The 144,179-nt window shown below is 29.5% G+C and overlaps 14 protein-coding genes across 19 annotated transcripts; 9 read left to right on the forward strand and 5 right to left on the reverse strand.

Annotated features, from left to right (window-relative positions):
* Positions 1-7,253: 7,253 nt before the first annotated feature.
* Positions 7,254-13,375, forward strand: LOC113845974 (protein SMAX1-LIKE 6-like). Its single transcript, XM_027473739.1, has 3 exons — positions 7,254-8,988; positions 9,982-10,225; positions 11,164-13,375. The coding sequence occupies exons 1-3, from the start codon at positions 7,820-7,822 to the stop codon at positions 13,018-13,020; spliced, it is 3,270 nt and encodes a 1,089-aa protein (XP_027329540.1). The 5' UTR covers positions 7,254-7,819; the 3' UTR covers positions 13,021-13,375.
* Positions 13,376-23,893: 10,518 nt separating this feature from the next.
* On the forward strand, positions 23,894-27,609 carry LOC113846970 (zinc finger CCCH domain-containing protein 66-like). 2 transcript variants are annotated; one of them, XM_027475769.1, is made up of 2 exons: positions 23,894-24,038; positions 24,653-27,356. In XM_027475769.1, exon 2 carries the CDS (start codon positions 24,685-24,687, stop codon positions 26,791-26,793), a length of 2,109 nt encoding a protein of 702 aa, XP_027331570.1. In that variant the 5' UTR covers positions 23,894-24,038; positions 24,653-24,684; the 3' UTR covers positions 26,794-27,356. The 2 variants fall into 2 exon arrangements, with proteins under 2 accessions (XP_027331570.1, XP_027331568.1); XM_027475767.1 differs by having other exon boundaries at positions 23,934-27,609.
* A 2,212-nt stretch (positions 27,610-29,821) lies between these two features.
* On the reverse strand, positions 29,822-31,733 carry LOC113874417. Its single transcript, XM_027512638.1, has 2 exons — positions 30,782-31,733; positions 29,822-30,204 (listed from the first exon to the last, which is right to left on the reverse strand). Exons 1-2 carry the CDS (start codon positions 31,731-31,733, stop codon positions 29,822-29,824), a joined length of 1,335 nt encoding a protein of 444 aa, XP_027368439.1.
* A 5,781-nt stretch (positions 31,734-37,514) lies between these two features.
* LOC113846079 (omega-3 fatty acid desaturase, endoplasmic reticulum) lies at positions 37,515-39,928 on the reverse strand. Its single transcript, XM_027473941.1, has 8 exons — positions 39,642-39,928; positions 39,438-39,527; positions 39,288-39,354; positions 39,056-39,148; positions 38,778-38,963; positions 38,356-38,436; positions 37,954-38,091; positions 37,515-37,697 (listed from the first exon to the last, which is right to left on the reverse strand). The coding sequence occupies exons 1-8, from the start codon at positions 39,926-39,928 to the stop codon at positions 37,515-37,517; spliced, it is 1,125 nt and encodes a 374-aa protein (XP_027329742.1).
* A 5,235-nt stretch (positions 39,929-45,163) lies between these two features.
* Positions 45,164-48,019, forward strand: LOC113847125 (pentatricopeptide repeat-containing protein At1g19720). Its single transcript, XM_027476012.1, has one exon. The coding sequence runs from the start codon at positions 45,207-45,209 to the stop codon at positions 47,889-47,891; it is 2,685 nt and encodes an 894-aa protein (XP_027331813.1). The 5' UTR covers positions 45,164-45,206; the 3' UTR covers positions 47,892-48,019.
* A 1,403-nt stretch (positions 48,020-49,422) lies between these two features.
* On the forward strand, positions 49,423-52,491 carry LOC113847916 (jacalin-related lectin 3). The gene is made up of 6 exons (XM_027477246.1): positions 49,423-49,620; positions 49,762-50,226; positions 50,324-50,551; positions 50,651-51,019; positions 51,230-51,451; positions 52,198-52,491. The coding sequence occupies exons 1-6, from the start codon at positions 49,423-49,425 to the stop codon at positions 52,489-52,491; spliced, it is 1,776 nt and encodes a 591-aa protein (XP_027333047.1).
* A 2,454-nt stretch (positions 52,492-54,945) lies between these two features.
* LOC113874991 (selT-like protein) lies at positions 54,946-58,265 on the forward strand. 4 transcript variants are annotated; one of them, XR_003506128.1, is made up of 6 exons: positions 55,028-55,279; positions 55,366-55,442; positions 55,815-56,133; positions 56,994-57,187; positions 57,414-57,537; positions 57,939-58,259. XR_003506128.1 is itself a non-coding variant. In XM_027513364.1 (4 exons), the coding sequence occupies exons 1-4, from the start codon at positions 55,073-55,075 to the stop codon at positions 57,099-57,101; spliced, it is 711 nt and encodes a 236-aa protein (XP_027369165.1). In that variant the 5' UTR covers positions 54,946-55,072; the 3' UTR covers positions 57,102-57,363. The 4 variants fall into 4 exon arrangements, 2 of the variants coding, with proteins under 2 accessions (XP_027369165.1, XP_027369164.1); XR_003506129.1 differs by lacking the exon at positions 57,414-57,537 and having other exon boundaries at positions 57,933-58,265; XM_027513364.1 differs by lacking the exons at positions 57,414-57,537; positions 57,939-58,259 and having other exon boundaries at positions 54,946-55,279; positions 56,994-57,363.
* LOC113874990 (internal alternative NAD(P)H-ubiquinone oxidoreductase A2, mitochondrial-like) lies at positions 57,318-62,544 on the reverse strand. Its single transcript, XM_027513362.1, has 9 exons — positions 61,888-62,544; positions 60,847-61,060; positions 60,593-60,753; positions 60,282-60,347; positions 59,811-59,974; positions 59,017-59,131; positions 58,645-58,824; positions 58,403-58,566; positions 57,318-58,311 (listed from the first exon to the last, which is right to left on the reverse strand). Exons 1-8 carry the CDS (start codon positions 62,299-62,301, stop codon positions 58,414-58,416), a joined length of 1,467 nt encoding a protein of 488 aa, XP_027369163.1. The 5' UTR covers positions 62,302-62,544; the 3' UTR covers positions 57,318-58,311; positions 58,403-58,413.
* Positions 62,545-67,144: 4,600 nt separating this feature from the next.
* LOC113874418 (protein ACCELERATED CELL DEATH 6-like) lies at positions 67,145-73,352 on the reverse strand. The gene is made up of 6 exons (XM_027512639.1): positions 72,995-73,352; positions 71,668-72,138; positions 70,943-71,095; positions 69,138-69,188; positions 68,147-68,577; positions 67,145-67,750 (listed from the first exon to the last, which is right to left on the reverse strand). Exons 1-6 carry the CDS (start codon positions 73,350-73,352, stop codon positions 67,145-67,147), a joined length of 2,070 nt encoding a protein of 689 aa, XP_027368440.1.
* Positions 73,353-74,805: 1,453 nt separating this feature from the next.
* Positions 74,806-78,193, forward strand: LOC113874989 (putative disease resistance protein RGA1). Its single transcript, XM_027513361.1, has one exon. It carries the CDS (start codon positions 74,833-74,835, stop codon positions 77,968-77,970), a length of 3,138 nt encoding a protein of 1,045 aa, XP_027369162.1. The 5' UTR covers positions 74,806-74,832; the 3' UTR covers positions 77,971-78,193.
* Positions 78,194-83,814: 5,621 nt separating this feature from the next.
* On the forward strand, positions 83,815-86,638 carry LOC113874419 (gibberellin 2-beta-dioxygenase 6-like). Its single transcript, XM_027512641.1, has 3 exons — positions 83,815-84,275; positions 84,904-85,228; positions 86,417-86,638. Exons 1-3 carry the CDS (start codon positions 83,815-83,817, stop codon positions 86,636-86,638), a joined length of 1,008 nt encoding a protein of 335 aa, XP_027368442.1.
* Positions 86,639-97,740: 11,102 nt separating this feature from the next.
* LOC113874420 lies at positions 97,741-103,718 on the forward strand. Its single transcript, XM_027512642.1, has 9 exons — positions 97,741-97,830; positions 98,332-100,722; positions 100,889-101,006; positions 101,090-101,175; positions 101,632-101,876; positions 102,733-102,819; positions 102,966-103,065; positions 103,248-103,452; positions 103,555-103,718. Exons 1-9 carry the CDS (start codon positions 97,741-97,743, stop codon positions 103,716-103,718), a joined length of 3,486 nt encoding a protein of 1,161 aa, XP_027368443.1.
* A 10,541-nt stretch (positions 103,719-114,259) lies between these two features.
* Positions 114,260-118,904, forward strand: LOC113874421 (protein PMR5-like). The gene is made up of 5 exons (XM_027512643.1): positions 114,260-114,597; positions 114,806-114,977; positions 115,515-115,693; positions 116,079-116,237; positions 118,571-118,904. The coding sequence occupies exons 1-5, from the start codon at positions 114,260-114,262 to the stop codon at positions 118,902-118,904; spliced, it is 1,182 nt and encodes a 393-aa protein (XP_027368444.1).
* Positions 118,905-120,423: 1,519 nt separating this feature from the next.
* LOC113846003 (asparagine synthetase [glutamine-hydrolyzing] 1) lies at positions 120,424-125,846 on the reverse strand. Of its 2 annotated transcripts, none has more exons than XM_027473793.1 (13): positions 125,621-125,846; positions 124,290-124,428; positions 123,932-124,027; positions 123,506-123,647; positions 123,204-123,394; positions 122,462-122,623; positions 122,118-122,198; positions 121,794-122,015; positions 121,575-121,709; positions 121,407-121,487; positions 121,236-121,322; positions 121,025-121,132; positions 120,424-120,924 (listed from the first exon to the last, which is right to left on the reverse strand). In XM_027473793.1, exons 1-13 carry the CDS (start codon positions 125,695-125,697, stop codon positions 120,694-120,696), a joined length of 1,752 nt encoding a protein of 583 aa, XP_027329594.1. In that variant the 5' UTR covers positions 125,698-125,846; the 3' UTR covers positions 120,424-120,693. The 2 variants fall into 2 exon arrangements, with proteins under 2 accessions (XP_027329594.1, XP_027329596.1); XM_027473795.1 differs by having other exon boundaries at positions 120,500-120,924; positions 123,506-123,637; positions 123,925-124,027; positions 125,621-125,697.
* Between the last annotated feature and the right edge of the window lie 18,333 nt (positions 125,847-144,179).

Raw genomic sequence — 144,179 nt, forward strand, 5'->3', positions numbered from 1 at the left:
TATCTAATACTGCTTTCTTTTTATACACTACTTAGACCTTTCCTAATTTATATAACCATATAAAAAATGTCAGATAAAATTTTATTGAACCTCAAAGGTATGAGTATAATTTTTCTCTAAAAAAATAATATCCTACAATTATTATGTCATTGAAGTTCCTATTAATGTGTTAATTTATCAATGTTTAAAAATTTGTGTCAATTTATCGTGTATATATTATAAAATCTTGAAGTTAAAAGAAAAAGATGAAATGAACTATCAAATACTCGTACAATACTTTTTTTTTTTTCAAAATTCCATTCAAAACTAATTATAAAAATGTAACACCTAATATTAATAATTTGAAAGAGGTGGAGCAATACCCATCAATTTGATAATGATTTTGTGCACTCAATGAGGCTGTGAACGTGGTGCATCAGCAAATGGTTTAGTTCCTGCAGGCCATCTTTGACCATGAGGTGTGTGAGACTAATTATAGAAGTGGATGGTTTGGTTGCACTTTTAATTTTCTTGAAACAGGCCTTGACCTAAACATGTGGGTTAGGTTGATCACTAATAGGCCCTTTAAAGGAGATAAGGGAGAAAAGCTTTTTGTAATGCACTTATTTAAGGGTGGTGATGCCCAAAGGTTATGAAGGGCACAACTACAGTTTAGGTAGCACAGCTTTGGGTTGCATATGAGGAAGACTTTGTTTGGCTTGGAAGATGAGATTTGGGCTTTAGCTGCTTATGAATTTTCTGCTATGGTGATTTATAGACAATTAATTACAGGATGTAATCTTGATTGCCATCAATGGAGGCACTTTAATAATGGAATTATTTCACTTTCCATAATGTCTGGGAGGTTCATGTGTATCATGTCTGCAAGGAAATAAATGTGTGTGTGTGTGTGTGTGTGTGTGTGTGTGGATATTCTAGTCAACCCATGTTTTTCACACCCTTCTGAGATTATTACTTCAATTGTTCTCTTACGATCATGTGTGTTTAAAGGTTACCTTATGTAAGACTTGAGTTCATTAGTTTATAATATATTTTCAATTTTTATCTTCAATATTTTATTATAAGACAATTAATATATTTTTTTATTTCACAAACCTTTAAACCCACACGTTCTCTATCACATTATTTTTAAATTTCTTTATATAAAATAATCAAAATTATAATATATATAGATTCATTTATGTTATCTAGTTTTATTTAATACGAATTTTTTTAAATGAGAATAAAAATTCAAAACATTATCATCGTAACTTTTAAGTGATAAAATATTTAAAATAAAATACAAAAAGTGATAATTATCTTCAACTTATATAGTTTTCAAACTTTAAGTTAAAAAAATATATACTATTTAACTAACAGCCGTGATTTTCATTAACAAAATAATTTATTGATTTTTGACTATTGTCCTGTAACTAAATGAATGAGTTAAAAAAAATAACAAAGGAACTTAGCTGAAGAGAATGATCTATTGGCAAAAAGCGCCAGATAACTACGAAAGGAATTTGCATGTGGCAAGTGCTTGTTAGATAAGAAGGGAACTCAAGGAGCCAAGGCAACCTTTCAGCTGCTCAAGCAAATGTTAAAATGGTTTTCAACCAGAAAGTGAGTGAGAAATTCGGAAAATGTTCATCATCAATAATATTTTACAGTTTAATATTATTTTTCTGGTCATAAAATCCAACGTATGTGTAGATATCCAACATATTCTAACCTTAAAAAATGGTCCTTAAACAAGTTGAGCCCGTTTTCTTTCCTTTTACGACATCTTTTCCCACCATTTAAAGGCCTTTTCACATTGAAAATGGGGGTCACATCAGACTAAAATCCCTATCTTATCGTTAAAGATATCGAAAGTCCATTTATGGCATTGATTGAAGATTGAAAACTAATAATGGGTCCTCTGCCTTTGTACCCGTGAAAATTAGATAATAAACCTGTCAATGTGGATGGATCGCGTGAATGAAAAATAATATAAAAAAGTTGATAGATCCCTCCCTGTGGTACAAAATACCCTTACCAATTATGTGGATATAATAAAGAGCAAGAAAAATTATTTGCCATCTTAGAGATGACTAAAGATTTAAGGGACACTTAATTAAATAATATTTGCATAATGAAATTTTATTGTGTGAGAATTTTTATAATAAATTCTTTAAAATTAAGTTAAAAATAATTTATAAAATTTGAAATTATTTTTAAATATTTTTTAAAAATAAAACACTCCCTTAACGTGCGATTAGGATGATTAATCGGTATAAGATGTGCAATTTAAAGAAAGAAAAAACGGAAACTCTGGAATGTTAAGATTTAGCAATTTATATTATATATGCTTCTAATTTCAAGAGTATCATGCACCTAGATAAGTTTTACATTTACAAACCTTTTTTTCTTGATTAATCACATCCAGAAACGTTACATGAACTGTGCTTTAGTTTATATATCAGAAATCAATAATTTATTTATTAAAATTCATAAAAATTAGTGAAATATCATTTTTTTTTGCTGGAAAATATCATATATTTATATTATATTTTTAAAACATGTTATTAAATGATCAAATCGTTGATTTATATATTAAATAAAAAATACTTGTTTACATAGATAATGAGTTGAATAATAAATAAGTAATTCATAAAACCTAAATTTTATAATAAATAAAACAATAAAAAATTAATAATTAATATATATGTGAAAATTATTTCCAATAATTGAGACAAAATTTATTATTAATTATCTCCTTTTTAAAAAACACGAATATATAATTTTTCATTTTCTCTTCAAATAACTATATGACGTGAGGAGAGACTGTTATGAGTAAAGAGTATTTATATTTCTACGATAAAACTATTGAACATTAATTTTTTTTTATCATTCTTTATCACATTATTTACCTTATCGCACACTTTTATTCTTGTTATATATATATTTTGAAGTTTTAATAAATGAGAAGAAATAAAAATATTCAGCAATTTATATTAGCTCACCTTATATTTAAACACTGATCTTTGTCGAAATTTTTATTATTACAATATCAAAAATAGAATAACGCTAACATCATAATTAAAATTTATTTAAATTTATAAAAATTTAGTAAATTTTTATTGATAATAATTATATGTTACTAGTATTTCTCTTACAAACAAGTATAACTGTACTCTTATATTACAACCTCTCAATTTGTTTAAACTGTCTGTTCCTTTGAATCATATTATAGATAATATTTTATGTTAGTTTTATTTAACAATTTTGTTAAAATAATGTGAATTCATCTCAGATTAACACGTTTTTAATCATAAAAAAATTATTTATACTTTTATATATGTACATATTACGTTTCTCATGTTATATAAATAAATAAGTTTTTATATATCTTAAGAATTTGTTTGTTTATTCTTGCAACGGAGTTCAGAGAAAAACGACCTTAAATTGAAAAAAGGGTCTTCAACAAAAGTTTATAGCATCGGAAAGTGTATAAGCTCGTGTTGGCAAGATATCCAAACAATAATTTCCGATTATAGTAGTTACGGAATGGAGTCATAAAACGATAAAACGACGTGTAAAAAGAAAGAAAAAGGACATAAAATGATAAGGCAAAATAGGGCTCAAAAAGCATGACACTTGTCGACTATATGTATTCACTGTAGATAAAGATTTTTGGTTACAATAATTACGTACCGCATATTTTTTTAGTTTTTATTAGCAATTTGGTGGTTAAGCGCAGCCCTGTTTTAATTTAAATAATTAAGATTAAATATAAACAAATAAAATGAAATTCATTTAATATAACTTTTATTGAATGTGATATGTGCTCTAAAGTAGTTGTCATAACGATCAAAAAACATATAACGTATTACAATGCTTGTTATCTTTTTAAAAAATAGATATCAAATAAAAAATATTAATTAAATTATATATTTTATTTTTATAATTAACATTCATTTTAAATAATTTTTATATTTAAATTACACTTTGATTTTTGAACGAATCTCTACAATTTATGTTTCATTAAAATATAATAAAATATTCATATAAAAATATAAAGATAAATTTTTTAATTGTATAAATTAATTTGTGAACAAATATTAACTATAAAAATTAAATATGTATTTTAATAAAAAAAATTAAAAATCCAACAACTTTTATTTTAAAAATTAATCTTTTAAATTTTTTTTCTTGTTTTTGTTTTATTCCTTTGTAAGTAATTTGTTGACTTATTCTGTTATTTAGATTTAACTAAATAAATTTTTAAATAATTATTAACTTAAAAATATATAAAAATAAATAATTTTTATAAGTTTAAAATGACTTATATTACTTAAATTAAAAATGAGACAAACATAAATTATATTAATTTATAAAATATTTGTATTTATTTCACTTTTTATTCTTATAAATATTTATTAAAAATTATACAAACTAAATAATTTATATAAAATTTTAGTTGAGCTATATGTAATTCAATTAAAATGTAACATAAATTAGATATATTATTAAAATATTATAATCTTTATATTTTAATGAAATTTAAATTTATTAAATTTAATTTTTTATCTAATATAATACAAATTGCGTTGAACGTTATATATAAAAAATTAAAAAATTATCAGCTAACAAATCATATAAAAAAATTGGAATTAAAAAGATAAAGACAAATAAATAATTTATATTTTTAATCCTAATTAAGACATAAAATTGAAAAAATGAGATAACATAAAACGAAAGAACTGGAACGTGGAAATACTAATTAGGAAGCTAAAAGTGCCGTACCGATGATAGAAAATGGCAGAAAGCAAGCATTTATGGGGTACGAGTTTGTCGTCCACAAATAGTAACGGCTAAAGCTTTTGAGTTTTGACAAACACAGCAATAGCAATGAGTAGTTGCGTTGTGGTTATTAAAAATAAATTAAGTTGGATTTTTTCTAAAATAAGAAAATTACTTTTTGCAGAAAGCGAGTGAGGCACTCCTATCAGATTCCCCCACCCTCAATTGCCGGCACCACTTTCCTTCCACTGGAAACCCACTACTTTACCCACACCTCTCACGCGCCGTCACATTTCCTCGCAACGCAACCCCATTCTTTTCGCGTGTTACTGGAGAGTGCCACGCAACGCAACCCCATTCTTTTGGGTATGAAGTCTTAATTTGTTTGAACGAGAAGAAAGAAAATAGAAACTGAAAATATATAAATTTTAATATAGTTTTCATTCATAAATTCGCATGAGCTCCTTTTTATCTTTATAAAATTCCTACTAAATACTAATAAAATTAAGGAACGTTTTTTTGGGGGTCAATTATCCCCCCCTGGAAAATATGATAATGATACCCCTCGCACACAGCATTGACATGACATGGACAGCTATAAAAATCAATTTGTCGATTAACCATTCCTCTAAATCTTTCTTGATTCTGGAACACATCAAACCATATCTTTATATTACTTATCTCCCTTTATTATTTTTTTTCCCAACCCTCTTTTTAATTGTGGTTTCAGTCCTTCCAACGCACCTCACCAAGCAAACCTTCTATTCAATCAATTCTTTTTTCACGAAAATATAAATATAAATAAAAATCCATGTTAAAAGTTCACTTTAGTGTACGTATAATTGTTTTTCTCTTTAACTAGGGACAGAAGAATTAGCAAAAATTTACGCTTCACCATCAGTATTATATTAATCGTTTTTCTTAACATATATTTTAAAAATACATAATAAAAATATTTTCATTAAAAAACATTAAATTAAACATCACCAATATATTAAATTTTATATAAATTTTTATGAAATTTTATCATCTATACATTTATTATAATATTATATAAATATGCAGGGTATCATTTTTATTTACCCTAGACTTACTTCTCTCAACTAAATTGAGTTCTTTTATACTTTTTTGATTTTTTTTCTTCAACAAATTAACTTCGATTTTTTTCTATTTTTAATCTGAATTAAAAATCAATTAAACTACACACAAATAAGATTCATTTAAAAATTAAAAATGATTAAAATTAATTATAAAATGTTCGTTAATATTACATTTAACTTAAAAGTATTTTGAGTTAAACTCGAATAAAATTGAACCGCAAATCCCGTAGGGGTTCCCTTTTTATTATACTACAATAAAGCTTTCCGTAGATTACACTGAACACTTTTTGCGAGATTTGCAGCATTGATTCTATTGTTTATTCTTTGCATTTATTTTTAACAAAAAAAAAATATTCACTCGTAATTTTTTAAATAATTGACATAGAAATGCAAATTAAGCACACAAGAAAAGAACAACGAGTCTAAGAGGCTAATCTATCCTTGCCTTTTAGAAACTCCTTTACTAGCTCAACAGCAACACCTTATCAAATTCTTATCATCATTTTTTTATGGAAATCATTATTTGTTTGTTATGTAAGATATTTTAGAAAAAGATTATTAGTATGTTGACTTTTTGTAACGGAACATTTACAATCTATTCAATATTCCGCAAACTTTTTTGCAAATTTAAATACTCAAATACGAAATTTTTAAGGGGTAATAGTAATATGATAATTAGAAAAGACTAAAGAAGATGAGTTCACTTAAAATGGAAGATAAAAAGATGAAAAATAAATAAGTAAAGAAAGGACAAAAGGTCTTTGTCCACTCAAAAGCATGACACTGACGTGCTTTTGCCCCCATTTGCTTAAGTGGGCACGGCATCTGTCTCGCTCTCCCTCAACCACCTTGAAAGACAGGCACTTGCAACTCTAAATTTTTTTTTCATCGTTTATATGCCTAAATCATTATTTGCTACACTTTCTAATAATAGAAATTGTGTTATTTAGTCATTATTTTAATGTAAATAAGATATCTTGTAATAAAGCAAACTTACACGAGACCTTTTGCATTTTTTATAATTAATTTTGCAAGAAAAAAATTTTGAAAAAATTATTAATGCTTTTGTGGGTGGCTAAAATTTTTATTAAACTAAATTCAAATATAATGTGTCCTTATAATTTACATGAGCTCTGATTATAAAACTGCACTTAAATTTTATCCTTATAATTTATATATATGAAATATTAATTTGGAACGTAATAAATTAAATTTTATGCACAAAGAATATATTTAGCAAAATTATAATAAAGTCATTGTTAAAAGTAAGCTTAACTTGGAAACAAAAATGTTTTTAAAGAAATCGAAATAAAAATTTGCATGAAAAAAGTTGGTATTGGAAAATAATGGGTTAGGGAGTATAATAGAGGCACAGGCAAAAGAGGAAATGGGATGGTCCATGGAATTGGAAACAGGGAGTTGTGCACACCTTTCACTCATGGAGAGGTAGAGAGAATGAATCTATGCCCCCCATCTGTTTGTTCAGTGAGTGGCCAAATAAAAGGGTCCCACCATAACAAAACAATCCACCACAGCATAATATCCCTCTCTACAACAAGAAAAATAAAAAGGAAATCAAACGAAAACATAATCGTCTGCCACAACACCACCATCAAAGCAACAACACCTTCAGCACCACCATCACCAAACCCTCTCACTCTGCTCCTCCAATAAATTATTATTGCACGCTCTGAACAAGTAAAACCCAAACCCCTCTAACCCTTTTTTATTTTATTTTATTTATCATCATCATCATCATCATCGTCGTCGTCGTATATAATCTCTATACTAAAGTCCAAACCCACAAACCTGGCTCCCAGATAACGCTACATTTAACTACTTATTTCCCGTGCCATTCTATTATCGTATAATAATAAGAATATTATTATTTAATATCATAGAGTCATCTTGTTTATATTTGTTTTACTATTATATGTTATATATGCTTGCCGGCGATGCCGACGCCGGTCAGCATAGCGAGGCAATGCTTGACGGACGAGGCGGCGCGTGCGCTCGACGACGCTGTGGCAGTTGCGCGCCGTCGCAGCCACGCGCAGACGACGTCGCTCCACGCCGTGTCCGCTCTGCTGGCGATGCCGTCCTCCGCCCTCCGCGACGCGTGCGGCCGAGCACGCGGCGGCTCCGGCACAAGCGCAAACAGATTCTCCTCCTCCTTCAATCCCCGGCTTCAGTTCCGAGCCCTAGAGCTCTCCGTCGGCGTCTCCCTGGACCGGTTGCCGTCGTCGAAGAGCGCCGCCGAGGAGGAACCGCCGGTGTCGAACTCTCTCATGGCCGCCATAAAGCGGTCTCAGGCGAACCAGCGGCGGCACCCGGAGAACTTCCACGTGTTCCACCAGAGCCAGCAAGGAACGGCGTCGTTTTTGAAAGTGGAGCTTAAGCACTTCGTTTTGTCGATTCTCGATGACCCTATCGTGAGCCGCGTTTTCGCTGAAGCCGGCTTTCGAAGCTGTGACATCAAACTCGCGTTGCTTCAACCGCCGTTACTACCGGTTCAACCGTTTTTCCCGTCGCGAAACCGGTCACCGCCGGTTTTCATCTGCAACCTCGAACCGGGTCGACCCGACGAGAATTGCCGTAGGATCGCGGAGGTTCTCGCCAGAAAAAGCAAACGCAACCCTTTGCTTATGGGTGTTTACGCGAAGAGCGCTTTGAGGAGTTTCGTAGAGTTGGTGGAAAAGGGTCGCGGGGCTGCGTTGTTTTCTTCTGAGATTTCGGGGTTAAGGATTGTTTCGTTGGAGAAGGAGATTTTGGAGTTTGTAAGGGAGGGTGGGTGCGGGGAAGAGAAGATGGGTGTGAGGTTTGAGGAGTTGGATGGTGAGGTGGAGCAATGCTTGGGATCTGGGGTTGTTGTTAGTTTCGGGGAGATTGAGGTTTTGGTTGGGGAGGGTGTGAATGCTGATGCTGTTGGGTTTGTTGTTTCGAGGTTTACGAGGTTGTTGGAGATCCATGGTGGGAAGGTTTGGTTGCTGGGAGTGGCTGAAACTTCTCATGTTTATTCTAAGTTCTTGGGTTTGTTTCCCTCTGTGGAAAACGATTTGGATCTTCATGTGCTGACCGTGACATCTGCTACTGCGTCAATGGAAGGACTCTACCCGAAATCCAGGTGGGTGTGTGTTTGTTTTAACTTCTATTTGTTGGTGTTTGTTGTACTTGTATTGTTTTGGTTCAAGAGATGTGTACTGTCCAGGGCTCTTGCACGTTGATTCATGGATATGATATAAAAGGCAATGCACGTTTATAATTGATGGGGTTTAACTGAAGCCATAGCAAATCAATGATCGAAATGTAAATTTGATTGTGACTTGCCTGCGTGTTGTGTTTTGTGAACCGAATTTATGGAGTTTTGCTTTTTTGGTTGCTCTGAGCTCTCTGCTGTCTTTCTTGTTCTTCTGCTTTGTTACTTATAAAACGGCAGGTCGTTTGAGGCGGAATTTTTTCTGAATATTTTGAACATTTGGCTATGTTCTGCCTCACTAAACTCCGAACCTCTGTTTTCGTTTACTTGTTTTTCTAAATTTAGAAGGTACCGAAATGTTTTTAATAGGAAAATAAAAAATGAGTCACATGTAATTTATTGTCATGTACACTTACTGGGTCCAAGATAATTCTGAAACGTTTCTACAATGAAAGGTGCAAATCTTGAGTTTCATTACAATGATATATAGAACTTTGTTAGATGACTTAGAAAGCCGGAGAAATGTACTTAGTACTTACCAAGACAGGGTATTAGTTTTGTTCTGCTTGTGTTGGCCAAATGGATGAGCCTCTACGACCAGTATTTTGATGAATAATATGATTCCATTTCTGCATTGGGCCCTTTGCTCTGGGCTTGTCAATGGAATTTTCACTCTGTAGTTGTTGAGAGCCTTTTTTATTAGGTATTGTCAGATCCGAATGGATAATTTGAAACTTAAGTATGTGTCGACCACTATTGTGAGCCCATAAATTTCTAGTCTGTTGATATGTACATATAGGCTATGGTATATTTCGTTTTTGTAGACGATGCCTTGAAGTCTCTTTCATTATGCACATTTTAGCTTCTGACTGTTTTGTGCCTATTGGATCTCACAGTTCCCTGCTCATGATAAACTTACAGCTTGATGGGGTCCTTTGTTCCATTCGGTGGGTTCTTTCCTACACCTTCTGAAATAAAAAATCCCATAAAATGTACAAATGCGACTTTCACCCGATGTGACAAATGCAATGAAAAATATGAACAAGAAGTTGCTGATATTCCGAAGGTAGGTTCTACAACTCTGGCATCAAGTTACTCAACAAGCTTGCCTTGGTTACAAAAGGTTGTTGATGTGGACGCACATAGGAAGTTGGATGTGGCAAAGGTTTGTTGTGATTGCTAATTATTGCTTTTCTTGTCCAATGCATACTGAGACTTTCACATGCATAAATATACATGCAACACAGTGGGAGCAATTGCTGTGCTGATCCACATATAATAACTTAGTGGTACCCTATATGATGTTAAATTGTCTTGACTGGTAAGAAGAATACCATTTCAATTAGAAAAAGTTGATGTGGTGATTTGTATGTAGCAAAGCAAATAAAAAACAATATTTCTTTCTATTTTCTCCCTCTGAACTTTCTTTGGTGGAACCTATGGTTGTTGATGATTAAATTGTTAATCATATTAAGTGCGTGCCTTGAGACGATGAATTTAGTTAACTTGATGTATTATATCTTTCTGAGAGTTTGTTAAGGCAATAAAGTGTATTCTATTTCCTATTTGCACATTTATATTTCCTGTATATCTATGGTCTTACCATGTACATTTGCAAATGGTTGGAAGGATTTCGTCCCTATTAGTATTGGGATAAAGAAAATCATACTTATTTTTCATGTAACTCAAGTTATTCTACACTATTTTATCAATAAAAATGATATTGTCAACAATAATGTAAGTCGCCATCCCCATAAAGGCTGGGGTGTAAGATGGGAGGAAAGGAGAGATAAAGAGAAGAAAAAGGAAGAGATAGAAAATGAGAGATGTGATAGATGATGTGATCAAAGAAAGAGAAAGAGAGAGGGGAAGTAAAATGAATGTAGGAAAAAGAGCGAGTGAAATAATTGTCAGTTATGTTAGTTTTATTCTCTCTTGGGAAGCTGTAAGTTTTCCTTCTTGTGTTTATATTTCCTACCTTGATTGACATTCTTGGATTCACTTTCTGCCAATAATCATGGTTTGCATCACTTGCAATATTTCATTGCTTCAATTTATGGCTGCATATATTTATTTAAGAATGAGCTCCATTATCCAGTGCAGACCAATGAAGAAAACACAAATTTGAATGATAAGATCTTGGGATTTCAAAAGAAATGGAGTGATATTTGTCAGCATCTTCATCACCCCAGATCGGTACCTGAAGTTGGTATTTCACAAACAATGTCTCAAGCTCCAACACTTGAGGTTTTACAGTTTGGAACAGGTGTCAAGGAAAGCAACAGTGAAGATCCTTCACATAATGAATTACATGGTATTTTTCCACCAAAACAGTTATCATCTGTTCCGTTACCTTCTGATACAGTTAGTGTTAATATTGGAACTGATCATGTACCAAAAGTATCAGACACTCCGCAAATTGATCTGAAGACCCCTTGGGTTGCCCCATCCCATATGACCAATAAGAGTGGGCTTGACCACAGATCATCTTCCTTCCATCCTCTGGTGACCACAGATTTAGGATTGGGAACTTTATATACATCAACTGCTCAGGAGCCAGATACCTCAAAACTACAATATCAAAGAAAGCATCTTCAGCTCTTGTCAGACTCCGTTTCAACTGATTGTGATGCAAAAAATGAAAATACTTCCCATCAAATTGAAAGATCTCCCTACTGTGGTTCAAATTTCGAAGGAAAATTTGATTCAGTAGATTTCAAGTCTCTTTATCAACTTCTAACTGAAAAGGTTGGCTGGCAAGATCAAGCCATACAGGCTATCAGTCAAACTTTGGCCCTTCGTAAATCTGGTGGAGGAAGGCGCACAGGCTCAAATGGTAGGGCGGACATATGGTATGCTTTCCTTGGACCTGATAGACTTGGAAAAAAGAAAATCGCTTCAGTTCTTGCAGAGACTCTATTTGGAAACTCTGAAAGCATAATCTCTGTGGATCTGGATTTCCAGGACAGCTTTTACCCATCAAACTCGATTTTTGAATGTCATAAATCATATTGTTCTGATGTGCTTAGGAGGAAGACAGTTGTGGACTATATTGCTGGGGAGTTGAGTAAAAAACCTCATTCCGTTGTCTTTCTTGAAAATGTAGATAAAGCTGATTTTCTGGTGCAGAATAGCTTGTTGCAGGCAATAAGAACCAGTAAATTTCAAGACTCGCGTGGAAGGATAATTAGCATCAACAACACAATCTTTCTTGTTACCTCAACTGTCTGTAAAGGTAATGGCTCTTTTGTTTCGGAGGAGTCTAATAAGATGTTTCCTGAGGAAAGAATCCTTGAAGCCAAAAGACGTCAAATGCAATTATTATTTGGACATGCATCTGAGAATGCCAAAAGAATTGGTAGCAGAAATGTTATAGTTATACCGAGAAAAGGGATTTCCAAATCATCATTTCTGAATAAAAGAAGGCAGGCTGATAGTAGCGACTCCATGGAGGGAGCAACATGCAAGATGCAGAAACAGGTCAGTGATGCATCGAGATTAGGTCTGGATCTAAATATGCCTGTAGAGGAGGGTGAAGAGGGCATCAATGACAACGACCATGAAAGGGAATCCACAGTGGAAACCTCAGAAGCATGGTTTAACTATTTCTGTGATCAACTTGATGAGAAAGTGGTTTTTAAGCCATTGAGCTTTGAAGTACTTGCTGAGCAAGTATTAAAATGCATTAGCAAACAATTTCAAAGTACATTTGGCTCAGAGTTTGTGCTGGAAATTGATTATGAGGTAATGACACAGATACTAGCAGCTGCTTGGTTATCAGACAAGAAAAATGCAGTGGAGGATTGGGTTGAACGTGTTCTTGGCAGAAGCTTCGTTGAAGCTCAGCAGAAATACAACCCAGCTGCTCATTATGTAGTGAAACTGGTTAACTGTGAATCCATTTTTGTGGAAGAGCAAGCTCCTGGAGTATGCCTTCCAGCTAGCATTAACCTGGACTAAATTTTTGCTTACTGTGTTATTGTATAGCTTTTAGGATATAGCATTTGGTAGTTGGTAGGGGTGTTCAGATAATTAATCTCACAATTTTTGTTGTCTCAATCATCGTGTTGTGATATCTATGGTAAATGGATGTGTAATTTTCTAGAGTATAGCTATTTGGTACAACTTTTTTCCTTGTTCATAATTGTAGTCGACTGATGTTAGTGTGCAAGTACATACGATGATATTTGTTCTGCTCATGCACATTTTTAACATTTTCCCATTCAACTCTGGCTCTACCATTTTTTTGTGTAAAATGTTGTCAGCGAGTGCCATTTATGTATTGCATTTAATATAGTTCTAGTAAAGGTATTATACAGTTATATGAACATTATCGTTGATATAAATTGTTGATTTAGAAGAGTAATCTTTAATCCAAACCACGACACGTACCATTTAATTCAATGGGTATGATCTAATTATGTGTGAAAACTGAAACTTCAAATATCACTGAATATTTTGAGGGCTATATGGTTGTATGTGTGATGTACACACTCTTGAGTCTTCTTTATTCTTGATGTGATTTACTTCTCGTCAAAAGTATTCTAATTGCACTCCTGCATTTAGGAATCGTCTTGTTTTTTAAGATGAATTATCTTGTTGAGTGCATCTATGATATGGCATATCTTTTTGGTTCCCTCCAACTATAAGCACTTGGGCTTGTGAACCCATGTGCTTGTACTCAACCTTGTGGATATGGATGAAGCGTTCATCTCTACCAGAAAACAAAATGGATGACGAGTTCAATTTTTGTAGCTTCACCAATTTAAAGAAATTAAAGTAGATATTTATTTTTTCGAGGTCATAGCATGCAAGTCTATTCACTTAACATCGTACTTTGGGTACATTGGAATATAGTGAAAATTTTCCCGATGATAATAATCATGATTTTAAAAAAGATATACGTGTTCATATTATCCGTTTCATTACTATTATTTACAAAAGTCAGGAAAAAGTTGTGTTAACACTTGGCATAACGAATTAATTTTTTTTAATTATTATAATGCACAGGGTGAGCATCGATTTAAGTCAGAAAAGAAATTAATGTTTTCATAACTTTTAATAATCTTGTACAAAATATTATTTTGTTGATTTAATTATTGAATTATAATTTACCTATTATTTTGTATGTTTTATAAAAATTAAATTAAAATATAAAAAAGATAAAGAATAAAATAAAAATAAAATTAAACAAAATTAAAATTAAAATTAAATGACTAACATTATAGTTTTGCATATATTTTAGAATTTGAATTTGAATTTTTTTTAACTGAGTTGGATGTCATACTTTATTTTATTTTTTACATTTAATTGCAATATAATAAAAAATCTTATTTTTTATATTTCAAAAATTAAATAAATTTAAATTATTGTAAGTTTTTATAAACACTATTAGTAATAATATAGATTTTCAATTCAATAATACATTTTAGGATAAAATTATTTAAAAGAGTTGATTCTTCAATGTTCCAAAATAAAATTTCAAGAAAGAGATTTTTAAACTTAGAAAGTATAAAGAGGAATAAAACATACAAATGAAGAAGTAAAATTATTACTCAGAGACATGTATTTGTTTATTTCTTTTTACTTGGATATTTATAGTTATAATTTGTAAATATAAATAAAATTTATATTTATTAAGTAAATATAAAATAGAGGTGCTTTTAGTCAGGTAAGCGCAGTACTCTTTTCAAATTTTGTTAAAACATGTTATTTTGTAAATGAAGCAGACATACTTCTTCATATGGCTAAACATTCATTTTGCTTCATATTGTTGGAGCTGATGCTTTGATTCTTACATAAAGTTACACGTTTTTATCATTTTCAGAGTCTTAAATCATGTGTATTTTAAGGATCGCTTTCTATTATGTTTTACTTTTTTTTTTTTTGGATTCATGTTATTACCTACAATAATTTAGTTTATACTATTTTTTTATCTAGAATTTGTGTACTTTATCCTTTTTATTTGAACTTTTCTATGCTTTTACTTTATAGTGAGGTTGACAATTGTTAATTAAGTTAGGTCTCAATTTTGATTTAGATACATTCTTGGTTGTCATCCTAAATAATTAGTGTAAAAATTTTTGCCACACAAGTAACAACTATTGAAGGAATCACATGAAAATATAATTTAAAAAAAATGTTTAAGTTTAAACTTAAATAATCCTTAAACTATTTAAATGCGAGTCTTTAGTATTTGGTCGATCTATGTAAGCTTGCAAGTTAAAAGGACTTGGTTTGTAAATATGCTGATTAACTGGCTAACAAAAACTTTGCTTGTAAATTTGATTTAAAGACAAGACCAAATGAAGATATGAGAGTTTTTATAAATTTTTTTTCTCCAAAATTTATCTTTTATACAAATTTTAATTTGGGTGTTGATTTAATTTAGAGGATTTTTTTTAAAATAACATTAATTTAATTTATTATTTCTTTTTCTTGCTTTACATTTTTTACTTTTTTTTTCAACTCTTAAACAAAGCTTAATAATATTCATAAATTAAGATATATTCATCAGACTCCTTACTTAGTCCACAATTTTGATAAAATTATTTATTCAAATATGAACTAATGAAGTCTAAACAATGTGAGACTGGAATGAATTTTTTCAATTTGTTAACATAATATATAAATATTTATATTAAAACATTAAAAAAAAACTAAATCAAGGTGTAATTTATAATATATTAAAAAAAATTAACATAAATATAATATATTACACAAAATATTATTTATTAAGTCAAGAAGTCTTATAAATACATAAATATTAAAAAATATAAATTTTAAGAGAATATAAAACATATATAAGTTGAGACGATCTAAAGTATAACCTAAATTTACTTTAAAAATAGGGTGAGTCAACACCACCCTTGATGATTATTCATACAATTGTTAAAAAAAACATATTTTTCAATGTATTCTTAATTATTAGTTAAAATTATACAAAACATTAAAAAAAATTATATTGCTACTTCTTTCCAAAAACATAACTAAGCTTCCCACCCACTAAATCCCATTTTTCTTTAAAAAAGAAAAACCTATGAAACCCCATTTAAACGAATGCAAATTGATTTAAAACATGTTTAAAAAGAAGTTGAAAAATTTTATATTATAAGAGATATATTTTAATAAAAATAGATATTATTTGAATTAAATTATATGCACGTTTTAATTATATTTAACCGTTAAAATTAATTTCATTAAAACTAATTCTACTTCAAACGAAACTATTACTAATTTGTTTATTTATTTATTTTTTATTTTTTAATATTTTATACAAATATTGAAAAAATAATTGATGTTTTAAATTTTATTAAAAGTTATAAGAATGAGCTATAAGGACGAATATCATTTTTAAGCCAATAAATTGATAAGCCTTTTATAAATGATAGCTGGCTAGTAATTTAGTGCAAGCTATTTTTCATGATTCTTCCTGAATATATTTTTGCTTAAAACTGTGTTATGTTGTTTAATTTCTAGGTTTTGTGTTGTTTGAACTTAATGCACACATCATCGTACTTTTAAAAATTTCCTCATGAATCAAAGACTACAGTTAAAACTATCCTCATTGTGATCAAATGTTCGTTTAAAAAAAAGGTAACTTTTGTTTTATGCATATAATATGATAATTTCAAAAGCATAGTTAGATTATCTCTTTTTTAAATTCTTAAAATAAAAATTTATGTAAACTTTTAAAAATATTAGCACGTGTGTATAGCCTCTAAGCAAATTATTATTTTGGACTCCAATTTCATAAAAAGAAAAAAATCAATGTTGTTCTTAACTTAATAAATATTTTATTTAGCTTCTATTCATTTGACATATTAAATTTATTTTAAAAGATATAGTTAAAAAAGAGTTGCAAAGTTAAATATTGAAAATAAAATGACAATTTACATGTATAATTGTAAACTGTGCGTATATGCAAAACAAAAATGTGTCATTTTGTCATAGTATATAAAAATGCAACATTTTTTATTTTAATCAGGTGATTATCTAAATTAAATTAATCTAAATACTAATATTTATTTATTTTCATAATTCTATCAGGAAATTTTAAAAATCTTGATTATTATTTTTTTAAAACTCTTGAAATTGTGTATGTTAAAAGTAATGTACTAAAATATTACAAGTTTAGTTTATTTTTAAAAAAAATTATTTGTATTATATTTTCTAGTTATATTTGAAAATAAATAAATTTATTTAAATTTAAATTTTGTTGAAAATGCATTTGTCGTTTCAATTTTTTGTAAATTATATTTACACAACAACTTATGCGGTTAAAATAAAATAATTAATTAAGAAATTTTTTTACTTTATAAAAGATTTTTATTTTTTATTAGAGCTGGAAATACAATTTATATATTCATCTTAGTAACAGCTTTTTATATTTATGTGTATAATCTGCTTTTTTTTACATTAATAGGCTAGTCAATATGAGCTAAGTACTCCCTTATAAATTCAGATGGATTTTAAGTTGAAGATTTTATGGGTGTATATGTTTTTTTTTTAACTTTATATTTTTTTATTACTTTAATATCATCCCTAGTTTCCAGCATAAAAAAAAAACACACAAGTTGTAGAATAAAAAAAAAATTATATATTTAAACAACTCAAATTAATTTAAATATTTACGTATTAATTTTTATTAAATAAAATTTTAAATTCAAAATTTATATATGACTTTTTATCTTACAGAATTAGTTTACGTAAATGTTTCTAACTTTAATAAAATCTCTTCTTATGAAAAATATCCCCACTTCAATCCAAAAAAAAAAAAAAAAAAAAAAACACGCGTCAACTCTACCGCATATGCTAGTTGAATTACTTAAACTTAGTTAAATTTATATCCTAACCCAACAATATATATATATATATATATATATATATATATATATATATAATTTAACTATAAAATAGTCTAATCAAACAAAAAATATTAAAGAATAGTATATTTAATTAAAAAAGCATGTTAGTATTTTGACTATTTTCATACAGATCTGTGAAAATGAAAATAAATTTAAAAATTGATAATCTTATAATTAAAAATGATAATAGAAATAAAAAAAATCATTTGAAGACTTCTAATATTACTATAAAATTGTGAAATATATGGGTTTATAATTATTTATTTATTTTATTATGAAAACAATGCATTATTTTTACGTTTTTCCTAAATAATATACATGATAAATAATAAAATTATTGGGAAAAGATAAGTAATTTTGGAAATAAAAGTTTTTTCTTAAACTACTTTTGAACATTATGTTATATTTATGTTTTAATTTTAATTTTCTTAACTTTTAAGTTTTATATCTAATTTTATTTCTGGTAATAAGAATTTTAAGAAGAAGAAACGGTACATCATTCTAAAGTATAAAGAAGTTTTTGAGTTAAAAAAATATAAATGAAATTTTCTATTATATATAAAAAAAAAACTAATGTCTTCTGACATAATTTGAAGTATATAGAGATGATTTTTCATTAAAAATAATAAATATTTTTAATAGAATTATATTATTTTTAATCACTTAAATTTAATGTAAAATATAAAGTTAATATTTTATTTAAAAAAATAATGAAAGTGCAAAACCGTCAAAGAAAAGTATAAAACTATAAAAAAAATTAAAAAATATATAGACGACAAAGATCTTCTAGAAAACTCCAATGTCCCTCGCCCAAGCGATAACTCTAAGAATTTCAACGTTGGAAATTATTTTTTAAAATTATTATTATCTGAATTGAATTCCTCTCTCATAATAAATAAATAATAAAATATAGAACAGATATTGGTCTTTGCCCACAGGAGGAAGACGACAGACCAATAAAACACGTTCACATAGTCAGAAAAGAGGAACTGTGAGCTTTAAAACGGTAACAGTCGGGGAGGTCAAAAACCTCTCCAACCCATATAATCCAAAACGCGAAAGGCGTGAGCATCCGGAATATCAGGTTCGGTCGCTTTAGTGTGGCCGTTCTTAGATTATCACTGACACGTGGATGTCTACTATTCGAAGGAGCATTAGATGTTATGCGCCGTCGGGCCCACATGCCTCTGTTTTCCACTCCTTTTTCCTTTCTGCTTCAAATTTGGCTACTATTTTTTTTATCGGGTGTTGTTACTTGGTAGATACCGATTAAAATTTATTATTATTATATTAAAAGTTCTAATAGAATTATAGTATTTTATTAAAAAAATAATATTAATTTTATATTTTTAGTACTAATTAATATTTAGTTTTTAGTTCAAATGTTTTTAATTTACTTTTTTTCATCCAAATAAATATGAATTTAATTTATATAACTGATATAATGTAATTTTATTTACATTCATTAATAATTAATATATAAAATACATTATAATGCATTTTTAATTAATTTTTATAATGCACTAAAATCAAACTTAATGAATATTACAATCAGTATTTCTAAAATATTCTTTGAACTTTATGAAAGGTTTTATTAATATTAATTCTTGTAATTAATTTTAAGCATTAAAAGTGAAAAATATTTTTAAACTATTATAGATGAATAAAAACTTATAATAAATATTAGTGTTAAAAAATTACTTTATTAATTTGAGTGTCTTATTATTACTTTTATATATTTATTTCCATTTTTAATATTAATTAGTTGAAAAAGTTACCTGAAACAAAAATTATTTAAATGAAAGTAATAGTATACTAACCCTGTTAACTTTGATTAATTATGTTTTTTTTAATTTTTTATATGAGTATTTTAGTGTCAATTTTGTTAATACAAAAGCTATATATCTATAACTCAAACTCAAAATCAGTATGTAAGTTAGAAGAAGCTCGTTCCAAATGATCTATTGAATTGGGTTTCTATCAATTAACATACTCAAGGAGCTCTTGTGAGTTTAAGTATCAATAAATTAATGTTAAAAAATTAACTCGATGGAATTAATCATTGTTGTTTTTTATTAATTAAAAATGTTAATTATATTGTTGATCAAAATTGCAATAAGTAATGATTTTTTTATATTACTTATTATTATTTTTTATTCTAAAATATGTAAACTTTTTTAAAAAGTTATTAATTATATAAAGTGTTAAAATAAAACGGTATTTTGACAAAAAAAAGTATTTATTAAAAAATTTAAATGTAATTGTAAATATATTGAAGTATTTAATATATACTAATAAATATTTGTATCAATAAAAAAATATTTTCGTTATTTTTTAAAGTGATAGAACTAAGGTGGTTGGTGGTGTAAATAATTGATAAATAAATAAAAATAATTTTTAATTATATATATATTGCATATAATGAAGTCGTTGAAATTAAAAAAAAAAATACAATGTTAAGAAAGTTAGACTATTATTAAACTGGTTAAAGCACTTGTTTAAAGTTTAATGGTCAAATCATTTGAATTAAATAATATTTTTAAATAAATTATAATTAATATATTAAATAAATGTTTAAAAAAACTTAATACTATAATTTTGTAACAACTATTTTTATATTTTAATTGTCAAAATTACATGTAAAAATTTAAATATAATAAAACATAGTTCACCAAAATAAGTTCACTAATAATGATATTTAAAAACTAAAATAAAGAAATAAAAAAAAAATACTATCAAAAGTTTTAGAAATAATGATATTCATCAATGCTGAATTTTTCATTTGTCTCGTCAAGATGAAAATATGTATCTAATATTGCTTATTGGGGAATTTCAACTTCTTCATTACCTAATTAAATATTTTGCAAAATACAACATATACAATACAGTTAAAGAATAAATAATATAATATTTTATTTCATTAATTTATAAGATTGTATTATCTTAATAAATATCAATTTTATTCTCATTCTAAAAATTTTCTCTATAAATAATAAAAAAAAACAAAGTTGTTCAATTGCATAAGAAAAAATTGAGTTGAACAAGCCAACTATCAATTTTTTCTAATTTAATTAATTTTGGACTAGTTTTTAGAATATTCAATTTATTGATTAATACTAGACCAGTCTGAATTGATTAGTCCATCTAATCTTGTAAATCATAAAAGAATATTTTCAAAATATTTTTAAAAAAATATACTTTCTAAGATAAAGAAAATAATTGTTTGATGTATAATTAAGAGAGAGAGCATAAAAGAGACAGATTAGTGTGTTAGAATTTGATGCTCTACAGTATGTAGAGACCCTTATATTTATAAAGGTACATATAATTCTACTAGATCAAACTCATTATTATAATACTAACATAAACCTTAATCTAAATATGTTTATTATAACTATTCATAACACTCCTTCTTAAGTTAGAGCATAGATATTAATCATGTCTAACTTGTTACAAATATAATAGTTACATATCTCATTTAAAGCCTTTATTAACATATCTACTAGTTGATGACTTGTTCTAACATGAGAGATGAATATAAGCTTTTGTTGAATTTTTTTTTGAATAAAGTGACAATTTGTGTTAATATGTTTCGTCTACTCATAAAAAAAACTAGATTTGAGGCAATGTGTATGACTGTCCTAATTATCACACCAAAGTTGCATAGACTTAATGCTACCAAATTTTATCTTTTTTAACATATGTTTAAGCCACATTATTATAAATAGTCTATATAACATAAATATTTTATTATTTATGTGAAACTATCATTTTATTCCATTCACAGTAAGATTGACCTTTAGCAAGTGTTGATGAAATAAAATATTTTTTTCAAGTTTGATAAAACAAACAATTATGATTGGTAAAGATAAACACATATTTCTACTTTTTACATGCTAAGTTGATTATAAAACTTGCTCATCATGTAATGTAATTAAGATATAATCTATTTTTATCTTTAATTGGAGGAAATGTGCATTAACCTAATGATTACAAAAAAAACTTTGTACTAAAAATATTTTTCATCCTTTTAAGGTCATTCTTGTTTGTTATTACCAAACTTTTTTTGTATAATTTTTTTATAATTTAAATTTCATACTCACATCTTGAAAATGTGACACTTAAAGAGATTTAAGAAAAATATTTAGATTTAAATATCAAGAAGTTATATAATAATATTTAAAACTTGTTCTTTGCAATAACAGCCTTAGCATATAATTAATGGGTAAATTTAATCTGGAGTTTATTGAGTGAATATGTGTCAATTTTATTTTTAATTTTCTTTTTGTTTTTCTTTAGAGATTGTCTAGGAATGAAAAGGAAAAAGAAAGATAAATTTTATATTTTAAATAAATATATTTAAAATTAATATATATTTAAAATAAATGATATAAGTTAATATATTGATTTAAATTTAATATATTAATCATATATTTATTATCTTAAGTGATATATAATAATTTTAATTTAAAATAAAAAAATACCTTTCTCTCTATTTCTCTTCAAAATATCATTTCTAAATATATTTTTAAACTTTATATTTAATTTTTAAGAATTTGTTTGAAGTGATAAATTTTGTCTTTAAAAAAAATAATTTTTTGTATAACTATAAGCAGTTTTGTAAAACCTATAGTCTGTATAGTTAACCAATGGTTGGCCATCAACAACTTTTAAATAAAATTAAGAACCAAATAAAAAATCTATTTAACTCCATTCTTATATTTCTTTAATTTTTCTATAAAACAATAAATATCATAAGATAAATTAAAACATTCAGAGTGACGTATAACATAAGATAAAATAATAAAAAATATAAACAATATTTAAAAACAATTGCGTATTGGTTGAAAGATAGGCAATTTTGCCTTAGACATAAGAATATCTTAGCGAACAATTGAATATTGAGCACTTTCTAACTACGCATATTGTTAACAGAGTGAAATTCTCTTTGGAGTGATTTAAAGTTTGATTCCGAGAGTACTCTGAATGAAAAAAAATATATTATTTAAATAATTTTCATCCCTTGATATTTATTTAGTCGAATTATAAGAAATTAATTCCATTCTCAAAAGGAAGCCTTTTTTTTTATATATATATATAAAGAAAAAATTATAAAATATTTTTTTAAAAATTATAAAAATATAAGAACTTTTGACAATTTTCCAACTATCATTAGTGGCATTTTTTTAGTACTTTTAAATTTTTTTATTATTGCCACAGACTATTTTTAAAATTTTAAGACTTTTTGTTGTTTTATTAGTATTTATATTAAAAATTATTATTGACGTTTTTGAACTCCATATCTTTATATATTTTTTTAAAATAATATGTTTTAGTATATATATAATTTTTAAATTATATATATATAACTAAAAGGAGTCGATAAAAAATTAAAAAAAAAACTAAATAAATGCATAGACCTTATTATCGGCATTATTTAGATTAATTTTCAAGATAATATGTAAAATAATGATGTACCATTTATGTAAATAAAGTTCTTTCTATAGTATATTTTCTTGTTTTATCACATATTTTAATGTCAAATTCGCAGTTAAAATTAATTTTAAGAATATTTTAATTACATTATATAAGTCAATATAACTGTATTAAAATCAATAATGAATAGTTTTAAAATAAATAAATAATATTGTAAGAAGTTCTTACGACGAATACATATGGGGTGTTATTATTAATTTTTTTTATGGTTTTTGCGAACTAGTTATCAACTTCTTTTTACAAAATTACGAAAATAAAATTATATGTCTATACGAAAGATAGGTTTTTTTAAAAATATTAATTGTACAATATTTTGTAAAAAATATAAATGCAATAAAAAATGTGATAAGATACATAAAAATATAATTTGTGGTAATTTATTATTTTTTAATAAAATTAATGGAATTGGTAAAGAGAAAGAGAAACTGGTGACTGGCAATGCAGCCAGGTGGGTTCCACTTTTTTGACCCAAACCATATGAAAAAATAAATTAAAAAAGACAGAGAAAGAGGGAAGAGAAAAGTCTTCCACTCTCCCTAAAAAGCTTTGCAAGTTTTAAAGCAAACACAAAACCAGAGCTTGCTATCTTTGTTTTGTGTGTTTGTGTCTCTTAAGGTATGCTTCTTTCGTTCTAACATAGTCCTTGTTTTCTCCTCTTCCTCTTCGTGTTGATGTTTCTTTTAGTTTGAGTTTAAAAATTGAACCTTTATTAGTTCCTGAAACTGTTGTGTGTTTTCCTTGGTTGCCAAGAAAAATTCTGAAAATGATGCGTTTTGGCTTGAGAGATTTGATTGATATGAAGAAAAATCATGTGAACCATGTTAAAAATATACGCTTTTTCTCTCCCCAACAAAGAAACAAAGGACAGGTTGTATATGCTATTTTGTTTCTGTTTGCAACCATTTCTCGTTTCCTAGCTTTGCTGGATTCGTGCTAATTTTTATAGTTATTGGTAACTAACTATAAATAACTGAAAGAATGAACCTTTGTCAATTATACGTATGCTTTTTGCAAATTTATTGGTGATTACATGTTTCTGTAACTTTCTAAGCTGTGTTTGTTTGCTCAACAGTCATCTGCATCAACAAAATGCGGAGAATCTGCCCCTTAGTTTTTATTTATTTGTTTTTCATTTTTGTTATCTTAGATTGTGTTTTATGTGCTTTAAATTTGAAACATCATGTTTGGTGCAATAGGGTTTGAACCTGTTCTCTCTTGTGATTTTTCAGATTCTATTGAGGCCTTAGGGGTACATATCTCCATGTGCGGTGTTTCCAAGAGGAAACCTTCTCAAACTGGTTTGGTGATGGAGGGTGAGTATGGAAAAGAAGAGTTGCATCATAAAATTTCTGCTTTGCTTGAATTTTCAGCTGCAGATGATGTAATTGGTTTCAAAGATGCGGTTGAAAAGAAGGGTTGTGATGTGGATGAGGTAGGCTTGTGGTACGGAAGGCGTGTTGGCTCAAAGAAAATAGGTTATGAAGAGAGGACACCTCTCATGATTGCTGCTATGTTTGGAAGCCTTGGTGTGTCAAATTATATTCTTGAAACAGGTCATGTTGATGTTAACCGGGCTAGTGGTTCAGATGGAGCCACTGCTCTTCATTGTGCGGTTGCTGGGGGTTCTGCTGCTTCTGTTGAGGTTGCCAAGCTTTTGCTTGATGCATCTGCTGATGCCAGTGCTGTTGATGCCAATGGTAATCGACCCCTTGACTTGATTGTTTCTGTGGCTAATTCTATGTTCACTCCTAGGACAAGGATGGTACAAGCTCTACTGGAGGGTACAGGTGGTGCTGATCAGGCATGTCTTGCACTTCCAGAAGTGATTGATCGAATTGAGGAACAAAGACAATATATTAGCACACCTCGTGTTTCTGAGAAGAAAGATTATCCTGTTGATCTCTCCCTTCCAGACATAAAGAATGGGATATATAGTACTGACGAATTTAGGATGTATTCATTCAAAGTGAAGCCTTGTTCAAGGGCTTATTCTCATGATTGGACTGAGTGCCCCTTTGTTCATCCAGGGGAAAATGCAAGGCGGCGTGATCCAAGGAAATATCATTATAGCTGTGTCCCTTGTCCTGAATTTCGGAAGGGATCTTGTAGCAAGGGTGATGCCTGTGAGTATGCACATGGTATTTTTGAGTGCTGGCTTCACCCTGCCCAATATCGTACACGGCTTTGCAAGGATGAAAGTGGATGCACACGCAGGGTTTGCTTCTTTGCTCACAAGCCTGAGGAGCTGCGCCCCTTGTATGCTTCTACAGGTTCTGCTATTCCTTCTCCTAGATCATATTCTGCTAGTGCTTCTGTGTTGGAGATGGGTTCAGTTAGCCCAATTGCACTTGGTTCTCCATCTGTATTGATACCTCCTTCCTCAACACCACCTTTGACTCCATCTGGAGCATCTTCTCCTGTTGCTGGAGCCATGTGGTCTCAATGTAATGTTTCGGTTCCTACACTGCAGCTGCCCAAAAGCAGATTGAAGTCTGCATCAACTGCTAGAGATATTGATTTAGATATGGAAATGCTTGGACGAGAAACTCATCGACGCAGACAACAACTAATGATGGATGAGATATCTGGTGTTTCCTCTCCTTCCAACTGGAAAAATTCCATGCCTAATAGTCCATCTTTTTCCGTTTCTTTGGGCGATCATTCTGGTGAATTAAATAGGCTTTCGGGGGTGAAGCCTACTAACCTTGAAGACATCTTTGGATCTCTCGATCCATCAATGTTGCAGAAATTCCATGGAATCTCGCTTGATGTTGCAGGATCTCAGTTACAATCTCCAACCGGAATCCAGATGCGTCAAAGTGTGAACCAGCAGCTAGGAAGCTATTCTTCTGGCCTTTCCACTTCAAATGTGATTGGATCGCGGTCCTTTAGAATTGATCCATCTGGGGATGCAGCCACAGTGGCTTTGAATCCAAGAGCTGCTGCCTTTGCAAAGCGGAGCCAAAGCTTTATTGAGCGTAGTGTGGTGAACCATCATTCTGAGCTTCCTTCTCCTGCTACCTCTGTAGCTGCAAAGCCTTCTACCTTCTCTGATTGGGGCTCCCCTGATGGAAAATTAGATTGGACCATAAATGGAGAAGAGCTGAATAAGCTGAGGAAGTGTGCTTCTTTTGGATTTCGTAACGGCAATAGTCCTTTAACCATGGCTAAAACCAAAGTGCCTGCAAATGTTGACGAGCCAGATGTCTCTTGGGTTCACTCACTTGTGAAGGATGCTCCACTGGAATCTGGTGAGTACGGTGTTGAAGATCAGCAAAAACAACTGCAGTGCCACCTTAACAATGGAACAGATGCGATTCCAGCATGGTTGGAGCAAATGTACATTGAGCAGGAGCAAATGGTGGCGTGAAAGCAATTTCAAGACTTGCGTTGGCTTCTTCTTGCAACTCAAAAGTTTATTATTTGATGATTTTTTGAATTTTATAGAACTTAGTTAGATGACAATTTGTAAAAGGATGGTAAAATAGTCTACCAAGGCTAGGATACAGAAGTTGGGCAGGATGCAAGTTTTCTGCTTCAGTAACTACCCATTACTATGTTATAATTGATTCCATTTTTTTCACCGATCTTTTTCATTATATGTTCTATCGAGTTGTAAGTTGTAACTTTTCATTGACAGAATTACCACCAAAAGTAGCGGGGATAATGTAATCAACATAATGAGATTGGAGATGTAATGATATAAAAAATTCCAATTTTCAATTTGCATATCATGTATTATAGCCTTTTCATTTGGTTCTCACAGATTTAGTTTCTTTAATGTTTTGTTGTGTTTGCTGTCAGTTATCATTATTGCAGCAGCTGAATAGGTTACCGTGTTTGTTTTGACGTTTGAACATGTTCTTTATGCTTTCAAATGGAGAAGCAATAATGTGTTACTGTGGGATAAATGAAAGTTTGAGTGCTAGCTGGTCAACTTTGGCGACTTTTATTTTTCCCATTAGCCATACACGAATGTTTAAATGGGTCCAATCTAGTTATAGCGTAGGTGAGCTAACGTAGGCTTATTTAAATGCTGCTATACTATATATGCCACTTGTAGTTTGTAGGTGTAACACTACTTTTTAGATTTACTTCTTCTTTAATGTCTGGGATTCATCAAGTCTCGTGTAAGCTGTAATAAACAGAGTGTATATTTGGATGAACATTTATAAAATTTAGTTTAAATGATGTAAAATTAATTTTATTTAAATGAGTTTTAATTGATGTAATTTATGTTTATTTTTTTAAAAAAACTAAAAGTAAGTTTAAGTAAAACTTAGTATAAATTTTTAATTTAATGCTAAAATTATGATTAATCACGTTTACTTAAACTTAGTCAAAATCAAATTTTCTTCAAACATACTAAATATGTTCGTATAATAATCAAAGCACATCTACATCTATTCAACTTGATTGTGGAGATGTAAACATGTTTTCAAGCATACCCTGAATTTTGTCTGCACTTAGTAGTTTTTGGAATCACGCTTGGATGGGTGTAGATTAGTATTTATTTATTGGTTATAACTAATAATATTTGTATTGAATTCATGTATACAGATTTTTTGACGTATTTCTAAACACAGACTATATCTCCCTTTAAGATACCTTCTTTATTCTGAAGCTTTTATTAGGAATAACTGTTAAGTATTTAGGGTTTATTTTATGCAACTAAAAGGAAGATATCTCTTAGCAAAACAGTATTAAGAAAACTGTTTTAAGAACATGGATAGTTTCTTTTGCTGCACACTAGTAACTTTTTTTTCCCTGAAATATTTTTCCGTACTCTCCACCAATTCCTTTGTGGATTCTGCCTGCTACTTTTTGGCAATCGAAGTTTACATTCATTGGTTCACAGTTATGAATGTGGAGGATTGCAAAGCACTAAGAAAAAGCATTCTCAAAAGCTAAACGTATTGCACTTGGCTTTTTATCAGCCTTTTATTTTTCCTTGGGACATTGAACAATTTCACTAGCTCAGACCTCTATAAAAATTTTGGCCATAATTGACATCTCTATGGATAATGAAATTTGTCAATCTTAGAAGCACTGAGGAAGGAGTAAAAATGGGTTACGCTGCTTCTAAGCTGCGTGTGTTTGACTCCTTAATAGATTTTATTCAAACTCAACTGAAAGCTTAAAAAAAACTTGATTTGTTGGAATGCAAGCTAAGGTATATTAATTATATTTACAAGTTGAATTTAAGCTTTTAGCTTGTTGATACATTATTCATTTTTGCATAGATTTGTTTTTCTAAAAAGGATAAAAAATCAAGTAGTCATCTTTGAGTCAATTCTAGTTAAGTTTTTTTAAGTAGGTACAGTCAAAATAGTAATTTTTGGAAACAGTTAACAATATAGCAAGGAATAATTTCTTTTTAATTACCATCTAAGAAAACGTCCATGGTTTTAGCTGATTCAATGATCAGAGAGGAGTTGAGTAGGTTAATATTTATTTGATTATATTTTGTATAATTGGTTGAACTATTTGGGGGTGAAAATGTTGGCTGTCATTGCTGTCGTTTGTTTTCCAAAGGTAGCTTTAATATATTTAGTGGGTACAGCATTTGGCCACTTGTGTAGAAAATCAATTGTAGCTTTAATATTTTAGTGGACACAACATTTGGCCCCTTGTGTAGAAAAAGACCATCTGCACTGTACTTGTAGTTGCCTCGTGAAATTGAAGTTGACTTACTTGTGCTATGTGAATTGAAGTGTATATTAAGATGAATTTTCTTATTAGCACATTAATACTTTTATAATTTCTATCATCTTCATACTTTTCTTATTAGAAATTTAAAGATAGAAAAAGAGTCTCCAAGGTACCTTTAACATTTCAGTGGTAGTGGATACAGCATTTGGCTCCATGTGTAAAGAAAAATTGCACTATATTTGTAGTTGCCTCGCGAAATTGAAATTGACTTGTTAGTGCCGTGTGCAGTGTATATAAGAGGAACTTCGTTATTTCCACATCAGTGTGTTATAATGTTTTTCCCCCTCTGTTTTATTGTAAGATAATGTAAATAAAATAATATGCAACTAAAGTTACTTTATTATGATCCCGAGCCAATGACAACTTGTAGGACAAAAGCCAAAGAAGCCGCAATCCACAAGTGGTTAGTGCCATTCAGTGGAGAATGTTTATTGGGTTTAGTGATGCCATTTTAAACATGCTTTGTGTGGAATTTTCTTTGAATAAAGACATTGCAACAAGGCTAAGACTATGATCTTGTGCCATGTGTCATATTTAGATAAAGCACGATCAAAACACATTGCAACAAAGAAACTAGCAAAATGACAGAATCTTCCTTGATGCCCCATGAGCCAGAGACAATTAGAATTAAACAATAACAAGAGGGAGAATCTATCTTTTTTTTACACTTCATTAACTCGCTTGTTTTACAAATTTTCTAGTTGCAATGCTTTCAAAGGATTCTCAACAAGCTGTTCTATAAGCTCATTTAACAAGTGATCAAAAATTTCTGACTCAAAATCTGCATTTATATTTTCAAAATCACTTTGTTTCCTCACTCCTCCCTCTAATTGACTTGATCTCAATTCATCTTCCACCAACCTACAAATTTCTCCCCAAATATCTATACATTCCCGGCTTTGCTTCTCTTTTTCCTTTGATCCTTCATGTTTGTTGTTCTCAATTGCCTTAACCTTCTTGTCTTCAATGATCAAGTTTTTATCACAATGCAGTATAAAAAGCTGGTCATTTTCAAGCTCTGGTGACAATTTTCTTCTCCAACTCATACCAACACCAAATGAATCCTCCTCTGCAACCAGTTTGTGTACAATAAGTTAGCAAATTTTAAACTCTTAAGACAAACAATTTTATTATTTAAATATCTAAAAATTGACTTAATATACGATAATGTATATGGTTATTTTTGTCTCGCTTACTTTTTATCCTTTTTTTTTTTGCTAATTACTTTTTATCCATTTTAATAAGTAGTTCTCAAAAACATTCCTCAAAATAAAATAAAATAAAATAAACAAAGGGAACAGCTTTTGTTATCCATTTTAGTTGGTCATAAAACATTTTTACAAAAAAAAAAAAAAACAACTCTTGATTAGACATGATATATCTGGAGTGATTTTAGAAATACAACTTAATTAGATATGTATTCATCTATTATTATTATTTGCATAAGGATTTATTGTATCAAGTTGATTATAAAATTTCTTGAATTAAGTTATAAATTTCTTATTCTAATAAATTGAGAAGTTATTAAAATAAAAAGAAAAGAACTTACAAGATGTACAAGTTATTTCATAACTTCTTAACGTGACAATGACAAATTCACAACTACTATAACCATACCAAGAAAAAATGAGCTCTAGGAAACAAACCTGTTCTAGGAGCTTCACGCTCAAAATCGAAGACAGAAACTGGGCTTGAATCTTCTGAACTGCATTCAGTTTCTACCTTCTTTTCTGCATAACAGGTGGTTCCCTTCTTTCTCCTCTTCACTTTCTCACCATTGGTAACTTCCTTCCGCTTCATGGGGTGTGAGAATTTTGCAGCTTCTGATTCAATGTACTCCTTTTCAGAAGAAACCTTGAACAGAGACGAATTGTTGGCAATTTGAAGTTTATGTTTACCATCATTTCCGACATTGAGATATGACATATCAGACAACTTCATTTTCTCATCATGACGTACCTTTTCTCTCTTGTTTTTGAGTTCACCTCTCTCTTCTCGTTTCTGCTTCAACTCTGAAGAACCCTTTTCTTTTCTTCTTCCTTTGGACTTGAATTCTTTACTCTCACCAGCTCCATTTTCGAAGCTGAGTACCAAGAAGTTCTCATTTTCAAGCAAGTGGAAAGTTGAAACCTCACGAAATGATGAAGATTTAACATGCTTGTGTTGACCATCCATTTGCTTGCATTCCCCCAAGTAGTCCACGAAGTTCATGGATTTGCTACGTGAGAGTGAAGAACTTGAGTTTGCTTCAAAGGGCGTGTGTCTCTCTCCCATTGAGTTCAAACCCATTAACCTTGCTACCAACCCAGGAGTAACAGTAGTAGTAGCGGTGGTGGTGGTAGCTTCAGTGTTTTGCTTAGCCTTAAATTCTTGAACTTTGCCATTCATCTTTGACATTGAATCAAGTTCTCTTATTTGGTCTGATGGGTGTGTTGGAAGGCCACCGGAGCAGAGAATCCTTCGCAAAATGGCTGTGAGATACCCTGCAGAAGCACTTTTGGAGTTGCACAAAGGCGGGTCAAAACTGAGGGTAGATGAAGAAGAAGAAGAAGATGGCGATGTTGAATAAGATGATGATGATGATGTTAAGAGCTTCATGTTGAATGATTTAGTAGTAAATAGTAAACAAGGGAAACTGCAAAAGAGAAGAGAATGATGAAAAAGTGAAGTCGGTTTTCTTTTTGGATTCTCTTAACTCTCCAAAGAGAAAAGGCAAATGGGATGGATGGGATGAGCAATCAAAAGTGGGATTTGAATTTTGCTATATCAGAGAGAAGGGTGGCGGGCTTTGCATTTGAAAGTGTGAGAAGGAGCAAGTTAGGATGAGGTACTTTTGTTTTTGCCCATTGACAAGTCATTTTTTGGCCAAATTTGTCCTTTTATTTCCTTGCATGGAGCAAACACAAGCCCTCCCTTGGGGCTCGTTATGGTGGCACTTTTACTACCTTATTTGAAGTTCAAACACTAGGAAAGGAAAAGAATGACTCAATAAGCAATGAGTGTGGCCTTTAGATATGGTTTCAGCATATTGATTTTGATGATAGAAGCTAAGTGTCAGATTGTTGTTGTTTGGTCTAAGCTTGGCAGTGATTGTATAGTTTGTAGTTTTGTGTGGAGGGAGAGACATTGACAGAATGTGTTTGTTTTTTCAGGTCAGAGTAACTGGTAATGCCAGTGACCTGACCAAATTCTTTTGGGTTCTGTAGCATAAGATACTGACTTTTGGTTGTGGTTGTTCCAACATAGTCACTATTATTTGGCCTTTGGGGTTAAGTAAGGTTGAATGTTAAATAGTAGTACAATGATGTGCTTAGAGTTACCAGTCCCCACTAACCAACTCAAGGAGTAGTACATAAGGAGAGTGGTAGAATCCTCCTTCTGAGACCACTTTGAAGTTTTCAAAACGCTTCCCACGTCACAAAAGGTCAAAAGATAAAAACCATAACTGAAGTTTCTAATTTGGCCTAACTTTTAAAGCTTTAGTACCTGAGAATGTAAATTATGAATTTGGATTTCAAACTGAATCAAAGCTAAGTCACTGGTTGACTAGGTGTGACTTTAATTAGACTTCATGATTTATAGTTGTAAACATCCTTAGTCTAACTAACTGAGGTTTGACATTTTCTTTTCAATGCTTGTCATTTACAAGTTACTCTAAAAATACAGCAAACTATTATTTATTAACATTCTGCTTTGGAGATTATGTCAACGTGTTTATGGGTAAACAAATATAAACAGAAAATTCAACATGTATTGTTTAGGTGAACTTATTTAATGCATAGACGAGGCTTTAAAATTTCATTTGCTATTAAATTCGAATTTCATATTCAATATTCTGAATTGAAACCTCAGTTATTTTGAGTTGCATATGTTCTTTTATGATTTGCTATTTTACCTCCAAGAGATTGAGCATTAAGTTCTTTGGAGGTACAGTTGGGTTTCTAGAAAGAAAATATTCATTGAAAATGGATGTCTTAATACATACTACTCTCTTAAAAATAGTAATATCTATTTCTTTTCTGATTTAAAATTGTGTTGAATTAAAAATCAAATTAATTTTCATATGAACAAAATTAATTACAAGGAACTAATTATTATACAAGTATTAAAAATTTATAGAACTTATTCAGTAGCGTTTGTTGATAACTTCTGAAAATAGTTTATGACACTTGGTAAGTTCTTTTTAACTTTTTAATATAATTTATCGAAATAATTTATAGTCAACTTATTATAATAATTTTAATCATTAAATTAATTTACAGTATAAATCATCATTTAAAAATAACTTATTGAATAAATTGTGTATCTAATACACTTTTATTCAATTTATAAAACCTTTTGTTTAATTTTAAATCCATCAAAATCAATGTTAACTAGTGCCCCTTAAAATACTGTTTAATAAATTGAAAATGTTTTTTATTTAAAATATAATAAATTCACATTTGTATAATTTTTAATATGATTTAATACAATTTTCAATAAAAATTTTCTACTTCTAATTTCTTATTGAGCGCCCAAGACCCTAACTTTAATTCATCTAAGTTTCTTAAGTAAATGTAGTGAGCACAAAAATACCAAAAGAAATTAGCATTTATTCCAGGTAGAAAACAACAAACAGCCCATATATACAAGGATTGAGTTATATTGAGGATCTAACTAATGGATTAATAAAGTGATCAAAAGTCTTGGGCTAGTGATGATGGGTTTAAGTTAATGAATTCGGGCCATGAATTGGGTCAATAGGTTAAGGGTATGTATGTATGTTTAGTTTAACTAGTCTTGGGTCAAAAGGAAATGGTATTCAAAATTTAAAAAGTGACAGAATAGGGAAAAAAAAAAGGGTGACTAAAATAAAACTAATAAAATAAGAATAAGTTAATAGAGTCAAATCCTCGCCATGTATTAATAGAGTCTCTGGTTACCCATTGCAAACATGACATGCACGTTGTATTTAAACTATATATAAAAAAATCCCATATATAAAAAAAATACATAAACTTGTAAATTAATTTTGTATTTAAACTATCAACACGTTGGTGCAGTAGCACTAGCCCAACTTCAATATTAGTTATTGTTAAACTTTTTATACTATATCTAAATTTGTACTAATTTATTTAATAATTATGATGGTAAATATTATAGTTTAATTTTCATGCATTGTTAATGTAAAATTATTTACATTTTCAATTAATTAAAATATAATATTTATATTAATTATTACAAAAATTAATTATTATTGTTGATATGATAATTTATTAGTGAAAATGGAATTTTTTTTAGTATTCAAATTAAATTTTAAATAGTACATGTTAAATTAATTGATATATGTATGATGTGCACCTAAATTGTCAAGTATTCACCTAAATATACATGCCTTTAATTTTTTATTTTTTTTTAAAAGATTATTATGAAAATTTTTGGTTTTTAAAAATTTTATTGTTAGCAATTTTTGTAAAATTGTTATTGACAATTTTGATAGTTTATAATTGTTTTATTTTTGAATATTTATATCTGTATCAAAGATTTTCATTTACAATTTTTGAATTCTATATTTTTGTTATAAATATGTCAAAAACAGTTAACTTAATGATTTCACTTGCTTTACTCTCATTTTAAATACACACTGAGTTGGTTGATGGGATCTAAAATCTCAATCCATCCCACTAAATGAATTATTTTGAAACAAAACCGATTTTACAATTCCTAGTTGGCCTTTTGATATTTTATGATAGATTATGATCATTTTCAAACATATATGAGACATTAAAATAGTTTCAAAGATTAAAGTTAACTTTTTTGGTCCTATTTAAATATATTCATTTAGCCTTTAAAAAATATTGATTTATGATTTAAATTCACATAAAATAGTTTCAAAGATTTAAGTTATATTTATTTAAAATTTTTTATATAACTAAAAAATGACATATTATTTAACCATTAATTTCTAATTTTTTCTTTGTTTATACTTCTATTTTTCTGTCTATTTTAAAAACAACTACGAATTAAAAAATAAATTATTCTATAAGTTAAAAAATGACACATCTTTATTTATATTATTTTCACCATTTTTACATTTTTATACTATAAAAATATCAATAATGTGGTATTTTAATATTAACTCTCCCTCCCCTTTTTCTACACTACACACTTTCCTTATAAAATGAGGCTACGCTTGATTTGCTCATTTTTTATTTTCATTTTTAATAAAAGTAAAAAATAGAAAGAAAATATGTTTATTGAGTTTTAGAAAATATTTTTCTCAAAAATGTTTTCAAAATTTAACTCATTTATAATTTTTTTAAACTTTTCTTTTACAAATGAGAATACTTAAAAACAAAAATAATAAAAATATAGTTGCATTGTTGTAAATATTATTTAATTTTAATTAAATCATGCTATATTTACTGATCAATGTTTCGCTTTACAATTTGTTTTTCTCTTTTAATTGTGTGTTTTTTTAATTTATTTTTCATAAATAATTCTTTCCTTTTTTTATCTTATTTCTTTTTTATATTTTTGTCTTTCTCTTTTTCTTCTTTCTTCATTTTCTTCCATAATTTTTTTATGTTTTGTTGGAACATAATAACAAAGTTTCTAACTTTTACTGAAAATCTGAAAATGTGTATTTTTGTCTCTATTCTTCATTCAATTGTTGTATAATTTCTATCATTAAAATTTTGATGAACATTATTATTTTTAATATCTTTAGTTATGATTTTTTCAATTTTTATATAGTTTTGATGTTATTTTTTTTCCATTAAACCAAGGATTATAATATATCTTATACGTTAAAATAAAAACCTAAAAAATTGACTTTTATTATTTTCTTAATATTTTTTTTTATTGTGTTACGTTAATATGTATAAGATATAAAATGTTATGTACTACATCATTCATTTTTTACTTCTCATATGTAATTAATATGTAATTTTTTTATTTTTAAAATATTAAAAAAATATTTTATTTATATATTATACTATTTTTTTAATTTTTATATATTTTTTATAAATTAATAAATAATTTTTAAAAAATTCATATATACTATTTTTATTTTTTTATTACACTTATAGTTTTTATTTAATTTTTTTTATATATTTATATTTGAAACATAAGAGTACATATACATATTAATAGAATATTTATAATTAAATAAGATAAAATTGAAAAAAGTATATACTTTTTAATTTTTTAAAATTTATTTTATTACAATTAATAAATATATATAAGATTAATAAATTTATATTAAAAAAAGCTTATATAGCACACAAATTATAAATTATAGTTATATTTATATTATTTTTAAGTCTTAGAATGATATAATAATATATTTATAATTATTAAATGAATAATAAAATAAAATTAACATCAGTAAGAATATATATATTGTAAAATTTTTATCATGAAAATTATTTATTAATAAAATATTAATGATTAATTTTAAAATTTATACAAAAATAAATAAATTTATTATAAAAATAGTTAAACCAAACATATTTTTAATACTTCATGTTTTTGAAAATAGAAAATAAAAGTAAAAGCAAATAGATTTTCTAAATCTTAAATATTTAAAAATAAAAACTATTTCTAAAAAATAAAAATAGGAAAACTACCTTTAGGTTTTTGTTTTGTGGATACCTAATTGTAGGCCCACCCAAACGAGTTGTCCTTTTGGTAAACTTTAGGAGGGCCACGCGAAATTGCAGTCTTGCAGATGACTCACTTAACCCTAAACAGCGTCAATTTTGGTTTCTGTTTAACATAGTTTTACAAATCCAGTTAGATGGAAGCGATGTTTTTATTTTTCACGTCATAAAAACTCTGTTTCAACACTGGAGATGCTAATCCAATCAGGCCCTTAATGCATTTTTAACCACCAAATTCATCAATGTTGCTTCTCTCATTGTTTAATAATTATCCAGAGTTTGCTTTTTTAAAAATATATAACAGACTAATCTCTTCAAAATTTTAAGAAAAATATAAGTTGAACTCTTGTCACATGATAAAATATTATTTTGTTATTAAATATGTAATAAAATAAATTAATATAATTAAAAATATTGTTTTAACCATGGTTAAGATGCCCAACCTCAATGAAAATGCGATCTATGGCAATGGTTGATGCAAAGAGGGAAGGAAATTCGTTAATGCCATTTTTTAATGAACTGGGCATGTGAATGCTCTGTGGAAGTGGTAGAAAACGTCACAAATGAAGCTGGCAATTCAATTTCTATTATCTTATTAATTTCAAATGTTATTCTATCGAGGCCAACAATATATCCTATTCAGAGAGCATCTGAGAAAAGGTTAAAACCACAAAACGCGACATAAAAAAAATAGTAATTTGAGTAGCTAGCATCCAATAAATCACCGAAATATCACTCATTCTGTGTGCAACTGGTGGATCCTAGTATCAGTCTGATAGTACACAATGTCTCCAGTGTCACTTACGAAGTGGTCTTGTCTCATACTTTGTACTAAGTGCTTTATTAGATGAAATGGAATTCCCGCTGCTTTTTCTGGCTCACGGTAATACTCTCCAAGAACTGGTTTTGCTGCTCGTGTCTGCAGTGAGTTCAAAAGAGGGTTAATTTATTGTTTATCTCAATCCCTTTTTAATGCTATTTTTATTCTGCATTTTTTAATAATAATCAAATAATACCCATTTTGTTTAAGTTATTTTTTGATGAAATAATTGTATCAAAATTTCTTACAAATAAACTCTTTCTAATCTGCTTAAAATAGAGTTATTTAGTCCACAGAATAACTTGAACAAATCCATGTATATTTATTGTATTTTGAGGAGAAAAATAAGAAGTACCGCTTCAACTAGGTGGTAATGAGGAATTTGAGGGAAGAGATGATGGATAACATGGGTGCCAATATCATGGTGAATGTTATTAATCCATCCATAATCACGATCAACAGTGGTGAGGCCACCTCGTAAATAACTCCATTCCTGTCCAGTGCAGTGCATCAGAAACAATGGTCATAGGTGGTGGACCAAGAAAAACAACACGTGTGTTACAACACACAAGGCAAAGACACATATTTTGTTGCATATAACATTATAGAACCTTGACCCACAAAATTTAATTCCATTTACTAAAACAAAAATATTTAAGCTCCAGTAGCTTTTCTATTCCAGTTACTGCCTGTAATAATAAGAGTATAAGACACTCTAGAATTGAAATGACAGAACAGAACCAACTTGTTTTGTTACCTTCCCGCGGTACCAAGGCAGTTTCTGGTGGTAACCATGGTGATGCAAATATGTGACAAAGTCCAACCACATGACAAAAATCTGCACATGTTCAAACAAGTATATAAATAATGGACATGTATTAACTATTTCAACTGTACAAAATTAAAATAAGCAAATGCTACTACTGCCTTAACATGTATCTTAACATAATTTTTAATATAAATAAATTATTCTTTTAAAACAAATATTTTAAAAATATTGATCTGTACGATTCTTTAAAATTAAAGGGTCTTGATGAAGAAATCAAAGGCAAGACTTTTTTTTTTGTGGCCAAAATACTAATTTTTTTTAAAAAAATTAACCGGTACCTTTTAAGCACTTGTTAGCATTCATCAGAAAAAAAAGAAAAAAAAGAAGTGTCAATGTAAAAGTGATTTTACCCAGTATGGAATTCCATATAGTTTGAGAATTAGAAATGGACTTGTTATGAAGGAGAGATAGAGAAGCACAGAAAACATGATAACCCAACAGAGTGTTGATATTGCGACATCTTTTCTCTCACAGGGTGAGAACAGGTTGCTGAAGGGATTGAAGTGAGAGCCATCCTTTCCGGGGCTTCTTTCCCACTGAAATAGAGCTCAAATCAGAAAGAAAACTCATAATTTTTAACTATACTATAATAATAATAATGTTGTCTCATCAGTAAAAAATTGCTCACCAAATAAAATGGATACGCAAACAATGGAAAAGGCACAGTGAATCTCGCGAATCTTGTCATGCTGTCTATATTCTTGTAAATCTTCTCTGTCAACTAAGATAAATGACACACAAAAGAAAAGGACCCCAAATCAAGAACTACTTCATGAAGCACACATTTTTATTCCCCTTTTTGGGCCTACCAAATATATCTAACAATTGAATAAAAAACAATGATAGAAGCAATCACATACTGGAACCCATGACTCATCCTTCTCAACATGTCCATGATTTTGATGGTGAGTTTTGTGGCTGATTCTCCTGCATAAAACACATTAAAGATTTGATCAAGAAAAGAACTTGGACTGAAAAATAAACAAGAAAAAGAGAAGCTAAGAACCAACCATCCATGGTATGGCACAAGAATTGAGGAATGCAAGACATGTCCCACCAAGCTATTCAGCAAAGGACTGTTTGAAAAGCTTCCATGTCCACTGTTCAATGCAGAATGTACAATACAAGTTTACCATGTAACATAAATATAGAAAAACTAAGTGATTTGTCTAAAGCCAATGAGTGAGACACATAACAAAATTAAGTACCATTACCAATCATGTCCAAGAACAAAGAGAGCCCAGAACATTGTGCCTTGAATAGGCCAATAGAGGAGCCAGAAAAACCAGTTATTGAATTGAATTGCTGCTGCCATCAATGCAGTAATTACCAAGACATCCCTAAGAACATAACTGAGGGATCTCCATGGGTCCTTGACCCAGCAATGTTTTGGTATGGAAGCTCTTATTTCTGCAATCTTGAATGGTGGAGGAGCACTTGGATCAAAATCTTTTTGGTGTCCATTAGCAGCATATGATAAAGGCTTTGTGTCATTAGCCATTGTTGCTTGTGGTAGAGAAGCGTAATTGCTATGTAGAAAGGCTAGAAGAAGAAATCTTTGAAATTTCTCGCACTGGGTCATGTATATACATAACAGCAGAACGCAACAGTATAATAATAACTGCACAACATTCTAGTTTTACCTCTATTGAGTTTTTTCCTCTTACGTTGGAAAATTTTATTTTTTATTGTTTCTTAAAAATTATTAATTAAATGGTATCTTGATGTATGTTAGAGTATTCTTCTTGTGATAGGTGGATTGTAAATATTACGTGTAAAATATACTTAAATAGGGTGGTTTAAAGTTATATTATGAAGATTTTTAACCTTTCGTGGAATTGTAAGTCTCTTTCTCTATAAGTGTGTGTCATGAAATTACATAACTTTTAGTTAATTACACAATTTCTATCAAATGTGAGAATGAAGGAGAGAAAAATTCTATTTCTATTATGTATGTGTATATTTATCAAAGATTATGAAGAGATGTGCACTATACTCCTTTAGAGTTAATAATAACAATAAATTTATTATACTTTTATATTTTTATTATAATAATTTTTTATTTTAATTAAATTTTAATTTTTTTAAATATTTAAACTCAATTTTAAAAATTTTAATTAACCAAACATTTTTAAGAGTCTCTCTAGCCTATGTCCTAATTAGTTAAGAAATCAATAAATAATAATTTTTAATAAAAAATTATAAAATGAATTAAAAATAAAAATTACATTTTTATATATTTCAACAAAATATTTTTTTAATCTTTTAATTAGAATTTAAATTCTTTTAATATAATAATATTCTAATTAATGCAACTACAATTCTTCTTATATTATTTATGATTTCTAAATATGAAACATCATGATGTCTACATTTTTAACCCCTTATTTATGATGGTTTCCTAACATTAAAAACTACATGTTGTAGGGCAAACAAAGAAGGATAATTGTGGAAACTGAAGAAACATGCCAGCAATTGTTTCATTGGTTGTGAATTGCAACAGTGAGTTTAAAATCGAAATCTCCAATTTAATTACTCAATTTTGATTGTAGGTGTAAGTGAAATAGAAGCCTTTACTTGTTTTAACTTTATACACTGTCAAATGTTTTATTAAGTTCAATCTGAATTATTCCTTCCGTACTTTAGGAGACATTGAATTGTGTCGAGAAGCTTTATTTTTACGTAAAATGTCAAAACATATTCCGTTGTTAAGAAAAGCATGTAACCAAATTTCTAATATTAAAACAAAATTATGTGAGACAAATTGTAACTCCTGAATCCTGATACTACCCTTCGAAGTTGTTTCTCCTCATAAATATTTGTTGTAAACTTTGTATACTCACCACTTGTTTGATACAATTTTTCCATTTTTCATACAATATTTTTAATCAAGGGTTAAGTAGATTCCCCTGCTAACACTGAATTTAAATAATACCCACTTGAAAGTGTTATTGCAGCTATTCCTCTTGCGCCGCAATTTCAACCATTAATTAGGGTTACTTCCGATGACAATTAGACAATAGCCTATACTCTTTACTCTTTCTTCTTGAATGATTATAAAATATCGAAATTTATTTTATCTTCTTATCAATTTTTAATTACTTTTCTATTATTATATAAAATATATATTTATTATCTTAAAAATATAAAAATCATTTCATATTTTCTTTATTCAATAAATAAAATTTAGTGAACATAAAAGATAGAAAATTTAGAATTACTTTAAATCAACGGAGAAGCATAAAAAAGAAAAATAAAGTAAAAACCGAAACCACGCAAAGAGATGAGAGCTGACTGGATGGGAGGGACGAGGGGTAAAAGTGATTAGTGAATATTTTTAGATTGTGATTGTGTAAAATCAATATTAACTTATTTTCACATTCCACCCTTTTATTTAATGTTATTTATAAATTATATATGGTAGCTTAGGATGAATTAATCTTATTCATAATTTTTATTTTTTATAATTTTTAAATATATCAAAGTAATTTAAATTTTTAAATAAATTTTGTAATTAACTTCATACTATGATTTTTATGCAATAATATAGTTTTATTAAATAAATACTTAATTAAATTATTTACATAAATTACTTAGGAGTTTTCTCATTCTCCTTCGAAGAATCCATATTTGATGTCTGCAAATAGGGGTTATTTATGAATTTCTTTTTCTTTGTGATTTTAAATTGTCGTACAAGAATTAAGAAACCTAAGCATGATTTTAATTTTATATAGATTATTAACTAATTTTCATCAGGTCACGTTAATTAATGCTCTTGATTTTAATTAAAAAATAAAATAATAATTGATTATTACAAATCATTTTTAAATTGTACTGCAAATAGTGGAAGAGTGTACTATAACTTTTTTTAATAATTTTTTCATTTTTAATTCCTTTTCATTTGAATTTATATTTTATTTATTATCTCTTATATTAATTTTTCCAAAATACAGATTAATCAATTATTAGAACTGAAATTAAAATTTTTATTATTTATAGGTATTATAAAATGACAATTAAAATAAAATAAAATAAATCGCTAATACATCAAGCAAAAATGAATGAAATGTTTAAATTTCATTAAACTAAGTTTATTTGTTTAGATAAACATGTTTATTCTAAATTATTATATAAATTATTCATATTCAGGTTTTATAAAATTAATATCTTATGCTTGACAAAAATAATTTAAATTTAAAAGCTGATAATGAATTAAAAATAAAACAACTATCTCCGCGTGGGTTAACGGAATTCACGTTAAACCACAATTATTTTCAACTGGGTTGACAAAGCTTACTTAATTCACGTGTTTGGGGATAATATAATACATTATTAAAATAGTTATTTTAAAAAAAAAGTAGAGATATAAATTTTAAAATATCAAACGTAATAACCAATATATAATCTAATTATAATAATCTTATATTACTTTGACTAATAATCAAAATTAAATTCTAAGTTATTACTGAATACGTGTATAACTAATAAAAAGTTATTTTAATTTAATTATCTTAAACTCACTTTATTATTTATCGCCTGTTCGTATAAAAGAAATCAAATCGCAAGTTTGAAACGTCATTTGATGAGATGAATTTCCGCATGTTGCACGTTGTTCTGTCAAAGAGTTGTACCCTCCTTTGTCACATCACTTGTTTTGTCACTTTTTAATTCTAAGGTAATTCTATTAAGAAAAGTTAATTTTAAGATAAATGTTAACTAAGCAACTTGTCAGGAAAATAAAATATTTAGGATATTTGTTGTCTATAATAAGAAAATAAAAAATTAATTAATATTTTAAATTATTTATATTTAAAACTTTAATTTAAATTAATAATCATTAGTGTCTCATTTTTTATTTTACACGTTTTATCACTTCACAGAAATTAAATTTAAATATTTATTTAAAAATAAAATATTTATCATTTTAAAATTTAAAAGTTATTAAATAATTTTTAAATTATTATAAATATTTAATATGATGTATTAAATACTTCTTATGTAATATATCTTTAAGAAACCAATGAAGGTTTAACTTTTCTTATTTAATGGTAAAATAATAATAGTAATAGCGTGAACTGTTAAAGAAATTTTTTTGAATTTCAATGACTTATTTTTCTAAAATAATTTAAATAATGCATTTGATTTAAGTTATTTTCGTGTCTCATTTTCAATTTTAATTAAAATTAATTTAGAAAAATAGAATGATTTATTATAACTTCTAACTAAATTAAAAATAAAAACAAGAAAATTAAAATTTAGAAAAATTTATTCATTCAAATGTTTGTTTTGACATTTATTTAATCTACAAGAGTTAACTTATCCAATTTAAATTAAATAAAAAATATAAAATATAATGTTACTTTTCAAACCAAACCAGAACTTTTTCTTTTTATTGAACTAAATGACTTTTTCCTATTCAATCTATGAATATTGTAGAAAAGGATCAACACAGTTTTTTTTTTTTTTTTACCAATTTTTGTAAAATTATTTATCATAAAATATATATAAAATATTTATTTATCTAAAATAATTTTTCTCACGTAATCATTAAATATAGCTCATGTTAAAAGTATCTTATTTAAAAAATTATAAAATACAAGTATCATAAGTCTAATTTAAACAAATTTTTAAAATATTTTTATAAAAAAATATTATAAAATATAAATAATTTTTTTTAAATTTAAAATAATTTTTTATTAAACATCAATATTTTATTTAGAATAAATTTAAGGTTAAAAGATTTTCATTCTCAAAAAAAATAAAAAAAATAATTACAAATATTTAATTAATTTTCTTCAACTCTTCTCGTTGTGGCAATAACTATAATGAAAAAAAATAAAATATTAATGTATATGAAAAAAATGATTATCTCTAACCTACTAAAACTCTAAATCAAAAAATACTTATTATTAGTGCTACAAAAGATATATTTTTAAATCTCACATTTCAAATCTTTTTTTTAAATATATTGTTAAGATATTATTAATTTAATTCATATATAATTAATATTTACATAGATTAAACTACTTTGAAGAACGATATTTAATAAATTTAAAATAATTTTTTTTAAATTTAAAAAAATTTAAAAGTACAAACATAAATTATTTCTAACTCATAATTTATAAAAAATTATCTAAAAATATACAATATCAACCATTATTTCTAATATTGCTCATATCAAATTTTACTTTTGAAAAATCAAAATTCTAATTTCCTACATTTGAGTAGCGACTTTTACTTAAGTTTTCAACTTAACATATAATATGATATTTTTTTTATTCTTTTATAAAAAATAAAATAGAATATTTTTTTAGTTTTTATTATTAAAAAAATGATAAATTTAAGATACATTAATTATTAATTTTTTTATTAGTATCATTAAATATATAAATTACTAATTATATTATTTAATATTATGAATATTTTTAGAATAAAATTTTTATTTATAGAAAATATAATATACTTAATTATTTTTTTGACCTTAATAATTTTATCTTTTGATTCTTATAAAGAAGCTCGGAAGGATTAAGTGTTATTAGATTTTAATTTAACAAAAAGTCCTAACGTGAGATTAATAACGTGCAAGATATTATTGTCACTAGTCAAGTTGCAACGCTTTTAACCATTGTTATATCCAACCTCATGTACCGCTGGTGCACTCTATTCTTTTGTGAGCCTTACCCTACCTTATCAAATCTCAATCCTTATCTTCACATGGCCAAACCCAAAGTGGATAAGGCCACTTCAAAACCTTGGAAAAAAAAGAAAGAAAGAACACAATGGAGAAGAACCTTGTTATTCTACCCTGTAAATCAAGGCTTCCTCTAGTAGTCCCTTCTTACAATGCCACTCAAATTGAGTGGCATGGCTCAACAAGGGTCCATGCAAATTCCAGAAACATCTCTATGACCAAAAGGTTACACCCAAAATTGATGGATACCCACTTGAACCAGTTATGTGTTAATGGTCCCTTGAGTGAAGCTGTGGCAATTCTTGACACTTTGGCTCAACAAGGGTCCAAGGTGAGACCCATTACATACATGAACCTGCTACAAGCTTGCATTGACAGAGAGTTAATTTGGGTGGGTAGGGAATTGCATGCTAGGATTGAATTGGTGGGAAAGGTGAACCCTTTTGTGGAGACCAAGTTGGTCAGCATGTACGCAAAATGTGGACATTTGAAGGAGGCACGCAAAGTGTTTGATGAAATGCGTGAGAGGAATTTGTTCACGTGGTCTGCTATGATTGGTGCTTGCTCTAGAGAGCAGAAGTGGGAGGAAGTTGTGGACCTCTTTTATGATATGATGCAACATGGGGTTTTACCTGATGAGTTTTTGCTTCCAAAGATTGTGAAAGCCTGTGGAAAGTGCAGGGATTTTGAAACTGGGAGGGTGATCCATTCGTTTGTAATTCGAACTGGAATGAGCTCTTCTGCGCGTGTAATCAATTCAATTATGGCAGTGTATGCCAAGTGTGAGGAGATGAATTGTGTGAAGAAGGTCTTTAGCAGAATGGATGAGAGGAACTGTATTTCATGGAATGTAATAATAACTGGGTATTGCCAGAAGGGTGAGATTGAGCAGGCCCAGAAGTATTTTGATGCAATGCAGGAAGAAGGAATTGAACCTGAATTGGTAACTTGGAACATTATGGTTGCCAGTTATAATCAGTTAGGGCATTGTGATATTGCAATGGATTTAATGAGGAAGATGAAGAGTTTTGGCATTACCCCAGATGTATATACTTGGACTTCTATGATTTCTGGGTTTGCTCAAAAGGGAAGAATAAATGATGCCTTCAATCTGTTGAGGGAGATGTTTTTAGCAGGGGTTGAGCCCAATAGTGTTACAATTGCAAGTGCAGCCTCAGCATGTGCATGTATAAAATCACTAAGCATGGGATCAGAAATTCATTCTATTGCTGTTAAGACAGGTTTGGTCAACAATATTCTAGTTGGTAATTCATTGGTTGACGTGTATTCCAAGTGTGGCAATCTGAAAGCTGCTCAACGCATTTTCGATATGATGTTAGAAAGAGATGTATATTCTTGGAACTCAATTATTGGAGGGTATTGCCAAGCTGGTTTCTGTGGCAAAGCCTATGAATTATTTATGAAAATGCAGGAGTCTGATTCACCACCTAATGTTGTTACCTGGAATGTAATGATCACAGGATTTATGCATAATGGTGCTGAGGATCAGGCGTTGGATCTTTTTCAAAGGATTGAGAAAGATGGGAAAATTAAGCCAAATGTAGCATCATGGAATTCATTAATTTCTGGTTTCCTGCAAAATGGACAAAAGGACGTGGCCTTGCAGATATTTCGGTGGATGCAGTTTTTCAACATAGCTCCCAACTTAGTTACAGTGCTGACTATCCTTCCTGTCTGTGCAAACTTAGTGGCCGGAAAGAAAGTTAAAGAAATCCATTGTTGTGCAGTGCGTAGAAATTTATTGTCTGAGCTTTCTGTATCAAATATATTCATTGACAGTTATGCTAAGTCTGGAAATATAATGTATTCCAGAAAAATTTTTGATGGATTGTTCTCAAAAGATATCATCAGTTGGAACTCTTTGCTTTCAGGTTATGTTTTACATGGCTGTTCAGAGGCTGCACTTGATCTTTTTTATCAGATGAGGAAGGAAGGACTAAAACCAAATAGATTTACTTTTGCAAATATTATCTCAGCTTATGGTCATGCTGGAATGGTGGATGAGGGGAAGCATGCTTTTTCCAACATCAGCAAAGAATATCAGATTAACCCAGATCTGGAACATTATTCTGCCATGGTCTATTTGCTTGGTCGTTCAGGCAAGCTTGCTGAAGCACTGGAGTTTATTCAATACATGCCCATTGAGCCTAATTTCTCTGTATGGAATGCCTTGCTAACCGCGTGCAGAATTCATAGGAATTTTGGATTGGCAATCCTTGCAGGAGAACGTCTTCTTGAGTTGGAACCTCAAAACAACATGACTCAGCATTTACTTTCACAGGCATATTCTTTGTGTCGGAAGTCTTGGGAAGCTCCAAAAATGACAAAGCTCGAGAAAGAAAATGCTGTTAAGATACCTGTTGGGCAAAGCTGGATTGAAAGGAAAAACATGGTTCATACATTTGTTGTTGGTGATCAGTCAAAACCATATTTGGACAAGCTACATTCTTGGCTAAAACGGGTAGCTGTAAATGTCAAGGAACATATTTCTGACCATGGAGTTTGCATTGAGGAAGAGAAGGAAAATATTAGTAGTGTACATAGTGAAAAACTTGCATTATCTTTTGCTTTAATAGATTCTCATCAGGCTCCTCAAATTTTACGGATTGTAAAGAATTTGAGAATGTGTAGAGATTGCCATGACATAGCCAAATACATATCGTTGGCATATGGGTGTGAAATATATTTAAGTGATTCAAATTGCTTACACCATTTTAAAGGTGGTCACTGTTCTTGTAGGGATTATTGGTAGACCAAAACAATGTGAAAGAGAATCAATGAATTCAGAAATATGTAAATCTGTTATATTGTTTTAATTGTTCTTCTTGTAAATAAATCTTTTGATTACATCTACATGAATAAAATAAAGGGACAAGATCAATTGACACCAGTGTCATTTTGTATGCTTACACCAAACTTATCCCTCTATTCTAGTTTAATCTAGAGGATGAGATTTTACCAGCATTTTTCTTTTCCCTTTTCTTGCCTACACAGAGCATAGCTATTATTCAATGTTTTCCTTTATAGAAAACTCTCTGGTGGTCTCATTTTTCAAATTATCTTTTATAATTTTTGGTTTAGGATTAGTATATTCCAGCAATGATAATTTCTAAATTAAATATCGATTCAAATTACATTTGAGATAAACCATAATTAGCAAAGATGATTGGAAAAACTAAAAGTTTTCCGATGCAATAACGAAAACTGCACCTTGGCTTAAGGAGAAACTTTTCACATTATGAAACAAGGTTAAACTATACAGAATTTCATTCGTTTACCATGCAAGAATTTTGCAATACTTTCCATATGAAAGATTTGAATGTGAATCCTGTTGATAATTTCCAACGAGAAGATATAAATAAATTAGAACATCAATCATTGTAGTCATTTCATGGTCATCTATAAGCAGCAAATTGTCATGCAAATATGCTTTATAAATTAATCATTGGATACCTAGTCCAACAAAACTCAACTTTGGAAAATATAGGTAGAATAAAAACTGTCGCATGAGTAAGCATCCACAAAAGCGTATTAAATTCTTCCCTTAATTAGTTTATAGGAAGCACCTTATGAGTAAGCTTGGTGTAAAATTCTAAGACAAAGACCATAACTTAAAAAAGGTTAAACCACAAAGTAAGGTGCAGAATATGCAATGATCATTATAAACCAATTATTCACAAAGAAAACTCTACGACTAATGGCACCAGACCATCAGTGCCTGCGGAAGCAACTGAGTCTAAGTGCTTCTGACTAAATTCCCAAAGATAAATTTAGCAGAAAATGATATATTCCTTTCTTTTCTCTAATAATTTTATTCTAAAAATGGGAAATAATAATATGATTATGGGAAGAAAATGATTGTTCCTAGACCATAAAAAGTGCATGAAACTTTCTCTGAATGAAAACAAGGGACTGATTTCAATAGGGAATCTGATTCCCTGCCTTTCAATCCTTTCCCTCCATGGTGGAACCCGAATTAGCTTTGTCTACATAGTTCCTCGTATATATTATTTTCTATACAGGGTTCCCTGCCACAAACCCACCCTCGGCAGCATAAATACCTCTAATGCCTTACCTTTGTTGCACCCACATTAACACTTTCACTAGAATTCTTCTCAGTTCAAAGTCTCTCATTCTTATCCCCCAAGTAGAAGAAAATGGTAGTACACTGCATACAAACTGCTCATGTTATATAGCACTTTATGTTCAACAACTTTATATGATTTTACCATCTTTTTTAACACCTTGGCATGATGCTTAAGCCGCAGAGTCTTGAGGATCCTATGAAGAAACCCGCGTTGGTTGGACCATGGGGAGGCAATGGAGGGTCTAGTTGGGATGATGGGATATATTCAGGAGTAAGGCAATTGGTGATAGTTCATGCTGCAGGAATTGACTCCATCCAGATTGAATATGATAAGAAAGGAAACTCTATCTGGTCAGAGAAGCATGGTGGAAAAGGAGGCAATAAAACTGACAAGGTAAAGGTTCAATGCCCTTAGAGATCTTGTGTCATTAATTTGCAATATTGACCCTCAAGCACATCTTAAGGTTCATGAAGTTGGTATAAATTAAACTTTGTGCATATAATAACTAACTAACTACTTATGAGACTGTTTCAGGTGAAGCTTGATTATCCAGATGAGTTCCTAACTTCAATTCATGGATACTATGGAAGCTTAAATCAATGGGGGCCAAACTTGGTTCGGTCACTGAGTTTTGTGACTAACAAGAAAACTTATGGTCCATTTGGTGTTGAACAAGGGACACATTTTTCGGTCCCAATGACTGAGGGCAAGATTGTTGGGTTCCATGGCAGGTGTGGTTGGTACATAGATGCCATTGGAGTCTATCTAAAGTCCTTGAAACAACCAAATCCATCCAAAACTGTGGCTCATTCCCAGAGCCACATTACTAACACTACTGAGAATTTTGGTTATTCTGTAATACAAGGAAGTGTGAACCAAAACTATGATATTGTTCTGGCTGTTAGACAAAAGGATGATTTCAGTAAGCCTTTAGCAAACAATGTCTCTGGGAAGATTTCTGTTGTCAAAGAATCCACCAACATTGAACACAAAGAAAAGGTAAGAATGAATTGATGATCTCTTTCTCATTGAAATATTCCTTAATTTTCTTCTCTAACTCTAAATATCTGGTTTTGCACCAAATGAATCCTTTCAGATAGCTCCGGTGGAAAAGGCACCCGCAAAGGTTGGAGGTGCAGTCACATATGGGCCTTGGGGTGGCGTTGGTGGATATGCATTTGATGATAGAACCTATACAGGAATCAGGCAAATTAACTTGTCACGCAATGTTGGAATTGTATGGATTAGAGTTTTGTATGATTATGATGGGGAGGCCATATGGGGATCCAAACAAGGTGGAACAGGAGGATTTAAAAATGATAAGGTGAACAATGAGCACGCAAGCAAATTTAGCTTACTCTATTTAATACACTAAGACAATCAGATTATGACAATTTTAGTAATCATTATGTATCATTTGCAGATAGTCTTTGATTTCCCATATGAAGTCCTGACACATATATCTGGCTACTATGGACCTTTGATGTATATGGGACCTGCTGTTATAAGGTCACTAACTTTCCACACCACTAAAAGGAAGTATGGACCATATGGAGATGAACAAGGAACATATTTTACCACAAAAGTAAAAGAAGGTAAAATTGTCGGCATTCATGGGAGAAAAGGTTTGTTCCTAGATGCTTTTGGAGTACATGTGGTAGAAGGAAAAGTAATAGTGCCTGTGGCAACACCTCCCAAGGAAATCATCCCTAGAGAAACAAGTATTGGTGACATAGGAAGTGCTCAATTCCCTACAAAACTAGTACTTGCTAAGCCATCAGCAGCTGAAGAGGTATTCATTTTTCATAATAAACTCTTAGAAGATGTTGAAGTTTCAAAGTAGAACTTTTAAAATATTAAAGCAATCCTCATCTTATTATGGACTAGTTTTTGAGTTGATTTAAGCACAAAGTCCAAATTTTAAGAGAAGGCATTGAATAAATTTAAGAATTTGTTTATCTCTTCGCATGGTTATCCTATTCACTTTGCTAACTTTTGCTAGGTTTCTTGTGGTGTGATCAAAGAACCAGCTCCATGTGGACCAGGGCCATGGGGTGGTGATGGAGGTAGACCCTGGGATGATGGAGTCTTTTCTGGGATTAAACAGATTTATTTGACAAAAGTAGCAGAAGGCATATGCTCTATTCAAATTGAGTATGATCGAAACAGGCAACCTGTGTGGTCTGTAAAACATGGTAGCAATGGAGGAGACACCATGCATAGGGTACTACTATTCTCAGTAACCCACTTTCGTTAAGCACATTTCGCTGTGTTCCTCACTTCCTTAAACCATTCTTTTCCAAACTGAACCAATTTTCAAATTGCTCAAAAGTCAGAAAATAATAATAAGAAGATGAAGTAGAAGAAGGATATATTTATAATCAAGTAATATGATAATATATTTAGCGAAACATATAACATTCATAAGTTTGCAAATATATTTTACACATAAATTTACTTAAATATATTTTAATGTTTTATAATATTAATTGCTTTTAGTTGTAGTTAAAATAATTTTTTTATTACCTTTGATAAAAGAAACCAATATATACTATAATATACATATTATAAACAAAGATTACATGTGCTATAGTTTTTAAAATTTGTCACCTCAGTCAGAAGACTTACATTCAAATTTGCTTCTAGCCAAAACAGAAATTTTTGTGAGAGATGACATTGAACCGGTTTCTTCTTCTTGGTATATTCCTAATTTTTTGTGCATTTGAAAACTAATTAAAATTAAGTTAAATTATATTTTAACGTGGAAGTTATAATCTATAGTATTAAAATAAATCTACATTTGAACAGATTTAAAACTTGCAAACAAATACTTACACGGACTAATTTGATCCAGTTTTAAAAATCAAGCTAAACACTTACCTTCTGAGAGGAGATCAGTGTCAATTGATTGCAACCAATACAAAATTTACTGACCATTCATAAACTTAATCAAACTTATTGTGATTCTAGATACAATTGGAGTATCCACATGAAGTTGTGACTCGTATATCTGGCTATTATGGGTCAATCACTAAGGATGAGGGGCACATTATCATAAAGTCATTGACTTTCAATACCAGTCGAGGCCAGTATGGTCCATTTGGTGAGGAAGTTGGGAAATTCTTCACCTCAACCACTACAGAGGGCAAGGTGGTTGGTTTCCATGGGAGGAGTAGCATGTATTTGGATGCCATTGGGGTCCATATGCAACATTGGCTAGGAAGTCACAAAACTTCAAGGTCCTCACTCTTCAAGCTGTTTTGATTTGTGTTTCAGATGATTTCTTGCATACACTTAATAATGATTTTGGTGGGGCGTTTTATGATAATTGCAATAGAAACTTGAATAATGGAATGTAAGTGTTAATTTCTTACACCTCGAGGTTTGGCTTAATTTAAGATATTTTCCGTTGTTATAGTTGCGCCAATCTCTTCTCCTATATGAAAATCGATTTTTTTTCTTCTTCCAAGTTATAAGTAATAATTAGCTTTTAACAAGTCATAACAATGCTCATTTAAAGCGTCGATTAATAATATGTATAATATTATTCAAAAAATTAATTTTAAAATAACAACAGCAACGATTTTACAGTAAATTAAATAAAATCTTAAATTTATTTTTGAAACATTCATTTAAATGAAAATATAAAAAATAATTAAAAAATTATACAAAATTTACTTAAATGATTTTTACAAAATCACATCTTTCACGTAAAGAGGGGCTAAGTGTGAAAGATGAAGGAGTAAGAGAGAGTTGGGTAAATGGAAGAAACAAGTGAAAGTAAGAGAAAAAATAAAAGTTGGACTGGCTAAAAGAGAGAAATTGGAGAGTAGAAAATTGGATTAGAGAGAAAGAGAGAAATTGAAGAAAAGGAGTAAAAAGAGTAAGGGGAGGGAGAGAGAGTTGTAGAAGAAAGATTTTTCTTTTGTAATACATAAATATTTTATTTAAAATAAAATAAAATAAATTTAATTTAATAATCAAAATTTAATTTTTAATGTGTGAGAGATAAAATTATTTTTTGAATAATTAAAAAATATTTTAACTTAATTTTATAATCACAAATAATATATTTAAAAATAATAAAAATACAATAAATTTAAAATATAATTATTTTTAAATAATATTTTTATCATACATTGTCAAATTTTTGAAAATAAATATCAATAATTAATATATATTAATAGTCAAATTTAGGAGATAAATTTATTATAAATAAAAAAACATTTACCTAAATGTAACAAAAAAATATATACACGAGCTTATTTTATTTTTAAAAAACTTTTAAAAATTACAAAATAAAATATTATAAATTAGTAATATATGGTACTTATCTCAAAATAAAAATAACATAAAAAATAAGTACGGATAAATCAAGTTAAAAATTTAAAACTTTTATAAGATTATAAATTTGAAACACTATAATATATTATAAAGATTTAAAATATAAAAATTGAAATTATTTTATGATTGTAAAATTAATAAAATATAATACTAATAAAGATGAGGTAAATTATCATTTGTATTTAGATAAAAATGTAATTTATATATAATATTGTGTTAAAATATAAGGTTTTAAAAATTTAATTCTAAAAAATTATAATTGACTTTGAAGAAGGAAAAATAGTTATAAGTTTTTTATTAAATGTAATTATATTTTTTAAAACATGGATCCACGCTTAAAAAAAACTACTTTTAACATTTTAACATTATTTGATTTTATCAATAAATAAAATTTATTCTCTAAACTTATTTATTTTTAAAATATTGTTCTTAAGTATAAATTTTTTAATATTATTAATTTTTAAATATTATCAAACCCTTTCATGAATGTGAGTAGGATAGAAAAACATTTTATAAAAAAAAGTAGGAAAAAAATAAAATATAAGATAAATGAATAGGAGAAAATTATAAAGTTATACTTTTAAGAATACGTATATCAATAGGAGATAATAATTATATTATTTTATTTTTTTATATCATATCTTTTTCCCAAAAATTATTTTATCAATTTTTAATACTATTTATTTTTTAAATTACTAAAATATTTATTATTTTGGAAATAAAAACCCAAAGTTGTTGACCGCACGCACTGCTATTTTTCTTTCCTGCATGTCAGATAATAATTACTCACCTTCGGAATGCCTTTGAGGGCATTGTCATATTGTTCACACCATTAATCTTACGAGTTTTTATTATAATACAATGATATTGTAAAATTTTTTACGGTAAGAAAAAATTATCGATTGTCACATAATTAAAATTATTGACTATTGTAATAATTATTGTAAAATTTAATTTAAAAATATTGTTGGTATAAATATATTTATATATTGAATAATAAAAAATAAAATAATAATTATAAAAATACTAATTTTTAATAATATAATAATTTACAATTAGATCAGAGTATAAAAAATATTTATATTTAAATTAAACTAACACTATTAATGCCTTGATTATGTGTCGAGCAATGGGGAATTCACATTTTTTTTTTCATTTATCTTTTCCCATTTGATAAACTGAACATGATTTTATAATTATTAAATAATTTCACAGTGGAATTGTGACAAAAAATTTAAAAAGGATATTAAAATACTCATGAATTGTTATTTTCTATGAAAGAGACTAAGAAAGTGAAAAAAGATTTTAAAAAAAATGGTAAATGCTTAATTGGTTAACTATTTTTATGGATTATGTTAAGAAAATTACGAACGAAGTTTATCCTATTGCAACGTTACACGGTTTAAAAGAAAATATCGTATCTATAAAAACCACAGGGAGTGAAGTAGTAAAGGACGCTGAAACAATTTGGTTGATTCATTCATTTGTTCCAGCCACAGCTATGGATCGTGCTCAGCTTCTTTTGCTTGCTTTGCCTCTCTTCCTCTTCTGTTCTGATATCATCTCCCTTTTCACTTCACCGCCGCCGCCGCCACCCCACCACCGCCATCACCACCCGCACCACCACCACCACCACCCCCACCCCCACCACCATCACCACCCCCACAAGCATCACGTTGACCCTGTAACCATAGAGTTTCCCTCCGAGGTAATTTCACTTCCATCATGCAAAATTGCAGATTCATCTTATCATTATTTCAATATATACTTAACGGGCTCTCTCTGTTATCTCAGAAACCCAACACCAATATTCCAACTGCTGGTCTTGGCAACACTGTCAACATCAATTTCTGCACTTCTTGCTCTTACAAGTACCTACTTTTCCTTACTTTCATGTTTTTATTAGTGTTATCATGCTGAATGTTGATGATGGTGGTAAAAGGGAATAATTTTTTAGCTTAACTATCCGATTTAGCTTGTGGGTATTAGGGGAATTGACCTCAAAAGTTTAGGAGTGATTTTAGTCTCTTGGCTTACGGATCAGACTTGCAAAAGATTTTCTGGGTTGTATTGTATGTCATGAATCATGCTTCGGAATTTGGATTATCAGTGGTTATTCAAGATCGTGGTCTTTTCTTATTGTGTTATGTTTCTTAAAGTTGGTTCATTGCTTGGGTGTTTACTCATGATTGTATGTTTAAGATGGGAAAATTGGTGTAAATGGATGGTTGTGTTGTTTGTAGGGGAACGGCATTGACAATGAAGAACATGTTGGAGATTGCTTTTCCTGGAACTGAGGTTATTCTTGCAAATTATCCCCCAGTGCTTCCGAAGCGTCTGCTGAGCAAATTGGTTCCAGTTGTTCAGATTGGTGTTATAGGGGTTGTTGTTGCAGGGGAACATATTTTTCCAATGTTGGGTTTTGTTGCACCTCCTCCTTGGTATTACAACTTGCGTGCTAATCGGTTTGGAACCATCGCTAGTGCATGGCTTCTTGGGAATGCCTTGCAGTCGTTCTTGCAGAGCACTGGGGCATTTGAAGTTTACTTCAATGGTGAACTGGTTGGTTCCTTCCTTCTATCTTTTATTTTCTTATATTTATTGGTAGACATTTCTTCCCTAGTTGAGCCTCTGATTTTTCTCTTAGGTAAATGCAAGTTTTGTTGTGCTTTTTGACTATGAGGGCACATGTAATCAATCAAAATTGGATAGATGTCTCACATGAGTAGGCTTATCAACGTTTTTACCTTTTTACTTGATTCCTCCGGTTAGCTGAAGACTCAATTTGAAAATTTTAGTTACTGTGATATAATATTAAAATGCCATCATTATATTTGGCTACACTTGTTGCATTCTTATCAATTATCACTCTTTTTGCAGAGGGTTCTATTTTATTGTTGAATGCATATTTATTGAGTAATATTGTATTTAATAAACTAAAACTAGTTTAATATTTCTGCTGCAAGATTGGGGCCACAACAGTTAAATGAAAAAATCTTTTGTTAACTTAAGCCAAATAACTACATGGTGGTCCCTTTGATATACTTATTTAAACTTTTGTAGTTTAGAACATCTGCTTTCAGATTACTACATGCCTTTTCTGGGTGTTTGGGGGAGAGCTGTTTTCTACCTTGCTATCAACTTTCAACTGATTGAGTGTTTGGCCTTGCTGTATATTATTTGATTATGAGGTTTCTTGTGTTTAAGGTATATAATTTGTGGATCTTTACTATAGAGTTTATTTGTGTATACCCTAAGAATTGGACCAATGGTAAATTGATCATGAATACACGTTTTTTTCTGTTTAAAGTGTTACTCTAGAGTTCCTAATATGGTGGTTAGATGGCAGGTAAGGTAAATATGTGTCATCTTCAATGTTTTTGAATTCTTATTTATCCTTTCAAACTATTCTACCCTTGAAGGTGTTCTCTAAATTGAAGGAGCGAAGGTTTCCCGGAGAGATCGAGTTGAAGGATTTAATTAGCAAAAGGATAGCTAATTCTGTACATGTCAATGGTGTGCATAGTTGAGGTCTTAGCTTATCTGCCTTTTGTGGAGACATGTTTTGAACGGTCATAAATGATGTAACTGAACCTGCCATTGCATTGTTGTAGAGGTTGGTATACAGATATCATAGGAATATCATGTTTTAAGTTATCCAGTGTTTATACTGACTAGAGCATGAACTTTCTGTATTGGAAGAACCAAGTAACTGCTGAAGGCAAAACTCAGTTAATTTCAGTTTGTGCAGAGTTTACATCTTATAAAATTTTGTCCATTGTGATATCTTTTTATTATCTGCTCAAGTAACTACATCTACTACGTGAAAATTTGAATGGTAGGAAAAGGCAATTTCGGCTACATTGCTATTCAAAGTATAAGACCCGTAGACAAGGCGTGTTGTAGAAATGTATGGATAAAACTATGACTAGATACGATTACAAAGTCAAGCATGAAAAAGCAAGGGTGAGTAAGTACATGCGTGTCAAGACAAGATTTTAGGAAATGAAACAATATATAAAAGAGATTAAGCTCAAGTAAAGATCGTTTGTGTAAGTGATAATAATGACTCCTTTAACATAAAATAAGTTGTCGAAACATTGAAACAGTTACTTGAGATTTCCATCACGTTTTTCCTTATTTAACTCATTTAACCAATAAAACTCATTCACGTGTATTTATATAAATTCTAATGCTAAAATTTGTCGTACTAAATTGCAATGCTCCTTCTTCAAATCACTTTGATATAATTTGAGCGTTACAAGCTTGCTATTCAGTTAAGTAGTGGTGATTTCGTAAAATCCCATTTTATAAAAAGTTTTTTGTTGGGTGTAAAATTGATTGATTTTCATTCTTGTCAGCGGCAGTTGCATAGAGAGGGACTCGCACTAGTTCACAGTTGCAAAACTTATCCACCCAAAGAATCTGCTGTCAACATATTATTATTGTGAATTGTGATCATACAGTTGGGGAATAGTATATAAACAAGAAAATTGGTTTATTGGTGCTCAATAAACCAATAAGGGGCCTAAGACAGCCTAATTTTTTTCCTTCCCCTTCAAGGCTCAAGCCAACTCCCGAGTAACCTCTTTTTTTTGTAACAAGTATAACTAGGACAGCTCCTTGCTGTTCAGCTTACTGAAATTCATCTCCTGAGAATTATTTGGCTTTCGAAATTTATTGCTCCAAAATGATTCAGTTAAATACATTTCATCGTCTTCTTATTGTTTTAATAATAACCTGCAATGTAACCAATAAAGAAAAGTATCAGCTGAAAGGCTCTAATGACATTTCTAAGCCTCAATAAAAATTACTCCCAGAAAGTATTTACCTTGAAAGTTTTCATATTCTGCTTATATCACGGCCAAACACAAAAGTTGTGGCCCAATTGATAGCTACATAAAATCTGTTCCTCCAGCTGATGACACGAGTTAGATATGCTGAGCGCCAAATAAACCAACTGATAAAACCTGCCAAGGATAACCCTTTCGCCTCCTGTAGGAATACATGAGTGAATCAAACACCATGAATTTTTAAAAGAACCAGCAAAAGCTTCGGAATTTTAAAAATCACCTTGTTCTGTCTGAGGTCCACTAGAGCCTTGTAACTGCCAATAGTTGCCATGCTTCCAAGGTGCTTGTAAACAAACGGATTCCCAAAGTCTATATCTTTGGCGCAGTTTGCACGGCCACCATTGGCTTTACCTATTTTGTTTAGTAAGCTTGCCAAATATTTACCTTGCCTCTCTGCCACCTGTGGAATTCAAATGGCAATGCATTAACTTGACAGGAAGAGTAAGCTTTCAGGTAAGTATAGAAGTATGTAAGATATTTAGAATGAAATGTGTCAAGGACTTAGGCCTTAGTGTAGAATCAGAACTACAAATTACAATTTAAGAAATGAAAGTATTTGTAGGAGAGAATAATGATCCCAGGTGTTACTCACTTGGGCTAAAGCTGGAAGTGCTGGTTTTCCAGTACTTTCAACAAATCCACTGCAGTCACCTATTGAGAAGATATCCTCTACTGAAGGAACACGAAGCCAATCATCAATCCCTATCCTGTGAATAAGACACTTTCAGATTCTGCTTCCAGAAAATACTGTAATCTATAGTTTTTAGTTACAATGCAAGGGCAGAAGATGGGGCATATCAACTGTGTCAAATGGTAGGAAACGTGGAGGAATTTGACTAGGAAAGTAAAACATAACTACATACATATGTATGGAGGTAAATCGACACTAACGTCAGCCTTGAAATATGCCACACTGTAACTTATTACTGAATTCAATAATTGATTTTAAGGTATTCTACCTATTAATTTCTATGTTAAAGTTTTGAAGATTCAAAAACATGAGTAGATAATCAAATAATTGACAATTTCTTATATTTGATGACTGCATGTTACAAAAAAAAAATATTCTTGGATTTATGTTAAATTTTATGAGCAAACCATGTTTGAAATAACTCTCAACCAACAATGAAATTAAAATTTTATCTCATGAAAAGCTATTCATTGACTTAAGATTAATTTTGATCAAAATACTAAATTCAGTCTTCTTGTACATTTTACATGCATGTCATGCTAAGAGTAATACCTTTGGACAAATCAAATCCTGCTTTCTTGATAAGACAGAACAAAATACTATATCTATACATAAGTAAGCTGCCAAATTGTAAATTTGAAATGGCTGTCAACAGAAAGAAAATAAATGCAACTATGTTAAGTAACAAGAACAACCTTCCACCAGGAGATTTAGGGAGATCCAAAGAGTGAATAATAGGTGATGGACCAACTCCAGTAGACCATACCAGCAACCCATATGGAACCTCAGTACCATCATTAAGGATAATCTTCTGATCTCCAACATCTTTTACAATGCCACGGACAAGTCGGACTCCTGACTGATAGAAACTTCAACATGAGGAGATATAAAACTGATATTTAAAAATTTAAACAGCTAGCCAACCAATCAGTTTTCAGTATACTGATTGCACTGTGAATAAGAGTCCCATCAATTATATGAATGATTCCAAATACCTCTACTAGAACAATTGTATCATGATTATATTTGGCCTTTTGGCAATTAATGTGACAGAGTAACTAATTCAATATATATTCCTTTAATGATATTCTGAAGTTCAAAATCAACAGGAATATGTTGAACATACAGAGAAAAAGCTCTTTTTAACATATAGCTCAGTGGCTCACCTTTGTCAATTGGTTGGTGGCATAATGCCTGAGTCGAACATCAAAGGAAGACAATATCTCATTGGCCTAAAAAAAGGCATGAATAATTGGTCAACATAAATTACCTTAAATTAAGTCATGAAGAAAAAGTGATAACTTATTGTGGAAAAAAATGGATTCCAGGAACTACAAGGTGTTTCTAACCATTATGCTGGCAAGAATTGTTAGACATGGAGATGTACAACAGAAAGAGCAAGATGTTTGATGCCACTGGCCATAGAAAATATATATACCCTATTGCTTGAATCACACATCTAATGCTCAAAGCATACCTCAATTAACGTAACATGGATGTAGTCTTTCACATGAGCATATCGTTGACGGACATCTCTCATGATAAAATCACTAAGCTCACCACTAAATTCAACTCCAGTTGGACCACCTCCCACAACCACACAGTGTAACAGCCTTTGTTTCTCCTCTTCCGCAATCCCTGCATTTAAATAAAATTAGTTTACATTAGTGATGTATAATTACCATTTATAGTTATTTCTTATTAAGCTCACAAAACAAAACTATCGTAAACCTGGAACATCAGAAAGCATCAAGTTCAGAAGCAACTTCCGACGAATTTCCTGTGCATGGTGAACTTCACGAAGAAAAATTGCATGCTCATTGACTCCGTGAATTCCAAAAGTGGTGGGCTGTGCTCCTAATGCAATTACCAACTTATCATATGAGATTGAAAACTTCCAAGGATCTAGTGTCTGTGTTCCTTCAGTTACAGTCTCACATTGCACCTTCAAAACCAATAGTCAATTTTCCCCTGTTAGGCCACATTGTCGTTACCAATATTTCGACTAATAATAGCCACATCGTGACTCCCAATATTTCAACTAATACTAGCATGATACTAGATATGAAATTCAATTTTCACTGGGGCTTCAGGTTGCAGGAGCTGCTTTGATAGTTCTAGTTCCAATAAAACAACAAATCTTACTAGATAGGGTAGATAAAAAGATATAAACATAACAAAAAAAATTATAAAAAAAATCCATTTACAAATAATGTACCATTGGTTTCAAACTTCGAATAAATCCCTTGGAGTTTCCATACTAATGGGAAAAAGTTCAATCCAGTTCACCCGATAGAGCAAGATATCTACACATTCCGTATACCTAACCGTAAGCTTATAAGTTTATTCCATACATCCTAAGGTGCTTCCCTAGATAAAATATGTCATGATTTTCCATCTTTAAACATGTATTATGTATATAAGGTCACACAGAAAAAAATGCGATGGCACTGCTTAATCCTTGAACACGTAGTTGGGTAGAGTAAGATCATTGGATGCAAGTTGACCGCACATGTCCATTATCAAGTGATCAAATCATAATCAATTTAACATGAAATTTAATTCAACCATTCCAAAAGTCTAAAACTAAAATGGAAAATGTAACGAGTCTAGGGAATCAAAAGTAAATTTTTTTTATTAAAATATATAACAATACGCGCACCCGTGATTTTCAATACATCCCAACATAATTTTTGATAAAAAAGAATAATTTAATGAACAAAATTCAACAAACACACATTGAGAAAAGACATATATAATTTATGCACATACCACATGGTTATGGGCATCAATACCAGTACAATTGGCAAGGAAAAAAAAAGAACCGGGTTCTCTGGAAATAGCGGGTTGGATCCTGGCAATGGGTTCAGCAACGGATCTGAATTCGAGAGTTCCAACACAGGTGGAAGCCAAGAGAGGAGTGAAGACCATGTGATTGCGAGGGGACACACAAACGATGTCGTATATTTCAGGATCCAACCCCTTCATGAGGCGGCACCCGGCCCAACCAGAGCCCAGCACCACCACGCGGGGCTTCTCATGGGCCTTGGTGGGTCCCAGACCCGCATAGCCAACCGGACCGGCGGAACCGGAGGCGGTGCTGAAGCGAGATAGAGAAGAAATAAAAGAGTGTGTGTTTTTGGCTTTGGTAGCGGAAAAGTTGGAGAGGTGTCTGAAGAAGGACATGGCGACGATGCGAAAGTGCAAGATAATTGATGTGAGAAGAAAAGTGAATTCGCGTTAGAAAAGAATGAGAGAAAGACCCAACGATGTGGGCGTAATCAGTTTGACTTGACCGATGTAAGGGGGGAACATGTTGGGTGGCTGCTTTCACGGGATGGCATTGTTGTTCTTTGTTGAATTTTATGTGCCAATGCCATGCCACACTGTCGCATGGTAGTAAAATCAGACATGTTTTTGTTCTGCCACGTTCACTCTTACGTTGGTTCTCCATATTTAACGTTGTTGATATATTAATTTTTATTTTAAAAGTTTAATGTTATATTTTTAATAACCAATAAATTTTCAATTCAAGTTTATACGCTCATTTTGTTTGCTTACTCTGAATTTTATGCTTCTATAACTTAATCATTTATGGATTATGTCAGATTCTAGGCATGGTTGAGAAAGTGAGCTAGAGATTGAAGAAATAGTAAGCAATATAATTGAGAAAGTGATCTTCATTTCACTTTCAACTGGATTGAATACTAATTGCTTGAGTGAGTGTTAGCAAATTGATGCCCTAACCAATTATGCTATGTGAATTATTTTTTTTAATGGGATTAATCTTTTCCTTATATAATCAGACGAAAGTGTAAATTTTAGGATTTGATATTGATACGCGGGGCCATCAGCGACCAAAAAGCGTTTACGTAATCAAATTTCACCAAGAGTCCACAAAATTCGAAAGGAGAATAGTTTTAAAATGAGATGCAGGATTTTACGGAAAACTGTTGTTGTAAAGAGATTAATTAAATAATTAAAAAATAATTTAATAACATGTCTGTGATTAAATGACAATTTCTAACTTAACTTCCAATTTCAAATCCGAGTTTTAATTTATAGTGTTATGTTGAATACTAAAAAAAATAAAGAAATATGCTATTTTGTTCTTTCAATTTATATATATATATATTTAACTTAATTTTTAAAAGTATAAAAAATTATTTCTTGAAATGATAATTTTTTTCTTTAAAATTATAGGCATTTATTAATTAAATCCTCAAAATTTTGAAAAATCATAAAAAATTGATCATATTAGTTATTAAAGTTATAAATATCAGTTAATTTAGTTCTCAAAATTATAAACAAAATTTTAAATCCCTTATAAAAAAAGTAAGTATATTTTAGTTTATAAAATTGTAAGTATTAATCAATTTATTTCTTAATTTTATAAAAATATCACTTTAATTCTTAATTTTTGTTAAGTGTCAGAAATTCATATTTTATCATTAGTTTGACATTATTTTTGGGTTAAAATGTAAATAATTTTAAACATATTTAACCCCTAAATAGATAAATTAATGTAATTCAAGAAATCACAAGAATAATAGTATTTTAGTTTAAAATATCTTTTTTTTTTTTGTATAAAATTTGATGAAGTCTGAAATTTAGGATTACAGCCCTAACTCTACAACTATAGCCACGAAATTATGCAACAAAACGAGGATTTTAGAGTTACAGTTATGATTACGAATCTGCAACTACAGCCATGAGAAAATAGAGTAATTAGGACAATCTAGATCTCCACAGCTGCAACTAAGAATTCATAGTTACAGCGGTGAAATTAAAATTCTCAAATTTCTCTTATTTTAAAAACTGTATAAAATAGAATATGAGAGAGAGATGAAAGACACATGCAGAGCTCAAAAAAGAGAGAAATTCAAGAGAAAACGAAGCACAACGAAGACATGGAGAACAAAACGCTTGAGAAGGAGGACCCTTCTTCATCTCTTCTTTTTGTAATTTTTACTTGTATCTTACTATGACCCTCATTATGAGTAGTTAGTTTCTTTTAGATTGGATTTGATATAACTACTAACTTTATTTCTTCTTGAGTTTATATGATATTCAGTTTCATTACTTATGTGTAATTCTAATCTTAATGCTTATTTTGGCTTGATCACCCATTTTATGAAATAGGGTTTGTGATTCTGTTGGAAAACGTTTTCTTAACTTGAACTGAATCATCACATCTAACAAACTCGTACTAGGAATAGACTTGGGTTTGTTAGCCACTTATGTTTAAGCTATTATTTTTAATGTAATGTGTTATTCTTAATCATAGAGGGATCATGTTTTAAGATTAACTAGTTTAGGACCTAGTTTTGAGAGATGTGGTTAAATTACTCAATGAATGTGGGAGTAAGATAATTTAAATTATATTTACTCGTTGAAGATAAAAGTGTTAGCAAGTGCATTTGAATCAAATCTCTTTCTTACATAAAGTTTTTTACTAAATTTTACTCTATTTGCTTTTATTTATTTTCATACAAATCACTATTTCAACCATGCTTTCTATTTTTGTATATAAACAAGAAAGAAAATTACTATTATCACCAAATCCCTGAGGATGATATCAATTTATTATAATGAAACTTGATCCGCTTGCTAAGTATTATCAAAACCATCACCAATTTTTTTTTAAAAAAAATTATTTAGTCCTTTTTATTTTATTTTCATTATTTATATATATATATATATATAATTAAAATAAATATAATTTAATAAATTTTAGAATAAAAGTGAAAATTTTTATAAAGTTAAAGATTAAAAAAATTAGCATTTATAATTTGAGAAATTAAAATGAATATTTACTCTTTTAACATTCAATCATTTTAAGGATACTTCATCATTTTAGCTCCTAGAATTATAACAAAAGAATTTTAATTCTAGAAACTATTTTAAAAATATTAATTTTTTAAATAATCTTTGTGAATTTTTTCTAACTGACATGTTAAATATGATAAATTAAATGTCAACAAAATAACTACATGATTACCTGTGTTATTAAATAATGTAGTTTTATTTTATGAAAAAAAAAGAAAGGATGTGTTACATGGCGCTTTAAATAAAACAATAAAATATGTTATCTTAATTATAAAAAATTATTGTATATTTTGTCTTTATATATATTACTATATGAAAGTTATCACACCTTTATCTTTTGAGACATACTATTGTGTCCATTAATATCCACTCCTTTTTTCTTTCTTTTTTATTTTACTTTCTTGTTCTCTTCTCTTACATACTTGTTCTAAAAGATACTTCAATGAAAGCTCCATCAAAGATTATAAGAAACAAAGTATGAGCATGAAGAGAAACAATGGTGCATTGATTTTTTTTTTTCCATCTCATCCTTTTATGATAATTGGGAATAATTAGTTGAATAGATAAGAACTTTTTTACACTTCTATTATTACAGACAGTTTTGGGCCATTTAAACTAACCAATTAAAATTTTTTAGATGTACTAGTACTAGCAATAGAAAGTGCATCTTTGATGTATTCATTAATTTTTTCGAGAAGCCAAAATTACTGCGAGTAAACATATTAATAATGAGGAAGGCATGTTATGCTGCTAATACTTTACTTGCTCTGCTATTCTACTCAAGCTTGATTGAGGAAGAATTACTAGGCATAAAACAAAAAAAATGTGGACTAAAAGATTTCATACTCTTTTTTTATTAAGCATAGAAACACTATTTCTTTTTACAACACTTTTTCTTTTTATTTCTCTTGATAATTTATTCTTTATATTTCATACTTTTTTTTTCTTTCTCTCTCTTTAATAAAAAATTATTAAACAAATTTCATTTAAGAATAACATTATTTGTGAGTAAATAGAGTAAGAAAAATTTGTAGAAGATTTAAAATAAAAAGCAATAAAAATAGAAGAGCACAATACAAATTTTTTACAAGAAAACTCTTCCAAATAAACTTAGGTCATTTGGCTTCACCTTCACACTTTTTTACACTTAGTTTTAGTTTTATCTCAATCCAAATTTCTTTATAATTGTCAATCTCTCGTACTAAAGTTACTAACGACCAATAGTATTGTCAATATTCTTTTCCTTGAAATATTACTCTCATGGTCAAAAAAAGAAAAAATGTGAAGAACTTATAAGCTTGTTAATTCAATAATCAATTAAAAAATGAAAACTAAGTTTGATCCATTTAATTTCTTAAACAATTTTATCCTATAGTTTTGTTAACTACATGTAATATGGTCACATAATCATCAAATCAACTATAATTTATTAAGAATGGTCAAACCTCAACATAAGAATACACAAATGGTAGGGCAAAAACTAATCCTCAAGAGAAATTAAAATTGTGATTAAACAAAAAAAATTACATAAAATGTAAGAAAGATTTACTGTAACTCTAGTTACAAAGTAAGTTACATATAATGAAAATAAAGAATAATTATCAAGAAACAATATTCATCTCAAAGAAAAATATAAAACAGGACAAATCATAAAAGAAAAGAGATAAAAATAATCTTTGTTGCCAAAACTCGCTTTCATCACCAATGATCTTCACTCTCAAAATGTATCCAAAAGTTATTCAAAAATCTCCTGTCGCAGGTTCTAATCATCCTTTAAATAGGACCCTTAAAAATCTTAAAAAATCTTATAAAATAAACCATCAGAAAGAAAAACATTGATGTCCCAGAGAAGCATTGATGTGCATCCCCGTCAAGCACTCCCGTGCTGGTCCACTAAGCATGCTCATGTTGAATGCTAAATAGGGTCATGTAGTGAATTGCTCATGTTGTTTCATCAAAATTTTCTCTTATTGTGTTCAAAATGTTTCTGGGTAATTAATTCATGCTAAATTACAATAATTAATAAAAAAATTAGTATAAAATCTCCATCAAATAAAGACTAAATATGTAAAAATATAAGCTATAAAAGTGCAACAAAATATAAACTTATCTAACACTTATCACTTACACACGTACAAAAAGGCTACATTTACATCTACACCAGATGGATGTCAGGCAGCTAAGTACACGTAGTATATACTCAGATTTTCTTGGTATTTAGTATGTCTGATCTAAATGTGGAATTAAAAATCTCAAGTAGGAGACGGAGTTGGCCGGGTAAGAATACAACCACAGACAAGCTTGCAATGGAGATGAGAAATTTCACTATCTTAAAATGTCCATGATCCCTAAGCACCAAAGAAAAGGCAGAACAAAATGCTACGATCATGGCCAGCACTGAACATATGAGTGTAAAAAGACCCAACATTAACTTGAGAGGAAGGGATTTAAGAAAATCCCTTTCAGCATTACGTGATGTGAGGATTCCAATAAAAGTCATCACAGAAGTGGAGGAAGCAAAAAGAGAGATTGCATCAGCCACCATATAAACTGTGAACATTTTTTTATGCAGGAAGAGTGGAATGCCAGTATTTTGGTCGTTTCCGCCTGGAAGTGTGAACGCTGCTGCAAACACAATGGTTATGATAAGAGCTCCCACTATTGTGAAGGAATTTGCTGTCTCTTTTGCCCATGTCTCGGCATCCTTCAACAGCTCCTCATGTTTTTTGGTAAATAGTTCTCTAGGCTTCATGCCATCTCCATTCACAGCTAGTTGAAATTTTGGATGCAAAATTCTTTTCACCGCCTGCAGCAATTGTATCAAATGTGTTAAGAAGAAAAGAATAGTTGACATTATACCTATCGTATAATGTGATCTTCGTGTCAGCAAGAAATGTTTTGAATAAAATGAATTGGATTGAAATGTGTTGATACACTAATCATAAATTTCCATATAATTGAAAATTATTAACTTTTAGACATTTATTTTTAAAATCATATATATTAAAATTATATAATACATTTTTATTAAAAATTATAAAAATTCAATCGATTAACAACATTGAATGTTGTATATTTTACTAAAATCTTATTATTTACGACTTTTTATTATGTTTTCGACATACATTAAAAAAATGGTTATAGAAATAAACAAAAGATTAAGTCATTAAGTTAGATTCTAATTCGGAGGAAAAATATTCACCATAAACCATTGAAGTTCTCTTTGCATTTGTAAGGCTGGACCAGATTTACGATCAAGCTCGGCCGCAGGCGCTAATATCCCTGTCAAATGCAACATATTGTTACCAAATATATCTGTCCTGGAAATAATCACTTTTCCCTGTCCTTTCAAGCCATTTATGAGGTTGAAAATTTTTTCTCGACGATATAGAACTGCATATGAAAATATGCCTCTTTTATTCTCATCAATAACCCAGTAGAGATCAGGATTAGCTACAGTCAATATAGTTATGAACTCTACAATTCCAGTTTTGGAGGCTTCCAACAGAGATTCGTAAACTGAGGCCTCTTTCAGCTTTGCTTCATCAAAGCCCATAATTGCTTTAGCCATGCGATTAAGAATCTCAACTGTACGATGATGAGTCATTTTTTTCTTATATATTTTCTTTATCCCTGCGAAAGGAAGAATATGAAATGGTTGCAGTAATAAAAAATGTTAATTATTACTACAAATAATATATATTGATCAGGAGCAATTAACTGTGGGCATAATTATACCGTCTTCTCTCAGGGTTAGCAATAATTATACTTTAACTTTATTTGGATGAGCATGTCTGAATTTAAATGCACTTGATTTTGTAAAATTATTTTATTTAAAAGTGAATTTTAAATTAACATTATTATATTTGAAAACTCTTTTTAAAAAAGTAAATTTAAAGTAATTTTTTTAACTTAATACAAAAATTATAATTTATTAGATTAAGTCAAATATGAGTTCGAAGACATAATTAATCTAACTCAAAAGTATCCAAACATCAAAATTCTGTATATAACTATCTTGCAATGAAATAAACAATATTTTAACTTACATTCAAACATGCTATTATTTTATATACTATTCTTATATTTTAAACCATACACATAATTTCTTTAAAATTAACAAAAACAATAAAATAAACGGAGGTAAACCATATAAAAGTTTTTGTATCTACTGCTGAACACACTCTACATACCAGGAAGAGCAAGAAGAAGTTTGGTAATCGAACGATGTCCAAAAAGGCGACCTAGAAATGGATTTGAAAATGTGTAAAGTTTAACATAGAAGCAAGCGATTTAATCATAGAAACCCATTAACATGGAGATAATGATGTAAAATGTACTAGTTTTATTAATTACGATAATAACTAAATGGTAATAATTAAATAAAAAAAGTATTAGTTTAACAGACCTGATTTATTCTTTTTTCCTTCGTCTGTGTCTATATTGATGATGGTCGGATCACTGTCGTTCTCATGTACAATGGGCATGACTACCATAAATATTTATGAAATCATATAAGCAATACCTTAAAGTGCATACAAATTGATATAAAAGATAGATAGCAAACAAACTCAATAATATGAAAAAAGGGAATAACTGTATTTAGTATAATAATAAGAAAAAAAGAGAGTAGACTACGTGAAAGTTGCTTAAAACAAACCAAAATGTTAAGAGGGTGAGTATCTAATATCTTCCTTTCAACAATTGGATTTCTAATATTTTTCTCAAGTGGGAATGCTAAATCCCCCGAGAAAATGCTTAATCAGACCAATGCTTTACAAAATGAATTAAATACAAAAAGTCCAAACTATTTATATCATTTTATATTATTAACATGATTTTTAAGCACTCTTAAAATAATTTATAATAAAAATTTACTGTTATGAATTTTATAATCAATACTCTTAAAATATTGATTAATAAAACCTTTTATTTATGAATCATTTAACCCGTTTCCATTAAACCGAGAGACTTCACTCACACTCATGTATTATCATTTTTTTTATCTAGCTAGGCACAATCATGTATTATTTCATTCAAACGGATGGGAGACAAGTAAAAAGAGAAAATTATAACAGAGGAAAACAATATCTGACTTTCTAAAATGAAAAAAAAAATATTACGTGTATATTTGTAGGTAAATTTGTTTAAAAAAATCTTAATTTTCATTTAATTTTTTAACTTTTATTCATAAATTAATTATAATCGACTTTTTTAATTCTGTAGTCTCACGGTAATGACTCTATAGAAGTTGATTACATAAAAAAACTTAAAAATTAAATAAAAATTAAACATTTTAGCAATCTCTCCTTCCTTTTAAAATATTAAATTAAATTAAATATAAAAAATCATAAAAATTCTTTGGCCCCATCGTTTCCCTGCAACGGAACACTGTTAACATTTTTCATTTCTACGAAAACCAAGTTATTCTGCCTAAAGAGTAAGGGAGAGTAGAAAAATTTTCTTTTACAATGTATAAATTAGGATTAGTTTTTTATATGATATTTAAAAATAATATATACTAAAAATAGTGTTTTTGAAAAGTTTACAGAAATATATAAATATAGAAATTCAGAGATGAAAGAAGAAAAAGTGATAAAGTATAAAAAAATCTATTTTTTTTTAATAATAAATTTTAAAAAACTAAAACTTGCTGAAATTTTTAAAATAATAATAAAAAATTTGAAAAGTACCAGATATCGTCATTAATGGTTTGTGTGACGATTTTTTAAATTTTCTATACCATATTTTAGTAATTTTTTACTTTTTTTCATAAAAAAGCTGTCTGGCAGTTTTTGTGACAATTTTAATTTTTATAATTTTTTCAAAATACTATATTTTAGTTCCTTTTTTTTATAAAAAAAAATCTATAAATCACATTATTATCACATGTATAACGTATAAAATAACATAATATTAATATTAATAAAAGAATATCTTAATAAGTATATTTGAGAGAGGATACATAACTTTTTCCTCTTGTAGAAGAGGGTCTTACCTTTGTAAATCCACCGCCAGAGCCAGAATTTAGATGGAACTACACTGGGGAACACAGAAGGCTGCTGGGCCAATGCATATAGAGGACTAACACCATCAAATTTCTTGGTTAGGGGTACTCTGGGATTACGTTTGAGCAGATCCAATGCAACATCTAGATCGTGCCAAAAAATGTAAAATAAAAAATAGAATATGTTAACCTCAGATTTTTAAGACTGAGATTAAGAATCTAATAATAATAATTTTTATTAAAGAAATATTTATTATATGAAATGTTATAAATACTTTCTTTTTAAATAAAAAAAATTAATACGCTTAAGGGTTTATTAATCACTATAAATTAACAAAACAAAATACAATAATCATTCTGTCCAAACAATTAGAACTGGAACTTACATTGGATTGTTCCTAATGAAGTCAAACTTTATTTTAAACTTCTCTATATTTCTCAAGGTTAAATGGAACTTGATATAAGTATTCTTATGTAACGTCAATTTTGTAAAAAAAATTGTTTAGCTTATATTATATAATATTATATTTATTTAAATAAGTTAAAATTTTCTTTCATATATAAAATGTTTTCAACACACAAGTCTGATCATTTTAAGGAGATATGTTTTAATAAAACAACTTACCTAATTTACTGAAATTAGGCCTATCAGGTCCTTAGCCTATTCATTCAAAAAGGGACATATTTGACAGTTAAGATTTTTGTGAAGGTCTTACCAAATATCTGGCTAGTGATACATCTGGTAAGTAGTAAAGCGCTGGTGTGGTCATTGTCCTTGAACAACTCCTCCTTATGAAGAGTTAGAGTTTCGTGATAGAGATAGTTAGCCATATTTTGGTTGCCTTTAACAGCAGCAATAACAACAGGTAAGAGTCCCTCGTTAGTCTTGATTGTTAACAAGTCTCCATTTCTCTTAACCATGCATTTGGCAATGGATATTGTGTCACTCAATTCTGCAGCAAGAGCCAGAGCTGTATATCCTCTTGTATCACGTTCCACCAAAAGCCGCTTTGGCACTTTATTTACTAACTTTTCCACCATATCCTCTTGTCCTGTCAGAACTGCAACATGAAGAACGGTCTTTCCCATTTTTGAAGTTTCATACATTGCCTTGCGATTGTTATTCGCAAAAGTTCTTGCAGTGTCCATATCACCTCTTTGTACACTTCTGTGTAGAGACGGCAGTCCTGACGTTTATTCATTTAACAAAAAGAGTGTGATGAAGAAAATTTATTATGAAATTAATATGACCAAATAATTATAATATTTTTTTAAATAAATTCAAAGGTTAGTTCTCAAAATTTCATAAGTTGGATATTTTAATTCATAAAATTTTAAAAACTTCCTTTTTTTTTTACTTTTTTACTGTTATTTTATATATATTTTTAATCAATCATATATAGTTGGTTAGTTTGATTTAATTTTGAATGAGATATATATATTTAATCTCTGATAACGAATATTTATTTATGAATTAACTCTTATACTTGAATAATTTATAATTTAATCATTAAATGAAAAATATTTTGATATATTTTATTATTTTAGTTTCTACTATTATAACAAAATTAGAAAAAATTATTCTATATTTTTAGTATTCTTTTAAAATATCATAATAACAGAAATTAAAACATAAAAAATTATTTAAAAAAAAATTAAAACATGATTTTTAAATGTATAAAAATTTAAGGTGTAATTTTTTTTAAATATATAAATTAATTTATAAATGACTATCAATTATATAACTGGAAAAAAATGTGCAATTAACAAGAGTATGTAATATTACTATCACATAAATTAAAAAAATTAAATAAATTTCTAAGACAAAATTTAAGTGCAATATTAATATTATAAGAATTGATGATGAATCGAGTTAGAATTTTTTCCTGAGTAATATTAGTACAATAACTTTTAATACTGATTTTTATTGTGTATATTAATAAAATAAAACTTTAACTTTGAAATATAAATATAATTTATCCTATATTTGATCGTGAAAAAGAAAATTTGAAAGAAAAAAAAAAGGGAAAGGTGCAGGATTACCTTGCTCAATATCTGCATTAGCTCCAAGTCTAGATTTGTACAATGAAGCCAAGGTATTCCAGGCACCTTTGGCTGTCTTAGTGTCTTTTATCTGAGAAAACGTTTCGGATCCGCAAGACATCTGAATAATATGCAAAGCCTTTGCATTCTTCTTTCTCCTTTCAGACGCATTTTCAGGAGTCTGTATCTGTCTTTGCAGTTCAGATGAATTTTGAGGAATTTGTGTATTATCTTCTATAACACCAACCCACAGATCCTCGCTCATTAGATAATTCTTGGCCAGAATACTCCAATCGTCGTAGTTGTCTGGGGTAAGGGCTTCAGAAACGATTCCGTTGGGTGTAGTACACGTTGCCATAATTGATAACCTGACTAACCAAAATGTTAAAAAAAAAAATTTACAATAATAATGGAACCAAGAATAACAGTTAATTGGAGTGCTGGATTGGTAAACAGATCTAGCTTTATGAGGAACTAGTAGACACAAATTAAGGGATCCTAAGAAATAAAAAAAGATGAGAGGAAGATCAAACCTGGAGCTGGATGAAGTGAGGGAGTCAAAAGAACTTGAGGAAGGGAACACTCTAAAATGTGGTCAACGGACACAGAAAAATGGATAGCGGTACATGATGCTTCATTCTTGGTTTTTTTTTTTTTTTTTCCTATTTTTGGTCTGAAGATGCTACATTGTTGCTGTTTTGTTACCCGGGCCAACTTCAACAATGCGCCCAACATGGTCCTACTACGTATGGATCCATCAATGGACCAAGGCTGATAACTAGCCTTTACTAAACTATCAATATCATTCTTATTCTTTCATAAATTAATTAAAACATTACGTATATAATTATTAATTATTTTAGTTCTTATTATTTTAAAAATTTATCAAAATAATCAATAATTTAAAACACATTAGTCTTTAATTTGTATAATCATTCACTATTTTAATTCTGAACATTTATAATTATCTAGTATCTATCAACCATTATATATTACATATTATATCTTAAAATAATTAATAATTATATATGTGAAAGATTAAAATAATATTTTATTTAAATTATAGATTATTTTAATTAATTCTCAAAATTATAAAATTAAAATAATTGACAATTATATAAATAAATTTTATAAAGGCTAAGAGTTTATTTTTGCTATTTTAGTCTCTAAAAATTTAAAATATTAAATTAGTCCTTTAATTTTTGTCATTCACCTTAATCTTTAAATACAAATTTGTTAACAAATTGTAACATAAGATTGACATGTCAAAAGTTAGTTGACAAATATAATGTCGTTTTAAAGAATTGAGAGAATAAATATGATAAAATAACGTTATTTTTTATTTATTTATATTATTAGAATTTTTTCATACCCAACTAACTCTAAACTGATTTCGTTAAAGAAATAAAGTTTATATATATATATATATATATATATATATATATATATATATATTAGTAAACTTTTTTAAGTAATCATAATTTTTGATACAAATAAAAAAAATTTAAGTTTTTCAAAGATAAAAAACCTTTGATCCTATTAAGATTTATTACCTCATCCATATTTCTAATAACAAATAAATTCATTTGTATCAATAAACAAACACACTAAGATTCTGTTAAAATTTATTACTTTACCATTGTACTTTTTAATAACAAATAAATTTATTTATTATCAGTCAAATAAACACGATGAAGTAAATTTTTGATTGAATTAATAAATAAATTCAAAAATTTGTAATGAAATAGAAGTAATAAGTATAGATGAGAGAAGTAATAAACACAATGCCAGGTTAACGAGGGTTTAGTCAAACAAAAAGTGTGCTGGAAGGAGAGATTATGACTCTCTTGATGCTGTGCTTTCTCTTGTATCAACAGCGACACCAATCTACAGAAGTCTTTTCTCTGTATTCCATCGTTGCATTTCTAAAAATGGATATTGCAAACAGTGTCCTTGAACATGTTTCGGCGCATTTGTTCTCTATTATTCGAGCTGAATTCGCTGCCTTTTCTGGCATCAAGAGTAACGCTGAAGAGCTGTCAAGTAATTTGGATCGGACCCGATCTATCCTTGAACTTGAAGATGCTGAGGAGAGACAAATAACACACCACTCTATAAAGGATCGGTTAATGCAACTCAGAGAAGTAGTATACTTGGCAGAAGATACCCTTGATGAATATTCCCTACGATCCAATCGACTTGGGGGCTTCTCTTCTTTCAGACCAAAGAACATCATGTTCCGTTACAAGGTTGGTCGCAGGTTAAGATTTATCAAAAGGGAAATTCATCATTTGATGGATGGACTTGGTGACTATTCTCGTATTCAGCTAAATGAAGGGGTTCTTGAAGTTCGACAGCTAAAACCTACAGTATTTGGACGAGTTGAAGATGAAGTGAAGATTTTGGAGTTTCTTCTTGATCAAGCGTGTGCCTTTGACTCCCCTTCTATCTATCCCATTGTTGGCATAGGTGGGGTAGGGAAAACAACCATGGCTCAATTGGTCTACAATAATGAAAGGGTGAGTACCCATTTTAGTGTTAAAATTTGGGTTTCTGTTTCTCAGAATTTCTCTGTCAAGAGGATTTTGTGTTCCATTGTAGATTCTATTGCCAGAGAAAAATATGATGTTTATGATTTAGATGTAATCGAAAGGAAAGCAAGGGAATTGTTGAAAAATAAAAGATATTTGCTTGTTTTAGATGATGTGTGGATGAGAAGCCAAGAATTGGAGTTCGGATTAAGCCAAGAGAAATGGGAAAAGTTAAAGTCTGTGTTGTTGGGTGGGTCCAAAGGCGCTTCTGTTTTAGTATCCACTCGCGATATGGGTGTCGCGACAATGGTGGGAACATGCGACGCCCATCATTTGTTTGGTCTATCTGAGGCTGATTGTTGGTTATTGTTCAAGCACTATGCATTTGGACCTAATAGAGAAGAGAGTGAAGAGCTTGTAGAAATAGGCAAGGAGATAATTAAAAGGTGTGAGGGATTGCCTCTTGCAACAATGGCATTGGGAGATCTAATGCGCTCTAGGAGTGGGGTACAGGAATGGCTTGAAGTTAGGGAAAGTTGGTCTTGGCGGCATTCTCAGGATGGGCATTCTCAGGATGGGAATTCTGTTATGTCTGCCTTGAGATTGAGCTACTCGGATTTAACACCAACCACAAAGCTGTGTTTTGCTTTTTGTGCAATATTTCCCAAAAATACAGAAATCATGAAAGAAGATTTGATTCGTCTTTGGATGGCAAATGGGTTTATTTCATCAACGACAGACTTGGAGGTGGAAGAAGTTGGCAATAGAACTTGGAATGAATTGTGCCAAAAATCATTTTTCAAAGATGTCAAGAAAGATGTTTACTCAGGGGACATTTCTTTCAAGATGCATGATCTTGTCCATGATCTTGCTCAATCAGTCAGTGGGATAAGGTGTATGATTTTGGAGAATGCTAACATGACTAATTTGTCAGAACGCACACTCCATATTGGTTTTGGCTCTGGTCTATTATCATTCAGTAAGGGAGCCTTCCAGAAAGTTGAGTCATTACGGACATTATATCAGTTTGAATTTTCACTTTATAACACAATCTCTGGTTATTTTCCAACAAACAGTTCTCTTCGAGTTTTAAGTACAAGTTATTTTTTCAAGTTATCATCGCTCAAGCGTTTAATTCATCTGAGATATTTGCAGCTTTATGGTTTTGATATGAAATACCTCCCTAACTCAATTTATAGCTTGGGAAATTTGGAAACATTGAAACTGATATATTGTCGTAAACTTGTGTGTCTACCAAAACATTTGACTCGCTTACAGAATCTCAGGCATCTTGTCATTACTGAATGTCATTCATTATCCTGCATGTTCCCTTATATGCACAAATTATCTTACCTAAGAACATTAACATTATTCATTGTTAGTTCAAAGGCAGGGCACAACTTGGCACAGCTAAGTGACTTAAACCTAGGTGGAAAACTAAGCATTGAAGGCCTACAAAATGTTGGTAGTTTATCAGAAACTCAGAAGGCTAAATTGAAGGATAAAATAAACCTACATGAACTATGCTTGTCATGGGACAACAATGGTGAAACCAAGTCAAATGCTATTGATCCTGAGGAAGTACTTGAAGCGCTTCAACCTCACCCAAATCTCAAGACATTGAGAATATATGATTATGAAGGATCACGCTTGTCAAGTTGGATTGGAAATCTAAATTTAGTTGCTCTTGAACTTTTTGATTGCAAAAAGTGTCTACAACTTCCATCACTTGGTAAATTACCACTCTTGAGAAAACTTGAAATATATTCTATGGATGATGTGCAGTACCTGGATGATGATGAATCTTATGGTGCAGAGGAGTTGGCTTTCCCATCTTTGGAGGAACTTGAGGTTCGAGGGTTACCAAACTTACAACGGTTGCTGAAAGTGGAAAGAGTGCAAATGTTCCCCTCTATTTCTAACGTTACCATTGATGATTGCTCTAAACTTCAATTGCCATCCCTTCCATCTATCAAACAACTCAATGTAAGGGGATGTAGCCATGAGTTACTGAGGTCAATCTCTAGTTTCAGTGCTCTTACCTTTCTTAACCTTTCTGGAGGTGGGGACCTAACATCCCTCCCAAAAGAAATGCTGATAAACCTGACATGTCTTGAAACTATGATACTATATAATTTCCCAAAAATGAAGGCATTGCCAGATAAACTTAGCTACCTCAATGCTTTGAAGCATTTGGAAATCAGATATTGCGGTGAGCTTGAGTCTTTACCACAGCATGGTTGGGAATGTTTGCGCTTCCTTCACCATTTGGAGATTGCTTACTGTGAAAGATTAAGATCCTTGCCTGAGGGTGTTCAACAAGTCAACTCACTTGAGGTTTTGACCATTGAATGCTGCCCAGAACTAGAGAAGCGATGCAAGAAGGGAACAGGAGAGGATTGGGACAAGATAGCACATGTTCCAAATGTAATTTTGTTACAATAGTACGAGGAACAACCAAACTTTTTAAGATCCTTTATATGCATTTGTACACTCGCACAATCTCAATTCATTTCTCATATTCTTCCTTTGCTGCCACTCCTTCCCTTTGTTTCCTTGTTAGTGGCTACACCTCCACTCAATCTGGTAGGCTCTCTCTTAATCATTTAAATAATAAAATTTAATGATCTATATTTTTTATTTTTTTTTTTCACAATAATCAAATATTCTTTTTCTATAGTCACATGTCAATTTTAAAACAAATTGCTTACTTTTTTATTTATTTGTTTAAGCAAATATTTACAGTTATTATCACTTTAGTAAACATTAGAAATTCATTGATTAGTAGCAAGAAATATTTTATAATTAATGTGTGAGTAGTTGGAGCAATGTTTGAACTTCATTGGCTTGTCTTGATAGTTAGTTTCATATGATTTATTAGAAATACATAAGGACCTTGCTACATCATCATCATTAAATCTTGTGGTCAGGCGCCTCCTTTACTGGTATTTGCACAACTGCCCTTCTTATAAGGTGAGGGGGTGCCCCACCAATGCATTGATAGCATCCCTATCATAGGAGATGGATGTCCTGCTAATGCAAAACTTCTTCTCAGATTTTTGTGGATGCAAGGACCATCCATTGGCATAAAATTCCTTCACTATGTCTTCATCAATTTTATTTGGTGGGTCAGCCAATGTATTCCATTTTTTCCTCTAAAGTTCTTCTGTAAATTCAGCAAATTGTCCCTCCTCTAAAATAATTTTCCTTTCAGGCAGAAGTTTCCTTGGGTGTAATTCCAAATATCTCTGAAAATAGGCTCGACTGAAGAACTTGTATATGTCAAAGGTAAGTTGTTAACTGAGGCACGGTTGTGTTGGAGGTTTATCATCCTGAGTTGCTCTTTAGTGTACATGTTGTGAAGCCTCTCCAACATTTGAATGTTGCTTCTTTCTCTGAAGAATTGATTTTTTAGGAGTCATATCTGCAAAGTAACAAATCTTAATACTCAAAAAAATGGAAAATAAACATACAGAGAGACGCTTAAGCCACAATAGCGTGCTTAAGTGTTTATTTATAGAAACAAGCGCCTCCACATAAAGCATGATCTCAATCTAACAACAAGCAGAGTGATAATCCTAAACCTTAAAAAGTTTAACATTAAACCCTTGAAACCCTTAATCCATAATAGTATCCCCATCCCCATTAACCATCCCTAACCTAAAAGTAAGAAGAACAACAATGTGGTGTAAGAATTAGTACACCAAAGAGCAAAGAGCAACTCAGGATGATGAACTTTCAACACAACCAAGTCTCAGTCAACAACTGACCTTTGACAGATACATGTTCTTCAGTCGAGCCCATTTTCAGAGATATTTGGAATTACACCCAAGAGAACTTCTGCCTGAAAGGAAAATTATTTTGGAGGAGGGACAATTTGCTGAATTTACAGAAGAACTTTAGAAGAGAAAATGGAATACATTGGCTGACCCACCAAATAAAATTGATGAAGACATAGTGAAGGAGTTTTATATCAATGCATGGCCCTTGCATCCACAAAAATCTGAAAATAAGTCTTGTGTTAGAAGGACATTCATCTCCTATGATAGGGATGTTATCAATGCATTACTGGGGCACTTCCTCACCTTACAAGAAGGGCAGTTGTGTGAATACTAGCAGAGGAGGCGTCTGACCACAGGATTTAATGATGATGATGTAGCAAGGTCCTTATGCATTCCTAACAAATTATATGAAATTAACTTTCAAGGTAAGCCAATAAGGTTCAAGAGAGGGAATTTGAAGACATTGGCTCAAATATGGATGTCATTTCTCTACGCAAACATTGCTCTAACTACTCACACATCAGATCTACACATGTCTTAGGCCTACCTTGTCTTCATCATTATGAAAAACCTCACAATCGACATTACGACTATGATCTTTGAGGAGATTCACCAGCTTGTTATGTCCACCAACTCTTCTACTGCATTTGCAACAAAGCCCTTGGGCTTCCTGACATTAATCACTGCTTCATGTGCTGCCTAAGGTGTTCAGATACCAAACAATCCAACACAAAGCATCAAGTTGAAATAACCTATAAATGCTCAGTTCATAAACAACTATTGCATTAATCCATTGGACTAGCCACAACCACATCCAACTCATGACCCTTCTTCATCAGCACCACCATCAGCACAACCATCTATCCCCAAAATGACACCCATGGAATAACGTATCACACAACATCTGAATCAAATACAGCAACAAATGGAGGACAACAACCGGGCATATACACACATTCACTATTAGATGGTGGCAAACCATCAAGTCTATACTAGCCTTAATGAATTTTTCTATCGCTTTACCCTACATCAGCATGCAGGAGAGACTTCAACATTTCTATGGCCAACTCCAGAGGATTTTGCAGCTGTAGTGTCATGGCCTGAAGACACACCTTCCTTCCCAAATGAACATAATGCAAATCATGAAGATGGTGGACCACAAGGAGAAGAAGCAGAAGAAAAGGGAGAAGGAGAAGGGGAAGCACAACTTAATCATGAAGGTGGTGATGGGGAAAGAGACCACGTGGAGGACGACCAACCTATTCATGATAGTGTTGCTTTAGAAGATCCATGAACACTTTGTTTTTTCTTTATTTGGTTTTCAAATTTTAGATTTTAGTTTATGTTTGGAGTTAGTTCATATTGTAAAGTTTCAAAGACCTATTTAGTTTGTTGCAGCTAAATTATGAAATTTTACTTTATTTATGAATATCTAAATTTCTTTTAATTTGATTCTCTTTTATAATTTGTTTGACTTGTTTACTAAATAAACTCAACAAATTACCTTATAAATTAAAACTTGTCACATACAATAATCATTTTATTTCCTTTTGCCAAAAATAATTATATAAAGGACAAATGTATTTTATTTTCAGAAGTAGTGTATCCATGTCTGTCAATTTAAGTTGCTATTTTTCAGTTTTCTTGCATATTCGCTTAAGCCCCCCAATACTAGCTTAAGCTCAAAATGTTCGCTTAAGTCATTCTGTAATAGTTTAAGCTAGTTTATCAGTCTAAAAGAACATTTTCTCTATATTATTTTTATACAATTTTTGCTCAAGTTAAAGCATATTTGCTTAAGCTATTTGTTTATCCGCTTAAGCCAAGCCATGCACGCTTAAGCGAAAGTGTAATCGTGGGAGGTGTGCTCTCTGTTTTTTTAGGCTTAAGCCATTAAGATATCATTTAAGCCTATCATTTACTCGCTTAAGCCTTAGAAATGTGTGCTTAAGCCCACAACTCACCAGCTTAAGCCAAATCAAGCACACTTATGTCAGTTTGTAATCTTGAGAGGTAGGCTCTCTATTATTTTTCGCTTAAACGCGTATATTTTAGCCTAAGTGTCAAGCACTCGCTTTAGTTCATTGTCTCGCTCCATGCATGTAGTACTCGCTTAAGCCTTCATTTGCTTAAGTTAGGGCATATGGGCTTAAGCAAAAAATGTAAAATTCGCTTAAGCCTTGTCAAAACAGCTTAAGCGAACAAACAATTGCACGTGCAGTTTCCGCATCAACTGCACTTGATCTGTATCCCAAAACAATATCAATTCACAGATTAAGTCTATTAAATATAAATTATTATAAATTCAAAAATTCTATGCATTGAAACTATTTTCAATTAGATGCAGAAAAATAGATTTGATATGTATTTGTGTCAACATTTGTGAATTTAAATTTTAATAAATTTGATTTTATTTAAGTGAAACTATTTTCAATTATTGCTAATATCACAATTCATGATTAAGTGATAGCGTAATTTTTTGGTATCAATATATTTTAATTAAATTCTAAATCTAAATGTATGATTATTTGTGTAAATTTCACATGTACTTAGTTATATAATCGTTACACTTCATCACAATTTTTTATTACTTTTATTTAATTCACTATACATATTAATTCTTATCTTATCTTTATTAATTTAATTCACGTAAATAGGGGTCAATTTACTTAAAAAATTATATATTAAAACACTAAAATATTTTTTAGACAAATACCTGTAATTATTGTAAATTTAAAGTTACTAAAATTTTGTCAATTAATTGATAAAATTATCTAGATTAGTTTTATTGTTTTTATTTGATTATTTTCCTTTTAAAGGCAAGTATTTCTAGTTACTATAATTATAATAATTACCATAATTTCATCATTCGCTAAAATTATCAAATCTGCTAACTTATTTTTCCAATTAATTATTCTCTGTTTAGAACAAATATTTCTAATTATTAATACTAGTTTTAAGATCGTGTAACTACTGAGTTGTTTTTTCTTTTGCATTTTATTAGTATTATTAAAAAATAAATTTAAATTGAAAAAATTAAATATTAATTTAATCATAATAAATATTTTATTATATTAAATAAGAATAAAATAGAAAAATTTAAAATTTTAATTAAAATATATTAACAGTGTAAAAAAATTAACAATAACATTGATCATAGACTATGTCATATCAATAAAAAAAATATTAAATTTATAGTAATTATTTTAAAAATTATATTTACTATTAAAATTAATTTTAAAACTAAGAAAAATTGAGAAGATAATTTTTTAATAAAAATATAAATATTTTTTAATATAGTGTGTTAAAATTTAAAAATATAAAAATTATGATTGATTAATGTTATAATAGTATTAAAATTCAATTTATATGAAAAATAGTATTTTAATATAGTATATTAAAATTTAGATCAAATTGCCAATGAACATATGGATTAATTGGACGAATTGTTGTCATTCAACCTATAGTCTGAGTTTGATTATCTGTGAATGCAGTTATATTAATTCCTTAGATGAGTTTTATCAAACCTAATTCGAACAGAATTGAATTCCAAATTTAAAAAAAAGTATAAATAAATAAAAATTATAAAAATAAATATTCATAAAAAATATAGGATAATTTTTGTTTAAGTCTTACAAGAAATATTCTAATTGTATTTCTAGTCAATTAAGACATTTTAAGTTTAAAAGTTCTTACTAACTAAGTATTCTAAGAGCATTAATTAAAATATTAAAAATCTAAAATTTTAATAAATTACGTTGAACAATATTAAAAATCATAGGAGAATGTGTTTTAATATCATTAAATATTTTTTTTAATAATAATTATTTTCCTTAATATAAAGGATGAAACATATATATATATATATTATACAATTATAGTTAATTTTCTCACGGGATGTGAATATTTATTTGAAAATTTTACAACAAATATTTAATAAAATTTATTTATTATTAAAAAGAACATTCTAGGGTGATCGTTGTAATTAAAACTACATAGCAAATATATAAGATAATTTAAATTTTATTTTATTTTTATAAAGAACTTGTCGAAGTGTGTTCATGAAATCACGGAGTCAAACAGATAGAATAAGAATTAAAAAAAATATATTTTACTATGAACAAAAAAGTCATTTAATGTTTATTCGTATTATCGTATATAATTAAAAACATTTAATAAAATATATTTAATGTTTTTGCCTTATGTATGTTTATACACAATAAACATTTCTTTTTAAAAAGAAAACTTTTAGTGGCTATTTAAGAATGTGCTATATAAAATATTATATTAAAAATATAAATATTTATTATTCAATCTTTTAAATATTTTATAAAATATTAAATAAGGCATATATTAATGCTTTTATACCATTTATCAATGCACACAATGAATACCTCAAACTTTTAACCCAATTGTCCTATTATAAATATTCAATTCTCCTTCCTCAAAACGAAGTTAGTGGTGAATTACTATATGGTAAATTTCTAATGCACCCATGAACCAGAAGATGAATAACTTGGAGTCGTTTCCTCCTATTCTCCGCCACCTTAACCACTCACCACCACCTAATCTATCCCTAGATGACCATGACCATGACGATTCGATCCAAGAGGAGCAAGATCCCATTCCAATCATAGATCTTCAATGCTTAACCCATGACAAGAACAAGCTTGAAGAGGCTTGCAAGCATTGGGGGTTGTTTCGTTTGGTTAACCATGGGGTTCCATCAACCCTTTTGACCCAACTTCAAAACCAAGCCCAACAACTCTTCTCTCTCGCTTTTCAGTCCAAACAGGCCTCATGTAATGATGGCCCTATTAGTTACTTTTCGGGCACCCCTGTCCTTACTACATCTGGGACTGCCCTAACAAGGGCTCCTCAGAACATCAATTTGCTTGAAGGTTTCAACGTGCCTTTGCCTCACCTTTCTCAATTTCAATCTCAACTTCCCGTGCTCGATTATTTCAGGTATGCAAGCAAAAACACGCCTTGAGTTTCTCTTGTTTAACCTTTTTGTTTGTTTGTTTGTTATTTATTTGTAATATTTTTTTGCTGTGTGTTCCAAAATATTCTATAATAAAAAATAATATTTTTTATTAAAAAGTTCTAACATTTAATATTAAAATTTTTACTATTATTTTGTTATATATTATAATTTTTTATACACTACTCGTAGTCCTATTTATAAAAAAAATGTATTGATATTTTTTTATCTTCTATATATATATATATATAATATTTTTCAAATACATTAATTATTAACAGTGGATTATTATACTCACCCTTTATCCATTTAATACGTTCATTTATTTAATATATAATACATCGTTTTGACATTTTAATACCATGAATATTTTTAAAATAGGATATAAATTTATGACATTTGATTACTATTTATTATTGTTGTTATCTATAATGGAGGATACATGTATATTTAAAAAGAAAATACCTTAATAAATTCGGTATTTATTTTGTTGTAAATAGGATTGAAAATGTATAATTTTTGAATGTATGCGAAAGAAAACGCGTTAAAAAATGATTTGTTAATATTGAGAAATTAATGAGGCTTGGTTGCGTGCATGTCGTGGTTGGCAAGGGTTTTGCTGGTGGACTATGGAAACCATTTGAGCAGAATTGGTAGAACTTTATTCGAAGCTATGGTGGAGAAGCTTGACTTGAGGCTTGAGTCATCGTCGTCGTACATGGCTGAAAGCACGGGAATTGTGCGGGTTTATCGTTATCCACATTGCTCGAACTCAAATGTTGGTTTGGGCATGGAGGTGCATACTGATAGCTCAGTCTTGTCCATATTGAACCAAGAAGGTGAAGTGAGTGGACTAGAGCTGCTCAAAGATGATCAATGGGTGACTGTAAAACCCATTTCCAACACCTTAATTATCAACCTTGGCGACATGATGCAGGTCCAGATTTAATTTATTTTTATAAAAAAAAATATAATTATTTAATCTTCTAATGTTATTTTATATTTTATTTTATTTTATACTTTTTTTCTTTGTTTAGTGATAAGGTTAGATTATAAATTTAATTTCTATGTTAACATTTTTTTAATTTAGTCTTTACAAAAAAATTAAAATTTAATCCTTTTATAAATAAATATTTTTAAATTGGTTTTTATTGTTTAATACACTTTAACGCATTACATAAAGGATTCAAAAACGTAAAATAATCTCTTATAAAGATTAAAACATAATTTTTTAACTATAGAAATTAATTTATAAATAATGACTAACTTATATTATAATTTAATTTAATCTTTAAAATATATTTATTTCTTGATTAATAAAAAATTTACTTTATATCATATAATTTTATTAATTTCAGTCTTTAATTAAATTTAAACATCTGAACATAAAAAAAATATTAAACAAATATTTATTATATTAAAATTTTATATAATAAATATTTCTCTTTTTAACAAAATTTTATTATAATTGATTCTTTAAATTTAATCTTAAAGGTTGGAATTAATTTATCTTTTATTTAATTCTTTTTTATCTTTTATCATAGTTTCAAATGAAAGAATAAAATAACAACGTTAATATTTTTATTACATATTAATTACAATAAAATATTTTATAAAAACTTTATGAGGAAGAAAATATTTATTATTTTTAGAATATGAAACTATACTATATATACATTTTTAGTCTTTTAAAATATTGTATTTTTATTTGTTACTTCATTTTTTTAACCAAGTTTTTTTAATTATAATTAAAATACACATTTAGTTATAATAAAAGTAGAATAAATATTTATTCTTTTAATACACATTTGCTCTCTCCATCTCACTCTCCCCAATTTGTAGGATTTATTGTGTGTATGGAACTACAAAAGAAAAAATGAACTCCTCCACTCTACCAAACATGTTTCTCTTCTAATTCCTTTCTTTTTCTATTTCTTTACTCCCATCCAAACAAACGATAAGTGTTATGAGTTTTTCTCTTCATTTTATTTGTATATCCTTTCATTGTTTCCAATTTAATTACCAATTCAAGATTTGTTAATGTAAAACTTTATTCTTCAACATATAATCAAATATTAATTCTTTATTATTATTATTGGTATTAATGGATAATACTTTTGTTTAGGCAATAAGCGATGGCAAATACAAAAGCGTGACGCACAGAGTGAAGCTAAACAATCATAGAGAAAGGATCTCACTTTGCTACTTTGTGTTCCCTAAAGAAGACATTGTGATTGAAAGCTCCAAGTACAGACCCTTCACTTATAATGAGTTCAGAACACAAGTGCAACAAGACATCAAGACCCTAGGCCACAAAGTTGGACTTGCAAGGTTTGAGCGCAATTAGAATAATTGGCTCTATCATAAATGTTCTTAGTCTTCTCGTGATTATGAAATAAGCATGAAAAATGAGGCTTATTGGCATTACAAAAACGATGCTTGCTGAAGACTAATTGGTCGTTTAACTCCGCGTAAATTTTGATTCTGACTAATTGTTCAATCTTCATATGATGAGCAGCGTGAATTGTTGTAGAAAATGCACTGTGATAATTGAAATTGCATCCACATGCATGTGAATGTGATCAATGCAATCAAAATATTATTCAGTAATGCTATGCAGTTCAAATATTTGGTTTCAGTGACTGACCGCTGGGTTCAAATTAACCAAGGGAGAGAAGAAAGGATTTTAATGGAAGAGAGAAAAATAATTTTAATAAAGGAAAACGAATATTTTATTTGACTTATGATTTTATTATTTTATTATTATATACTTAAAATAATTGAATATACATATTAAATTCAATATGATTTTGTTTGGTTAGTTTAAAAAAAAATCTCTCTCCTAAATCTTTCGCTGTGTAGAAGAGAGAAAATTGAGTAAGAAAGATTTTAACTTCTTCATTTTCCTTACAAAATATTAAACTAAACATAAAAAATTATACAAATCCCTTCCTTTTCCTCCACTTCCCGTGAGTTTATAATTAACTCAAATGTTTAACTTCATGCATTTTTCAAATCATTTAAAGCTTATTTGGTTTGTCTTTATATATATATATATATACTTTTTCCGAAGATTAAAAACAAAGTTGAAAACATGTTTTTGTTTCAATTTTTTAAAATTATTTAAAAAAAAAAAAACACATCGAGGAGCAGGTCCAAAAAAAAAAAAAGTCTAGGAACATGTCAAAATATATTCTTTACCAAATTTTAAATATATTCTTTAGAATTTTCTTATATCCTCCTGTTTATTCTCTTAATAATTCTCATATTTCTTTATAAAATAAATATTAAATAAAACATATATTTATTTATTATTTTAAAAAATATAAATTTTTAATTATTTTTACTTAATAATTAGGAAGAGTTGTGTATATAAATAAGAGGTAAGATGATTTAGAGTTATTCTATTATTTATTATTAGTTAGAATTTATTAAAATTACAACATAATATGATTCTAACTCTTAATTTAATAATTTCTTTGCGTATTTATATTTTTTAATATATTTTAGTTAATAATTAATAATATTAGAAATTTTGTATTAAAAATATGTTTCTAAATTTTTCTTCTTTAAAAATATTTAAAACATAAATAGAAAGATGAGGAGTAATTAGTCAAGCACACTTTTTAGATTTTTTTAAATAACAATATATATATATATATATATATTATTAAATTAGAAGTAAGATTTATATAATTTTTTATTTAAAAAATTTAAGTTATAATAGGCAATGTGTTAAAAAATATTTTAAATAACATGTCTGATAAAATATTTTGTACAAGAATTGAAAAGCATCAATTCCATAATTATAAATAAGTTATATCATCTCTTTTTTAAAAGACATGGAGTTTATTAGCAAAAAAAAAAAAAGAAGACAGAATTTAAATTTTCTCTCATTATTGTGAAAGTTAGACTCTGTAATTTATTTTCGCTTAACGAAAATTAAGATTTACTTAATCAAATTTTATAAAATAACATTAAATGCACGCAAAATTTGTTAAAGCGAATTTTGATGCTTCTCTTTCCATAATTTTATTTTATTTTGAGAAACGCAAACATGTTTCTTTTTTCATCTGGAGCAGCAGTAACTTGGGCTCAGGCTCATCATTCTATACTCGAGAGGAAGGGAGAACAAGCAATTTACAGTTTCAAAGCTAAAGTTTCATTGGCTCTAGTATTCAGTGGCTTTCAAGGAATGGAAAATTATAAGCACCCTTCAATATTTCATATAGTATTTATGGCTTTACCTTGTGTGGGGCATTATTTGAGGTTTTTGGATTTGGGGTTGGAAGATTTTTTGGGTTTTGCAGATGAACATTAAGGTGGGGCCGGGAGGGGGGGGGGGTTGGGGAAAAACGATGAGAAAGTGTTGGTGGCGGAGGTTCTGGGAAGTAGTGCTTTTGGTTACTTGGTTACAAATTTTTGAATGAGAGTTTGTTAATGACTTTTACGAGTGGCTAGAATCTGAAGAACAAACTTTCAGATCTTGTGGCGCCCCACGGTGTCTAACTTTAGTTGGATCTATGCAATATTTTGGCAAATTTTGCAGTCCAAGTATGGTGAATGAGTTTTAGGTTGCGGAGAAGGGTGTTGTAGAGAACTCAGGGACGGAGAAAAAGGTAGAGGAGTGAGAAGGGTATTAAACTTTTTTGTTGACGATGAGAACTAGCAGAAGATGAGCTAAAAAGAAAAGTGTATTCGTTAAAAATATTCGCTTTTAATTTTTTTTAAGAAAAATAAATTGGATAATTTAGTTTCTACCACAATAAGACGCAAAACATTGGTATCACTTCATCTAATATCTTTTTCCCTCCCTTCATAAACTCATTTTTCATTAGTTATTCAAATCATCTTCTATTTTTTCAATAAACATCTTATTCCAGAGGGACAAAACTTTAATCTTGGTCTTCATACATCTCTATCCATATACGCATTTTTATTACTTGAATTCTCGTACTCGTTCTTTGTTAACATGACATGAGGGGTTATATTTGGGATCATTTGAGCCTATATTGGATGATTAGGTGTACCTCCTTGGGTCTCAGTATTAAGTGATAGAAGTTGCTCCTAACTCAAGTATATATATGCTAAGGACTTTACCTAATATTAGGAGTAGGAGTGGGCATTATTTGTGTATCCCACCAAAACCGTGAAACTCACAGAAATATTTTTCTTTTATGGGTTGAATCGGGTTTAAATATAGGCTGATGGAAAATAAAAGTTAATACGAATAAGCATGGTGGGTTTTAACTTTAAAATTTTACACCGACGATATAGATCTATAGTTGGTGTAAGAGGATGAAGGATTTATGTATTGTCTTTGAAAACGCAATGATAACGTATGGAAGAAGAGAAATAAAAAAAAGATGATGAAGAAAGGGGTTGAGAAAGAGGAAAGGAACATAACCAAAACTTCTAGTCATTCATGTCTACCATGCTCTTTCTCTTTGCACCACTTATTCTCTTTGCTACTTCTGATTTTATCATTGGTGGTGGTGAAGAGTGATTTTGACAGTAGTAGTAGAAAGAGGATAACCTAATGTAACTTACCTAAAGACCTCTATATTTAATTGATTAATGTTGTACTTAATCAAATAAAAAGCAATATGATATAATAAATTAGGAGACAAACTTTAAAGGAAACACAAAAAATTGGAGAGATATTGAATGCAAGAAAGAACATAATTAAAAATTTAAAATATAAAAAAATTTAATAAATCAAAAGCAGTCAAACTAAGATTTTTACTTTGCAAAATATATTTAGTTTCAAAATCAATCTCAATCTAACTTGTGAATTCAAATTAAAAAACACGTGCCTTTAATGTAAATTTCTTGAATAATCTTTAAACATGCATCTCTAATTTATTTGATTCGATATAGTTCTTTTCTATCTAATCTTAAAAGTTTGAATTACATGAACAAATATTTTAAAATTGTACGAGTAATAAATATAACATGTGAGAATTATTTAGAATCGTATCAACATAAACTGAAACTAAATTAAAGTATTTGTGAAAAATTTGAAGAGATAAGAAATAAGATTTTGAAGTTGATTAAAATAGAAAGCATTACCTACCTCATCACCTTGTGGGATCAAATTTGTAGATTAATTGATAAAATTATTCATCCATCATAATTATTAACATAAACGTAAGTTTAAGGACAATTGTGGAAAAACAAAAATAAATTTGCAAGAAGAAAAAGAGAAGAAATAAGAAAAAAACTCAAATTAATTCCATATCAAAAATAACAAAAATGTAAAAAGAAAAAAAATGGTAAAATAGAGGGATCTTTTAATTCCTCCAACTTATTCTCTTTATATATAGGCTAATCATAACTTAATGAGTTTAGAAAGTAAAAATAGACTATCAAGCCTAATTAGGTCCAAATCCTAATTATAAACTACTAATAGACACTTAATTTTTATAATTCTCATGACAGAATATGGGGATCAACTTCAAATTCATGTATCTTTTAGCACACAACTCCTAATCGAGTGAATAAAGTGTCAAATCAAAGTTTTTTAAATTAACTTTATAACGCAATAAGAATAACCAAAAAATTATACGCATATCAAAAGTTATAATCAAAATAGTAAACATAGGTCAAAAGTACTAAAATGTAATTAAGTAAAATTACTAATTAAGGTCAAATAGGCCCAAACAAATAAAACTAGTCTAAAACAATAAAATGTTGTTTGGAAAGGGAGTTTTGGAGGGAAGGAAAAGAGAAAACAAAATTTATATTTTAAATAAATATATTTAATATTTTTAAAAGTAAAAAGATATAAATTAATATATTAACAAAAACTTAATGTATTAATGATATATTTATCACCATAAATAATATATAATTTTTTAATTTAAAATTAAAATATATGTCTTCCAGTCCTTTTCCTTCTAAAAACTCTCTCCCAAACATACCTTAAAATAATCATAAAAATAATGTCAAGAAGTATTTATCACTGGTTAACTCACTGTCCAAAAAAAAATTCAAAATTAAAGTCAATCAAAAATAGATCAAGACATTCATCCAACAATTGTTATTAAATAATTTCAACCTAAATTGAAATACACCCAGCCAATCAATGCCAACCCTATCTAATATCAAGCAAGTTTTAGCATTAGAAATAAATGTTTCAAACACTAAAATTGGTGCAAGAAATCACCTTGTTTTTTCTTAACCTCAACATATGCAAGAAAATTACACACTAGCAAGTGGAGACATTACTTGCTTAAGAGATAATTCATTATTAAGACAACCCTTTAGATAGACACCAAAAATAGCAATATTCGTTGGCAATGGCATGATTATGAAATTATTTACTGACATGATATTCATAATCAACGGGGTGAGAGTGATGCTTTATTAGTTTATATTATTATTATTATTTATTGTTAAATATCAATATTTTATTAAAAATAAAATGTGAGTAGAAAAGATATTCTAACCTATTACATCTCTAAAGAGAATTAATAATACATGTTAAGGGATCATTAATTGGACTTCTCAAAGGTCCTGCTGCATGCCACTTTCAAGAACGATATTTAATAGAATCAAACATTTTACTAAAATTATTTTTCTGAGGCCAAACTGTCCATACTACTGCAAACACCATTATAGTTCCCTTCCATTTCTTTTTTCCATATCGAATTCTACACATACTCAGTAATGTCTCAAGCAAATTTTCAGATAAGCATATACGACATCAAACCATTTGAACACCATATAACACAATCTTATAGAAGTGTCATGACGCAAAAAAATAGTGCAATACCTCCTCATTTTTTGTATCACAAAACCTACAAGCTTTTAAAGAAATCGTCAATCCGCATTTGATTAAATGCCTCCATACTAGAATTGCATTAAACAGCAGACTCCACATGAATGCTTGGTGTATTGACCTTCCAAACTTTGCGTAATACCTACACTAAACTTTAAATTGCTACTTGCAATGAATCAATTTTAAATTTAGCGATAAGTGGATTGAACAATATAATATTTATTACCATCACACTTCCACATCAACATGTCATTCACATTTTTTCTCGGCCTCTTATCTTTAATAGTCTTTCACAACTGTTGTTGTAAATCAACTGATGTTTGGAATGGTCTCATTAAAAAAAATGTATGAATTTATATATTAAAAAATTAATAACATCAACTACTATTTAGAATGGTCTCATTAAAAAAAAATTGTATGATCTAAAACCACACTGTCCTTACTAATTATATTATATTATGTGATGTATATAAATTTTAAATTTTTTAAAGAATTAATATATATCAAGATCACATAATCCTAAGTTATACAATAATTACTCTTGTTGAGAAATTGTTCATCATAATTCTCTTCACAGTGAAAATGACGTTAAGTGAAATTGATACATGTGAAAACACCAAGAGTCTTCACGAGCTATCATGCATCAATCTTCTTGTGTTATTGCTTCTAAAAACTTAAATGAATCTTCTTATTTATGGGTTAGGGAGCTGTAACTAGTTTTTGGTGAAGTCTTTTATCATACAATGACCTCCGAATACATGTGAACCAATTATGTATTTTTTACCTATATATTATTATAATTGTAAGTTAATTTTATCTAAAATTAGTTACAGAGAAAGATGAAAATAAATTAAGCATTTAAGATAAATAGAGTACAATAAATTGAAATGGATTTAACTATCCTTCAGCCATTATCTTACCACAAAAGAATGACATAAAACGCATTCACATAGCCTCAAGTCCTTATGTTTAACTAAATAATACTAAATCCCAAATCTAAAAGGCTTTATGTACTGTGCATATTACCTAACAATAATATAGTAGCACTATAGAATTGGTGGTAACAATTTTTTAATGTTATATAAACATATTATACGATAAACTAAAATAAAATTATAAACAAATTAATAAGTAAGTACATTTTTAAATAATATAAAAGGATCATGTTACATGTTTTATAATATAAAAAATTTATAATAAATAATTAAGTTATAGTAATCTATAGATAAATATTCATACCAAAAATTCTATATATAAATATCAGTTATGCATTTTATTTATTTTGAAATATTTTAAAAAATAAAAATTAAACTAAACAAACTAGTTTAAACTGAAATTATTAGCTAAGGCTATACAAATAATTCAAATTTACAACTTCAATCGATACCTAAAACTAAATTGATTTTAAAATCTAGATTTTTAATAAAACTGAATATTTAAACTCACTTTATTTTTTAATCTAAATTTATACTGCATCTCATTTGATAAATTTAGATTTTATTTATGAAAACAAAATAAAATATGTATTCTTCTTCTCTTCTTTGTCAATCAATTATTAAAGTGAATAAAGATTAAGTCATTGTGTCGCTCTCATCTTAATTATAACTCTGCATCATTTTTTAATGATACAAAGCGACTCCATCTTTCGCAACTCAATGAGTTTTGTCATTTCCTAGTTAAAAAAAATATATAATATTAATAAAAAATCAAACCTTAATTAAAAGTTTAAAAAATTTAAAAACTATATTATATTACAAATTTATTGTATTATTTTTTTAATTTAAAAACAAAATTTAATAAATTAACAAATAAATTTTTAATTTATGTTAAAAAATACATAATAAAAATTAATAAATAAGAATTTTTATTAAAAATATAATATTTAATATTATCAATATATATTATATTTTTAAAAAATATTTAAAGATTTTATCAACAGTAAAATGAGATAACAAAATTTTTAAAAAAATTAATAATAATTATAAGAAATTATACGTTGACACTTCATTTTTTTATATATAAAAATGACAAAGAGAAAAAAAAAATATAATTGATGGTGTAATAAAAAATAAATATAAAAATTAATTATAAATATATTTTTAAAATTTTAGTGTATATTTTCAAAGTATATTTATAAATATTATTATTATTATTATTATTATCATTATCACATTGAATTAACTCCTTTCTCAGTTATCTTAGATTCTTCTCATTTTGTAGTCAAATCTTTAATTTTGAGTGTTAATTTTCTTTAAAAAATAAAATGAAAAAAAATTAACAACTAATGTATTTGTGGATTAAGAGAGGAGTTTAGGGAAGAGAAAAAAAGATGTCATCGCTGAATTGCCGACTAGACCTAACAACGGAAAGGCCGCTATTCCTGCTGACTAACTTCTCGCGAACTATACGCTTTGTTCGCTTGCTACTCACTGTAATTCACATTCACTGGCTTAATAGCTAATGAATGCGGAGTCACAATTGGTCCTTACTCTAACAAGTAAGTAAACCACCTTTGAATGCTCGTGCATTCATAGAAGAGAAATCAGTAAATCAGAATAGTATACGGCAGTCAGGTAGTAAGCGAGTTACGGTTGTGCAAAGAATATGAAGGAAACCTTCGTAATTGTGTTGATAAAAATAATTTAACTAAAATTAAATTTAAAATTAATTTTAAATAAAATCTAAATTTTAAAATTAATTTTAAACTAATTTTAAAAAATTAAATAAATTAATTTAAATTCTATTCTATATTCTTAAATTTGAAATGAATTTAAACTGATTTTGTGACAACTCAGTTCTGTGACAATTGTGACAACTCAGTCTCTTCACACCCTTATTATTAACTTACCTTTTCAAGAAACGAGAGATAAGAGTTTCTAATTTAACTCTTTGCAAAAATTATGTCATGTTACCGTTTCTCTTTTTCTCTCTTTATTTTCTTTTTGTTTTATACTAAAATGAGACTAAAAGGGTCAACTTTTAATTTTTAGTTTTTAAAATAATAATAAATTATTTTCTCCATACTAGTTAATTAAGTATTTTTCCAAAGAATTTAATATCTAAAATGTAAAAGATAAACAATTATTTGAGGTCTAATAATAAGTTTTGGTTGAAAAAAAATTAAATAAATAAAAAATCATTTTGAGCAATAAAATATTATTTCTTAAATGATAATTAATTATTTTAAATTTATAACAAATACATTCTTGATCATATAACGTTTTTTTTTTTTTAAAATCATTTTGAAGTTAAAAACTTGAATTTGTGATTAAATAACTTCAAAATCACATTCAAAACTTTTTAATGAGATTAAATAAAAGCCAAAAGTTACATCTTTTCAATTTGAAAAGCAATTTATTAAAATTTAAACATAAAATATTTAGGATTGTTAGGTCAAGCTCTTAAAATATTAAATTTCTAAGCATTAAAATCAGTTTTTAAATATTCTATAAATTTAAAATTCTCCAATTCTTTCATCCAACTCAATAAGTAAATGACAATTTAATTCATGTTTTGAGATTTCTGAAATCTTTTACTTCTTCATACTTTATGAATAACTACATATGCATCTTGTCACCATTTTAAAAAAGTACGAAGAACAAAACTTATCTAAAATAATAATAAATAGCAAATCATTGATAAAGTTTTAATGTGAGTAAATTTATAAATAAGTTATTATAAAAAATTTAATATATAAAAAATTAATAATTTGTATAAATTAAAAATTTTATCTTTAATGTAAAAGGAAAGATAATAAAATAAACTAATTTTATTTTAAGATAAATTTTATTCTGTAAAAATGACTAATAATTCTGACTGTTGATAACTTGACGAGAAATTACCGATCAAAAAACACTTCATATAAGATTTAATGCCATAGATTTATAACAAGAATGTAAAATGTGTATGTACTAAACAAATATTATGTAGAAGAAAAAAAATATTCAGTCAAAGACCAATTAGAAACGGAAGCAACCAATCTTTTCTTTTCCCGGGTAACGCATCAATTCAAAAAAAGGTAAATCAATGTCATATTTAATTAGAATATATTAAAAATATAAAAAAATTACATTATCAAATATTATAGATTATCATATCAATGAAAAATATTCTTATAATAAAAATTTACAAATTATATTTATTATCTATTTTAATTGATTAACAATATAATTTTCATTTTCTTTCCGTTATTTTGAAATACATAAAATTTCAATTTAATACAAAATAAAAAAATCAATAAAACTCTGGGATTGGTGAAATCAAAGAGAGTATAATGACATGAGAACATAAAGAGAAGAAACGTCGGAGTCCCTTCTATTCTTTCAGTAAATAAGAACTGCCTGACTTCAAAAAGGTAATAATTACAATAATTTATATTTTAATGAAATCACATTAAAATATTTTCCAACCTATCATTGTTATGACTAAATTATATAATATTAGTAATTCAAAAAGGAATTACACTTGAGAGAAATTATAAAATAAAAAGGAAAATCAATTACTATTAGTCAAAATAGAAATTACTATTAAAAGTATGTGTAATATAACGTCCTTGTCCATTATAGATCATATTTAATTTTTGGCCGCGGTCATGATAGACCATATTTAAAGAATATGTTATTTCCTTTTTAGTAAATATTAAATACATGGAAAAAAAAGACAAAGATGAAATATAAGCAAAAAAATTGTCGTATAAAAATCTGATAGGAAAAGTTATACTTCAATAACAGATTTTGGTTAAAAGAATATTACAATAACTTATTATATTTGTTTATGGACAATAATAAATTTTTAAATTTGTTAAACTAATAATTTTTAATCATCTACCATTAAATAGCATTTATAATTAAATATACACGTAAAGAAAAGTATATCTACAAATAAATATATCCTATTTTAGTGTTTCTTTCTTCTTATTTTTTCCCTCTTGCATAATATCACGACAAAATATGCTAAAATACTCGACGTTGTGAACAATTTAACCATTTTCCAACCCCTTTATTTTTTACAATTTAATGCTGTTTCATCAATTCGATTATATTAAATTATAATACAACAAATTAGAATCCGTTTCTTATTGTCAAAAAGTTAAAATCCTTTTCTTTGGGTTCAAGTACATTTAGAATGAATAGTGGGGTCCGTTCATACTTGGATGTGACTCCTCATGCATGCCACGTGGCCTCCAAAATAGGGTGGGGGCGCCCACACGGTGCACTTTCCCGCATTAGACCACGCACTTTTCTAACTCCTCGTCTTCCAATAAAAGGAGCTGTTTAGAGTGAGGAATAGGGTAAGGGAAAGATCACGCTTAGAAAATCGTGCCAGCATGCCACGTGCGACAACATGCATGACATGCCAACGTGGACCAATACGAACGAAGCTCGTAGCGTGAGGAGAAAACAGGGAATTCCGTTTGTTTAAACCGGCTTATGCGAAAGTGAAAATCAAACTCCACACAACACTGAGGAAAAACTGAAGTGAGTGTGTTATCTCCTCTTTCTCGTAAAGTATGAACAGATACAACAGAACGAGGATTTCGTTTGTTCGTTTAACGTAGTTGATTATTGTCGTTTCATTCGTTTTCGTGTTTTTGAATTATCTTTTTGCCTTCTTGCCAAAAGGGTGTATGCGCATTCTCAGTTTTCATGGCTTTCAATCAGTCTTTAATGGATATTGAGGATGTGAAGTGTCATGGGAATGGAAAACGTAAAAGAGGGTCAAAGAAAAGAAAACTTCTTGTCGATGAGAGAGTCGAGGTAAGGCTATGTAATTCCTTTCTTGTGTTTTTATGAAGGTGTCATCTTTTTGGTTTATGAATTTCTGGGTTGTTTTTTTCTAATGGATTACCCTATTGTTTTATTCCTGTCGTGTTAGTAATCTAGCTTTTGAGGTTTCATGGCTTTTTTGGTTGTGTTTGTTTTTCTGTTTGTGATCCTTTGATGTTCTGTCGTTAATTTTGTTTTTGATTAGTTTTTCACGGTTTCAGCCTCTCCGATTGTTGGTTTCTGGATTGAATTCTCATTCACGGTTTGCTTCGTATTCTCACGAGCCATTCATGCATATGTTGAAAATTGAAATGTGGGTGGCATTGATTATGGTAACACATGTGGAGTCAATGTTAATTGCAAGTCCTAAGATTTCCCTTGTCATTACTTGTGTTTTTTCAATTACTACTTCGTGAAAAACATGAATGCGGTGATCTATTTATCTGTAATTTCCAGTTACAAAATTTAATTTTTGTTCGTTAATTTTTGTAGGTGAAGAGTGTGGAAGAGGGTTTTCTGGGTTCATGGCACCCGGGGACCGTGATCCGTTGTGGGAGGAAGAAACGTCATGTTAGATATGACAACATTTTGGATGATAAGGGTTTATATTATCTTGTTGATGTGGTGATTGTTTCATCTGTTTTGGATGATGTTAACAGTTCTTCAGATTGTTGCAATAGACGTGGCTTCATTAGACCAGTGCCTCCTCCATTTGAGTTTGGGGAAAATGACCTTCCATTTGCTCTTTGTGTTGATGTGAATTATCAAGATGCATGGTGGGAAGGTGTTATATTTGATCATTCTAATGGAATGAAGGAGAGGAGTGTGTTCTTCCCGGATTTGGGTGATGAAATAAAGGTTGGAACTGACCAACTACGGATAACTCAGGATTGGGATGAAGCTTCCGAGGAATGGGAGCCAAGAGGGAAGTGGGTGTTTCTTCAATTGATTGAGGAGTGTGAGAGGACATCCTATATTCCAGTTTCAGTGAAGCAGATATGGTATGATATAAGGGAAAGAAAGGATTTCGACAACATAAGGGACTGGACTTGTAAGGTGCAGGACTTGTGGAGAGAGCCTGTAATGGAGGTAATTGGTGACTACTATACTCTCACACTAGAACAAATTTTCCCAGCCTTAAATCTTCCAAAGGATTTCTTCAAAGAACCACCACAACTGGAGTCAGTTGAACCTACTGACAATGTTCATTGTGATGCTAGTAAGGATAATGTATTTGGTTCTGACATTGGAGTATCTGATTGCCCTATGGAAAATGGTGACTCCTCAAACTTGTTGGATAGTGATAAAAAATGTAATAGCATTATTCCTATTCAAGAGGAATATGATAAAAATACTTTGGTGGATGAGACATCTGAGAAGGAAATTCTGTTGCAGGAAGAACCTGTATCTTCAAATCAAGAGGTCTTGCCCGATGCTGGTAAAGTGATTCCAGGTGCTAGCTCTTGTGGAAAGAAGAGAAAACGTAGGGACCCAACATCCTTATGTTGGCATCCTCTGATAATGACTGAGGTTGAATTCTGTCCTGAAATTATTAACGAATATTTACTTGGATGTGGAAGCAAGACCATTAGAGATCTTTTGAAGACAAGAGTACGGAAACATCTAGCGTATGTTGGATGGAAGATTGAGTGGACTGACGATAAATATTTTCCTGGAAGAAAACGATTTAGGTACAAGTCACCTGATACACAGGATCAGAAGATTTATACTTCACTTGTTCAGGTTTTGACGGATATGCAAAAGGAGTCCAACATGAACTCTGTGCTGCCCCAAATTGATTACAATAGAATGCATTATACGAATGACAATAATATTTCACATCTGCTTTCAGATCAACCCCAAAATGACCACGATCTAGATGTTTGTCCTCCAAATGGGGCACCTTCTCCTAGTAAAGTTGTAGATGAACCTGAATTCTGTCCTCACGCTGTTGTGAAATACTACTTGAATGAATCAGATAACCATAGGGGTGAAAAAGGAAAATGGAAAATAAAAGCACAGAGGCATCTATTAGCAGAAGGATGGGTACTTGACTACCCAACTGAGAAAAGGAGGAGAACTTTGTACAGGTCTCCACAAAATCAGTGTTTGGGCTCACTTCGAGGTGCATGTAGACTATACATTAAAGAAAAAATTCCTGAATGGACTACTTCTGGCTTGACAACTTTGAATGTCCCAACCATGAATGAGGAAATTGTTGGTCATGTTGATAATGAATATCTATTGCAGAGTTTGTCGCAATTACTTCAAATAGAGCCTGAATTGCAGACAGTCAGTGGTTCACTGGCAAGTGGATCAACTGAGAATAGAAACCACAAACGCACCAGGAATTCAAAGGCAAGCATGCCAAAGCACCACAGGAAAGGATCACCTACACGAGTGCTGCGATCAAGCAAGAGGGTGCAGAAGGTGTCTGCTCCTAGTCTGATACACCAAAGACCTCAAAATGTCTTGTCTTGGTTAATAGATAGCAACATGGTGTTGCCAAGATGTAAGGTCTATTGCCGGGCAGGTGGTGGTAGGAACCCTGATTTTGTGGCTGAGGGGAGGATAACCCGTGAAGGAATCAAGTGTAGCTGTTGTAAGAAAATATATGGTCTTGGTGGCTTTGTACATCATGCTAGTGGCAGCAGTGACTGCAGGCCTTCTGCTAGTATCTTTTTGAGGGATGGTAGGTCACTCTTAGATTGCATGATACAAGTAATGCATGACTGCAGAACAAGGGAAACTATGGAGAAAGCATGCAATGATCATTGTGATGGCGAAAATGACAATGTTTGTTCTGTTTGTCAATATGGTGGTGAACTTATTTTATGTGACCAATGTCCATCCTCATTTCATAAGGAGTGTCTTGGTATGGCGGTATGTAAACTGTTTTCCTTTTCAATCATGCCATGTTAAGTACTATTTTCTTGATCTATTTCCATTTTTTTTTCAGTTGTGATTATTCCCATTCAGTACTTTCATTTTTTAATAACTGGTCTTTCATCTGAGTTCTTTCCTTTGGCTGGTTTCCCTCTGCATGTAGGATATCCCTGATGGTGACTGGTTTTGTCCATCATGTCGTTGTGGGATTTGCAGCCAAATCAAAATGGAAGGGACAGAGCATGGACTTTTTCTTACTTGTGTTCAATGTGAACGTAAATGTAAGCTGATTTGGTTTTTGGATGACTGCACATGTTGATCAATATCGTAATGTGTATGCTGTCTTATTTTCAACCCAATGTAGATCACGATGGATGTCTTGAAGATAGAGGAAAAGATGAATCAAGAAAATATATGAAAAATTGGTTTTGCGGAAAAGAATGTGAACAGGTACATGAAATCCACCTCCCTTTTTCCTTTCTTCTATAATTAGTAAATCTGCATTATCCACCTTCTAGTTGTTTTCTCTTTCCTTTTCTTTACTTTTATTTATTCTGATTTTACATCCTTGGATGTATCACGTTACCAATCCTTTTTTTTATCAAAACTAAGTTAAATTTGTCAATTACTTCCTTGCATGTGATTCTGGTTAACTATTCAACATGAGGTTTTATAGATTTAATGCTTTCTAGTCCAGGAATGATCTCTTTATTTAGATCTTCCATCCTCCAATTTATGGTTTTCATTTAATAGCAAATTAGCCAGTCAACAGTGCAAGATTTTGGTGATGAATGAGTGTTAAGACATGACAAACAGAATACACTTAAGTTTAATACTAATTAAACATTTAAGGCTGTGTGTTCATTCTTTAGTGCTAGAAACATTTCCTTGTGTATTTTTTTGCAGATATATGAAGGCCTCCAAAATCTAATAGGAAAGCCAATCACAGTGGGTGGGAATAATCTAACTTGGACATTAATGAAGTGTATCAACTCTGGGAGCTGTGATGTTGATAGTACCAAGAACGACTTATTGGCAGAGACTTACAGCAAACTCAATGTTGCACTTTCGGTGATGCATGAATGTTTTGAGCCCCTAGAGAATCCTTTCTCCGGCAGAGATATCATTGATGACGTCATATTTAATAATAGGTAAAAAATTCTTATCCTTCAATTCATGTTCATAATATTTTAATAGAATTATTTTCATATGGTGTTTGTCTTTGGCTTGAACCCCTTTGATCATATTTCTATGTTAGCTGACCACATATTTCAAGAATAAATAGCTGTGGCTTCTTAGCTTTTGTAAAATGATATGTTCATAATATTTTAAATTGACAAGATTGGTTTATAAAATTTACACTTATCCATTACACTACAGTTATAATCAGGTCACATAACTAAGAGTAATCAATTCTATGTTCTCATGCTCCCTTCCCCAACTGATGTATACAGTCCACATATAGCCTAAATGATGTATTGTAGATTCTCTGATAAAAGAAATATCTTGCAAGAAAAAACTTTTATATGCATTAGATAGATATATTAGAATTTAGAAGCTCATGTGTATATAGTTAATGAAATATTTGAGGATCTAGATTTATCATGCAGGATGGAATTGCTGAAAATTATTATGTGAATAGATCACTAGAATAGTTTCCATATATTTCTATGCATATTTCTGTATGGACCATAATTTGCAACTAAATTGTCTACATAATTTAAATGAATAGTTCACTAGAATAGTTTCCTTATATTCCTATGCATATTTCCTGGTTATTGTGGAAAATCTATGTCCATGGATGGTATCCTGAATAGTGAGCTAGTGTTTGAAGACTAAAACAAGGATTTTGGTTCTCTTTGAATATTATGTTACGATCTTGGCTATTTCATTTAAACATGGTAGTAATACCATTTACTATTGGATTTGTTCAAAAGTGTATATTGTCTATGCTGATGATTTGCTATATCCTCTAGGCTAAAGCCTGATATCTTTGTAACTTTGTAGGTCAGAGCTTAAACGATTGAATTTCCAGGGTTTCTACTCCGTACTTCTGGAGAGAAATGAAGAATTGATCAGTGTAGCAACTATAAGGTGAATATGGAAATTCTACTATTAAATAACAAGCAGTAGGTTTTTCATGAAAAGTGATTGTGCTTCCCATTTGAGTTGCAGTTTCAGTTTTATTGTTTCCATTGCTCGTCATTTCATACCCTTCTGACTTGGCATTTCATTTATAGGGTATTTGGACAAAAAGTAGCAGAGGTACCTCTTGTGGGTACCAGATTACAGTATCGTCGACTTGGAATGTGTCGCATTTTAATGGATGAGCTTGAGAAGGTAACATAAAAAGCATGCAAATGTATTTATGCACATTTGGAAATGAATGATCCTGTGTAATGAAAATCACTATAAAAATTTTGTTAGGATATAGTCTCTGCTCTACTTTTTCACAAATTAAGTGTTCCATTTATTGTCTCTAGTTTAGTATCACTTTCTCATTCGAATTTTCCTATTAGCAGAAGCTCATGCATCTGGGAGTGGAGAGGCTAGTCTTGCCTGCTGTTCCTGGCGTGCTAGAAACCTGGACCAATTCTTTTGGCTTTGAGAAGATGACGATTTTTGAGAGATCACAATATGTGGACTATTCTTTCCTAGATTTTCAGGGAACCGTTATGTGCCAGAAGCTGTTGACAAGGATTCCATATCAGGATCCGGTTATAACAGGTTTGAAAATTTGTAAAATTATATTATTCTCTTTTTAGCAAACAATGTAGGTTAGAAGTTTACTAACTAGATGAATAACAAGGTTAATGTTTCACATTGCAGAGACACCTACAAGACCACTTAGTGTTTACTCTGTTAAATGTAAAATTGAGTTTGAGAAGTCGAGTTCAGTATCTGAAGTGGACGACCAAGTTGAAGAAATTCACAACAATGGAATGATGGATCTACAAGTTGTGGAGTACGTCTCACCTATGCGTACTTCCTAACCATACAAGAAAGTAAATATTATTCAGAAACAGAGTATTAACATGGAATATTGAACAGGCAAAGAAAAGGAGAACACATAAAATTGTAGAACATTTTCAAAGCTGCATCTGAAGAATTTATATATATATATATATATATATATATATATATAATTAGAATGTTCATTTTTCTGATTTCTCCGGGGCCATGTAATGTAACAAATGTGACCGTGATAACATTTTATATGATTAAACTAATAAACTAGCTCTCGACTTGATTGATGCATTATATAATATACCTTTTGTTTTTGGTATTTTGTCCAATTATACATTACTCTCTATAATGCATGTTTAGATGTATTTTTAAGGAGAAAAAAGTTTGTTTAAGAATAAAATTATATTTTTTTAAAGATATAATGTTTGGTAAGATTATCAAATAACATTTTATAATTTTATAATACAAATTGAGTTAATGATTAAAAACTATGGCATTATTTTCTAACAAAATTTTAATTCCCAACAATTGATTATTTTAAACACAAAATCAACTACTTTCAAATAAATTTTTATAATTAAAAAGTGATTTTTTAGACAGTTGAAAACAGAATGAATTATCTCAAAACTATTTTTAAATTTTACTAAACATATCTAAAAATAAAATTCCTTTCTATAAGCTAATGATTTTTTTTCATTGCTAATGTTAACGCTTTGTTATGCGCTTTATTTTTGTCTATGAATGAGTTCATTGGAAAAACAATATTTTTAATAATCAAAATCACTTCATGACATTCTTAAAAAGGAAAACAGTGCCTTTAGCTTTATAAAACAAATAATAAAAATTGTAAAATGGGTAATATAATTTACAATTCGAATATAGAAATTCGTAACTATTACGACTCAAAACACTTAATATAAATAATGTAATTAAAAAATGATTAGTGCCAAAGTCAGCTCCTTATTACCTTTATTCCATCTTCGCACTAAGTTGACACAAACTCTGAACTGGGAGAACCTCAAATATTTTGTTTGGGTTCAATGTATGGTAGTACATTTTCGACTAATTAAACACTATTTTTAGTTCTATTTATAAACCTTTTTTTAATTAAATTTCATATAATAAAAATAATATTTAAATTAATTAATGTATTAAATTTTAAGAAAATTAAGTATAACATTTAATATTTATTTCTATATAAAGTCAAAATGTATTATCATATTAATTGCAGAACAGTTAAAAAGGTTTAATTTTTATAAAGAGTAACTATGGAAAATTCATATTTTGGTTTAAATTGAATTGAATTTTAAATTTATGTTCTGAAATTGTTCAAATTCAATTAATTTTTGTCTTTAAAAAATTCAATTATTTTTAAAAATTTCCATTTTAAATTATTTTAATTTATATGGTTTTATGATTTTAAAATCAAATTATTTTTCATAACAAGTATGAATTCAAAACAAGTATTACTAATTAATTTTGAATAATATATTAAATTTTTTTCCTGATTTTTTATTATATATATATATATATGAAGAGTTATATTGATTAAATTTATTTTTGATAATAGGTTATTACCTGTGTCATTTAACCTTAACTCACATTAAAAGAACAATATTTAAAATTATAATTAATATAAATAAAATATGAATAACATAATTAAGGAATATAATAAATTCATAACAAATAATTTTAAAGTATAAATAGATTAATTTTAATATAAAAATGAAATTGTAATATAAAATAATAAAAGTGTTAAAAGTAAAATCTTAGAAAATGAAAAAAAAGCCTCAATATAAAAGAAACTGAAAATAATTAATAATTTAAAATTTAAAAGATACAAATAAACGTTAAATTAATATATAAACTGCATAAATTTTCAAATAAAGAATAATTTTGTTTAACAGAAAAATTAATACTCGTTGATTCTTTTCATTTTATACGTCTATAATTCTTTTTATTCAAAGATTCAATGATTCTTTTTATTCCTTTTTATTTTAATCTGTAAAAGTTTCAGTAGATATCTTATTAATTTCAATCTATGTATGATTACCGAATAATGTATTCATACGATAATGTTACAAAGTTTTTCAAATTGCAAACTATATATCACCTGAAACAATTGTGATTTACTGATACATTAATTTTATCAAGTCGTGATCATTGCAAGCCGTATAAGTCCTTGTTTGTATCTTGGTTAAGAATAGAGTTTGCTACTTCAATTTTTCTTTCCTTTCGTGTAAATTAATTTTTAATAAAGTTTTATTCATGAAAAGTACTATAAATTCAGTTTCAATCTTCAAATAAATGGGTTCAAGTATTATTAAGATGTTATACATTGATTAGGAATAGAGTTAGAATACTCTTTATAAGCCTATGAGCTAACTTTTGAGAATAAATTATGTCTAAATTTCTTAACATAATATTAGAGTCTATTTAGTTTGGACGTTGCACTGGTCACAGATATCTTGTTTTGTTAGGTCCACTAATATAGATGTCTAGTCTTACAACTTTTGTTATAATAATCTCTTCCTATGAGTTAGCTTTTGAAAGTAAGTTTAGCTCAAATTTCTTAATCGGTGTTAAACTATAATTCAGAGATTATTATAACGTATATTCACAATTTAAAATCATAATAAACACAAGTAACTTTACTGTAAAGTGATGTTTGATATAAGAAATTTCTTATTTTTAAATTTCTTTCTTGATAATAAAATTAATAATTATGAAGTTTAGTAACTTCACACTCAATTACCATAGAAAAAAAAATTATTCCCACATAAGAGGGTGAGAAAATTTTTCCATTTATTTATGGATTAATATTGCTTCAAAAAATTCTTTAAATTTTTTTTAATTCTCTTCTACTAATTGTGAAAAAAAATTATTCCACTTTCTCAAAAATATAAATGCATTCCTTATTCTCAAAATGCAAGTCATTCATTGTAGACTATAATCCCAATTAATCCTCAAAATTATTTATCTTAAATCCTTAATCATCTTTAAAAGAAAATTTTGTCTCTTCTCTTCATCTAATCAAATATTAGATTGTGTGTCGAAATTAAATTTTACTTGTCTTCAAATTTGTTAACAAAAACTTTTTATTCTTTGTTTAGAGGCTAGAGTTTAAAGTTTGTTGGAGTCATTTAGAAGAATCAAATTTTTAAAGAAAGATCATTAGTTGTTGCTCTCATTGAATTTTTGTTTTATTATAACCTGAGCTTCCAAATTTGTTTACTAGGTATTGTATATGTTCTCATGTGTTGCATGTCTTTTAAATTTTATTTAATCAGTTATTATGAGTGTTTTCAAATCAATTTTACAATTTAAAACAATTTAATGCTCATGGAGGATGATCAACTCCAAGAGTGGTTTTCCATGGTCAATGAAGGGTTCCTAATACATTAGTGTTGATGGTGATGCGTAGAGGTTTATGGGGCTTTTATCTTATTTTGTGAAAGAAAATGGAGAATGATACAAAGAATTTCACATGAAATTTTCTTTCCATTGGGATGCATTTATAATTGCTAAATACTATCTAAGTTGACATTTTTTTTTTATAGAATTTGAATGAATAATTCTTGTGACAAGTGTTTTATATATTACTAGTTTTTTTTTGTTGTTGACAGGTATCATTAAATTTAAATAATTTTTCAATAAATAATTAAAATATTGGATGAAATTTTAAATGTAATAAATTTTAAAGTGTAAATTTACAGTTTTTAATGATAAATATTATATTATATTAAATAAAATAAAAAAAGTTTAAAATTTAAATAATATTAAATTAAAAATAAAAGATAATTTATAATTTAAGTCTTTTGACTGTAACATTCTTTTTTTCACTTTGATCTTTAACTTTTAAAAGTTTCAAAACTTTTAAAAAATATTTTAAATAAGTTTTTTTTAAAGTTAACTCTTTTTCTTTTTTTGTTTTATTTTTCATGTGTATTAATTATCTTCTTTCTTATATATGTTGCATCTCTTTTCTCCTTCACCTATCTCTATTCAACTTTTTCTTTTTCGTCCTTTTCATCTTTGTCTTTTTTATTCGTTCTATTTTTTTTTTTTTTTTTTTGTCTTCATAGATAACTAAGTTAATTGGCCTATAAGCCCCTTTTAAAACAAAGTATCAATCTAATCCTAGAACTATATTGGATAAGTAGGCAACGTCAAATACAAAAAAAATAAAATAAATCCCCCAACAATTTTTCTTTGTGGAAACGTCAAACTGAATGACATAGATGGCAAAGATAAGGTTGTTGGAGTAAGGTGCACTGGTGAAGGCAACATTGAAATCAAAGGAGTAGGAGGTGAGGAAAGAAGAAGAAGAGGGAGGAAAGATAATTTAAAAATACTCAAATTCAAGAATTAGTACTAACAAATTATATATAAAGATTGGTATATCTATTCATCTAAAGTTCAAGATTTATTATTTATTAAACTTGTCCCTATTTATATAATTATAACTTAACAAAAATCAAATTATTGATATAAATAGTGTGTTTGAGCTGATAATTATATAATATATCATATTAACAATGCATGACATAGTATTTAAAAGCAGTCAAATAAAAATAATAATACAACTAACAACTTTATATTTAAGAGGAAATTTAAAACCTGAACCAAAGACAATAAACCATTGGATTGAAGCATATGAAACTAAAATAGAGTGAAGGTTTCAAATCACAAAAGTATACCTCAAGCATGTGTTGATTATGAATTTGAAGGAGATAATATATATAGTTTTTTAAAATGATTTAAAATGATTTTGCATCAAATGTTATGTGAAGATAGTAAGCAGATGGACTTTTAAAATTCGAAGCATTTTGAAAAGATATTTTTCTTAACTGGTAAGAGTGAATTTGAAATCTATCGTTAAAGCATATAATTTTTTAAATTTCTTAATCTTTTTACACTTTTTCTCTCACTTATCTTCTATCTTTTATTACTATTACAAGTTGCTTCCTCTTTCTCTCTACTACAAATGTTAAATGTGTCATTGTTATTGTAATTCCCTTCTCTAACATTGATTCTCATTTAGTACTCTCTATTTAGCTTCAATCATTTTAATGAAACTATAAAGTATGGATAGAATTGGGTGAAATTTTCTTAAGAATCGCAATTTCACAAAATTAATTAATGTCACAATATCAAGATCAAGAAACCAAATTGCATTATGCTAGATTAATTTTTTATGTTTGCAATAAGTTTTATGTTACAAATAACTATCTAAACAATCAGTTTTGTAAATGACAAGATTTATAACATGTGAATTCAATTTTTATTTTATTTTGAAATTTCTTGAAATTTAGAAATTTAGTAATGCATTTTTTTTAAAGAACACGGTAAATTAATGAAACCAAACTTCCTGAGATTAAAATGTATTAGATAGAGAAAATGAGATAGAGAAGTCTAGAGTTGCAACATCCAGTTTGTAATAGTAGTTAATCATTAAAAATAATACTCATAAATAACATTAACTAAAAAAGCGAAACCTTGTGAAAGTGGAACATTGAATATATTCTCTAAGAAAGATATGAGAGGAAGTAGATCCAAATCTAAGAAAATGATCTTAAAAAAATTTAAATAATATGACGATAATAAAAATTAATAAGTAAATACAGTTAAAAAATAATATGACGATAATAAAGTTATAAGTATGCTTAACAAAAAACAAAATAAATACAGCTTTTAACTTATTTAATTAACATAAAAGATTCTATAACTAAATTAGATGAGTTAGCTAAATGAGCTTATTTAAGTAGCCTGCAACATTTTGAAAGTCTTAACATAATTCTTTCTTTTATGTCTTTTTATGACATTTTGTTATTATCAATTAATTTAACCTTTAACTTTATCAAACATTTTAAAGTCAATTAACTAAAGGATTACTTAAAAGAATCTACGAATAAATCCTGAAAACTAACATTATTAGGTTGTCTTTATAAGATTGTTTCCAAGCTTTTGACAAATAGGTTGAAAGGGATTTTGGATTTAATAATTTCAGAAGAACAATCAACCTTTATTCTGGGAAAGAATATGTTAGATAGTGTGCTTGTGGCTACTGAAGCAGTTGATTATGTGCGGAGGTATAATAAGAAGTGTTTTAGGTTAAAGCTTGATTATGAGAAAACGTATGATTCGGTAGAGTGGGGATATTTTTTGTTTATGTTACGTAGCTTTGGATTTTCAGACAAATGAGTCAGTTGGATGGAAGCTTGTGTGTGTGGGGAAGCCTATCAGCTTTGATTAATGGTTGTCCTACATTAGAGGTTCATATTGAGCGGGGCCTAAAACAGGGGGATTCTCTTGCCCCTTTTCTTTTTTTTGTGGCAGCGGAAGGGTTAGGAGTTCTTATGCAGAAGACAGTAACTTGTAGGTTGTTCTCTGGTATGAAGATTGGGGTAGGGGGACTAGATATTTCTTTGCTGCAGTTTGCGGATGACACATTGATTATGGGAGAGGTTTCGGTGCAGAATTTGTGGACTTTGAAAGCAGTATTGCGTATCTTTAAATTAATGTCAGGTATAAAAATTAACTTTCATAAATCTTTTGTATTGGGGATTAACACTGGTGATGACTTTAAAAACTTGGTTGCAGAGTTCCTACATTGTAAGATTGGAAGTTTTCCATTAAAGTATTTCAGGTTACAGTTAGGTGTTAACCCGAGAAAGCCTAGTGCATGAAAGGGTGTGTTAGAGGCTCTTAAAAAGCAGTTAGCGTCATGAAAGCATGAGTATTTATCGATTGGAGGTAGGGTGACTTTGATTAATGTTGTTCTTAATTCTATGTCATTGCACTCGTTATCCTTTTTTAAGGTGCTGAAGTTGGTAATAAAGGAGATTGTCACTATCCAACAAAATTTTTTATGGAAGAGTGTTAAGGATGAATCTAAAATCCCCTGGGTGAAATGGAAAACGGTATGTAGACCGCGGAAGAATGATGACTTGGGCATTAGGAATGTGCAATGGTTTAATTGAGCGCTTCTTGGTAAATGGTTATGGCGAGGTGTTAACTATTCTAGTTCATTATGGGTGCGGGTGTCAGAATCTAGATGTGGAGGATTAGCTTCTTCTATTCAGCGTTCATCAGTTCACAACAGATGTTCTTTGTGGTGGCGTGATTTGCTGGAGGTTATTTATCAAGGGAATTCATTGCTGGATGAGAAGTTTGATAGAAGTGTGGGTACAGGTTTACACACTCTTTTTTGGAGAGATAAGTGGGTAGGCGGGGTGCGATTGTGTGAAGCATTTCTGTGATTATTTGCGGTGGCGAGGAATGCTAAATCATGTGTATTGGAGAATGGTTTTCATGATGGCACTAGGTGGGTTTGGAATGTTAGTTGGCGAAGAGGACTCTTTCAACATGAGATCTTAAGCTTTAATCTTTTGTTGGAGTTTGTAGATCGAGTTTCTATTAAGTTACTACAAGAAGATAAATGGGTATGGAGGGCAGATTCTTCAGGTTGTTATTCAGTGCAATCTGCATATTCATAGCTATTTGAACTTTTTAGTGGTCCTAATATTGTAGATCAGTGTACGGCAGATGCCTTGTAAAGGTTATGGAGAGGAAAAGTCCCTCTTAAGTGTCTAGTTTTTTCTTGACAATTGTTATTGAATGCACTTCCTTGTAAGGTTTACTGATTGATCGTGGTGTTCAAATTAATGATATAACTTGTTGCTTCTGTCATGATTTGGAGGAACTTCTAACTCATTTATTTTTAACGTGTTCAGTTTCATCTCAAATCTGGTACTTTACTGCGCGTTGGCTTGGATTCTCACTGGTTTTGCCTTCAGATTTATCGACTCACTTGCTTTCTTGGGTTGGTGTTGGATGTAGTAAAAGAGAAGGAATATGCTTATTAATTGTTTGGGTAAGTACAGTGTGATCTTTATAGTTGCATAGAAATAGAATTGTATTTTTCAATGGTGTTTTGGATGAGAGGGAGGTCCTAGATTCTATTATTCTGAGATCTTGGAAATGGTTATCACTTGTTAGTAAGGGAGAAGTTATTATGTTAGCTGATTGGTATTTGAATCTACGAAATTGCATCTGTCTTAATTTTGCATAAGTATATTTTTGCTTTTTATTTCTCTGAGTAAATAATTTTTTCTGTGTATATGGGTTTTGAGTTCCCCTTGAACTCTTTTTAATAATATTTGTTTTGCCTATAAAAAAAAAATCTTGAAAACTAATTTATGACTTTCTTTAAGTTATTTTTAGCTTATTTTAAAAAGCTTTTTGACATAGAGTTTATTTGAAAAACCTTATCAACATATTATAGTTTTTATAAGTTATTTTTAACTTATAATAAGAGAGAAAGTTTTGTTGTTGATTATGATCTTCCTTTTACTTGAACAAAATCTCTAATAAAAGATACATGCATGTAATCTAGATAAAAAAAAGAAGTAATAAACATTAATTTTTTTTAAAAAATAATTATAATAATTTAAAAAATAAAAATTTTAGTCTTTCACATGAGATTTTACGGTATATATTTTTAATTTCTAAACTTTAAATGGGTTCCTAATTCCTACACTTGATTAGCACTTAGGTTTAGAACTTGTATGAACCCCATGCTTCGGCTGGTGTAGCAAATAGTACCTATGTGGTGTTTCCTCGGAAATGCATGCAGCTTGCTGACATATACTTGTCCATCTACATAAGCTCCCACCACATCTCCCTATTTGAAGATTCAGGTAAGCCCCTAACATTCATGAATGCGTTTGAGTTCCATTATAGAACTAATGCCCATTCTCCAGTATATAGAAGGTAACGTTTGGAATTTATGGCAGAATCATCATCGTATATGAGCTCAGCAATAGTGCAAGTGGATGTCATTTGACACTAAAAATAGCACCATCACCATCCCAACCTTTTGCAATTGATAAAATGAAATTTTAATTGAATCTTGGGTCCTCACTGTTAGATTTTTTAACATTAATATTAATATTTATATTAATTTGTAAATTAACATTATTAAATTATTATAGATATATTTGTTATTAATTATGAAATAAAATAAATATGCATAATTATTATTAATCGTATAGATTTATGTTTGGACTTTTAGTGAGAATGACCTATGATGAGTTGGACCATTCTATGTGCCTAGTGAGAGGTTCCTGCTCTCATCTGATTAGGTCATAACTGTTGCCCCATTAGACAGTTACTTGTGTGCGATAAGAACAATCAGAGAAGAGAGTAGTACACACTCACTTGTGAAGAAGAACTGCTTATGGATCGTGCATTCTCATCAGGTACGCGTTTAACGCACTTATGTAATTATATATATATTGTTGGAAATATATTTTGATGTTATGATGTGTGTTATGTATAATCAACAATACCTTTATAATTATATAAATTTTGCACTCACTCCTTATAGTTTTATCATTGGTTTCTTTATTCAAAATAACAATGGAAGAAAAACATGTGTTAGACAGTAAAGAATGTTTAAAATTGAATTAAATTATTTTCATAATTGAAGTTACAATAAGAACTAAAACTTGATATCGTTACAAAGAGGGCAGTTGAGTGTTTGATTTTTAGTTTTTAAATACAATTTTCAAAATAAAAATAATTAATTTATAACTTAATTTTTAAACACTTTTTAGCTTAATTTTTAAAACCAAAACAAATAGTTTTGATTTTAATTTTAGTCCCAAAATTAATTATTTAACTCTCTTAACTATCATGAAAGACATATAACCATCGAATTGAAACAAATTGCAAATATCTATATCGGCCAATGATATTTTTTTTATCACCATTCGTCATTTACATCACAATTGAGATTAAATATCATCATCTTTAATGATTCTTATCGCTATAATAATAATCATTGTTATTTTATCGTCATTTTCATTACCTTTTTGTCTTGTGACCACTATCATTAATATCATTACAACATGAATGCTAATATTACTTATGTAATTGCTAGTATTAAGCTTGTTATCACAATTTTTACTACCATTGTTTCTATTGCTATAAGTTCATCACTACTGTTCTCTCACTTTCTCTGCACCTCCACCTTCCTTGCCATCCTTGTAACTAAGCAAATTTAATTTAAGAAGTAAAAAGTAATTTATGTAATTTAAATTTAATATTTGAAACTGAAAATTGAAATTAAATATATTTAAATTATTAACTAAAAAATAGTTTAATTTTAAAAATAAAAATCATGCCAACAAGATTTAAAAGTTTTAAATATAAGGATTAAAACTAAAATTAAGAAAAAAATATTAACACGCTTTTATGTTTATATAATTGAACTGTTTTGATGTATGACCCGGGGGTAAAAATTAACCTTCCTTTGCATAATTATTCAAATTTACTGTACGGCGCTAAAAAGTTGCATCGTGACCACGTCCATCCACCTTCACATGCACACAACAAAACAGTTCTAAATTTTCTTTAGAATTTATGACACACCCCAAAGCAACACGACCCCACCTTTTTTTATATATATTTGAAAACAGTTACCTCCTTTTGCTTTCATGTCTATGCCTTTTGGCTTTCACCTTTCTTCTGTTCTTTTGCTCCTCCCACATTAGATTCTGCAATGGCCCTTCTTTGCCGTCAAACTTCCTTTTATGTTGTAGCCTCATTCTTCTCTCTTACTGTTCTAGTCTGCTTTCAATGCCAGGTAGCTTCTTCAGCTCTGTTGTTAAGCATGAAGCATCACCATAACCATATAAACCACCAGAGACCTATGCTCCAAGCCAACCAAAGCACTTGTTCACTGTTCTTGGGTTCTTGGGTCCGTGATGAATCATACCCTCTTTACCAATCTTCTAGCTGTCCAATCATAGACCCAGAATTCAATTGCCAAATGTACGGTCGCCCAGATTCTGATTACCTCAAATACCGTTGGAAGCCCCTCAACTATAACCTCCCAAGGTACAAACAAAACACCAACACTTGACACGACACGACAACAATAGAATGTGTATATATGTATCCTAAAAAATTATGGTGGTGTTGTGTTCTTTTATGTCACTGAATTTGCATGGTCTTATATGTATAATACCTTAATGCATTACTAGTTTACTAGTAAGTATCCTGCTAAGCAAAATCTGAATGGTTTTGTGGCATTGTGTAATGGTAGGTTCAATGGGGTGGAGTTTCTGGAGAATATGAAAGGAAAAACCGTGATATTTGTTGGTGACTCTTTAGGAAGGAACCAATGGCAGTCTTTGATTTGTATGTTATCTGCTGCAGCACCTCAGACACAAACACAGTTGATCAGAGGAGATCCTCTCTCAACCTTCAGATTCTTGGTTAGTCTCTACAAAAATTTCTGAACAGTAAATGAGTAATCACAGTAATAATACCCCACTGACATATCCATACAGTTTCCATTCTCAGTAATATTTATATAAGCCAAAATACCACTTTCCCAATTCTTGTCTGAGTGAGATTTTGGAATTTTGGTTGGTAAATAAGAGCTAAGAAGAGCACAACTTTTCTAATTTCCAGCCGTAAATAGTTTGTTTTCCATCTTTGTTAAGTTTCATTCAAGATCAAGGTGAGTAGGGTAATATTTTTTTGTAACGGGACAAAGAATCAGTTAAAGAGTGTTTGTGAGATAGTGTCAATTAAAATATGAGATGTAAGAGTCCAATTGTATGGTTTTTGTCTGTGAAAAAATCTCTCTCTGAGGGGACCCTAAGTACTGTCAGGCATTAAATTAAATTTGTCAAGTTGATGCAAATGCAGCCACATCATCTTCACGTTTTATCCTGTATGGCATAGACTGTGCAGAAAAAAGAAGCATTTAAGAGAAGTTTAAATTGGGCTGGATATGGTATGTGCAGGACTATGGTGTGAGCATTTCATTTTACAGAGCTCCTTATTTGGTGGAGGTGGATGTGGTCCAAGGGAAGAGAATTCTGAGGCTGGAAAAGGTAGATGGGAATGGTGACGTATGGAAGAGTGCTGATGTGTTGTCATTTAACACAGGACATTGGTGGACTCATCAAGGATCTCTTAAGGGGTAGGCAACAATATCTTTCCCTTTTGTGAACTTCTCCAAGAAAGGCAAATACTTGTCATTGTTAAGGTATTAAAAGAAAAAAGTTTGATGAAAAAATATTATGAATACACTTTTTTTATGATTTTTCATTTAACTCAATCTTTTTAATGTTTAATTTCCTAGTTAGTACCCTTAGCATGATTATTCAAGGCAAATAAAAGATTTAAAAATAAAAATAATAAAACCTAAATACTACAAATATTAAATGTAGTACAATGTTAAAGATCGACGCATGTTATTAAAATAAAATTTTAATTTTTTTATTGAAGAAGACAGTAATAATTAAATATTGTTTTTTTATTATTTTAAGTTTAAAGTAATTTGGTTTTGGAGAAATTGAGTGCAGGTGGGATTATGTAGAATTAAGAGGTAAATACTACCCAGATATGGATCGCTTGGCAGCTTTGGAAAGAGGTATGAAAACATGGGCTAATTGGGTGGACACCAGTATTGATAGAAGCAGAACCAAAGTGTTCTTCCAGGCAATTTCTCCCACACACTACAAGTAGGGACTCTCCTCTGACTCTATTATCTTCAACTGCTTTCTCTCTCTTGCATTATTGTGTTGGCACTAGTATTTGATTTCTAGGTTTAGCACCTCCTAACAAGAAATTTGCCCTAGGAAAACACAGTTTAGTTCGGTACATGAGAAACAAAGACATTTTGGTTCTATTTAATTAATAATCTACTTATAATTAACTATGAACAAGCACCTTCATATTTATAATTGATAATAGTAAATTATTGATTAAACTTTTTTGTGTGAAAATTGATTAAATCAATTTGGGTAATGATAATTAACCACACATGAAGCATAATGCCAAACTCTCTCCTCAAGTCAAACTGCACTTACCCATTTGATTTTATCTGATGAGCTGTGTTTAGGGCTGGGAGTAGGACCCTTCTTTTGACTTGGCTCTACTAGCTTGCTCATAGATTACTGCAATTTTTTCGGTCGAAAAGATTATTGCAAGTTGTATCTCGTGGTTGAAATTTATGGGTTGATGATGTCTCTGTCATAGGTTTAAATCTACATTGCACTTTTGCTCAATATAGAACTAAAATCTATTTGATACCAAAAAAAAAAAGTTAAACTTTTTAACTAGTGACTAATTAAATAGTAATTCATATAATGTCATTATCCTACTTTCTTAATTTTACATGGGTGATTACATCATGCTGCGTTTTCACTTCACAACTTCAAGGATATAAATTCCTCTATCATATATTTGCATCCTTACTAAGTTTTTCTTTTTTAATTAATATTTACAATTGTTTTAGGCATATGACTCCAGCATTACATTATGATTGGTCACACCGTTATATAAATAAATCGGAATTTCAATGTACAGAGTTTATGATAAACTATATCAGCCATGTTATCCAAAGAAAAAGCAAAACTTGGAATTTGTACACATGATTTTTTATATTTATTTGTTTTATCTTTCTTTCCTTTCAATCATATTATCGATCACATCTTTTTGCATTTTTTTTTCTAACTCTTTCTTTTCTCCACTTACATAACACCCTAAAATGGAGTATCAAACAATCATTTCCAACAAAAAAAAAGAGGTAATAAAAAAATTTGAATCTATATAAAAAAAAAAACCCTCTGCATAAATAACAACATTGTTGATTAATAGGGGCTAATTTAGACTCAGTATATTCCTCAAGAATAAAATCACGTTCAAATAAACTCTAGTCAAGCTAATTGACAATATTATCATAGCAACCTTAAACAAAGATCAATATATTTATCAAATCAAGGTTATCAAAACTATGCAAAGGTACTTTCTTTGTCGCCACACAAAGTAATTCATGGTCGAATGAGTTTGCAACTGGTTCTTTTATTGCCTTTCCACAACAACCCTGTCAGATCATGAGAAGGTCGTTTTTCCTAGTGCAGGATAACTGTGATGCATGTCCTGGAAAAAAATAGTGTCGGTGAAATAAAACATCTATCCATATACATTATGAAACTAGTACAATCAAAGCTCCCAATTTTTCATTTTTCTTCCCTCTCCTCAATAAGCCATTCTTTTTTATCTGTGCATGTCACGTATAACATGTGTCTTTTGGTCTCTCTGAAAATTATATCTAGCATATTCCCATTGGAAAAAAGCTACAATATCAGAAGATCTCCCATGCACACCAATTTCAAACAACTTATATTTATATCAGATATGGGCCAAAAGTAAATGTGCTATATAATATGATGGGGCAAGGCTGTGGCATAGCACATGGAGATGTCCAGGGTTTGCAACCGTGAATAGATGATTCTCCAATTTTGATTATGAACCTAAAAAAACAGCTTTTTAGTTTTGTAGCTGGCTTCACAACCTCAATAATTTCCAACTAACTTGAGTAGCATTAACCCATGTAGGCTTTTGACATTAATAAGCGTTGATATACTTGAGAAAAAGAAGCATTGATATGTAATAAAAGGTAAAATAGTGATTTGTGTTTTCCAAACTAAATTCATAAATTTTGCAAGCTTATCTTTGTACTTTTAGGCTTAAATATATTTTTATCTTTGCATTTTTATGAAAATTTGATTTTTTTTTTTTAACTTCAACATTTTTGTCTATAAAACAACATGACTAATTAAGAAATTGTCACATATCAATCTTTATCACGTCAATTCTTTGTTAGTTGACATATCAATAAAAATAAAAAAAAAATATTGAATTAAAAAATATCAGAGATTCAAAAAAATAAGGAACTAAAAATAAAATCTTGCAAAAATATAAAGATAAAAAACATTTTTGAGCCCTTATTTTTATTTCAAAATTGAGGACAAGTCACGCTAAATTAGATGGTACTATTACTAATATGCAGCCCAAATGAATGGAAAGTGGGTGGGACAAGTGTGATGACAACAAAGAATTGCTATGGTGAAACTGCACCAATCAATGGCACAAGATACCCTGGAGCATACCCTGAACAAATGAGGGTTGTGGATATGGTTATTAGAGAGATGAGAAACTCTGCATATCTTTTGGACATCACAGTGTTATCAGAATTAAGGAAGGATGGACATCCTTCCATTTACAGTGGTGAATTGAATCCTCAGCAAAGAGCTAACCATGAGAGAGTCGATTGCAGCCATTGGTGCCTTCCTGGATTGCCTGATACTTGGAATGAACTATTTTATGCTGCTTTGTTCTACTAAATTATGTTTTTACTAGCCAATTACCATGGTCTTTTTTTTTTTTCTTTAAATAAGTTTTAGTTGGTGATGATGCATTAATTGAGGGTTGCATGATTGCAACTCGTTGCAACTGTGAAGTTATGGATGTTAAGGAAACGAAAATGTTTTTTGTTTCTCTATTAATGTAAAGAGTAAATTCCATTACTATGATATTAATTGAAAGGTTTCACTTTTCAGCACGTATAAATGGAAGTTCTAGAGGATGAATGACAGCTTAGCTTGGACACAAATCAGTAAAAGGGCTTATCTATAAGATTTGGTTAATGACATTTGCATAATTTGTATTTAGATTTAGTTCTTTATTTGTAGAAAATTATTAATCTCATCATAAATTCTTGTTATATTGATAGTTTGTCCATATCTTAAATATACCTCTCCCCCAATATGATGGTTTGTACTCTACAAACTGTTAAAGCTAATGTATTGATATCACCATTTTCAAATAAATGCCTCACCCAACTTTTAAATACAGCATAAGATTTAACTGTGCCCAATGTCACCGGAAAAATAACTACTTAAAACTTACATCCTTTTAATGATATTGATATGATAGTAATGATTCAATAACTTTCTTAATTTTTGTGCTAAACTTAAATAATGATTGGTTTGAAAATAAATAGAGCAATTAACTGAATACTCATTTAATATTATTAGTATGTGTGCGTGTGTTGAGAGACGAAAAATATCAAATACTTAATTATTTATTAATTATCTTTAGAATTGTTCGAAGTTAAATATTTCTATCACAAAGAGTTGTAAAGCGGTGCTTGACGGGAATCTGCGAGACTATTATTGTCCAATTATATTTTATTGCTACATTGAGATCATCTGAATCTTTTTTTCATTAGAGAAAATGTTGGATTCTTATGTAAATTTCAACAACAATGTGCTAGCAGGCTCAGTATTTACACATTGAATCGTCAAATTTTTGGGCTATGAATGTCTTAATAAAACTTCTATGTAAGAATGCAAGGAATAGAAATTAGAAGAGGTTCGTAGCGGGCCCACAATTGAGACAAGATATAAAATGGAACTAGGCTGTTTTTGGGCTTGCCCTTAAATGTCCAGTCATCACTGGGCTTGTCTAGTGTCTCGCAAAACTACCACTAGGCCCAACTATGGAATTTGTAGTACACATGCTACTTTACTTTTGTTGACCAAAAAATGTTACTTTTACTTTTGTGCTGGTTCCTTCCCTTTTCTATGGTGAATTAATTTTGGGCTGGTACTTTGCTTCCATTAAGAAGGAGGTACCTAGGTCAATTATAATGTGCATCATGCATCTCATTGCACAACCTGGTCCTTCCAAGTTCTAATGTTTTCTGTCTTGGTAGGAATTTTCAAGTACTCGTGGTGTCACTTGAAATATTATATTAAGTCAAATGCATTTCTATCGTTTCAGTATCTCAAGGCTTGAAAGTCATTTACTTCAATTTTTTTTTTTATGAGATGAAGAACATGCTTCAGCTAATTAAAAGTAAAATAAAATACGGTAATCTACATTACCGAAATAATGGAATTTGCATTCATAATGAACTGAGAAAAGAAACACTTTGCTTAGACACCCATATATTAAGAGGTAAGGGTTCAAATCACAGCATTGAAGATAATATAAGATGCAACACATTTTGAAAGCCTTATCCTTATAGCTTAGCCTAGATAAAATTATACAAGAAGATGCAAATTTTTCATTCACGTTTAGCTTTATTATCTTCAGCCCTTTCCAATTATTCCTTGTCACAGCTTTATATTAGCTCTGGATTGCAACCCCAAGCGGAGCAGCTTCCATTGGTATAATCTTCTCAATTTCTACACCTTTGTTGACTAAATTGTTCTGATTTTCATAAGCTGAAATGTGCACTCCCAGTGCTGCTCTGCCAGAAGGGTCAAGGTTGTTAGACCAAGCAGCATCCCACTCAACAGCTTTTGCTGTGCTACATGCAACACTTGCTCCTCCAGGAACAGTGAGCCTAGCTGAATTCTGCAAAACCAAATTAAGAAACACAAATATTTGTATTATTACCCTCTCTTAATTTATGTTGCCTCATTGTTTCATATGTAAGAGTTGATTATAAACTTGCCTGAGGGAAGAACCTCTCAAATATCATTCTGTAGTAATATGCTTCATTGGTTGTTGGGGTGTTGTGGGGGTAGATGTTACAAGCATTAAGCATCATTCTGTCAGTCACCTATTGAAAAATGTCAAGAACCAATTATAAGCAACATTTATTTTATGACAATGGCCAAGTCCATCACTGAATTGCAGAGAAAAAGGTTGGATTAATTGATTACATGTTTTGCAGCATGTTCCTTAAGGCCATCAATCCAACTATAGCCAACTCCATCACTGAATTGTTCTTTCTGCCTATATAAAATGTGCTGCATGAAATTAAATGTTTAGATGTTAGTTTAACCAATTAATTTTGCAAGGATCTATAGACATTGCGGCAAATTGCACAGTACCTTTGGCAGATAAGGATGCTCTTCATCATCAAAGGCCCTCCTCAGAATCCACTTCTCAATTCGTCCTTCATCTCGTTTTATCTGAACATATTGAAATAGTAAGCTAACTTAATAAAATTAGGTTAAAATTTGAAAATGAAGCAACCTAGTCACATTCCTTACTCGTACCATTTTATACTCTGGGTCTATATTCATTGCAGCATTGATAAACGCCTTGTCCAAAAATGGTACTCGTGCTTCAAGACCCCAAGCAAATGTTGCTTTATTTGCTCGCAAGCAATCATATTGGTGGAGTGCTTTGATCTGCATATAAAAAAATTTACTATTACCCCCTGTAGTTCAACCCCTTATATTGTTCATGACAATGAACATGATAAAATTCATGACCTTGCGGCATGTTTCTTTGTGAAACTCCTCCTTGTTGGGTGCCTTGTGGAAGTACAAATACCCACCAAAGATCTCATCAGAGCCTTCTCCAGAGATAACCCATTTAACACCAAGTGATTTAATTTTCCGAGACATAAGAAACATGGGTGTGCTTGCTCTAATTGTTGTCACATCATATGTTTCAATGTGGTATATAACATCCTCAATGGCATCTATGCCATCCTGCGTAAACCATATTTAAATGATTTAGTAATACTAATTATGAATTTCATAAATTGAAGTGCCTCAAATTGTGAGCTGAAAAGTACTATTTCAGGTAGCTACCTGAACAGTAAAGTGAAACTCATGGTGGACAGTGCCTAGATAATCTGCAACTTCTTTTGCAGCCTTCAAATCCGGTGAGCCCTATTCAACATAAGATAGCAAAAGATCAAGACAACATTAAAGAAATAATTAAGAACAATGTTAACTTTGGTCTATAAAATATGAGGATAAGTAATTAATAATAGTAAATTTTTATTAAAAAAATATTTATTTCATTATAATAAGTGTTTTTTTTATAAATTTAATATTTTTTTTTAATTTTCAAATACAATCTTAAAGGGCAAAGTTAATAAAATTCATAGTTAAATTTTCAATGTCATTAATAATTTTGATTAGATATATACCTCAAGGCCTACACAGAATGAATGTAATTTTGATCCCCATTGCTCTGCAGCCTTAGTGTTTGCCAAGTAGCGAGAAGTGATGGATGCAACCAACGAAGAGTCCAAACCTCCAGATAGCAGAACCCCAAAAGGCACATCAGTCATCAACCTTTTTATGACTGCCTGTAGTCACATTCACTGTGTTAGTCGTACTCATGGAAAAGTTTCCAAATGGTAATCCATGCGTCACTGCACTGGCCATAGACTTAACCAATCAAATGCTGAAGTTATTTAAATATTATTTTTGAGCATTTGATTGATTGTACTAATATACACTGTTGTGATTCAATAATTGCTACAAGGGTGCTTACAGGTTGACCAAAATAAAATTTGAACCGATTAAAATTAATCTGGTTGAATTTATCAAGATTTTTTAATTAATCTCAACTCAAATTTAGTTTGGATTGGATTAAGTCGCTGAGTTGATAAAAACTTGTAGTTTTAACTTTCCTAAACAAAATATTTACAAAAAATAACATTGAAAAATAAGAATAAAGTTTTATGTTATACATAAGTATACATATTTAAAAATTTTATGTTAATGAAAAATCAAAATAAAATGAAACTAAGAGAAGGGGGGACTGAAAATTGTTTTATATTCTTTATGATCGGATCTAATTTGAATATCGAATTCAGGGATTGTACTAAATTCAGATGAACCTCCAATTCCAACGATGATCATACACTTTCGTGTGAATGATACCTGCTCAAAAGCGCGTCTCAAAACAAGAGGATCATAAGGGGCTGATGGAATAGCCTCAGAGAACCAGGGAGGATTGTACCATCTTCGGAACCCTCTCTCTTTGCTAGAGTACAAGTGACCAGGTGGAAAACACTCAAAATGTTCACAATCATCATTCAGCCCTTTCATTTCAGATGCAATCCAAACAGACCCTGAATCCAGAGAAGTGCCAAACTTGTCAGTTTATTCAGTTCATGTACAGATTAAGAATGCATTAATTCAATTCAAAAGTGGGACATCTATAATATATATCATAACACTACCATCTAATCCCCATCCGATGTACAAGGAAGTGACTCCTATAGCATCCCGAGCCACTATAAAACTGTTGTCACGGGTATCCAGTAGAACAAATGAAAAGATACCATCCAACATGTCCACAAAGTCTTCTCCATGTTCCTCGTACTGTTGAAAGCATTAACATCAATAACAAGCAGTAGATAAGAGCTACCCGTTCAATCATAATTTTGATTATATATGTAAATTAAAATGATCTGCAGTTATTTACTTGTTTCTCTTACAAGAATAGTTCTTCAAATTTGTATATCCACGCGCACACAACACAAAATAATCTTAATTATTCAACTTTACATGAACAATCAACATCAATTTAAGTAAAATCAAGTCTTTACTGTGTAGTAAAATTAAGTTATCTCACTTGATGTATATGTAACTTAAAGATGACTAACCAGGTGTGCAATAACATCGCAGTCACTTCCAGTTCGGAACTTGTGATTAGGTAGCTGTTTCCTGAGCTCTTCGTGGTTGTAAATCTCTCCATTTACCTGTTTTTCAGTTATGACATTATTTTATCATAATCATGTTTTTCTGACGGGTATCTAAAGATAAATAACAAAAACTTACTAGAAAATATAATATTTTACGTTATCAAAGCACTTTATTTCAAGTCTCACAACACATCACGCTGGCGTGGGATGGGATGGATTCCATTTTTGCGCATTAAAATTGACAATATCATAATAACATGAAAGAAAAAGAAAAACTGTATCATATCCAACTATTATTGGTGTTTCGCTTATGGCCTACCGTGACAACGACGGATTTGTCTTCATTAAAGAGAGGTTGATCCCCAGAAGCAGGATCAACTATGGCTAACCGTTGGTGTGCCAAATAGCAGTCACCATGTTGATGGAGCCCACTCCAGTCTGGGCCACGGTGCTTCAATCTGTGAAGTTAACAAGCACCAACAAAGATCAATAATCAATGTTTTTTCAAACTGCACTTTCTATAATCCCTAAAAATATTATGTACTTTCTGATCAGACCCATTAAATATTAACAACAAAAAACAAGAGACCCAATAAGTTAGCTGAGATATTGGTATAATCCAAAACGAAAATACTGATGTACTGTTTAGCCGAAAGGAAATAAAAATTACTCATACACTATTTTTATTACATTTTTTAGGGTAGTACAAAAAGAACTTAAATCAAATTTATTATATTTCGCTGTCGAGTTTTTAAATCAAACAAATGACATGTGCAAGTTTTATTAAAATTTTATAACTTTTTTTGAGGTCAAATTATCATACAACTTACTCTTAATAGGGATTTTTTATGCTAAAAATTTTCTATTTATTGTTAAATTTAAAAAATTAATGATAAAAATATAAGAAAATTAATTTTGTTTTAAGCTATATCATTTTCAATACATATTTTCGCAAGAAAAGTCATTTTCATAAACTAAATCGTGTAATCCTACGACCAATTAACCCCTCATATTTAATTATTTGATTTTCAATCGTCATCCTCTTTAGACGGTTCTCACTAAATATTGTCAATAATTGCAAACCCAACCTCTCTTCTCTGTCTTAAGTTACTAACAATCATTGATCCAATCAGAATGTATTTTATTTCATAACACCCACTTATCTTATCAAAGCCATGTATGCTACATCTCAATATAAAGAGCAATCATAATTTAAACTCCACCATGGTTAACTCAAGTCATTTTCCTTAAAATATTTGACCGGGTACCACCACAACAGTTTATTCGATAGAAGTGAATTACGTCACTTAGATTCCATATTCACTCTTCATCTCGTTTAGCTCTGTCACCAAAACCCAGTCAAAGAGAGTGGTATCTTGGCATCTAAACCAGCCACTCCCAGTGAGGATAATTTGCGGGTATTTATAGTATCAGCAATTCAACATGAACTTGTAAACCAAAACACACAAATTAAGCTCTGGACAGGGAAGCAAATTAAGTAATAATTTGATAAAAAGCAACGTATGATATTAAAAAGAGGTTGGTTTATTTGTCAAAATAAGCAAAACCGAACACTTTGTCAAAGTAAGTGATTATTTCTTATATAATTTGATCCCAAACAAACAAAATATATAGAAAAAGAATCATTGCCTGCGGGAAAGCTCAAGGACGCGGACCCGTTTGGCTTGAGAGTCTACACAACCAAGCACAGCAAGTATACCACACATTGTAATATATGTTTATATGAGATAGAATCAAAAAGAGAGATTAAAGAAACTTAGAAGAAGAAAGAGGAGAGGAAAGAGGAGAATTGAAAATAAAAGAACACCACCACTTATATTGGGTGAATTGTTCAAGGCTTAAAGCCGTTTGGTATACACAACGCTTCCCAGGGACACATATTTATATGCATAAGAATATTAATAATATATGAATGATAAGACCCCACCAAGTGGTTCTATGAAACGCCGTCGTTTTCCTTTGATTCAGTGTACTGTTACCGTCCACTGGCTGGTCCCTGACGCTGGATACCGGACCTACACTTTCTTCCTCTTATATTGCGCCACGTGGTGGAAACATTGTTCGATGTTGAGATCAATTGTTCTTGTCATTTAATTATTTTTTACGTAATATCATTAATATTTTTTTTTTGTTTTTGCGTTCACACATCACACAAGTACAAATTGCTTCCGTTTTGGTGCTTGCTTCGTCTCCAACAAAATATCTTTTCGATTTTCATCAGTGCTATCCACGACGATTATTTCATAATTAAATAGTTAAAATAATAAATCAAAGCAGTCTTGTTAAATGATACAATTGATATAAATTTATTTAAAATTATAAGTATATTAAAAGTTTCTTCTTATAATAATTACTCAGGTGCTGCATCTTTAATTTTTATAATGGAATCACTTTTTGTAAAATATTATGAAACATTTTGTTTAATTTATAACTGGGCTGAATCATTTTTTGTGGTTGTTATATGTTAGTTTTAATTAAATTTTTTAGGCATTATTTTTAAATCAAATCAAACTTTTGGCACATTTGTCGTTAATATAAAAAACTGTTAAATAAATAAAGTTTGTAACGGTTCAAATTTAGGGTGTACGTACTAATATATAAAAGCTCACGGTAAGTATTTTTATTTATTACTATAGGTATAAAAATAAAGTACGAAATATTTTCAAAAGGTAGTTAACAGTAAAGTAGGCAAAGCAATCGTCTGTTTAATTTTTAAATACATCAGTTAACTTTTTTTTAAAAATTGTCTAAATAATTAAAAATATAATATTTTAAAGGTTATTTGGGTTAATATGTGATGCACCAATAATATATATTGGATATTTAAAAAAAAATTTAAATAAAACATTTTAAAAATAAAAAGCACTAAAAGATGAAAAAAATTATTTTTGTATCATTAATATTGCTTAAACGGAGATAATGCGTAAGAATGCCAAAATAAACAGAATTAGATTAACTGATGTAAAAAACTTAACACTACAAAAAAAAATTCATTTGCTAACAAATAAAAATGATTAAGTGATGAAATAATATTTATCAATATAGTCTTTATTCAACTAAAATAATATTCTTAGTGAATAATCAATTTTTTTAGTATATTAAATATCTACTTCTTTAAGGTCTTTTTTTTATTTGTATCTTTATTTTTTAAAAATAATAAAAAGATGAATAAGAGTTTAAATATAATAATCAAGTACATGTTTTGTTGAGTTGTTGAGAAGCTCTATTTTATTTAAAAAATATTTTTAAAAAATTACATTCGCTTAGTCACAAAAAGATAAATTAGATTTCAAATACAACGAGCAAGTAAATGTTTAAGTTATTGGGAAGTTCTTTTATCCTGAATATGATATGAAAATTTTAATAATAAAGTAATTTAGCAGTTAAGTATTGCCTAACTTATGGTGCTGCTAAACATAAATGATTGCCAAAAACAAACTTTTAAAATGAGGTTTTTTACTTTTTCTTTTCAAGTGTTATATTTTTAACAGTTTTTTTTTTATATTTTTTTAAGATATAAAATAATTTATTATGTTATTGTAATTCAACAATTTTTTTAATTGATAATATAATTAATTCATAATCTTTGTTAAGACATTGTTAATTATAAGTACAATTTTTATATTTTAATTAAAAATTACAATTAATTCCATTTTGACTGGAATTATTTTTGGTGATTAATTTATGTCATCAAATTTCTAAATCCTCTGACTATATGTTTATTTACATGAAAACAAGAAGATCAATATATTAGTTCTAACAATAACTATATCAAATAAATTTATATACCTTTGGGAATAATATATATTAAATAAGTAAATAATAAATTATTCTTCATTTGTTTTATCCACCGTGTAATTTTAAAGAGAAGAGAATAGAGAGATTTTAATGGAGCTGAGAGAGGTTTCAACAGTGAAGAAGAATATTTTGTTTGGTTTACAAGAATAGAAAGGAAAAAAAAATTATAACTATATAATTAAAATAGTCAGATAAACTTATTGAATTCAATTGATGAAGAAAATTCCTCCATTTTTTTTAGTTTTAAAAGAAAGCTAAATTAGATTTTTGAAAAATAACTTTCTCTCTTATCGAGCTCTTAATTTGCTTCAAAATAGTAAACTAAATATAATAAAATTAAAAATATATATATTTCATTTTCTTCTAACATAATAGTGTGTTAGGATTAGGCATGACTTCCTAACTTCTGAAGTTGAATGGTTCCTGAGATGTAAATAATACTCTCTCTTTTTTTTTTTTTACCATTTTAGAATATTTACATTCACATTACCCACTAATCTCCAATATTGACGCTTAAGGCTTAACTTCCTAATTTTTATCTTAGAAAAAATATTGTGAAAATATTAGTATTGATTGCTTATTTCATTTTACTTGATATTTTAGCAAAAGATAAATACAATTGTAGATTATTGACACCTGAGATTAAAAAGTTATTTTCCATGAGAAAGTGTCTTACATATAAACATAAAATATCACTTGTATGCTTTCAATTTATGATTTAAGGCCTTGAGATAGTTAACTTATAATATTACACTGAATGTAATTGAAAAAAAAATAGAAGTAGATTATTATAACTATGTATTTGATACTACTATATATTATAAAATTAAATAACAAATCCCACCTCAGTTGCCGAAATTATTACTTTCATAATATATTGGAAATTTTCAATGGAAACAATATGCTTTGCTGAGGTGGCTTAGATTAGTGACTTCAATGTCACACACAATTGTAACATAATAAAATCAGCTTAAATAGTATATATATCACATTTAAAAGGTATTATGTACAGTGCGATCTTTTAAATTTAATATTTTTATAAATGGTTTTCATTTAGTAAATAAATATTGAATTCATATTCAGCTTAAGAAAATATTTTAAATTTATAATAATTAATTAAACTGAATTAGAAAATTTTTGTACACAATAAATCAAATCTAATGATAAAACTGTAAAAAAAAAATCATATTCTAAATTTAATTTTTTTATTATATTTATTTGTAAATATGTTTAGATATTATTTTTAACTTTGCATATATATTAATCATTATATGAATTTTGACTTGTAAAATAATTTCTTCTTAAAGTTCCAAAGAAAGTTATATTGATGAAAAATACACACTCATCTTCTAACCTTTTCTTTTACAAATTCTTAAACTCTTCCACTACAACGTACCTTACATGTAAAATTCGTCGATAAAAATAACATTATCAACTTATAAAAAATACGACAATCAAGGATTTACTTCTTTTAAAATGAATGCTCTCACATTATTAAGTAAAGTATATATGTTGACCATTAAATATTTTAATAGCTCATTGTTATATATTATTATAAAATTTTACTAAAATTATTAAAATTGAAACAAAGGTTAAACCGTTTAATAATTAAAGACAAGAAAACTCACAAAGGAGAGAGACCAAAAGCAAGCAAACAAGGATTTAAAGAAGTAAAATAAAAAAACTATAAATTTTGGTGGTAATTAAATTCGATGGACTCAATACAATGAAAAGATGAAACTAGTCTGAAGGTGGATTTCTTATGATCGTAAAAAATAAATCAATATTCCTTAATTATATTGAGGCTGTATAAATAAACATTACTAGTACGTAACACATTTTATTTAAAAAAATTACTAATAACACACTTTTAATTATTGACTAAAATTTATCAAAAACTATAAAATTTATTTAAGTCACACTCTTTCTTAATTATGAATTAACATTTTTCTCTTATACACTTTTATAGTTTTTCATAATTTTTATTTAATAATTAAAAATATATTAAAGAGTGTGTTACTAGTATTTTTTAATAGTTTTTTATTTTTAATTGAAATATATTAAAAATAATAAAAATATGATTGAGACTCGTTAAATTAAGAGTAAGAGACTCACATAAATTTAGTAATTTTCAACACAATTTAGTCAAACATAAAAATATGTTGCTAGCATTTATTTTATATAAAATATTAAAAATTATTATTAATTATAGAAAGATATAAAAAAATTAAAAACCATCCATCCCGGCAGATAATATAAAAAAATTATAAATAATTTTTCATGTAACTAAATAAATTATATTTATAGTGCCTTTTCTGATATCCACAGATGCATATGTTATAAAATTAATGGAAAAAATGTTACACTTATTCTTCTGTACACTTGTTCTTGTGTTTATTTAATAATTTTTCTTGATCTTGTCAGACAATTAATAGTGGGATCTATGATATAGCTAAATAAATGAGGCCATTGAGAAGTTGGCAAGCATCTGGAAACGGCATATGCTCCCTAAATCGGCTATTTACAGATCATCCTCTTTTATACGCTTATCAAAATATCACATTTATGCATCACAGACACACATATATTAATTGTTGTACTGTCCAATTATTCTGTGAGATCTTATCTTATCTGAACCTTTTGTCGTTCATTGTATATTTGCCGCGTTTCCATGTCCAAAAGGATAAGACTCTTAACTAATTTGTTCATCCTCTTCTGTTTCAAATAAAATAACATAGACTCAGAAACCAGAAAGAAACACAGAGATTAGCTTTAGGACTTGAATACAAAAGTCCGTTATTTAATCAAAATTGCGCGCGCACACACACACAAACACACGAAAAATTCAGCAAATATAAACGCATTACGTATCAAGGTAAAATAAAAATAGTAACACTAGTTACACGAAATTCATCGTTCCCCTTTCTTTCTCTTTTTTCTTGTCAGCATTAACTGCTTACATTTGAGATACGTAGGGTGTATTGAAAACATCTCATTTAAGTCCGATAAGCTTTTGTGGCTTTTATACAGCTCTTAGGGCTCATTTCCTTTTCCATCTATGGTTAAAATAAGCTAAAAATTTTGTGAACAATAAAAAAAACATATCTCTTTTTTTTATTCTATGCATACGTACCAAAAAAATTAAGAAGTAAATAAAAAACTTGTATATAATAATATTGTTTTGATAATTTTTTACATCCAAATAATTAATAAAGTTTATTTAAGTTTGAGGTACTCGTGACTTTGGATAATTAAGGAGACTATAATAGATTCGTGGGTTAGTTTGAGAGATGATATAAGAGAATATAATAAATATATTTTTCTACGTTATCGTATTTTTAGTGTTTATTTAATCAGTTAAATATGATAAACTATCTTATAAGTTTATCTTATCATATTTTGTAATATAAAAAATTTATCTTAGAGAGGAGTTTAAATTAGAAATAAACAAAATAACCAGAACTGAGAAATGAACAAAATAACATTATGTATCTAGTGAGTTATTTTGGTACAATATCAAATGAAAAGTAGAATAAAAGTCTAACATATCACGTTCTTAATGAATTATCATGTTTTATCATATTATTATATCTATTAAACCGGTCCTACATATATCCATGTTTTGTTTTCATGGTGATGAAAAATAAAGAAGAAAACAAAGGCTGTGTGTTTCTAAGACCCCGCGAAGTCTTTGTCCGGAGAATGAATCATCAATGGTTCAGATGGAAAAATCGCTTCATACTGCAATGTCGTTCTTATGAATCCAAGTTTTAGTGACTTTTAGAGGTTACAGAGAGTTGTTTTTGTATGCGATGACAATGTATCGTGGTTTACACCTTTCAAGCTTGTTTATGACTTTTGGCATCTACATTAGGCCGTTCTTCGTTTATCTTTTTCTTTTTTTCCATAAATTTTTTATTCTCGTTATTTCCAAATCCACATGAGTGAAGAGTTTGATTGATAAGGACTTCTTCAACTCCATAATTTATTCCCCTGTTGTAGATAAATATGTTCACTCTCCAATTGAAATTCTGAATCGCCTCAAAAAGTACTAAATTTTGTTATTAGCAAAACTTGGAAATTCTTTTTACTACTCAAAATTTATAAGAAAACATATAAAAGAGAGGGTTGTTTCATAGAGAAGAAAAAAAAATACTCTCTAATTTTGTTATAGTTTTGATTTTGTTTCATTTAGAGCATGGAATATTCAATTAGATTCTAACAACTGGAATAAAATAACCCCCCCAAAAAAACTAAAAATCTAGTTGACGTACTTGGCTGTGTACACGGAAGCCATAAATTATGTTATAAATATTTGGAATTAAAAAATGAAGACTTGTTATAGAGGAAATGATGATGATGATGATGTATTTATAAAGATTAATTACATGTTTAATTTGTAACCTGGTTATCATTAATACACTAATCATAAGCTCAACTCCTCTACATATTTTTTAACCTAAACTTCTGTTTTTGTAATTAGAAAAGTGTTAAGCTTAGTATTTAGAAATAAAGACAAAAGGTTAATGATATTAAAATTTTATCAAAAGAAAAAAAAATATACAATACTTTATAACTTTAATATAATAAATATATCTTTTTAATAAAAATATACTAATTTTTAGATGATTAAAAGCTTTGATAAAACTCCTTGAGATAGAACAGGAACATCAAACATCGTCGTTGACGTGGGTAAGATTACTTTTAACATTGAAACTGCCTTGAATTTCGAATTTTCTATTTTTTTGAGATACGGAAAATTACTGGTGGAATTATCTGCTATGTAGAAGCTATGGCCCTAGTAATTAGGCGTGACGATGGTTTTCACTTTTCAGAGGCTGGGGCTTGGACAACCTTTGAGCTGCAATGAGTTGTAAATGAGTGGTTATGGAGGTTTGCTAAAAATCAATTCACTTAAATATCTTTTTTATCACAAAAATTAAAACACTTTTATAACATTTTATTCATTTTTACTGTTTATATTTGACAATATAAGAAATACTAATTTTAGTCTCTTTACAAAAAATTAAAAGTGCATAATTTTGTAAATTATTAATAGCTAAAAAATAATAAATAAAGTTTAAATAGAAACTAAATTACAAAAGTGATAGAATGCTATAATCAATCCCTTTAGTTTTATTGGTGTAAACTGGGATATATAGTTACATGTTATAAGAAGAAAGAAAAAAAAAATATTGCATAACTAATCTAAGCGGGAAGCATTGGAACAAAAATGAATTCTACTATAAGAAAAATGATTTGACCGTGAAATTTAGATTAAAAAAACTAACAAGATCTAAAAGTGTGACCTCATTCTAAAACCTTCAGCTTATGTATGTGCATAAATATGTATCATGCTATCCTCGATATGTCATTATGACCTTCCTTTACTTACAAAAATATGTTTTAAATTTAAAATAAAACGAATCTTATAAATCAAATAGTATATAAATATTTATTTTTGGTTTATATTTTGTATTATAAGAATTTTGCAACCATGTAATTTTGGAAATTTTGAAGTAATTTATAAGCTTATTGTTTGTTGTCCCGAGTTAATATTTTTTAAAAAGGATGGTTACTTAAAGTCGGGATTAATTGTTGGCTTAAGGAAACTTGTGTTCAGATGTGAAGCTTATGGACAAAAGAAATTTGTGGATAAAAGGTTAAAGTTTTTCTGTCATTATATTGATGTGTGACTAAGTTCTAGAGGGAGAATTCCTCCTAATATAATTATTTTGGTTTCGATTTTTTAAAAATATACGTCGTGTCTATTAGATTCATATACGATATTAATTTAAATATTTTTTACATTTACATAGAATCGACATGTATAATTAAAAACAATTAAGTTATATAATATCTTTAGAAAGGAAAATATTTTATATGAAATTGAAAAAAAGTATATCTAAATTGTACAAATCGTACACAAATGGTCATTGTTAAAAAATTTAGGAAGTGATACAATCTCTTTAAAAAATCATTTAACTTTTTAAAAAAGTTACATAATTTTTAAATTTAATATTATCATTCATTTTTCTCTCAAATAAAAAAGTATTATTTATTAAACTATTTTTAATAATTTAAAGACCAAACTTTTTATGATCACCGAATTGAGCATCACTAATTAATCATCAATTCGTTTATATATTAGTGTTGATGTATTGTTAACATTATGATTCTGAATAATAATCAACTAGGAATATTTAAAAGCACATTCAATATGTCGTATTTAATAGCTTTTGACAATGAAAATATTGTTATATGGACTTTATCATATATAACAAGAAACGTCTTTAAATAACATAATACGATATATGATAAGCTTATGTCCCTTTAACTTGGTGATGATCGCGAGCACTCAAACTTTCACTTTTAGCAATTGCATAGTTGAGTTACCTAGCTAAATCATGAACATATAAATTATTGTTGAAACTTGAGCTTCTCGAAGTACTTGACGAAGATTTGGAGGCATTAATTGAAAGTTTGCACATATTCATTATTCAAAAGCTTCAAGTTTTTCAAGAAAAAAGTTTTTAATTGGGTGACATTAAAAAAAAAGGTACCAAAACAAAAAGATAAGCTTAAATATGAGCGAGGTACTTAAGTATGTTTTAGAGAAGAGTTTTAGAATAGAAAGAATAGAATGATATACATTTTAATCTTAAATTGAAATAATTATATATCATTGATAATGATAAATACATTATTAATATATTAAATTTATATATTTTATTTTGAATAAATATTAATTTTAAAATTATTTATTTAAAATATAAATTTGTTTTCTTCTCACTTTCTCTTTAAAATCTCTGTTTTCAAACAACTTTTGAAATTATGTTTAAGAATAAAATTTAAAAGGAAGAAAAGAGGATAATATATTTTTAATTTTAAATAAAAAATTATATATTATTTATAATAATAAATATATTAATTTTAAATATATTTATTTAAAATACAAAATTTATTGGCCTCTTTTGAAATCTTTCTTTCCAAATGCCTGGTGTCTATAGAAGCACCTTGGAGGCGCTTATGCTTCGGCCAGTCCCAAGCAAGCAATAACGGGAACGATGGTATCATGCCTTCCTTTTATTGATATAAGTTTGGTTTGTTTTATTTACAAAAAAGAATAAGCTTATCAATCTTTTTCCATCCTTAGCACAAAGGGACAAGAGGACATTGGAGTGCATAAGGCTAATTAATCTGTAGCTTTTGCTCAATCTTGGGCCTAATTTTAGGCATAGATCAAATCCTGAAAGAGAATAATCATGTGCACAAAGGATAAGATCAGAATCTTGAGACTTCTATCAAATATGGAAAAGTTACATTCATCTTTAAAACTAAATCTCAACTAATTAAATTAAAATTCTATTATCATACATATTATATTTTATATAATTTAAATATTGATAAGTATGTTATTCAATATTTAATACTAATTTATATTATAATAATTAATATACGTGTTAAAATATTTATTAATTTATTTTGATATAAATTTAAATTAATGTAAATAATATATTATATTGAAAGTTGTTATTATATTTAACGTATAATTATCACCGACTTTGAGCTGATTTGGCATAGGGCGTAAATGCTGGCAGCATAAAGAGGGTTGGGACTTTGGCCAGCAATTCCAATCGCGACTTGTCTGTTTCTATTTCTGTTTGTGGCTATCACAGATCAAACATTATTTCATTGCCGTTGTCGCCTTTCTTCGTTGTGGTATCTTCTGTTTATATACATACACACAAAGCATCAACTTGTAAAGTATCTACTATTTTTAATAGTTTTTATATTAAATGTATCGCACCGCAAAACAAAATTCATCGATAAATTAATTTTAAATCAATTTTTGTTAAGTTTTATTTTTATTATCAGTATAGTTATTACAATTTATACTGATAAAATGATATGTAATACTAATAATTTTACGAGTAAAAATATTAATGTATTAATATATTAAATTTTAGGATCATGCATTATTTATTAATGTAAATTTTTTAAATTTATACTGACAACTTATTTTTGTTAAAAATATAATAATAGCTTTTTAAAAAAATCTCCCGGTCTCCCCTTATATTATAATATTTTTTAATAAAAACACAAATATATAATATATAAAAATAAATATTTAAAAAATCGTCATACGAACTAACTACTGAAGCAAGATCTATTTATATTTTTTCTGTGGGGATATTTTGAGATCCACTAAACAAAACAATTACGAATTTAATTTGTATATGGATCTGATTTTTATCTATGTATATAACTTTAATTACCAATGAATTATATACTACACATCACAATATCACATTTTTAAATTGTTAAAATATTGTTTTAAACTAGGGAGTTTACTTTTTTGTTATTTTATCAATTTTACACTATTATACAATCTTATAAGTAAAATTGTACTTTTCATCTTCAATTTTTATTTTAAATTTCATTTTGATCTTTTTTTTTTATCTCAAATTAATTCCCGACTAACTTTTTAATTGTACTATTTTCTTTTCTTTCTATCACATTAATTTTTGCATGTCATGGAAACTTTTGATGTCACCTTGGTGTCTTTAACTGAGTCCTAGCGACAATTAATCTTCCCAAAAAAGAAAAATTTAAACTAAAGCTTTATATTGAAGTTGGAAAACTAAATTAAAGTTTAAATAAAGAAAAATGTAGGATTCATTCTTCCGTTTTGTACCCTCCCCTTACTTCCGAGCACTTTTTCCTCCATGATGAATCTTGAAATATCTCAATCAAGAAATAAAAGAGATGAATAACACAAATTATATTGCGACTTTATGTTATGCAGATAAAAAGAAAACACAAATTATACAGTGTCTCTTTGGCCTTCTTCAAGTTTCCACTAATTTTACATCATTTAGATTAACTTTAGAGTTATTATTTACAAAATATGGGTCAGCTTATCAAAATTAGATGAATAACAATATGATGGAACCAGTAATAAATCAGGTGAATTTAATGTTCTTAAAAGCTTGAAATAAAAGAGAATAATTTGACATTCTATATTTTTTTGCTTTGCCAAACAATTTCAATTAGCTCTTATTGCATCAATAGAAAAAAAAAAACATGTTGAAACTACATTATTTTTTTAATGCAATTGCTATTTGTTTGATGTCAAAGCTCGCGCAAGTGTCAAGTCATTTTTATTTTTATCAAAGTGGAATTGCCAAAGTTAAAGAAGTATTGCAAAAGGGAAAAATCTCTAATGAATGCGTCTTGAATTCAGAAATTACAATTAGAAAAGGTAATTAAGGATTTCTAAATGGGACTCTTATCATGGTATATTACTTAGTTTAATTAATTTCTTTATTCGCTTTTATGATTGGCGTGCTTAAAATTCTCCAAGAAGATTACATAAATTTAGTGCAAAAGGCTAAAGTACGCGCCTTGTTAACTTTTATATATGCATTCTTTTGAATTTGTTTTCATTTTATACTTGAAGAAAATCATTTTAGTGATTACTCGTGAATCATCTCTAGCATTATAAAGATGCAATCAAAATATTATAATAAAATGCTATGAAATTAGTTAGTTTCCAAGCATGGGTTGTAAGTTATGAGGAATAATAGTTGGCATTCTATATGTTCTAAGAGGTTTCATTATCCTATAAAAATATAATGATACCTTTCAAATACAAGGAGCAAAATGGGGAAGCAAGATTTTTAATTTACATATTTTAAGTTTAATGTTGGAGTAAGAGAGTTTTTAGGCAGGAAACCTCACAAATGAGTAGGATTATACAAAGTAACTCTAAAACCTTAAGGCAATGGGTGAATAGGTTCATCTCATTATAGACCTCTAACTTGCCCATATCTCATTCCATATGAGACTAATTCATACTTGACTCTAACACTCTATCTTAAGTGTGAATCTATCTATTACATATCGCCTCCCTTCATAGCGGAAGTTTTCTCCATCACGAGTATCCATGGTCTACATCAGAGCAACCTTTACTCTCTTCCATGTGGCTGTCGTCTACTTAACGATACTTTTTGAGTTTCACACTTTCCGCACGTGGGTGCCATAGCTCAGGACTTGTCTAGTGTCACCGTTTCCTCTACGGTGCACTCTCACACTGACCATGGGTGTCACACCGTCAACTCTCTTTGTCGTAGCTCATTTACTCATCTGAGCCAGTCACTTGAATTGACCTAACTTTGATACCATTGTTAGAGTAAGGAAATTTTTAGGTAGAGAGTCTCACAATGAGTAGAACACCACAATACAACTCTAAAACTTTAAAGTAATGGATGAATGAGTCTATCTCCTTATGGACCCCTAACTTATCCATATCCTATTTCATATGACTAATTCACACTTAATTGCAACATAATTACTTTATCAATTAATCAATCAAAAGCCAAGAGTTGAATAGTTATTTTACAGAAAATGAATATTAAATTGCTTCATGCTTAAATCCATGAAATAATTGTTTGGATTTGATATTAAAAAAAAACACCATCAATTCATTTGGTTCATTTTATCCATTAAAATTTTCTTATCTTTGGGCATTAAATATTAACTTCTTCATAAATGTATACCTTAACAATGCTTTTTTAAGAATCAGATGAATAAATGGTCTTTCTATAGAGTTTGTAGAGAGAGAAAGAAAAGAGCATGTATAAATCTTTGATCGCATTTATGATTATGGTCATCTTGTTTTATCTCTGATGAATTTAAATCTAAATTATCACCACTTATATTATAACGAAGGTAAATCTAACCGTCACTACTAAAAAGTTTGTATATACAGAAGAATTTTTTACCCATTACAGACGATTTTTGAAATTACAGACAGATTTAGAGATGGACATAAATCGTCTGTGATATCGTCGTTGGTAAGGAATTACAGACGGATTTCACAATCTATCTGTAAATTACAGACAGAAAAATCTGTTTGTAACTCACAAACAGAAAAATTCATCTGTATTTGACAGACAGAAAAGTCTGTCTGTAAGTTACAGACAGAAAAATCTGTCTGTGAATTACAGACAGAAAAATCGTCTGTAATATATTTTACTATTATTAGTATTTTTTTGTTTATGTAGATAGTTATTTCTGATTGTTTCTGATTGTCACAATTTATAAACATAATAATAACTATAAATTGGGTATCTAAATATTTAAAAATAATTTATAAAATATAAAATTTAAATGTTATTACAAAGGAAGACAAAAGTATCCAAATAAATACATTTAAAAATAACATATAACTCTTCATCATGAATAATCTGTATGATTATCATCCAAAGGAGCATCATTATCAATAGACAAGGATTCGGAGGATGAATGATGCATGGAGGTGAAAACTAGTGGTACTGGAGCTGGTGGAGGAGGAGGAAGAGGTGTGGAGCTGCTTGCTCTCATGAGCTCAAAATAAGCATGCATCTGCTGCATCTGCATATGTTGCTGCTTCATCTGCTGCTGGACCTCCCTTTGCATTATCGAGGCCACCTTCTTCTCTATCTTCTTCTCCATTTTCTTTGTCCACTTCTTCTTCCATGCACTTTCCTTACTCTTCCACATCTCCTCATTCTACTTTTAGAGTTCTTCATTGAGGGCATGAACCTGATTGCAGACAATGTCCTCAACTTCCTTAGGTGCAAGAGAAGGGGCATCTTCAGTGACAGATGCAGGGGACATGGAGTCTGCAAAGCGCCCCTCATGGCATAAATGCAACCTTTATAAAGGCCACCCATTGTCTGTGACCACATAACATCCACATCTACTGACTCTAGATCCTGAGAAGATGCTTCCTCAAGTCTTTGAACATAATCATCCTACAGTTCAGTTCAAATAAATAGATATTAGTTTGGAGAACTATTTAATAAATCACTAATAATAACATATAGTATCAATATATTAATGACTTACATATGTGGCTTGAGATCGTGTATCAACCCATAGGTTTTTGTCTTGCCTGCGAGTGTGTGTCTCCTTAAACAACTCTCTAGTCGTAGGTGGCCTCTTCAATGACTTCTCCTGCAGTTCAAAATAAATCACAATCTCAAATATGAAATTATAGATAGAGTAAACTGAATTTTAAAATCACATATCAAGTTCGCCTTAGTGCCAGCCAAAGTCGTAGACCCACCAGTATGCAGTGAGTCCCCTTATTAGATGCCCTGTTTGTCTTGTTCTTTACGGAGAGATTTTTGAACTCATCCGTACCCCAATACTCCTGCAGGGCATGAAGAAAGTTGGGTGTTATCCAATCAGCAGTAGAAGGGTCCTGACGAGCCTCAATGTACATCTGTCTTAGTCGTTTTGCAGTGCGACTCTTTCAGGCCTTGAAAATCATCTTTTCGTCCTTGGGGGAATGGAGAAGTTGCTCTACAAAAACACAATTTCATTAGAGAATGTACAGACAGTCATATATAATTACACTTAGTTAAAATTAATACACTATTATTACCTTCCAATCTTTAAACCATTCCATCTTTGTATGCTTCGGCGCCATTGCAAAACTTGTGTAAGGCGCATCAAACATCTTCTTAATCGTATTTGTGACCTAGTAGAGACCTTTTTGTGGTGGTATCCAACTGATAACACAATAAAATAAAATATCAGGACTAACATTCACATAAAATAAGCAATGTTTGACATATTTTGAAGGAAACTTACCAAGTGGACTCATCCCATCTCAAAGTTTGTAATGATCTCGATGATGCGTGGGTCTGTGATGACTGCTCCCCACTTCCAGCTGGGATAGCAGTGGATCCCTCTCCTGTCCCCTGTGTAGTAGGTGACTGTGTGGCCTGTGTAGTAGGCGGTGCAGAGTGTGAAACTCGCTGTAGTGGAGGGGGAGGAGCAGTATACCCTGGATTGGACACCATGATAATTTTCTCCTGTCCCCTAACCTGGGAAGTCTGCACTATAGCTGGTGTGAAGGTCGAAGTGGGAGTTCTGAGTGAAGAAGTGTTGCCACGATCAGGACGATGAGTAACACCCTTCTTACCTTTACCCGCCATATCTGAATCAAATACAATATATGTTTAGTGACAAATACTATAATCGCTATAAAATATAATTAATATTTATGATAACTCAATATAAATAATCATGGAAACATAGTAAATTGACAAACCTACTTAATTTACCTCATTTACTCTGGTAGTTTAAGACTACCTTCATCATCAGTCGATGAATTTTTATCCATAAATCTTTCCTCCTTATCTTCAGTTATGTCATCCAATTCATTATTTCTCAAAACTTGGGTAGGAGGGTCAATTATTTCAATTTTATTCAAAGGAGAAGATAAATTTGGAGGGACAACAGTGTCTATTACTACACGTGAAGGGATTGAGTCATCAATTTGATATGCATCTTCATCATCTACTTCATCACATTCAATTCGACCCCTTGGTTTAGTTTTTATTACAATCCTCCAATTTTTATTACATTTTCCAGGGTAAGATAAGAAATATACTTGTTTTGCATTTTGTACAATGATGAAGGGGTCAAAGCCTCTAAATCTTTTGGTATGGTTGATCTCAATTATATTGTAATGGTTATGTTTACATGTCCCTGTTGGGCGTGTTGGATCAAACCATTCACACTTGAATAGGACAATCCTTTTTATGGTTTCACCAGCATATTCAAGCTCAACTATTTTATGAAGTTTTCCATACCAATTACAATCACCATCACTTGAATTTTCTCTCACACTAACTCTACTAATATCTGTTTTTCTCCATTTACATGATTCAATAGTTTGGAATTTATACCCATTAACAAAGTAAATTGGCCAACAGTATACTTTATTTTTTGGACCTCTGGACAAGTTATATAGGTCAAGATTTGTGATACCATTACTAGGATCACGCACCTACACATACCATTAAATATGTCAATTGATTGAATACAGAATAATATTCAAAAGTCGATAAACTAAAATGCTAGGAAAATTTCATGACGTACATAACTTTTGAACCATGGTGGAAATTGATTAAGGGATTCCTGACCATATAATTGTTCAAAATATTTGTAAACATTGCAACATCATTAATTAGATTTGAATCACCATGATCGAAAAAATTCATTAAAGCAATCATAAGTCACTTACGTTCTGAATGGTTGAACTTCATCACAATTTAATAAGATGTGCAAGTGTGCGGCCTCTGATTCATCACGTAAGATCCATCGTGCTTGGTTGAATATAGATAGAGTTGGCTCATTACTACTTTCTCCCCCATCATCATTTCAACCAACCCGAGTTCTCCTAGTTTGAACATGAGGTTCAAAATAATATGTGCAAAAATTTGATGTCTCCTTTGATATATATATATGCTTGGCATATGGATCCTTTCACTTGAACTCTATTTTTCACAGTCCTTCTGAACCTCCAATTTCTCGTTCAAACGGATACATCCACCTGTATTGTACTGGTCTACATACACGTGCTTCATACGCTAAGTATATAGGCAAGTGCTCCATGGAGTCAAAGAAACCAAGGGGAAGTATTCTCTCTAATTTGCATAAAATCACAGGAATATTTTTCTCCATAACTAATAGATCTTCAACCCTAAGAGTAGGTGAATACAGGTCCCTAAAGTACTCACTTAACTCAGTCAATGGCTTCCAAACATGGTCTGGTAGTTCCCTAAATGCAGCAGGTAGAAGACACTCCATGAATATGTGGCAATCATGACTTTTCATCCCAAAAAATCTTCCTTGTTCAACATTCACACAACGACCGAGGTTTGAAGCGTAACTGTCAGGTATTTTTAATTCCTTCACTCACTTACACACATCTTGTCATGTGGTAAAGTCAGAGTGTAACTTGCCTTTGGCTTTGACCATCGACCATCTGCAAGTTGTTCTAACCTCAATTCTGGAGGCCTACAATATTCTTCTAAATCTTGCCTTGCCTTTACATTATCTTTAGTTCGATCAGTGTCCATTACAGTATTCATGATATTGTCAAATACATTTTTTTTCCACATGCATCACATCTAAACAATGACGAACTAAGTTATCCTTCCAATATGGCAGCTCCCAGAATATACTTTGTTTGGTCCAATTATGTGTCATCCCATAACCAGGAAACCTAATGGATTTTCCTACTTCTGTTATTTTTGGCAAGTGTCTAACTCTATCCCATACTTGATGACCATTTAAACAGACGGGAGGGTCCTCATTTTCAACAGTTGCTTTCCTAAATTTGTAGGCTTGATGCCTATAAGGATGTTCCATATCTAAAAATCTCCTATGACAATCAAACCATGAATTTTTTCCTCTATGTTTTAAAGTAAACGCCTTTGTATCCTTCATACAAATTGGGCATGCTAACTTCCCTTGAGTCATCCAGCCAAACAACATTCTATAAGTAGGAAAATCATTTATCGTCCACATCAGTGCTGCCTTCATGATAAAATTTTGCTTACTTGATAGGTCATAAGTTACTACACCCTCACACCATAACTCTTTCAACTCATCAATCAAAGGTTGAAGGTATACATCAATTTTAGCCTTTGAATTTTCTGGACCAGGAATTATACAAGTCAAGAATAAATATGGATTTTTCATGCTCATTTCAGGAGGAAAATTAAAAGGTGTAACCATAATAGGCCAACAAGAATATGGTTTATTAAATTAATTGTTTGGAGCCAACCCATCAGCACATAACCCTAACCTTAAATTTTTAGGATCGGATGCAAACTCAGGATACACAGAATCAAAATGTTGTCAAGCCTCACCATGAGATGGATGAGTCATTATCCCATCACTCCTTTTATTTTCAGCATGCCACGTCATGTAAGGAGCTGAACTCATAGACGCATACAACCTTTTTAGCCTAGGAATCAAAGGTAAATAATGCATTCTAGTTTGCGGTACATCTTTATGTTTACCACTTCTACCACTTTTTCTTGGTTTAAACCTTGGCTCTCCACAGAATTTGCAATTGGTCAAAACAGCATCATCTTTGTAATACAACATGCAGCCTTTCAAACAACAATCAATTTTGACTTCTTTTAATCCAAGTTTGGAAACTAATTTTTTTGCTTGGTAAAAGTCCTTTGGGATGGAGTCAGGTCGAGAACTAAGCTCACTAATTAACATTGCCCATTGATCAAATGAACTCTGACTTTGATTGCCTTCTGACTTTATGCTTAACATTCTTACTGTTAAAGATAACTCTGAATGCACACACCCATCCCATAAAGGCTTGTTTGCTGCTTCTAAAATATTATAAAACTTTGCAGCCTCTCCATTAGGTTCTTGTTCAGCTTCAAAACCACGAAAAATTCCAAATTGAGGACTAACAGCATCATATACCTTTCTTGATAACGACTATTGCTTTCTTCTCAACTTACATTACCTACATCCTCACCTGATTGCAATATATTTGAATTACTTACTTGATTTT

Source organism: Abrus precatorius, unplaced genomic scaffold, assembly GCF_003935025.1.
Source record: "Abrus precatorius isolate BTA unplaced genomic scaffold, Abrus_2018 Scaffold8, whole genome shotgun sequence".
NCBI classification, from domain to species: Eukaryota; Viridiplantae; Streptophyta; class Magnoliopsida; order Fabales; family Fabaceae; genus Abrus; species Abrus precatorius.

Bases quoted from the DNA above. Each gene is read 5' to 3' on its own strand.
- LOC113845974 (XM_027473739.1), top strand. From the start codon at position 7,820: ATGCCGACGCCGGTCAGCATAGCGAGGCAATGCTTGACGGACGAGGCG. The intron at 8,989-9,981 runs GTGGGTGTGTGT...ATAAACTTACAG, and splicing joins GGACTCTACCCGAAATCCAG to CTTGATGGGGTCCTTTGTTC. The intron at 10,226-11,163 runs GTTTGTTGTGAT...TATCCAGTGCAG, and splicing joins GGAAGTTGGATGTGGCAAAG to ACCAATGAAGAAAACACAAA.
- LOC113846970 (XM_027475767.1), top strand. From the start codon at position 24,604: ATGTTTGGTGCAATAGGGTTTGAACCTGTTCTCTCTTGTGATTTTTCA.
- LOC113874417 (XM_027512638.1), bottom strand. From the start codon at position 31,733: ATGAAGCTCTTAACATCATCATCATCATCTTATTCAACATCGCCATCT. The intron at 30,205-30,781 runs GTTTGTTTCCTA...AACTGGTTGCAG, and splicing joins GCGTGAAGCTCCTAGAACAG to AGGAGGATTCATTTGGTGTT.
- LOC113846079 (XM_027473941.1), bottom strand. From the start codon at position 39,928: ATGGCTAATGACACAAAGCCTTTATCATATGCTGCTAATGGACACCAA. The intron at 39,355-39,437 runs GTTGGTTCTTAG...TGTTTTATGCAG, and splicing joins CTTGTGCCATACCATGGATG to GAGAATCAGCCACAAAACTC. The intron at 38,964-39,055 runs GTGAGCAATTTT...GCTCTATTTCAG, and splicing joins TTGCGTATCCATTTTATTTG to TGGGAAAGAAGCCCCGGAAA.
- LOC113847125 (XM_027476012.1), top strand. From the start codon at position 45,207: ATGGAGAAGAACCTTGTTATTCTACCCTGTAAATCAAGGCTTCCTCTA.
- LOC113847916 (XM_027477246.1), top strand. From the start codon at position 49,423: ATGAAGAAACCCGCGTTGGTTGGACCATGGGGAGGCAATGGAGGGTCT. The intron at 50,552-50,650 runs GTGAACAATGAG...TATCATTTGCAG, and splicing joins GAGGATTTAAAAATGATAAG to ATAGTCTTTGATTTCCCATA. The intron at 51,452-52,197 runs GTACTACTATTC...TTGTGATTCTAG, and splicing joins GAGGAGACACCATGCATAGG to ATACAATTGGAGTATCCACA.
- LOC113874991 (XM_027513363.1), top strand. From the start codon at position 55,073: ATGGATCGTGCTCAGCTTCTTTTGCTTGCTTTGCCTCTCTTCCTCTTC. The intron at 55,280-55,365 runs GTAATTTCACTT...CTGTTATCTCAG, and splicing joins CCATAGAGTTTCCCTCCGAG to AAACCCAACACCAATATTCC. The intron at 55,443-55,814 runs GTACCTACTTTT...TGTTGTTTGTAG, and splicing joins TGCACTTCTTGCTCTTACAA to GGGAACGGCATTGACAATGA.
- LOC113874990 (XM_027513362.1), bottom strand. From the start codon at position 62,301: ATGTCCTTCTTCAGACACCTCTCCAACTTTTCCGCTACCAAAGCCAAA. The intron at 60,754-60,846 runs GTTTACGATAGT...ATTTAAATGCAG, and splicing joins GATGCTTTCTGATGTTCCAG to GGATTGCGGAAGAGGAGAAA. The intron at 60,348-60,592 runs GTATGCTTTGAG...GCCTTTTTTTAG, and splicing joins TCCATGTTACGTTAATTGAG to GCCAATGAGATATTGTCTTC.
- LOC113874418 (XM_027512639.1), bottom strand. From the start codon at position 73,352: ATGGCAACGTGTACTACACCCAACGGAATCGTTTCTGAAGCCCTTACC. The intron at 68,578-69,137 runs GTATGTAGAGTG...TTCCTTTCGCAG, and splicing joins ACTTCTTCTTGCTCTTCCTG to GGATAAAGAAAATATATAAG. The intron at 67,751-68,146 runs GTGAATATTTTT...CAATTGCTGCAG, and splicing joins GAGAACTTCAATGGTTTATG to GCGGTGAAAAGAATTTTGCA.
- LOC113874989 (XM_027513361.1), top strand. From the start codon at position 74,833: ATGACTCTCTTGATGCTGTGCTTTCTCTTGTATCAACAGCGACACCAA.
- LOC113874419 (XM_027512641.1), top strand. From the start codon at position 83,815: ATGAATAACTTGGAGTCGTTTCCTCCTATTCTCCGCCACCTTAACCAC. The intron at 84,276-84,903 runs GTATGCAAGCAA...GTGGTTGGCAAG, and splicing joins CCCGTGCTCGATTATTTCAG to GGTTTTGCTGGTGGACTATG. The intron at 85,229-86,416 runs GTCCAGATTTAA...ACTTTTGTTTAG, and splicing joins ACCTTGGCGACATGATGCAG to GCAATAAGCGATGGCAAATA.
- LOC113874420 (XM_027512642.1), top strand. From the start codon at position 97,741: ATGGATATTGAGGATGTGAAGTGTCATGGGAATGGAAAACGTAAAAGA. The intron at 97,831-98,331 runs GTAAGGCTATGT...TAATTTTTGTAG, and splicing joins TTGTCGATGAGAGAGTCGAG to GTGAAGAGTGTGGAAGAGGG. The intron at 101,007-101,089 runs GTAAGCTGATTT...AACCCAATGTAG, and splicing joins TGTTCAATGTGAACGTAAAT to ATCACGATGGATGTCTTGAA.
- LOC113874421 (XM_027512643.1), top strand. From the start codon at position 114,260: ATGGCCCTTCTTTGCCGTCAAACTTCCTTTTATGTTGTAGCCTCATTC. The intron at 114,598-114,805 runs GTACAAACAAAA...GTGTAATGGTAG, and splicing joins CTCAACTATAACCTCCCAAG to GTTCAATGGGGTGGAGTTTC. The intron at 116,238-118,570 runs GTAGGGACTCTC...ACTAATATGCAG, and splicing joins ATTTCTCCCACACACTACAA to CCCAAATGAATGGAAAGTGG.
- LOC113846003 (XM_027473793.1), bottom strand. From the start codon at position 125,697: ATGTGTGGTATACTTGCTGTGCTTGGTTGTGTAGACTCTCAAGCCAAA. The intron at 124,429-125,620 runs GCAATGATTCTT...TTAACTTCACAG, and splicing joins GTCCTTGAGCTTTCCCGCAG to ATTGAAGCACCGTGGCCCAG. The intron at 121,710-121,793 runs GTCATGAATTTT...TTTTATATGCAG, and splicing joins ACAAAGAAACATGCCGCAAG to ATCAAAGCACTCCACCAATA.